Genomic DNA, 143,365 nt, shown 5'->3' with positions numbered 1-143,365 from the left:
GGTAAAAATCATCTCTGTAAAATCAGGATGGAAAATACTTTACAGGGTATTCAGATTCTAAACACAGAGGATCCCCCTCTGGGAAAAACCTTATAGTTACAGAAAACAGGAATAAACCTCCCTCTTAACACAGGGAAAATTCAAGTTACAGAAAACAGGAATAAACCTCCCTGTTAGCACAGGGAAAATTCACAAGAAAACAAAAGATAAACTAATCCAGCTTGCCTGGCTTCCCTATACTGGTTGCAATATTGGAGACTTGGATTGGGATAGGCTGGAGAAGATGGATTTCTGTCCAGCCCCTTTCAGTCCCAAGAGAGAACCCCCACACAAAACAAAGAGCACAAACAAAACCTCCCCCACTCCCAAGATCTGAAAGTATCTTCTTTCTCCATTGGTCCTGTTGATCAGCTGCCAACCAGGTTATCTGAGTTTCTTAGCCCCTTACAGGTCAGGAGGAATTCTAGGCTACCCTTAGCTGTACAGTTATGAGACATGGAGATTTTTTTTAGGTGTTTTCTGACCGAAAGAAAGTGGCGACATGGACACAAACCATTTCCGTGGTGCTGAATCTGCAAAATTTTTTTTTTGGGGGGGAAAAAGTGTCGATTAAGTCAGCAGTTCTCAAGAGGGCACTGGGGCCCCCGCGGTGGGGGCATGAGCAGGTTTTGAGGGGGCCACCAAGCAGGGCCGGCATTAGACTCACTGGGGCCCAGGGCAGAAAGCTGAAGTCCCACGGCCTTGAGCCTCACCACCTGGGGCTGAAGCTGAAGACTGAGCAAATTAGCTTTGTGGGGACCTTTGTGGTGTGGGGCCCTGGGAGACTGCCCTACTTGCTACCCCTTAACGCCAGCCCTGGCTTTTATAGGAAGAAAAACAGTTGTCGTGGCACAGGTGCGCCGGGGGTTTTTATAGCCCATTGGGGGGGGGCTCAGAAAGAAAAAGGTTGAGAACCCCTGGATTGAACAGCGTCATCTCACTCTAATTCTGGCCTCTAGGTTCTACTGCAGGGGTTGGCAAAATACAGCCCGCGGGCCAAATCCGGCGCATCTAAAATTTCTGTCTGGCTTCCTCTGCCCCCTTGCGATCTCCGAGTCTGGGCCACTAAAAGTCCCATGGCGCAGTGGGGCTCAGGCAGGCTACCTGCATGCCATGGCCCCACGATGCTCCCGGAAGCGGCGAGCTGCTGGCACGTCTCTGCGCGCCCTGGGCAGGGTGGGGGGAGGCGGCTCTGCGCGCTTCCCCCACCCCCAGCACCATCCTCACAGCTCCCATTGGCCGGAAACTCACCAATGGGAGCTGTGGGGGTGGTGCTTGCAGCACAAGCAGGGCATGGAGACCTGCTGCTCTCTCCCCGCAAGGGGCGCACAGAGACGTGCCGGTAGCAGCTGGCTGCAGCTGCTTCTGGGAGTGGTGTGGGGCTATGGCAGGCAGACGTGCTGTGCCACCGGCCGGGAGCTACCTGTGGTAAGCGCCTCCTGTCCAGAGCTTGCACCTCACACCCACTCCCGCACCCCAACCCCCTGCCCCAGGTCAGTACCCCCTCCTGTACCCAAAGTCCCTCCCAGACCCTGCACCCCCTCCTGCACCAAACTCCCTCCCAGAGGCCTCACCCTCTCCTGCACCCTGATACTCGGCACCAGCCCGGAGCTCCCTCCTGCACCCAAACTCCCAAAATTCGTGGAGTGGCTCTCCTGTGAAAATGATTGCCCCCACTCCCCGTTCTATTGGAACAGTCACATTAATTAAGCGTATTCCTTGGAAAAAAATTTACACTAGCGGCAAATCAATGAACATGGTTTTATGGCCTGCTGCGGGCAAGACATTTGCTCTACTCCATCATTCCCTTGGAAGTCGGAATTGGAACAGAACTACTGCATGATAATTAAAAGAAAAGGAGTACTTGTGGCACCTTAGAGACTAACAAATTTATTTGAGCATAAGCTTTCGTGAGCTACAGCTCACTTCATCGGATGCTGTAGCTCACGAAAGCTTATGCTCAAATAAATTAGTTAGTCTCTAAGGTGCCACAAGTACTCCTTGTCTTTTTGCGAATACAGACTAACACGGCTGCTACTCAGAAACCTATGATAATTAAAGTCATTGTAAGGATCCAGGCCACTTACAAAGCATTTAGCAACTTCAAAGCCTGGTGCAATCTCCAGTAATCCAGGGACAGCTGCCTTGGGAGGATTTCAACCAACGGGCTGCATTGCGTTCTGGGAGATTCAGGCAGTTCTCCCATAAGCTACAGCAGCTGAGTTCCCGTCCCCTGCTTTATAGCTTGTGAAAGCTAAAGGCCGTTTCTAACACGGGGCAGGGGCAACCCTTTCCCACGGCGCTGGACAATTCTGGGGCATCAGGTGACCACACAAGCCAGAATACAGCCTGAAATGGTGCCCTGGGCAACTGTAAGGGGCTAAATGGATGGGGGCAGACCAGTTTCAGAATAAACAAGCATGAGTGTTTGTCTTTGTATGGAGTTTGGCTTGGGGGTTAAGACACTGGCCTGGGCCTAACAAGATCTGGCTTCAACTCTTTCCCCTTTCACACAGTCCCTGTGTAAATTCAGGCAATTCATGTCATCACTCTGTGCCTCAGTTTACCCATCAGCGAAATGGGGATACTGATACTCACTTCCACACAGGAGCTGTGTGGGTGTTGTGGGTTGGGGAAAGGTGCACAACCCCTCAGTGTCATGGTGTGTTGATGCTACACTTGCCTCTGAGTAACAGGCCATGGATCTGTAGGCCAGAAGGGACCATTCTGCCCTGCATCCTCGCCAAGTCTGCAGAACCTTTCCCACGGATCCCTGCCTCAGGCCTAGGTCTTGGGGTCGAGCTAGCACACGCTTAACTCTTCCCCCTTGCATGTGTGCCTTAACTCTGCCCCTTCATAGATTTCAAGCCCATATCTGGTGGGTGAGCTAGATCTCTATGGAGCTCTCTATGGATCTCTATGGAAAGACTCCAAGGGAGGGAGAATCTGCCCCGTCCCTGGGGCACATGTTCCAAGAATCAATTCCTCTCACTGGGGGAAATCTGCCCCTTGTTTCTAGTCTGGATTTGTCTATCAGCTGTCAGATCTTTGTCTGCCCTCTGCTCCCCAAAATCTCCTCCACTGGGTGCTGCCAATAGACCAGGAACTTCTCTGGGAGAAACCCACTGGATTGGACTCTTTCAGTGTCTGGCTCTCAGGCAGGGTTTCTAGCTCTTGGACCATTCCTGCTCTTTGCTGAACCCCAAATTCACTCATGCTCTTCTTGACGTTGCAGGGGACCCTGCAGCCTGGCTCCTACTCACTAGCCCCCTGCTTCTCCAGCCAGAGCATCACCTAGGAAGTGCATGGGCTGTTGGTTCCACCAGAACTTCTGGATCTGTCACAGAGTAGCTGCTTTCCAGGACACCACCCCTCAGCCTGTGAGTGTGACCCACATTCTTGGTAGCTTGGTGTTTCTGCACCCTAGAGTGGATATTTCACCCGAGGGGTCTGTCTATCTTAGGTGCTTATTTGGTCCCTCTCCTCTTAGTATCTGAGCACTTTGCAATCTTTAATGTATTTATTCTCACAACACCCCTGGGCAGCAGGGCAGTGCGCCGATCCCCAGCTTACAGATGGGAAACCGAGGCACCAAGCTACTTGTCCACGGTCACATGTGGAGTGTCTGTGTCAGGGTAGGGAATTGATCTCCGCTCTCCAGAGCCCCCTGCTGGCCTTGGAAGCTATGAATAATGTATTAGCAGCAATTTAAAAAAAACATTTGGGGGAACATTTCCTTGCACAGGAAATTCCAGTATTTCGACTTTTCCTTTGGATTCAAGCCCGATTCCGAATCAACAGAAATTCCATTTCTCCAGCCAGCTCCACCCAAGAGCTAGATGCATTCAGCTACCAGCCCCATCAGTGCTGCATCCGCTGTTGCCCCAGAAACCCGGGGCTCTGAGGATGGAAGAAGGCGTGGAGGCATGGGTGTGTCTCTCATGTTTTATTGAGTTTCCCGGGGCAACTCACCCGCCCCGTATGGTTTGCTGGATCCAGTTGATGTATTTGCTGACCTTGGTGTAGACACCCGGTTTGTTAGGTTGGGCGCACTCCTCCAACCCCCACGACACAATGCCTTGGAGGATCCCACCGCATACCAGGGGACCCCCGGAGTCACCCTGTGGAGATAGAACCATGTGTCACCAGCCGTGTACCCCTCCCCGACATGCCCAAGTGGGGTGGGGGGGTCAATGGCTCAGTGGGGAGAAAGGAGGCCAAGCATGCGTTTGGAGAGGGGAGAGGCAAATATGCAAATCAACTACTGAAATAATTTGCATAAAGCATCACATGGAACTGAACTGGGTGGAACTCAAGCTGGCCCCGCCCCGGTGTCAATTGCAGTGACAGAAGCCTCACCCCTGGTGTCTGCTCTAGTGCTGAAACCCTGCCCCTAATATTCCCGGCTGACCCCGCTTTGTAGCCCTCTGCTCGCATCTACATTCAGCCGCCTTCCTTGTTGCTCAGCCTCATTGAAGGCCCAGCAGTGGCAGGTTCGATCCCTGATGCCCCAGGCATGGGGAATTTTCTACAACACCTGTTCCCCACGTCCTGCCACAACATGGTGAGGGGCTGAGAAGGGGTTGGCGTAGACCCACTATACCCATTCTCTGCCAGCTGCAGTTCCTGATTCTCTTTCCGCCACTAGAGATCAAACTTAGAGCTCACTGGGAATGTTTGGACAAAACATTTTTCCATTGAAAAAAGGCGATTCGTCAGCACTGAAATTTTTCACAGGAAAGGGTCAGTTTTGGCAAATTTTTCAGAAAAAAGTTCCGGAAATGATCCTAATGGCCCGTTTTGACAATTTCAGGTCAGACCCTTTCCGGTCTCCTGGTTCAAAATGACTTTTTGTTTCAACGTTTAAGCTCACTGGCGTATATATATATATATATATATATATTTTAAATGGCCAATGTGGCTCCCTTGTGAAAATTATTGCCCCACCCCCCGTTCTACTGGAACAGCCACGTTAATTAAGCGTGTTCCTTGGAAATCATTTACTCTGGTAGCAAGTCAATGAACATGGTTTTATGGTCTGCTGCGGGCAAGACATTTGCTCTACTCCATTATTCCTTTGGAAGTCGGAGTTGGAACGGAACTATTGCATGATAATGAAAGTCATTGTAAGGATCCAGGCCACTTACATATATATATTTTAAATGGCCGATGTGGAACTGCAATTCAAAGAAATGATCGCCAAACTGTTGGAAAATCAAATCGTTTGCCTGTTGGTTCATGAACATTTTCGAGATGCTGACTTTTCACTCTGATTCAGGATGGGAAAAGTTTTCACGCATTTTTTCACGGGCCAGGAAACCCATTTCCCAGGCATCTACCCATGGTATCCGCCACAATGCCTCAAACCTGGCAGGAATCGATGCCTCCTTGTCTGACGCCAGCACAGAGCATGTTGTCAGTGATCAAGCTGGGATACGCTTGTCGACATTCCGATGCTGAGAGGATTGTGAGGTCAGCACATTGCAGCAAAGCCGGGAATGATGCTGTTGGACGCAGGAGACAAAGAACAATCAGCGACAAATGGCTCTGAATTCTCATTTCACATCCTGACGACTAAGAGGGAAAACCAGCGCAGGCGGGGAATTGCTCAATAAATGGTTCTTGCACCAAAACATGCTGGTTTGTTGAACAGGGGAGTTTTCAGCCACTCTTCCTACTTGAACCTCTTTTGGATTAATAGAGTTTCAAAATTGTCAAGAGTTTTTCAACATTTTAAAACTGGAGAATGTTGAGGGGGAGGGGGAATGAGTGGAAACAATGTTTTATTTTGAAATTTTAGGGGGAAAAAAAAAGAGGGGGAAAGTCTGAAAGTGAAAGGAAACTTTCCGAAGTGATTGAAACAAAAGATTAGGCTGGACCCCAAATTGAATTTTTTTTAATAACAAAAATATAATTTTTCCTCCTAGTTCAGGATGGGACATTTTCTCAATATCTGGAAAAAAATTATGGGACAGGAATTTTCCATTCCCTCTCTGCCCTTCTCAAGTCTCTCCCCATCCCCGACAAAGGAGACATGTGACCGACTCATTGTCCCCCTCTAGTGGTGGCTGAGCTGGATGCAGCTGTGGCTAATGCAGCTGGCTCAGCGGCTCATGTATTAAGATCCCAGAGGTCCCAGGTTCATTGCTGTGTCATGTGGGTCAGCGTACGTTGTGGGGAGGTGGTGGTGCCCCATCCGGACACCTGGCAGACGATCCCCGGCTGGGCGGTGCTGCTGGCCAGTGCGATGGGGTGCACATTGTTATTCAGCTGCGCGGGGGTGGTGAGTTTGATGAGCATGATGTCATTGTCCTTGGTGGCGGGGTCATAGTTGGGGTGGGGAATGATTTTTGCAGCCACCCGGAGCTGCTCGGTCTCATCCACCTTCCGCAGGTTGTACTCGCCCAGCCGTATGTTGGTGATGCTGAAAGCAAATGCAAACAGTGGCTCATCTGGGGAAACTGACAACAAAACAGCTGAGAGATCAGGCTGCTGGATCCTGACCGAGATCAGGCCCCCCTTGTGCCGGGCGCTGCACAGACCCCGAACGAGATCAGGGTCCCGTTGTGCTGGGCGCCGCACAGACCCCGACCGAGATCAGGGCCCTGTTGTGCCGGGCGCTGCACAGACCCCGACTGAGATCAGGGCTCCGTTGTGCCGGGCGCTGCCCAGACCCCGGCCGAGATCAGGATCCCGTTGTGCCAGGCGCTGCACAGACCCTGAGACATGCACACAGAGCAGGGCTCATCCCCTCCCACAGGGGTCAGTGGGGACAACCCTCCTTCCCCGCACTTACCCAGGCAGCCTGCAGTGGGCAGCCGTCAGCACCCATTCCTTGTTGATGAGTGCCCCTCCGCAGTACAGCCGGTTTAAATCGTAGATAGCAGCCTGCCAGGGCTGGGGTCTTTCACAGGGGTAGCCCCCGATGATCCGTGTGTCCGTCTGTGCTATCACTGCAAGGGAAGAGCAACACACGGCACTGCAAGGCTGGAGCCAGGGGGAGCAGGGTGTATGTGTGTGTGTGTGTGTGTTGCAAATAAAAACCAAGGGCCTCATTCTAATCTCATACCAGTTTTATAATGAGCCAGCCCCATTGACTGCAGTGCGTTAGTCCTGATTTACTCCAGGGGGAGTGAGGGGGAATTGGCCCACACGATAAATGCAAGCAATGGAGGGTTGAAGAGTACAGCACAATCCCACACACACAGAGAGCAGGGCTCATCTTCTCCAGCAGGGGGCGGCAGGGACACACACACACACACATACACACACCTACCTGCCGGCACTAGCAGCAACACGATGTTCAGCAGCTCCATAGCCATCCTGCTAAAGGACTGTATTAAAGCCGGTCTCTCTGTCAAGTCACTAAGTGGAGGATCAAATGAGCATCATTCAGGCGAGCAGGGATTCCTCCCTTCCACCCACAACTGCTTTCTACCCGCTCCTCCTGCGGCATTGGCTATGCCCACAGCCCTGTCCTTGCCCACAGCCCCAGCTATCGCATCCTCTTCTGTGTCTCTTGCAAGCTAATCCTCAGCTGAGCCCCCAATGCCACCCGGGTCCCTCCGTCAAAGCGTCACCCAGGAGAAGATGGTTATGATCTGGCATCACCATGTTTCTTTGCATCACCTTCCCACCACATCCCCCCTCGACATATGGCTGCAGCAAGTTGGGAATTTTCTTCCTGGTGGGAAATCTCAAAAATTTGTTGCCGCAAAAACCAAAACTTTGAAATTTCCCCTGGAGCTGAAATTCAGTGGTGGTGGGAAATCGCTTAGGAAACATTGAAATGTCTACCCCTTCCTAAGCCCCAGCCCCCAGCCTCTCTGCCCACAATCCACAATCTCAGGGTTCTGAAGAAACACCCCCTGGCCCCCCCATCTCTCCCACCTGCACCCCCAAAACAGCCCTCCCTTTTGCCTCTCCTCCAGACCAATTCTCTTCTCTCCATCCCCACCAAATCTGACTCTTAAAGTCAATTCCTGTGGCCCCACAATTCTCCTAAATCAATAGCAGGCTGGAGGCTCCACCCCTAGAATTGATCGCAGTGTGGACGCCCTTCCCTCATGTCAATTGCAGAGTGGACACCCCGCCTCCAGCATCAATTGCAGTGTGGCTGCCCCTCCCTCCGCGATCATTTTCAGGTATTCCTCTGTGGAGCCCACTAACGTGTGTGGGATGAAAGCACCTTTGCCACCAGCATCCTGTGTGGCTCTGAAGATGCCCTCAGGTCACAATTAGATCCAAACCCAAGTGATCTTCTTATCAACAGCCGCTCTCGGAGGGCTGTCTGATGGATGCCCCATGGTCTGGCGCACAGTCCATTCTCCCTTGTACTCAAGGACACATCCCCAGGGCCCGCAACCAGCCATTGGCCCCACATGTCCTCTAGGTATGTGCCAGTCCGGCTTCTCCCACTCCACTCTGCCAACCTCTGCCATGATCTCCTTTGCTTGCCTTGACCTCTCTGAAGCCAGCGGCTGTCTCATGCCCTCCCTCCTGTCTGGGCTCTCATGGCCCTGCCCCAACATGTTTCTCTCCACCTGGCTGCCTAGCAGTTCTGTCTCCCTCCTCTTCCTCCCCTCTCTCCGCCCCCTGGTGGCAGCTTTCCCCTGCCCCCCCCGGCATTATTCCCACCTGCTCCAGGTGGGGGCGTTCAGATGTGCTATAAGCTTTCTGCATCTGCCGACTCTACTGGGTGCCAGACAGCAGGGGAGAATCCTGACCCGATTCCTAGGTGACCTCACTGCAATACCCACCCCCTGCTAGTGACTCTCTGTCCTGGCCCCAGCTGAGATCAGGGGCCCATTGTGCTGCAGACCCTGGCTGTCCTGGTCTCCCTGACTCTGAGGTAGCCCAGCAGGTGAGCGGCCAGGAAACGAGGCATGAATCCAGCCAAACTTCATCACAATCAAGCCACTTCCATGGCAAGTTTCAATTTCAATGAATGGGCATTTGCTGACCAGCTCTTGTTAGTATTATGATTCCTGTTCTACACATGGGGGAAACTGAGGCACAGACAAGACAACTGAGTGGCCCCCAGTATGGCTGAGAAAAAATTACAACTCAGGAGTCCTGAGTACTAACCCAACTCTGTAACTCTTTGGACCCCCACGGCACTTGGACCTCTCTTGGGGCTGTTTCAGAGCTTGATGCATTTCACCGCTACAGCAATGTTCCTAAGGCTTGCCATCAGCTTTTCCTTTACAGAGGGAATTCCCTTGCTGCCTGTATTTACTGTTATTATATATTAGGTGTATTACAGTAACAACTCCGAGCAGCAGGCAGGGCCCAGGATCCATGGTGATAGATGCTGTATAAATAAAGAACCATAAACAAATCCCTTCCCCAAAGGCCCTTTGCCTTTTTGTGGTCTGTTTCCAAAATAATTGCCCCTTCCTTATAGGCTGGGGCTGCACTTTGTTAAGATGTATAGAAATCAGGAGAACAGAAATCTCCCCTTTCTCACCCTCATCCGCTTTTTCCTGTTAAATTCCTGGGCACCACCTGTCCGCAATGCTTGGATCTTTTAGCCGTTGCATTGTCAGGATAGATAGATAGATAGATAGGTAGATAGATAGATACAGGGGTGTATGGGGATAGATAGATAGATAGAGGGAGTGTATTGAGATAGATAGATAGATAGATAGATAGATAGATAGATAGATAGATAGATAGATAGATAGATAGATAGAGTGGGGGTGTATGGAGATAGAGAGATAGATAGGCTGTGTGGGGACTGATAGGTAGATAGAGGGTGTGTATAGGGATAGTGTGACACTGTGTACCTCAGAGCAGCATCCTGTAGCCCCCATATTCACCACTGTCTGATCTGTTTTGTTCAATGCATGCCTTGTGAAGTATCCTTTTCAAGTCTTGTTCAGTTGAACATTAATCTCCTGTTGGACTGGATGTGCTAGCATTGTAGGTGAGGTTATGGGGTATTGCTAGATGTGCTACTGAAATATGTGGTGAGGTTGGGAGATACCTGCCTTTCAGTTACAACAAAGGAGTAGCCATCAATAGCCAGACAGCGTTAGTGGCTCATCAATACCCAATCCACTATTCTTCAGGCTTCTCAGAGAAGGCACATATGCCTTAGCGGCAGATTATAACACACGTCACAGCAAAAATCTTTCCAGCAAGCTGGGAGAAAGTATAAAAGCGAGACAGTGACATCATCACTTGCCCCGCCCCCCGACCCCCAACTCAACACCCAGGCGAACGTCTGAAGGACAAAGACTATGAACTGGGGAAGTTTGGTCCTGGTCTGGAAGGCAGCCCCAGCCTGTGTATTGAAGAACCGTTGCCTGCTTTACTCCTGGGGGAATTCTGCGCCACTGCGCAATGCAGAATTTTGCAGAAATTAATAATGTGTGTGGAGAATTTCCTCCACCTCCTGCAGAAATGGGCTGCAGTGCTGTTGGCCACTACTAGGGGCCACTGGACCCTGCAAAGCCCAGCTCACAAATAGAAGACAAGGCCAGCAGGAGGAGGAGGGAACTGGAGGGTTCCCAACAGTTGCAGTTCCCAGCACCCCCGGAAGGAAGGAGGCGGCAGCGGGCAGGAAACTCCATGCAAGCCCGGGACTCAGCATCAGGCTGTTCCTCTCTGGATTCCTGGGCTCTAGGAAGGTTGGGGTGTGAGTGTCTGGGCTGGGGGCGGGGGCTGGCTAGGGTTGTCAGATGTCCAATTTTCAACAGAACACTTGGTCAAAAAGGGACCCTCCCCAGCCCTCTGAAAATGAGTGAGTGAGCGAGGGTGGAGGAAAGTGAGCGACGGGCGGGGGGGATGGAGTGAGCAGGGCGGGGCTTCAGGGCAGGGGCAGGACGAGGGTGTTCGGTTTTGTTTGGTCAGAAAGTTGGCAACCAGCGTGGCTGGGCTCTGGAGGGGAGGGGGTGTGAGTTTCTGGCTCCCCTGCTAGGCTCTCGAGGGGGAGGAGGCAGAGAAACAGGAACTGGGCTGTCATAGTGGTTTCTTTAACTCTACTACTGGGGAAATTTTTGTGTGTGTCTGTATTGTTACAGATATACTTGCTGACAATATTTTGAAATAAATTACCAAAATAATTGAAACTGGCAAGATTATATAGTGTTATTTTGACAACCAAAATGTGCAGAATTTTAAAATATTGTGCACAGAATTTCTACTGTTTTGGTGCAGAATTCCCCCAGGAGTACTGTTTGTACCATCTGCCATGGTAAGAAAAGCTGTCTGATTCATCTTGTGCATAGACTAAGCGTTTAGGCTTTAGAATGCGCGTTTACATTTTTACTTCCTTAAGGTAACTATCTCTGATCTTTACGATTACCACTTAGAATCACTTACAATCAATCTCTCCGTAGTTAATAAACTTATTTAAACGTTTTATCCTTACCAGACAGTTTGTCTAAAGTGCTTGAGAAATCTGGTAGGGTTGCAAAAGCAGGAGCATGTCCACTTTCCTTTGACCACTGGTGAACTAGGTACTGAGCTTACACTGGCCCGGCTTCTGACCCATGCAAGACGGTACCGTCCTGGGGTGCAAGGCTGGAGTGGGGGGAATTGGCTGGAGCCTCCCTATTGGTGGTTCATAAGTGGCTGGGAGACAATTCATGTAACTCAGTTGGGTGTGTCCCAGCCTGTGGATGGCTGTGTAAGTGCAGTGCCTGTCAGAGGTTCATAGCTTGATCAACATCACTGTGAGAGGTAGCCCAGGCTGGTGGGACCGAGGGTTCAGCAGTACCCCAGTTCCAGGTTGCATCCTGGGATCCCCATCACAGATAGATAGATAGATAGATAGATAGATAGATAGATAGATAGAGGGGGGTGTATGGAGATAGATAGATAGATAGATAGATAGATAGATAGATAGATAAAATTACTCAAGATAGTTAAGTCCAAAGCTGACTGCAAAGAGTTATAAAGGGATCTCACAAAATTGGGTGACTGGGTGACAAAATGGCAAATGAAATCCATTTGATTAGTGAAAAGAAATGCACATTGGAAAACATAGTCCCAGCTCTACATATAAAGTGATAAGAAAAGGAGTACTTGTGGCACCTTAGAGACTAACAAATTTATTAGAGCATAAGCTTTCGTGAGCTACAGCTCAGCATCCGATGAAGTGAGCTGTAGCTCACGAAAGCTTATGCTCTAATAAATTTGTTAGTCTCTAAGGTGCCACAAGTACTCCTTTTCTTTTTGCGAATACAGACTAACACGGCTGCTACTCTGAAACATATAAAGTGATGAGATCTAAAATAGCTGTATCGCTCAAGAGAGAGATCTTAGAATCATGGTGGATAGTTCCCGGAAAACATCCACTCAATGTGCAGTGGCAGCCAAAAAAGTGAACAGAATGCTGGGAACCATTAGGAAAGGGAGAGATAATAAGACAGAAAATATCTTAATGCCATTGTATAAATCCACGGTACGCCCACACCTTGAATGCTGCCTGCCGTGCTGGTCACCCCATTTGAAAAAAAGATAGATTGGAATTGTAAAAAGTACAGAGAAGGGCAACAAAAATGATGAGGGGTGTGGAACAGCTTCCGTATGAGGAGGGATGAAAAGGACTTGGATTGTTCAGCTTGGAAACAAGATGACTAAGGGGGGATCTGGTCGAGGGCTATAAAATTGTAACTGGTGTTTAGAAAGTGACTCGGGAAGTGTTATTTACCCCGTTACATAACACAAGGACCAGGGGTCACCCAATGAAGTTAACAGGCAGTGGGTTTACAACAAACACAAGGAAGGACTTTTTCACGCAGCGCACTGTCGGCGCTGGAACTCACTGCCACTGGATTTGTGAGGGCCAAACCGGTAACTAGGGTTAAAAAAGAATGTGACCAGTTCCTGGAGGACAAGCCCTTCACCTGGCTGGGAGCTTGGTCACTCCATGACCTGTGGGTTCCTGGAGCCAAGGGGCTGCATTGTTAAGAGGGGCCCAGCACCAGCCCTCCGCCTCTCCCAAACCAATGGCTCCCCCCCATCCCCAGTCCTTCCCTCTGAGCAAAGCCCAGGCCCCTTTACCGTTGTTCCCAGCCTGTTCTATGTCTCAGGCTGCTCCCCACGAGGGCCAAGCGCTCACCAGCCCCTCATCTGTCACCTCAAGAGCAGGGATGGCCGTGTCCTAGCTGTATTTCCCGGCGTGGGTGGGAGCTCTCTTGACCTCCTGCAGAGAATCCAGCAGGATGGGTCTGGCTGTATCCTGGAGAGCAGCTCCAGAGGACCTCTATCTTGTGGTGAGACTTGCCCAGCAATGAGCAGCTGCAAACTCACTCCAAATGTTGCATGGAAGCCAGGCAGAACCAACCCTGGCCCCTTTTCCTGCCCCCCCGTGAGGCTCTCCTACCTCTTCTCTGGGTGGTGCTGCTTTTAACCGCACTGTGCCCCATCACTGCCTCCCCCTGGGGCAGCTGGGTGGATTTATGGGTGAGGCGACGCCTCTGTTGCCATTGTTAATTGCCTCCTAATGATGAGGTGTCAGCTATTTCCCTCCTCTTTAATTAACCTTATGAGAGTATTGCTCTAGTTTGGCTAGAGTCACAGATTGAGCAAGTGCTACGAACTTGGGAGAAAGAAAGAAAGAAAGAAAGAAAGAAAGAAAGAAAGAAAGAAAGAAAGAAAGAAAGAGGCCATGTCTACACTTCGGAGGCTCATGGTGCTGTAGTGTAGATGCTTCCCAGATCAACGGAAGGGTGTTTTCTGTTGATACAGATAATCCACCTCCCCGACCGGGGGTAGCTAGATTGAGGGAGGAATTCTTCCATTGGTCTTGCCCCATCTACATCGGGGGTTAAATTGGCTTAACTACGGTGATCAGGGGTGTGAATTTTTCTACATCCCTGAGTGACGTAGCTGCGTTGATCTAAATTTTAAATGTAGACCAGGGCGAAGAAAGAAAGAAAGAAAGATCCACCACCAGTTGTTTACCACAGTGCTATTTCAGCAGCAGCCATTCCACCCCAATCCTGCCACCGGCCATCGGCTCTTTTCAGCACCCCATTATTATTTGCTTAGTGCTGATCCTGGGCCATACACTGCACTAAGGGTGAGGCCCAAGAGAGCCCCCCAGACACATGCCATTAGGATTGTGTTTTATTTCATTCGCCCATTGGACAAAAAACCCGGACAGTCCTTGCCTGCGAGTTAGCCTGTCGTTCAGCTGGGGAAATCCGATATTTATTTTGTATAATTTTGGTGGGTGACATTGAGGTTTCTTTTGCAGCTTTTTTTTAAAAATGATGTTGAGCAATGTAAATGTTCCCCGTTGCAGGAAGGCAGGGGGGGATGAGAGGGTCGTGATTTACCGACAGAAGATGTTGGGAGTTCAAGAGTTAAAGAGTCTTAACTGTTAAAACACCAGTTGGCACCAGCACATACCAAACTAGACAAAGGCACTAGCCTTAAACTCAATTCTGATGTCTCTTCAAGCCACATTTTTCTTATCTGTACATTGCTGTTACTATCAAAGGCAGTGTGTTTTCATAGATCTCAGTGTGTTTGGGGAAGTCGAGGTTTTTACAGACATTTACTGATAAAAATCTGATACTTCCAGGCCTAGCTGTAGTCTATCATTACTGACAGGTTTCAGAGTAGCAGCCGTGTTAGTCTGTATTCACAAAAAGAAAAGGAGTACTTGTGGCACCTTAGAGACTAACAAATTTCCCCATGTTTATTCCCCTCCTCCATCCCCCACTGTTCCTCAGACGTTCTTGTCAACTGCTGGAAATGGCCCACCTTGACTATCACTACAAAAGGTTTTTTTCCCCCGCTCTCCTGCTGGTAATAGCTCACCTTAAGTGATCACTCTGATTACAGTGTATATGGTAACACCCATTGTTTCAGTGTGCCCTTGTTGCCAAGAAGGCCAATGGCATTTTGGGATGTATAAGTAGGGGCATAGCGAGCAGATCGAGGGACGTGATCGTTCCCCTCTATTCGACACTGGTGAGGCCTCATCTGGAGTACTGTGTCCAGTTTTGGGCCCCACACTACAAGAAGGATGTGGATAAATTGGAAAGAGTACAGCGAAGGGCAACAAAAATGATTAGGGGTCTAGAGCACATGACTTATGAGGAGAGGCTGAGGGAGCTGGGATTGTTTAGTCTGCAGAAGAGAAGAATGAGGGGGGATTTGATAGCTGCTTTCAACTACCTGAAAGGGGGTTTCAAAGAGGATGGCTCTAGACTGTTCTCAATGGTAGCAGATGACAGAACGAGGAGTAATGGTCTCAAGTTGCAATGGGGGAGGTTTAGATTGGATATTAGGAAAAACTTTTTCACTAAGAGGGTGGTGAAACACTGGAATGCATTACCTAGGGAGGTGGTAGAATCTCCTTCCTTAGAGGTTTTTAAGGTCAGGCTTGACAAAGCCCTGGCTAGGATGATTTAACTGGGACTTGGTCCTGCTTTGAGCAGGGGGTTGGACTAGATGACCTTCTGGGGTCCCTTCCAACCCTGATATTCTATGATTCTATGATTCTATGATTCATGTTCTCTATGTATAGAAATCTCCCCACTGTATTTTCCACCAAATGCATCCGATGAAGTGAGCTGTAGCTCACGAAAGCTTATGCTCAAATAAATTTGTTAGTCTCTAAGGTGCCACAAGTCCTCCTTTTTCATCATTACTGTTATTGTACACAAAAACACTATGTGATGCATTAATTATGATATACATAGCTGTTGGAGGTAAAGAACAAAGACACAATAATGTCACACTGTTGTGTCTATTGCTCTTCACAAAACAAAACAAAAGGAAGAAACCCCCAGATAAGCCTGTTCACTAAATACACACAAAGTGGACAGCCCTAGCTACATGTGTAGAGGCTTCCAAACCCTAGGACATGGTGCAGGGCTCACAAACTATTTAAAGGGCTGCCTACGCATACCTAACACATAAAAAAGGAAATAAAAAGTTCAGACATCCAACATGGTATATGTTTCACACCTCTGCCCAGAGGCGCATCCTTCCCAGCTGCAGTGACTATCACACAACACAGACATCTAGTGCCGGGTGAAAAATTCTGAAGAGCAGTTTCCCCTGGAAATGCTGTTTTATTGAAATCCAGACGTTTCACGGGAATGGTTCCCTTCTGACGTAATTTTCAATGGGGAAAAGTCTAAACGACTTGTGCTGACATTCTGGTTTTGTTCTGATAAGGTGAAAATGTTGCATTTTGATAATTGCGTCTGTTTGCTTTGACTGTGCCATTTCAGTGAATTTCTCCTGAAGAAGAGCTCTGTGTAGCTCGAAAGCTTGGCTCTCTTCCCAAAAGAAGTTGGCCCAATAAAAGATATTACCTCACCCACCTTGTCTCTCTAATATCCTGAGACCACTACAGCTACAACAACATTACATACAATTTAATTCAGTCTTTTATATCATAGGTAATATTCATTTTAATATAATATCATATAAAACAAAACATTTGAACATAAATATAATATACAGCATTAATTTTATTATATGTATATGTTGTATTTAATATTATATATATGACATTTACTATCTTATGTTTCAACATGATGGGAATGTAACACTTTTATTTTATGAAATTGAAATGATTCAACACCATAGAAACCAAACGGAGTACTTGTGGCACCTTAGAAACTAACAAATTTATTTGAGCATAAGCTTTCGTGAGCTACAGCTCACTTCATCGGATGCATCTCCTTTTCTTTTTGTGAATACAGACTAACACAGCTGCTACTCTGAAACCTGTCATAGAAACCAAACATTTTACTTTCACACAATGACAATTTGTCATTGTCAAAGTGAAACGTTTAGAGGGTTCAAAATACAAAATGTTCGGAATCTTTGTTCCGGGAGAAATTTCACGCTTTTGTTCCAGTTCAGAATTGTAGCAGGGTGGTCACCCCGCTCCAGTCCTGAAGGGGTTAAAAGCGGCTGGGAAAAGCTGAGTGAGTAGCTGACCATAGGTGTGGCCAGCTCAGTCAGGGTCCGGCTGGCCCTTATGGGGGCCAGGAGCTGAGGGAGTCTCACTCTAGCCCTGGAGGGGGAAGGGCTGGCTGCCTGGGAGCAAGGTACCTGAAGCGGAGCAGGGCTGGAGAAGGGCAAAGGCAGCTGGGGAGCTCCAGTAAACCCCCAGGCTGCAGGCCTTGTGCAAGGCCTACAGAGGTACTGGGGCTGCAGAGGGGCAGCCCGGGGATAGGCAAAGGCAGCAGGTCCTAACCCCTTGCCAGTGATGAGTGGCCATTGCACTGCAGTCTGCCCCAGTGGGCGGGGGCTAGATGGTGACTGGCAGTAGTCACTGAGGCAAGGTGGGTTTAGAGGGTTGGGGGTTCCCCTGGGAGGGGAGAGCCAGAGTGTGGGGGCATTGCCAGGGGGCAGGACCCCAAGGTAAAGGGGCACCGGGATCCGGGAGGGACATGGGGCCAGCAGCAGGCAAGACACCGGCCTGCAGAGGGCGCTCCGAAGGCTGGAAAGAGCTAAATCCCAGACGACCAGCAGGAGGCGCTGCACAGGTGAGTCGTCGCATCACTACAAGAATGAAAACAAATTTCAAAAGTTTGGAATTCTCCATGCAAGAGAAATTCCAGTTTCTGGCCAGAAAACCTTAACTCTGCTCCAGGAGAGAGACCAGCTGCCCAGAGCTTCCTGGTGTAAAATTCTCTGCATCACAAACAGCTAGGGTTATCCAAGCTAGTGCTTATCTTCACCAGCTAAACATGACATAAACCAAACATTTATGACATAAAAATGTAAGATTTTTTCCTTTTTGTTATTTAACAAAATAATCACAGAACCCCAGAGACCTCCTTGAAATCTCGCTAATTACAATATTTTTGACTTTCTACAGTTGGTAGTTTGTAAGCTAGAGGGGTTGGAAAAAACCCACGAACTGCTCAGAATGTGAATCTGGGGAAGGAAGGTCAGTATTTAAAACCTGGAAACTAATTACCTGATATTCTTTAAACTCCTAAGAGCACTGCAGCTTCACTCAGCCAGTCTGTCCTGAAACGAGTGGGGTGATCAGGTGTGTGTTGCGTACACAACAGAGAGTTCAGACTCCAATTTTCTTTACAAAGGGGAACTCATCCTTCATTGTGGCGAGGCACTCGTACAGCAATGAATAAATAAAGTGAATGCGTGAGATGTAATAATAATCATAGAATGTCAGGACTGGAAGGGACCTCAGGAGGTATCTAGTCCAACCCCCTGCTCAAAGCAGGACCAATCCCCAATTTTTGCCCCAGATCCCTAAATGGCCCCCTCAAGGATGGAACTCACAACCCTGTTATTATTAATAAGAATAATAATTATTGTTATTAAGAGAAGTGGAGTCAATGGGGCCAGGGAGTTGGGGTCAATGAGTCGTAGCTCCATTGGAATCAATGGGGCCAGATCCCAGCTGGGGTCAGTCGGCCATAGCTCCACTGGAGCCCAAGAGATAGGACAGAATGTGATTGGGAGCCATCGTAGATCGGGCACTGGGGAGGGGGGTCTGGAGGAGCTAACAGGGTCTTTGCCTTGTTTGTTTCTTTTAACTGATCAGTGCCTGGACATGTATTTCAGGGTGCTAGAGCTGGCAGATAGATAGATACAGGGAATGTATGGAGATAGGGAAATCGAGCTCTAGGTCACAACCCCACACAGCAGATACCTAGCCCCTGGTCTCCAGATGCCCTGTAAGAGGCTGAGTTCTCCTCAGGAGTGGCAGGTTTGTAGAAATTTTGGTGGTGCCCAGAACCCGCCCCCCCCAACTCCGCCCCCCACCTGCCTAAGGCTCTGGGAGGGAGTTTGGGTGCAGGATCTGGGCTGGGGGTGTAGGAGGGGTGAGGGGTGCAGGCTGTGGGAGGGAGCTTGGGGATGGGAGGGGGTGCAGAGGGAGGGGGTGCAAGCTCTGGAAGGGAGTTGGGGTGGGAGGGGGTGCAGAGGGAGGGGGGGCAAGGATGAGGGGTTTGGGGTGAGGGAGGCAGCTCAGGGCTAGGGCAGAGGGTTGGGGTGAGAGCTGGGGGGTTCATGATGCAGGAGGGGGCTCAGGGCAGGGACAGTGGGTTAAGGTGCAGGGGGATGAGGGCTCTGGCTGGGGCTAGGGATGAGGGGTTTGGGTTGTGGGAGGGGCTCAGGGCTAGGGCAGAGGGTTGGGATGAGGGCTCTGGCTGTGGGTGCGGGTTCTGGGGTGGGGCAGGGCTGGGGATGAGGGTTTTGGGGTGCAGGCAGGCTGCCCCAGGGCTGGGGCCAGAGAGGAGGACTCCCCCCAGCCCTCTCCCCACCGGCAGCAGCGACTCAGGGGAGGGGCCCGCCTCCCCCGTGGCAGCACACTCACCTCGCACCACTGTCACTGCATGTGCTCCACGGGCCCCTCTCAGGTCCCTCGTCTCCTCTGTGGTGCATACCACGGGGGGGGGCTGCCATCACATGTGCCCCTCCTCCCCTGCTGCTGCCCCTCACTGTAGCCTCTAAGGGGGTGAGGGTTGGGGCTGCCCCTGGGGCAGGAGCAGTGACTGCGGGCGGGGGGGCCCCCTGTGCTGGTGGAGAGTCCCACTGGAAAAGGGAAGAGTCTGAGGTGTAAGGGCAGGGCAGGCTGAATGGGGGGCGCTAGGACCCTGCGGTGGCAGCAGAGTGGAGGCAACTCTTTGGGCATAGGGCCTCTCGAGGGGTAGGCGTGTGGATTTCTGAGCTAGAGAATGGCCTACTGAGCTCAGAGAAGCAGGTCTGTGGGGAAGGTCTTTGGGGAATGAACCAGATTCCCCCAAGAACTGACACGTCAGCAATTCCTCCTACCAGGCACAAGTGTGCCAGGCCCCAGATCATGGGTGTGCCACTCGGGCCAAAGAGGTGACAGTGCAGCCGCAATGGGTGTGCCAACGGAGCTCCCCGCAGCTGGTTCCACGAGCACGGGGTGAGCTGAGTGTGACACAACAGAGGCCCAGCTACACACGTTGCTGTCCCAAACCCTCAACATTTCGATCTGGCCAAAATCCCATAATGATGGGGCGCGGCTGGGAGGGACGAGAAAAGAAGCATAGGGAAGGTATCATTTCAAAACACACAGTCACACCCAAAAAGCTCAAATTAATCCTCTCCTAGCAAGATCTTGTGGCGTATAGAAAACTGTGTTCATGTGACAACTGATTGTTTTAATTTGCAAGGGGTTTTCCTGGTCCTGCTGGCAGGCTTGGTGGCTCAGTAGGAAAGCTTGCAATCTGAGTAGGTCTGCAAAGAGCCAGCCTAGAGCAAGGTGGTGGTGAGTTGGGCCTCTCCACCTCCCGGAGCAGCCTGCTTTGTCTCACTCTGTTTTGGGGGCTTGTGTGGTATCGTTCTGGATTCTAAAAAATAAAGTTGTGTGATGTTGCAGCCAGCCAGTGAGAGGATTTTATGCTTAGATCTAGTGTGCGAGCGGGGGTGCCACAAACAGATCAGATCAAGGCTTTAACAACAGCTGGCTGGAAAGGGGGATGGTCCAATAGTCCAATGGTTAGAGTAGCTGTCAGGAATCAGAGCCAGTCTCCTGGCGACTTAACAAGTGAGTGCAGCTGGTCTGCTCAGTGGGAAGAGTCAGCAGACAGCTCCTAACCTGCTTATTCCCAGCCCTGACTGCCTCAATTTGAGTAGCTCATTCTGACCCTCGGCTCCGATTCCTGACTTTGGCTCTGCACTGTACCTCTGTCCACCCTCTATGTCCGGCCACAGCCCAGCCATGGTAAGAACCATGCGGACAGCTGTGGGGAGCTGTGTCACGGACCCTCTAGTTGCCCTGGGTGGGAGGTCCAGGGGGCAGGGACACCAGGGGAAGAGGAAGAGAAGGGGGCTGGGTCCCAGGGTGCGCCGTGGCAAAAAGTGGACGGGCCAGGCCGTGTTCTGACACCACTGAAGCATGTTCCAATGGTGAATCACCCTCCCTGTTTTGAATTGGTGTCTTTTGTCTAACTGGATTTTGCTTGCCTTTAACTTCCAGCCATTGGTTCTTGTTCTTTCTCCACTCGATTACAGAGCCCTTTGGTATCCCAGGTTTTCTCCCCAAGAGGTGATCAAGTCACCTCTCGATTTTCTCTTTGATCAGCTGAGCAGATCGAGCTCTTCCAGTCCTTCATGGCTCTTCTTTGCACCTGCCCCCCAATTTTTTAACAGTCTTAAAAATGCCGACGCTAGAACTGGACGCAGCATTCCAGTGTGGGGCTCACCAGCTCTGTACACACAGACTCTCCGCACCTAATCACTATCAGACAGAAGTCCATGCTCGGCTGGTTCCCACCAAGTCTCCCGAGTCCTTTTCAGAGTCCAGGACAGAGAATCCCAGCCTGTACGTACGACCAATGTTCTTGGTTTCTAGATTTAATAGGCAGCAGGTTTAAAACAAAGGTAAGGAGGTACTTCTTCACCCAATGCACAATCAACCAGTGGAACTTGTCGCCAGGAGATGTTGTGAAGGACAGAAGTCTAACGGGCTTCAAAAAAGAATTAAATGAGTTCCTGGAGATAGGTCCATCAATGACTATTAGCCAAGATGGTCAGGGATGCAGCTCCATGCTTCGATGTCCCTTAGCTTCAGACTTCCGGAAGGTGGGACTGGACGAGGAGAGAGCGGAAGAGGGGGCAGGGCCTTGGGGGAAGGGGTGGTGTGAGGGTCTTTGCTCTCCATGCAACATTCACTCCCCAGAGCCATCTTCCCTCACTGTAGCCACTGTACATTTCTCATGAAAGGAGGCTGGACAAATTTTGCTTGTTTCAGCCAGATTGATGAGGTTATTGAATTGTGTTGGACAGAGAATGGCTGTCCAGGGCTCACCGCCACACCCAGAGCCATGGAAATGCTACCTCTGAATAACACATAGATGCGCCAATAAACCTCTCAAAAAGTCCTTCTGCTCAACCTTGCAGAGAGCTGCATCTTTCCAGCCACAACCACCTACAACTAATGAATGCTTTGATGGGGATGATTAGAGGGTATAATTAGCATAGAAAATAATTTATCTGCTCATTCATCTTTTTCCAGCCTCGTTTTCTCACCACAGCACATTTCCTAGCCTCCCAGGGTAATGCCAGTTTTCCGTTAGCAACACAGGGTTGTATCCCATTTACATGGCCGCTCCTCGGTGCAAATCCTGAAGAGAACCATGGCATGGCCGGTAGGAAAAATGGAAAAGGAATCTTGTGATCCTCCCCCTCTCTCCACATTTTGACAAGTGTTTCCGTTTTGTGGGTTCAAACGTGAACGGTTTTTGGGAAGCGGTGTTTGAAAAACTTTTGCTCGCAGTTTTTTGTTAAGAAAATCCCAGTTTATAGAAATTGGACAGTGTCCCTTTAAATAGTCTGTTAGAGTTCTGGTGATGCTCACCGTTTTCTGCTGCTAACCGGAACCTAACAAAGCAGCAGCGGCCCCCCACGGGATTCACAGAGTTTAAAAGGGATCACCAGACAGTCTAATTCTGTGTAGCACAGGCCCTCCGCAGCCCCACCCAGCACCCACACACTAAACTCACCAACCAAAGTGACACCAGGAGGCTAAGCTGTGATATGCCATAGGAGGAGACTAGGAGGGACCAAGGTGCTGCAGGGAAAAGCAGTACACCGCAACAATCCACACCCAAATGCTGCAGAGGAAGGAGAAAAAAACCCCAAGGTCCCTGCCAATCTGACCTGGAGGAAAATTTCCTCCCTGTCCCACATTTGCTGAGTAGCTAGACCCTGAGATTGGGAACAGAAACCAGCCAGCCAAGTGCCTGAGAGAGATCAGGCTCGGTGCCACCGCAGAGCCCTGGCCCCTGCCCAGTGTCCCATCTCCAGATATGGCCAACCCTCATGCTTCAGAAGATTAAAAATAAAAACTATTTTGGGGCACAAAATCCCTTCCTGCCCCCTGCTGGTGGTCAGCTGAAGCACTGAAGCATGAGTGTTAGGAACATAAGAGCTAAACCACAAGTGCCCCCTACCCCCCCACCATCACAAGCAATCCTGTCATACAAGTGTGCTCCTAAATCTGTCCAGTTCTTGTGCCAGCATCGTCCTGTAGCTTAAATTGCCCTTCACCCTGCTGTGTGCCCCCCACCGCCCCATGTGTTCACGGGGAGCCGTCCCATCCTGGCTCAGCCTTGGCTTTGCTGGCTGAAAAGAGCAAAATTCGTCCAGCCTCCTTTCATGAGAAATGTACAGCGGCTACAGTGAGGGAAGGTGGCTCTGGGGAGCCAGTTGTTTTCCCATGGAGTGAATGTTGCACAAGGAGCAAAGACCCCCACACCACCCCTTCTCACCCAGGCCCTGCCCCCTCTTCCGCTCTCTCCTCTCTGCCCCTTCCCCCTGTCGCTCACCCTTACGACTGGTGAAAAGTAGGGGGACAAAGCCCTCCCACGTTTCAAAGTGATGGGGCCATGGCCCCCTCATCCCCCCCTGTTCTGGCACCCCTGGCGAAGACCCAAGAGAAAATGTCTGAATTTTTCCATGCCCCTCCCCCTTTTTCTCAGTGACCGCGATGAAATAAATAATCCAATTTCCCCTGTGCCTGGGTCTCCACCCCTGACCCCGTGCCCAGGGGCTCTGCTCCTGGCCGTGCTCTGTGGAGGGGTCTTCGGGCAGGGAGGGGCCACTGGTCAAAGGGGTCTGTGTGTAGGGGTTTCTGGACGGGGGAGCGCTGGACACGGGGATCTGGGTGTGGAGGTCTCTGGATGGGGGAGCACTGGACATGGGGGTCTGTGAGTGGGAGTCTCTGGACAGGGGAGTTCTGGGCACAGGGGTCTGGGCGTGGGGGTCTCTGGTCAGGGAAGTGCTGGGCATAGGGAGTCAGAAGGGCACTGGGCAGGGGTTGGTGTGGTGCGGGTCTGTCCCCGAGGGGAAGGGGCACGCTGGCAGCACAGGGCTGGGCGGGCCAGTGTGTGTCTGGCGCAGTGGTTCTCAACCTGCGGCCCACAATGGGAAATAGGTTGAATCACTACTGTGAAGTTATTGAGGACTTGAACCCCAGACAGCACGGTTCGTTGTCTGACCACAGAGAAACGGGCAACACCAGCAAGGTCCAAACACAAGCTCTTTATTGAAGAGTGCACACAACAATGGAGAGCATCTTGTCTTCAAGGAGAACCAGCTGCCTCTTAAGTAAAATTAATAGGTTTTATAGACAGTTCAGTCGCGTCACAGATTATTCATGAAGCAGCCCACCCCCGCCATGTTAGTTAAAAGTTCTCATTCTCTATTATGCATGCATACCTATCCCCCTATTGTATATAGCTTTTAGCAAGTCGTAATGCCTCATCAACTTTCTTATTAGTATGGGCGTCAAACAGGAGACGAGGAGTTAAGAACAGGCATAGAACAGAAACAGGGAGTGGAGACAGTGTGTCTCCTTATCTAAACAAACCGTTCTCAGGACATCTGGTACAAAAATGCAGGAATGCAGGTCTCCCCCATCTCACTCTCTGCAACTTAAACAAGTATTCTTTCATTCTACTTATTTCGTTCAGGGACTTTCCCAGCAAGTTTTATTGTCCTGACTTTGGTTTGGTTGGCATAACTGCTTCATATTTAATTATTCTCACCTAACAGTCCCCCCCTTTGTCCCCAGATTGCCGCAGGGGAACTCTTGGGACACACTGGCCACTTGTGAATAGTGAGTTGGAAATATTCACTGCTTGGTAGGGCACAACTTGGTACCCATCCAACAGCCACATCTTAACATAACATACAAAACCAGTAGGCTACAAACAATTACAACAGCACTGCGAAGCTAGTTATGTAGCCAGCCACCTATGTCTGGAACCCAATTGAACAAATTGCTCAACTACGAGTCGACCCGCTCTTTTCCATGGTCTTTTGCAACTTGTATAAGGTGGTTTGCTCTTTCCCAGGCGGCGTTATAAACCTCCGGAACATATACACAGCATTCTTGCTCGATTAACACACGTGTTTCTTCCTGAGAAGCGAGCAAAATATCTAATGCCAAGCGGTTCTGGAGAACCATCTGCCTTAGTTTTTTTTGTTCGGTTGCCAAATCTACTAAGGCATCAGCAGTGGAATTTGCCATTATTTCCAACACTCCCTGAAGTCTCATGACTCCTTCCCCAATATGCCAGGTGGCATCTCCACAGGCAAAGACAAATCCGGCACAAGCACCTGTCCAATCATTTAGGCATGCCAAGTAAGGGGGCGAGAGTTCTTAACATCTTCCTTAGCCCCTCTTACATTTCTGATTCTTCCTTTAGGAAGACGTGTGCGATAAACTACAGGTGGTTCTAACCAAGCCAAATAGCAGGATCCACTCCATGAAGGAGGGAGGGCTTGGTATGCCTTGTTATCACACATCCAGTATACTCCAAAAAGGGTAGGAATAACTTTGGACCAGGCATTATTGATAATTTTGAACCATCCGGTCCAAGATGGGAGGAGGGAGAATTTAGCCGCGGAGGCGTTAGTGGAGCATAAACACATAGTATGATTTGTGATTTTTATACAAAAAGTGTTCTTCTCCATGCAGACTGCACTTGTTACCCGTGAAACTATGCCACTCGGAAGTACAAGAGGTTGCCCCATCCATGAGAGAGATATTAGGACCTCTCTTACTCCCAAAATGAGTGCCATTAAAGTAGGCTTTGCACTCACTATAACCTAAAGCTATTTTCCCTTCTTTTAAGAGGCATCATTGACCAATTTGTTTCCAAACTATTAGATACCTGCTTTCAGGGATGCCGGTATCAGCCCAGGTAATATTTAAATTGCTTGAAGAGTCCTTCCAGGATGGGGCCCAGGTCATATGCATTGCACTAAAGGGAATAGGAACCACGGGAAGACCTTTTAGGCTATTAGCTGGCATTAATGAGCACACCCAGCATGAAGTATTTTGTAGAGTTGGCATACGAGCTTTCATTTCATGGGCAAGACATATAAATGTGTTAGGACTGTGTGATTCTATAGTCCCTACTTCTCGTACCACCAGAAAAGAAAAATAACAAATAACAAACAGATTAAAAACCCAAGAACCCAGGCTAGAAAACGGGGCCATCCTTCCCGGAGAGGACAGCACCAACTCAAGGGTTTTTTTGCTGCAGCCGGAGCTTCAGGTCGCCCAAAGGGGTGGCAGTCCATTTGTCTTGAACACAAATGTCATCTGCTTCTGATTCATCCGGTTCATGGTGGGGTGAACGTGCGTAGCTCCCTCAAAGTCCAATGCCGTCTGCTTCTGGGGAACCTTTTTCCAGGTCAGATTCCCTAGCAGTGCTCCTCTTGACTCAGGTATGATGGATCCAAGTGGGTAGCTCCTTCACTCGGATAGCGGTAGGGCTCACCAGAAGAGTTTCGAAGGATCCTAGCCACTGCAGTTGAAGCGGAGTCTTCTTATATGCTTTTACCTACACAGGATCACCTGGTAAAAAAGAATGAACAGCTTCCCACAAAAGTAAGGACTGGGAGTGTGCAGAGTATTGCTGTAATGTCACTAGATGTCTCTGCAACTCTTTTACATAAGTCTCTGTTGCTTTGGGCATATTAGTATTATTTGGAACTGATATTAAAGAAGCGAAGGTCGGGGATACATGTCCAAACAGGATTTCGTAAGGTGCCAGTTTAGTTCTAGCCCTGGGAGTTGTTCGAATGGTATAGAGAGCTAGAGGAAGGACTTTAGTCCATCTTATATTGAGTTCCCGGCATAATTTTGTCAAAAGATTTTTTAGAGTTTCGTTCATTTGGTCCACCTGGCCTGAACGATGGGGGTGCCAGGAAGCGTGAAAAGCCCATTTTGTTCCTACCGCTTTGGTCAGTTCATTACAAATCTTTGCTGTGAAATGAGTACCTTGGTCTGAGTCAATTATTTCAGGGGGCCAAATCTTGGTATAACTTCATTAACTAATACCTTGCATAATAGTTGCAGTCGCTCGAGCAGTGGGATAAGCTTCCACCCATCCAGTGAGCTGGTCTATTATGACTAATAAATGCCGCTTTTCTTCAGAGGGAGGTAAATCAGTAAAATTAATCTGTACATGCTGCATAGGTCTATGAGCCCACCTATGCCCCCAGGTGGTGCCTGCTTATTTACACCCCTTGGATTACACTGCTGGCACAGAGCACACTTTTCTACTGTCCTCCTGGCTACTTCGTGAAGTCCTGGGGAAACAAACTGTCTTAAAATAATCTTGGCTATTTTATTTGCCCCCAAGTGCGTGTTTTTGTGGATCTGTTCCATCACTGCACTCTGTTGACTTTTAGGTAAAACAAAATGACCATCGCATTCCCAAATTTCTGTCGAATTGGGCTTAGCTCCCCATTTTTCTCAGATTATTTTCTCACCATCTGGGGCTTGCTGCTGCCAAGTTAAAAGAGGTGAACGTAGATCTAGTTGAGTACTTTGTAAGGCAGTGGTTCTAGCAGCCTTATCGGCCAAGAGGTTACCTACTGATACAGGATCAGTGTTTTTGGTATGAGCCCTGCAGTGAATAACTGCAATTTCTTAAGGGGCTTGAATAGCTTGCAGTAGTTCAGCTATCTTTTTACCATGAGCAATTTGTGCCCCTGAAGAAGTAATGAAACCTCTTTCCTTCCAAATGGCTCCCATGGCGTGACACACGCCGAAAGCATATTTAGAGTCAGAATAGATATTAACTCTTTTTTCTTTAGCATACCAACAGGCAGCTGTTAAAGCCTGCAACTCAGCTGACTGAGTGCTTGTTCCAGGTGACAACGGTTTCCCTATTAACACTGTATGACCATCAGTAACTGCATACCCAGAATGTCGAACTCCATTTTGTACAGAGGCAGATCCATCTACAAACAATTCTAATTCTGGATTAGATAGAGGAACGTCAGTAAGATCAGGTCGTGGAGTGGATACCCGATCCAGGACTTGCAAGCAGTCATGTACAATCTCCTATCCATCAGTATGAAGTAGCAAAGAAGCTGGATTTAAATTTGCACATTTCTTTAAGGTAACTCCATGAGCCATTAACAGAGTCACCTCGTATCTGGAGAGTCTTTGATTTGTTAAGTGTTTGTGCTGCCGAGAATTTAACAAACTTGCAACAGCACGAGGGGTGTACACCGTTAAAGGGTGTCCCAAAACAATTTCTTGTGCCTTTCTACGATTAGTGCAGCGGCTGCCACATTCCTAAGACAGCCTGGGTGACCCTTAGCCACTGGATCCAATTGTCCTGAAAGATATGCCACAGGTCTAGGGGCACTTTCAAATGACTGTGTTAGTATTCCAGAAGCTACATTTTTTACCTCATGTATGTACAAGTCAAACGGCTTGCTATAGTGTGGCAGCCCCAATGCAGGAGCTCGAACAAAGGATTCTTTCAATGTTTTAAAGGCTCTTATTTGCTCAGGGTTAGGACGTAGAGGCTCCTCAGGCTCCTCTCTAGTTAGGTCATGCAAAGGTTTCAGCCATTCCCCGGCTGACATAATCCAAGGGCGACAAAACCCAATCATACCAATGATGCCCCGCATACCCCGCTTAGTGGTGGGAAATGGGATATTTATTATAGTTTCTATCCGTTTGGAATCCAAACTACGTATTCCAGGACCCAGCGTATACCCAAGGTATTTTACCTTCTGTCGGGCCCACTGCAGCTTAGTGGTACTGACCTTATGTCCTTTGAGTGCCAAATGATTGAACAAATAAATAGAGTCCAGCTCATTATCCTCTCGAGTCCTTGAAGCTACCAGAACATCAACAACATAAAGTCACCAAAGTAGAACCAGCCGGCAACTGGACATCCTTTAAATCCTCAGCTAAAACCCTGGCAAACACACCCGGTGCTTCCACATAACCTTGAGGCATTCTAGTCCAAGTGAGTTGTCCTGGGGATCCAACCTCTTTATTTTTTTTTCCAGCTGTACCCAGGACCCCCCACGTAAATGCAAAAAAGTATTGTTTTTCTGGGGCCACTGGCACCAAGAAGAAAGCATTTGTTAAGTCCATACATGTAAACCATTCCGCTTCAGGCGGCACCATTGACAAAATAGTACTTGGGTTTGGCACCACAGCATGTTCTGGGATTACATACTGATTGATGAGTCTTAAATCCTGCACCATTCTATATACAGGTTTTCCATCAGAGCCGAGCTGTGGTTTCTTTACAGCCAGAATGGGAGTATTAAAAGGAGAGACACATGACACTAAAATTCCTTTGTTCTTAAAATTCTGCACAAGGGATTCAAGTCCCTGTATGGCCTCAATTTTAAGAGGATATTGTCTCTGGGCAAAAAAGAAAAGGAGTACTTGTGGCACCTTAGAGACTAACAAATTTATTTGAGCATAAGCTTTCGTGAGCTACAGCTCACTTCATCAGGTGCAAAATCTCCCCCAATCTCCCAAAATCTCTGGGCAGGTGGAGACATGTTGCTCTTTATCACTGGATTTAGAGGCAAGGCAAATTTCACCAACCGCACATCATGTTTTCCTCCCCACACGATAGGGTTAACCTCATTCTGGACTCGGAGGGGAAGTATTTCACAATAGCTACCAGCTAATTGTGTTAGTAGATAAGCTTTTTCCACTGGGAAGCAAAGGGAAATGCTTTCAGGAGTACAGGAAATTTGGGCATGCAATTTACACAACAAGTCCCTTCCCAGTAGGTTCACCGGACCATTCATTAATAAGAAGGAGTGCTGAACAGAAATGGGACCAAGAGTGGCCATACAATTGTTAGTCATATAATGTCCTTCTGGTTTTCCAGTGACTCCCATTACACACTTTTCCACTTCACTCTTTGGTGCCACCCCCTTAAGTATAGCTGAATCTGTGGCCCCTGTGTCCACGAATAATTCAAAAGTCTCTTGCCCTATTTTTAGCGGGACCACTGAAAATTGAACATCACATTTAAATTGTACTATTCCGGCTTCATAAACCTCAGGGCCCCAGGGGAGTGGCGCCTCCCTTCATTCATGTTCTACAGAAAATTGACCTACTATCTCAGACCTATAGTCAGATTTTTGTCTATGTGGACATTCTCGTTTCCAGTGTCCTTCCTCACCACAGTAACGGCACCCATCACACCCCGTGTCCATACCACCTCTGGGCTACTCTCGTCCTTTAACGAATCCGCCCCTTCCCCTTCCAGTGGGTCCTCCCTGGGAGCCGCGATTCCACCCGCGGCCCCTTCCTCTGCCTCCTGACATGGCCACTGCCAACAGCGACACTTGATCCTTCATATCTTTTAGTTTTTTCTTCCTTTTCTTCTTTTCCCTCTTTTCTTTCCTCCCATTATAGATGCGGGGTTGCGATACTGACTACTTCAGGGAGGCTTTTTCCTTGCATTTCATCCGGGTGTCCCTAAATCTTTTCGCAGTGTCCTCTGCACATTGTGCCATAAACACTATCTGATCATTTCCTTTCCAGAGTCTGATTCTAAGTCTAGGTCGCTATATTTCCTCACCTCACTTGTTAGTCGGGTACAAAAATCAGAGGGGTATTGGTTAGGGAGTAGTACACATGCCGTAACCTTACTCCAATTTGGGGTAGCCTCTCTCGCTGCCCTTAGTCCATGTAAAATAGCTTGTCGGTATTGACTCAAACCTTCTTTTCCTCTATCTGTGTTTGGATTCCAATTAGGCTCAGCGGTGGGCAGAGCTCCCCAACCTTGCTGAGTTTGGTGAAATGCTGCAGCTTTTTCTTTGACTTTCTGACGTTCATCCTCGGTTAGGAGGGTGTCCATCAGCTGATTTACGTCTGCCCATGTCGGTAAATGGATAGAGAAAACAGTTTGGAACATTCTCTCTACCGCCTTGGGGTTATCCCGAAGGCGCAGCATAGAATGCTGCCAATTTAATAAGTCTGCAGTTGTAAATGGAGTGTGGGTAAGCACCATTTGAGGCTGCCCATTACTTTGTGGAACAGGGTAAGCTCGCAAAGGAGCTTGGATGACTTTTGAACTTGCAGGAGACCCAGAAAAAAGGGGTCCCCTGGAAGTTCCAGGGATATCCCTTAACGAATCAGAAGGCCCCGCTCCTGTCCTTCCAACCTTCACCTTTGCTCTTTGGCACCATCTCTGTGGTACCCCCATTGGGATATACTCATCTTCTTCTGTCTGAGTTTCTGGGGCGTAGGGCGGGGGAGATTTAGATTCTTCCATACAAACAGCTTCAAAAGCCATATGTCCTTCTTTTGGCTTATAGTTGTACCATACAAACAAATAATCCATTTGTCCCGGTCTAAGATCGACCAAAATCTCTCTTAAGGAATCGATCCTGTCTGCGGAAAAGGTTCCGCAGGTTGGCCAATCTTTAGTCAGGGACAAATGAGTAGTGAAGGCTGGCCATTGAATCTGACATAAATTTTTCATTTTTGATTTAGTTAAACCAGTATTTCCAAGATTCCCTTCCAACCTCTGAGTATCAGAGACAACAGGGTGTCTCCCGGGCATTTACTGCCAAATTGTCCCATCCTAGGTGGAAAAGGGACTCAAACCCACAATCCCCAGCTCTTAGTATCAAGCAATCGCTTACCTCTCCAGGGACTCGAATCCCGAAGACCTGGGTCCTACTCAACGGATAGGTGGACATTGCTGGATTTCTACGGACTCCAGCTGGTTTGCAGAACATGCCTTATCGCCGACGCAGGGATCAGATCACTGGCAAGGCTCCTCGAAACCGGAGGATGCGCGCTGCGTTGCTTTAGAGTCTGATCCCGCGCCGGAGAGTCAGACGTGTCCCGGCGGAGTCTCCAAATTTGTTGAGGACTTGAACCCCAGACGGCACGGTTCATTGTCTGACCGCAGAGAGACGGGCAACACCAGCAAGGTCCAAACACAAGCTCTTTATTGAAGAGTGCACACAACAATAGAGAGCATCTTGTCTTCAAGGAGAACCAGCTGCCTCTTAGGTAAAATTAATAGGTTTTATAGACAGTTCAGTGGCGTCACAGATTATTCATGAAGCAGCCCCCCCCATGTTAGTTAAAAGTTCTCATTCTCTATTATGCATGCATACTTATCCCCCTATTGTATATCGCTTTTAGCAAGTCGTAATGCCTCATCAACTTTCTTATCAGTATGGGCGTCAAACAGGAGACGAGGAGTTAAGAACAGGCATAGAACAGAAACAGGGAGTGGAGACAGTGTGTCTCCTTATCTAAACAAACCATTCTCAGGACATCTGGTACAAAAATGCAGGAATGCAGGTCTCCCCCATCTCACTCTCTGCAACTTAAACAAGTATTCTTTCATTCTACTTATTTCATTCAGGGACTTTCCCAGCAACCTTTACTGTCCTGACTTTGGTTTGGTTGGCATAACTGCTTCATATTTAATTATTCTCACCTAACAAAGTGCTACAGAGTTTCATTTCTCCTTCAGTGGCTTGGTCCCTTTGCTGAAGCAGGGGAGGTTTCGGAGAGTCCCAGAGCAGGAAAGGGGAAAACCAGAGAAAGGAAAGAGTGCAAAGGAAAAGGAACCACTCCCCGGGCATGGCTGTTACCGCAGCTGGACAGACACAATGCTTGGGATGCCGAACCACCAGGGCAGCAATTCCTACACGCGGGGTCCGTGAAGTTGTGCTCCAGAAGCTGGGAGAGATGTTGGAGCCTGGATGTGGAAGGAATCTATTTGTGGTGCAATTGAAATCAGGAGGTGATGGGTGTTTGTGGGAGAGAGTGAGGGGTTGGGAGATGCAGATGAGACTGGAATAGGGCACTGGGAGTCAGTCAGTCTGTCTGTCTATCTATCCCCATACATCCCATCTATCTATCTATCTATCTATCTATCTATCCCCAGATACACCAATCTCTCTGTCTGTGGGCCTGGACTGAGGTGCCCTGGCTGGCAGAGCTGGGGGAGGGCATGGCTGGCATAGCAGGGGGCTGAGGGGCCAGATTGAGGGACCCCAGTGGAGTCAATTGCACCCTGGTGTAAATCAGGAGTAAACCCCACTGGAGCGAGTGTGGACGATTCCCCCCTTGCTCACTCCACCCCCGGCATGCCCCCCAGCGGGAGAAGGAACTGGGCCAACCGACCTGCCTTGTTGACATGGGAGATTTCTGCAGAAGATGTGCCTGCACTTCGCCAGCTCTCTTGCGATCAGTCCCCACTTACACTCCCACAAGCTGGCACCTTCTTTGCTCGAAAGCTGCCAGGCCAAGCTCTGAAATCGTCCAGGCCCCGCCAAGGGAATTGTCCTTCCATGTGGAATTCCCCACCTGGGGATCAGGGTAAGTGAGGAGCTGGGGACAGGAGGGTGTGGGGGGGGATCTGCTGAGATTTGCAATGGTATCTTGTGCCATCCGCAGTGACTCCTGTGCCGACAAGTCAGTAATTACGCTGACCGTGCTGCTGAGCAGAGCCTGAGGGATGAGTAATGCAACCCTCTTGCCTCAGCATGGGTTTGGAAATCACGTGCAATTAAAAAGGAATTAACCCTGGGAACAACAGCCCCAGGAATGGGGTGGATTCGCCGTCACTTGGAGCCTTCCCAGCTCTCTCTGAAAAGCTCTGCTCTAGCTCAACCACAAGATATGGGCTTGAAATCTCTGAAGGGAATCATGCAAAGGGGCAGAGTTAAGGGCCCTCTAGTTCGGTGCTTTTCAACCTTTTTGATTTGTGGACCCCTAAAAAATTCTGAGTGGAGGTGCAGAAATCATAGACACAGTCTGTGGACCCCTAGGAGCCCATGGACCACAGGTTGAACACCACTGCTCTAGCCCAACCCCCAAATCTGGGCTGGAGGCAGGAATCGCTGGGGGAAGTTCTCCGGCCTGGGCTAGGCAGGAGGGCCAACTGGATAGGCAGAAGAGTCCCTTCTGGCCTTGAAATCTGCAAATGCCAAATCCCAGCTGTGCAGTAGTGTTTGATCCCCTAGTGTTTACACCACCATGTGACAGCCAGAGTGGTGCCAATCAGTTTTTTTTCCCCATGCCGATCTCAAGCAAGGGGAGATGCTAGATGCTGTGAGAAGGGGTTAAAGATATAGCAACAGAAAAAAGAGAAGTGGGGGTGTCAGACAGGCGATCCCTGCCTCCCCTGTATTCTACAGGTAGCTGTGCAGCACTGTGCCTCAGTTTCCCAGTTGAAACCCACAATGGCCCATGCTCTCCCCTAGTGTCAGAGATGAGCATCATGCCTGCATTCTCCACCATGTAGGAGATGCTGGCTTCCTCACCAAGCCTGGGGGATTATCAACTGCACCAAATTAGCCTGTAATGGTTGGTCCTGGTTTATTCTCCAAATGGCCACAAACTCCCCAAAGGCAAACAAAACTTCCAGCTACAGTTTTCTACCCAGCTGTGGTGCCCCAGGCTTCTCACCTAGAGCCTCCTGTCCTCAGGGAAAACCATCCTTCCCCATAATCCCCAACCCCTCAGATGACCTACTTGCTGGTTTTTATAATCACTTGCTCCTTATCTCAGCTGCGTCTGATAATGGCTCAGGGCTGGCTGGCCCAAGGCCACCCCGTTACAGGGAATGATCAGATGATGAAACAGGTGATAGCAAAGTATTATGATTTCTATTGCACTCCCAAGTATGCCAGGCGCTGCACAGACCCCAACCGAGATCAGGGCCCTGTTGTGCCGGGCACTGCACAGACTGCGACTGAGATCAGGGCCCCCATTGTGCTGGGTGCCACACTGATCCCGACTGAGATCAGGGCCCCATTGTGCCAGGCGCTGCACAGACCCCGACCGAGATCAGGGCCCCCATTGTGCCAGGCGCTGCACAGACCCCGACCAAGATTAGGCCCCATTGTGCCAGGCGCTGCACAGACCCTGACCGAGATCAGGGCCCCGTTGTGCCAGGCACTGCACAGACCCCGACTGAGCTCAGGCCCCCCATTTTGCCAGGCGCCGCACAGACCCTGAGCGAGATCAGGGCCTCGTTGTGCCAGGTGTTGCACAGACCCCGACTGAGATCAGGGCCCCATTGTGCCAGGCGCTGCACAGACCCTGACTGAGATCATGGCTACATTGTGCCAGGTGCTGCACAAATCCTGACCGACATCAGGGCCCTGTTGTGCCAGGCGCTGCACAGAGCCTGACTGAGATCAGGCCCCGTTGTGCCAGGCACTGCACAGACCCCGACCGAGATTAGGCCCCGTCGTGCCAGGCGCTGCATAGACCCCTACCGAGATCAAGGCCCCCACTTTGCCAGGCACTGCACAGACCCTGACCGAGATCAGGTCCCCATTGTGCTGGGCGCTGCACAGACCCCAACTGAGATCAGGTCCCTGTTCTGCCAGGTGCTGCACAGACACGTAGAGGAAGTGATGGTCCCTGCCCCAAAGCACTTACAATCTAAGTAGACAAAAGAACCTTCCCATTTTACATACTGCACATTCATCTAATCATTGCCTCACCTCCTGATGGTTGGGAGGGGAAACTGAGGCAAAGAGCAGGGAAATGGCTTTGCTTAAGGTCACATAGCTGAGGCAGGAACACATCTAAGTCCCAGTCGTGGGCTTCTTCCATGGGGCACTGCTGCTGCTTGCTGAATCTGCAGGCCACAACATCCCTCAGTCAGTGCCTCAGTTTCCCCTTCTGAACAGTGGGGATAACAGATCGGGCTTGCCTCGCAGCTACAAATAAACACCTTAAAGATTGTGAGGTGCTCAGATTGGATGCTAATGGGGGCCATGCAGGTACCTAAGGCAGAATCCACGTGGTTAGTTCCTCTAGACCAAGGCTCTCAAACTCAATTTACCTTAGGGCCAGTGCCAGTCCTCAAATCCTCCCAGTGGGCTAATCACGTCATTAAAAATGGTGTTCAGAAAACGTTTATATTGTACTTTTTATTTCAAATTTCTTAGAAATAATAAAACTGTCATACAACTTTATACAATTCTTTGCCTGCCAGAGAGTTTTTAGTGTTTGCCAGACACCTGGCATCACTTCAGTTTTGTCAGTTTGTTGACGTGTGGCCCCCGTGACTGAGCAGTTGAAACCTTCAGGATTGCAGCGAGGTGAGCGTCAGAGAGTTGTGTTCGGTATTTTGACTTGTTTATATTCATTGTGGAAAAAAGTGACCCTGCCTCCATGGCTGACTCTGCCTGGCGACTAGTGATGGTATCTCTGTCCCTCTCCCCCAGCCAATGGGAGCTGCAGGTGGCCGTGCCTGCAGCAGACATTGCCGGTAGCATGTCTGCCTGTGTCTCTCCTCCGCGGGCTGGAGTGGGGAGGTTGTTGGTCCACACATGGCCCGCGGGCCGGGACTTTGAGAACTCTGCTCTAGAAACTCTGTCAGTTAACCAACAATGCCCTTTAGCCAGGGTAGTATTAAAATAATCACGATTCGGATCCTGGAAAATCAGGAGATTTTGCTTAAAAATCATGAGCTTTTTTAAAAAAAGAAATGTTTTGTTCCTTCATGATTCTGACCCTTTCTGGGCGGGGGGTGTCTTATTTCCCCCGCTTTTCTCCTCAAACACCAGGACAAAGAATGTTCTTGTTTCTTTTGTAGTAGCAGCCGTGTTAGTCTGTATTCGCAAAAAGAAAAGGAGTCCTTGTGGCACCTTAGAGACTAACAAATTTATTTGAGCATAAGCTTTTGTGAGCTACAGCTCACTTCATTGGATGCATCCGATGAATAATTTATAATTTATAAAATAATTTGTTAGTCTCTAAGGTGCCACAAGTACTCCTTTTCTTGTTTCTTTTGTTTTCACAAGTGAACACTGAAATATCCCAGTAAGCTCCTGAATTCAAGAGCTCGGGAGTCAAGAAAAACGACAGTGTCCAACTCTTCTCTGCCACCAGGAGAGCTAGAGACTTATTTTATTTTACAATGAAAGCCGAGCATCCCTCCAAATCACCTGACTGCCCCCAACAGGGGCTCGTAGCAAGACACCTAAAATCAGGAGAGTGACCATAAAATCATGAGAATTGGACAGTGCTGGTCCCCCAGCAGGGCCAGTGTGTTATGAACCACAGGGCCACTTTTGCATGGAGTTGCTTTCGTCTCTGGCAGAGTTTTGCTTCAGCTATCCCACGCCATTGAGGAGGCATCTGTGTTTACAAGGCTTTAAGGAGACAATCCAACCTGGTCTCCGAGCTGTCCGCTTGACAGAGAGACAAAGGAGGGCGAAGAAATATGTTTTATTGGCCCAACTTCTGTTGGTGAAAGAGACAAGCTTTCGAGCCACACAGAGCTCTTCTTCTCATTGCTCGATACAATACATGCCGGGCAGCGCTATGAGTGGCACATGAAAAGCAGGAGCTGTTAAGCACCATTGCCCGCTAGTCAAAAATCAGGAGCTTGCCCCCCTGCTCCCCAAATCAAAAGATTGGCATAAAAAGTCATGAGATTTTTTCTTTTAAATGTTGGGTTCTTTTTATTTGCCTCTGGCTCCTGAACTGTTAGGGCAGTGGTCCCCAAACATTTTACATCTCACCCTCCCTTACCCCTATCTGTGCCCCCCCCAAACTGTGGTTGGAGGGGGTGAGTGGACAGAGGTAAGGGGGTCGAGGCTGGGGCCAGAGCTGTGGCTAGGCTGGAAGCCAGGAGCTGAGGCAGGGGCCACAGCTGATGGTGAGTCTGGAGCTGGGGGCAGAGCTGTGGCTGGGGCCGGAGCTGTGGCTGGGGGGTGGGGCTGCGGCTGGGGACAGGGCCACGGCTAGGCTGGGAGCCAGGGGTTGACGGGCTGAGGCCAGGGCTGCACCTTGTCCTATTCTAATATATCTTTTCTCAGATAGGGCAACCAGAACTACACGTGGTATTCAAGGTGTGGTCATACCATGGATGTATATAGTGGCATTGTGATATTTTCTGTCTTATTATCTATCCCTTTCCTAATGGCTCCTCGCATTCGATTAGATTTTTTTAACTGCTGCTGCACATTGAGTGGATGTTTTCAGAGAACTATCCACCATGACTCCAAGATCCCTTTCTTGCATGGTAATGGCTAATTTAGACCCCATCATTTTATATGGATAGTTGGGATTATGTTTTCCAACATGCACTACTTTGCCCTTATCAGTGTTGAATTTCATCTGCCATTTTGTTACCCAGTCACCCCCCAGTTTTGTGAGATCCCTTTGCCACTCTTCGCAGTTTGCTCTGGACTTAAGTAGCTTGAGTCATTTTGGATCGTCTGCAAACTTTGCCACCTCACTGTTTACCCCTTTTTCCAGATCATTTAGCTAAAGCCGTTGCCGCTGTTATGTATGGCACACCCACTCGGTGTTTAAGCCACACCCACTCATTGTGGTGCTCTGTCCCCCTCTTCTGGTGGCTGGGATGCATCTAGAAGTTGATAAGCTTTCTAACAGAGCTGGTTCTTTTAGCTCAGGCAGCAGTGGCCCAGGATTTTAGATGCAGAGGTCGTGGGTTCGAGCCCACTGTCAACCTCCCACATGGGTGCATCGACAGCAAGGCTTCCTATGGGGAGGGGAAAGAGGGGCTATGTCTCAGATGGAGGAAGAGAGCAGATGCAGACAAGAAAGTGATAGAGGCTGGTAGATCCGGTCCTAGGTGCAAAGGAGGCAATGAGCCACGGGTGTGTTTTACACTGTTTATTACAGGAATCTCAGTTCCCTGGGGAAGAGGCCGTGGCAGCTGTGGCTTGCTTCTAGCAGGTGATGGAGGCTTGGTTGCTGGAGTTCTCCCTTATAGTGCCCCGGATCCAGCTGGTGAATCTGCAGACTTTGGTGTAGACGCCTGGCTTGCCTTTTGGCGCGCAAATCTGTGATCCCCATGAGACGATGCCCTGGAGTTTCCCATTGCAGACCAGTGGGCCACCAGAGTCACCCTGCACGGGGGAAGGGGGATGGGGAAGTGGTGAGAGACAGAGAAACCATCTCCATGGTAATGATAAGACCACCAAGCTCACCTCATCAGTAGATCTCCCAGAACTTTATAAAGGAGATCGGGATCCGTTAGTGATCCGGTTGAGATGCATTTCCAATTCCGATGGAAAATTCCCCAAAGGTGACCTAAGGGGTTTGTTCTCATCTTCCCCTTCCCCACACTGCCCCCCACCCTTACCTGGCAGGAATCCACACCTCCTTCCTTCACACCAGCACATAGCATGTTTTCGGTGACAGCCTCAGGGTAAGATTTATCGCAGTCCATGTTGCGCTGGATGTAGACTTTCCCACACTGCAGAATGTTGGGGTACTGCACTGGAACAAAAAGTCCCCAGAAGTTCACTGATGAGTTAAAGGGTGAGAGAAAATGCTTTTGCCCATCTAGACGCAAAGCAGCATCTGTGTCTCAGTGACCACTCAGCACTTTGGTTCCAAGGGGAGCTTCATCTGAGAAAGAACTGGGGCTGTGTGATAAATTCTAACTTATGGGAATGGAATCTTTCCCTGGGAATTTCAGAGTGGCCTAGGTGAGTTAGGTGCACAAAATCCCAGGCTTCCTGGTGTTAGGATTGGCGGCAAAAGGGGAAGAAGGAGAGTGGGGATTGCAAATGTTGTTGTTTCCAAATGTTTTTTTTTCACAGTTGTGTCATTGAAAATAAAAAATGAAATCATGTCAAAATTTCAGAGTTTGAAAATCTCGCCAACTTTTTGAAATCTGGGGAGTGCATCAACATTTGGAAATTTGGACTCTCATTGGAGTTTCAAAATTTGGAATCTTGTTGATATTTTGAAATGTGAAATCTTGGTGAAATTTGGCAAGCAAGTCAAAAGATCAAAACTGCCTTGAAAATCTCATTGAAATATTGAAATCTGCTAGTCACACTGAAAAACTGACATTTGGAAATCTTGTCAAAATTTTGAAATTTGAAAATCTCATCAGAATTTCTAAATGTTCAAAATTTGACCAGTCAGTTGAAAAGTAGATGGGAAATGGTCACAAAAATTGTAGATACATGGCAGTGAATATTAGGTAGGGAGGACCCTAGACTGCGGTAAAATGTTGGCTTTGAAATAAAGGGACAAACACAGAAACATCTGATTTGTTACTGTCACAGAATTCAAAGTGCCTCAGAAAGTATCTATATATTCATTCATCCTTATACACATTCACCTGTCTTTACGCATACCTATCATCCATCCATCTCTCTTTAGACACTTCCATCCATCCATCATGACACACATCTATCTATCTATCTATCTATCTATCTATCTATCTATCTATCTATCTATCTATCTATCTATCTATCTATCTATCTATCCCCATGCACCCCATCTTTCTATCTACCTATCTATCTATCTTGGCCAGGAACACCTATTTAATGGTGTGTCTACCCAGTGCACGGCTGCCATAATATGTCGGAGGAGCTCCAGAGAGGTCTGAAAGGCCATTGCAAGGGTATTCAAAGAACTCTCACTACAGAACATCTGCAGTGCTCGCCCTCATTCCTGCAGGTCCCCATATTCCCTCCACCTCCCTTCCGCCCCCCCAGCACCCCATTGCAGATTACTCCTGTACCTTTAGGGGTCTGGATCGTGCCCCATCCGGACACCAGGCATTCCGTGTTGTGTTCAGGGCATCTGTCAGGCAGGCTGATGGTTTTGACGTAGTTGTTGAGGTTGGCAGTGTCCTGCAGCTTCAGCAGCATGATGTCATAGTCGTGCGTGGTGATGTTGTAGCTGGGGTGAGGGAAGGATTGGGTTGATTTGATGTACTGCTCTGTCCCCTCACTGGTCCTCAGGCTGTACTCCCCCAGGCGAATGGAGATGGGTCTATAGCAGGGACATGGCACAGGGAGCAAGATAAAAATAGCTGCAACCTCATCTGGGACCTCCCCCCTTCCCACCTTTCCTCCTTCTACAACTGGGGACTCTCTCCTGGGTAGCAGTGACTCTGAAAAAGATTTGGGGGTCATGGTGGGTAATTGGCGGCACACGAGCTGCGGCCCAAACAGCTAATGTGATCCTGGGAGGCATAAACAGGGGAATCTTGAGTAGGAGCAGAGAGGTTATTTTACCTTTATATTTGACCCTGGTGTGACCATAGCTGAATCGGTGTCCTCAATTCAAGAAGGATTTTGATCAATTGGAGAAGGTTCAGAGAAGAGCCAGGAGAATGATTAAAGGATTAGAAAATCTGATTTTTAGTGAGAGCTCAATCTAGTTAGTTTAACAAAGAGAAGGTTAAGGGGTGACTTGATCCCAGTGTATAAATACCTAGATATGGAATAAATATTTAATTACCGGCTCCCCAGTCTAGCAGAGGAAGGTTTAATAACATAACATAAGGTTTAATAACTAACATAATCCAGTGGCTGGAAGCTGAAGCTAAATAAATTCAGATGGGAAATAAAGCACAAAGTTTTAATGGTGCGAGTAATTAACCAGTAGAACAATTTACCAAGGGGTCTAGTGGTTGATTCGTCATCATTGGGAATTTTAAAATCAAGACTGGATATTTTTCTAAAAACTTTGCTCTAGGAATTATTTTGGGGCAGTTCTCTGGTGTGTGATACGGGCCGGGGGGGAATCACTTTTCCCAAATATGTTTTTGGTAAACATTTTGAAAACCATTTTTGGTGAAAAACAGTTGCAAAAACAATTAACAGGGTTTTTTAGTTTGTTCTGTTTTCAAATACCCTTTTGGTTAAAAAAAAATCATTTTTTGAAAACTGTTTTTGATTAAAAAGCCTGTCTTTGAAAACCATTTTCTGTGCAAAAAAATCATTTTGTGAAAATCATTTTTGGTACAAGTGTTTGGTTTTCATTCAAAAACTGAGAAATTTAGCTACAAATGAGACTGCTTAAAAATTACATCTGATAAAAATTACCACCTAAAATTACCTTTCAACTGGAAAATGTTGGTTATAGCTACAACCTTCAAGCCACAAGAGCTAGCAATCCCATAACTCTTCACAATGGGAGACTAGTGAATAGCACATATAGAATAACACATTTCTGTGATGCTGTGTGTGAAATGCACAACAAAGGACTAACACAAGCACCTCCATTTTAGTAATGAAGATGGCTGGCCTTGAGGTTATGATGAGAGTATGCTGTCTGAGAGACCTAGGTTCTGTCCCTCCTTGAGCAAGTCACTTAACTTCTTTGTGTCTCAGTTTCCCCATCTCTACACTGCCCTAGTTCAGAGGACTGTTGTAAAGATAAATACAATGACTGTGATGCCGCAGTGCTGGGGGCCAAGTAAGTACTTTAGAGTGATCAACAAAACGCTGTTTTTAATGCGTCATTTCTTCCCAGCTCAGCGATTTTTTGCTATTCACCCAACTCTATTAATGATAATTATGCTTAATGGAATATGGGAATATTATTATTATTATTATTATATAATTATAATATAGAGGGCATGTTCCAAACATCGCACACGCATGAACATAGCTCCCTGTGAGAAAGTAAAGCAAATGGCGTTAATCCCAGATGGGGAAACTGAAGCAGAGACTGATTACAGTCTGAAGTCATTTGCACATCAAGGACTATAAGCTATGAAATTCATCTCAGCCCCATAAACCACGAGATTCTTCCAGGCTCCCAACAATATCTTTTCATCCCAGAAGAGCCAATCTAGTATACTGCTTTTGTGAATTTGTTCTGGAGTCCTTGTCTGGGTTTATACTGCCATTAGGGCGAGTTAAAATGTATGTTTTTTTGAGGGAATTTTGGATTTCTGGCTCAATGAAATATTTCACACAAATTTCCCATTGAAAATGCCAATTTTTGTCAAAAAACAAAATGCCCAAAACTGTCAGAAGTTTGGCCATATGTAGATAGATAGGTAGATAGATAGTTTTATTCTGAAATGGCACCGCTGCACCTCATGAGAGTTATAGCATGGGAACCTTGTGTCCTCCCCGCCACCCCCCATTCTCCTCTACTTTCCAGGCCGGGAGCAGAGACGGTGTGATAAATGAAGGGGGGAGACACCCAGCCAGCCAGTAGCTATAAAATCCTTCTTAGTAGCTGTTCTCTAATTGCTCTACCTGTAAAGGGTTAAAAAGTCTCACTGCGATGCTCAGGTAAAAGGAAGTGAGTGGGCACCTGGCCAAAAGAGCCAATGGGAAGGCTAGAACATTTTAAAATTGAAAAAAAGACTCCCCTTTTGCCCATCTGTTGTTGTTCTCCCTGGGAGATGCAGACAGGGCAAGAGCGATGCTGTAAGAAGCTTGGGGCCAGGTATGAAAAATCCTCGGTATCAGACCGAGAAACTACTCTTTTGAAACCCCAGATATGTAAGTAGATCAGGGGGCCGGTGGCCAAGCAAAGGCTGAGAGTGGGGGCCAAGCTGCAGCCAGGAGCAGGGGCCAAGGGCTGAGCTGCAGCTGGAAGCAGGGCCACAGCCAGGGGCGTGGGCTCAGAATGGAGCCGGGGCCACAGCTGCAGATGGGGGCTGGGGCCGTGGGGGCTGGCATGGGCCTCGCTATGCCCCCCTGGACGTTCCTCCATGTCCCATCCCACAGTTTGGGGACACTGCTCTAGACGGACCTAAGAACAGTTGAGTTAAAACCAGGGCCGCATTTCCAGAAGAGGCAAGACTCTAAAATTTAACCTCCCTGGCAAATCTGCTTGGGCCTGTCCTGTACCTTGCTGCCGTGCATCTTTTCTATAATCAAATAAATTAGAGCCAGCTGAGATCTGCTTCAGGACTTCTGGCAAAGGGGAAACATGGTATAATTCCTCAAATGCAATATGCCTAGGTTTGGAAGGATATGATTTTTATTAATCAGTGTCGATTGCACTGCACACACACAAACAGTGGGGAAAATGTTTCCATGGATGATGATCAAAATGTAGCAAAAGGCAAAGTAAGAAAAACGTGGCTCGAGCCCTTTGGATTTCAGGCTCTTTGTTTTGTCCGCTTTAACATGCAATACTGGCAATTTGTGTTTTAACAGCTACAAAGCGTTAACTTTTTGACTCCCCACATCTACTGCTGTTAAATAATCGTGTGATCCCTCCATGTTGTTTGCCCCCCGCAATGACGAAAATTTAAATAACTAAGAACAGGGGGGAAAAGATGCCGGAAATGTATCATTTTGCACAACTGTGAAAATTTAAAATAATAAAAAAAAAGTACAAAGAAGCATCAATATAGCCCTTCAAAATTATCAAAAAATAAAAGCCAAATTCTGCCAAGCCCAAAGATGCAGGAGGGCAGGCTGGCTGGACCATGGATCTGATATGGGTTGAAGGCTGGGAGATACCTGGCTGGGTGGTCCCCTGTGTCTGAAATGGGGTGAGGAGATGGGGGACGCTGGGCTAACAAACAAACAACAAAACACCACCCACAATATATGTATTTTGATGTTATCATTTTTCTTACCTTATCCTCATGCGGCACCACAAGCTGGAATACAGTGGTGTGAATTGGCAAGTGCTCCAACGTGTCCCAGGTTGCGCCACTGGTATATTAAATTTTTGAAAAAAGAAAAGGAGTACCCGTGGCACCTTAGAGACTAACAAATTTATTAGAGCATAAGCTTTCGTGAGCTACAGCTCACTTTTGAACTGGCTGAACAAAAATCGGCCAGGACAGTTGAAAACCGGCCAGGTGGCAACCCTAGAAGTGGGGGGAGGGAATACACCAGGCTAGACGGGCCATGCATCTAAGCTAGATTCATAGAGACATAGATTCCAAGGCCAGAATGGTCCATTGTGATCATTTATTCTCAGCCCCTGCAGAGCTCAAGCCAGAAACCTGCCCCAAAACTAATTCCCAAAGCAGATCCTTTAGAGAAACAGCCAGTGTTGATTTAAAATCTTTCAGTGATTGAGAACCCAGAACACCAGGCTAGACGGGCCATTCATCTAAGCTAGATTCATAGAGACATAGATTCCAAGGCCAGAATGGTCCATTGTGATCATTTATTCTCAGCCCCTGCAGAGCTCAAGCCAGAAACCTGCCCCAAAACTAATTCCCAAAGCAGATCTTTTAGAGAAACAGCCAGTGTTGATTTAAAATCTTTCAGTGATTGAGAACCCACCATGACCCTTGGTAGATTGTTCTCATGGTTAATTACGCCATCTGAATTTGTCTAGCTTCAGCTTCCAGCCGCTGTGTGGTGTTAGACCTACCTCTGTGAGACTGACAAGCCCATTAGCAAATATTTGTTTCTCTTGTAGGTGCTTATAGACGGGGATCACATCACCCATGACCCTTCTCTTTGTTAAGCTTTGTTAAGGCAGATGAAATTCAAAATTGATAAATGCAAAGTAATGCACACTGGAAAACATAATCCCAACCATACATGTAAAATGATGGGATCTGAATTAGCTGTTACCACTCAAGAAAGAGCTCTTGGAGTCATTGTGGATAGTTCTCTGAAATCATCCACTCAATGTGCAGTGACAGTTAAAAAAGCAAAGAGAATGTTGGGAATCATTAGGAAAGGGATAGATAATAAGACAGAAAATCTCATATTGTCTCTATATAAATCCATGGTACACCCACACATTGAATACCACATGCAGATGTGGTCACCCCATCTAAAAAAAGATATATTGGAATTGGAAAAGGTTCAGAAAAGGGCAACAAAAATGATTAGGGGTATGGAACAGCTTCCATATGAGGAGAGATTAATAAGAGTGGGACTTTTCAACTTGGAAAAGAGATGACTAAGGGAGGATATGATAGAGATCTATAAAATCATGAGTGGTGTGGAGAAAGTAAATAAGGAAGTGTTATTTACTCCTTCTCATAACACAAGAACTAGGGGTCACCAAACGAAATTAATAGGCAGCAGGTTTAAAACAAACAAAAGGAAGTATTTCTTCACACAACGCATAGTCAATTTGTGGAACTTCTTGCCAGACGATCTTGTGAAGGCCAAGACCATTAGAGGGTTCGAAAAAGAAATCAATAAATTCCTGGAGGATAGGTTCATCAATGGCTACTAGTCTGGATGGAAAGGGATGGTGTCTCTAGCCTTTGAAGCTGGGAATGGACGACGGGATGGATCACTTGATGATTACCTGTTCTGTTCATTCCCTCTGGGGCACCTGGCATTGGCCACTGTCGGAAGACAGGATACTGGGCTAGATGGACCTTTGGTCTGACCCTGTGTGGCCGTTCTTCTGTTCTAATAGACGGAGCTCCTGGATTCTCTCACTCTAAGGCAGGTTTTCTAACCTTTAATCAGTCTCGTGGCTCTTCTCTAAACCATCTCTGTTTTATGAGCTCATGGATCTGTTCTGGGGTGGGGGACACCCAGTTAGATGAGCCTCTGTATCTGATCTGGGATGGGGGACACTGAGCTAGACAGACCTAACATGGGAGGGGAGACTGGGCAAGATGGGTGCATGGGTCTGATTCGGGGGGGGCAGGGAAGGGTGGTGGATACCAGTCTGCGTCCAGGGCAGCAAGGAGTGGGTGAGGATCCTGGCCTGGACTGGCCCATTGTTATATCTCTAACAATTCCTGTGTTGCTCTTATATACTCCTCACGTACACCGTGTTGTCCTGATACTGTTAGCTGGCATTCACCATCCTCGGGCCCTTTTTGTCAGTAACGCTCATGCCAGTTGGCATAGTCATGCAGGTGTGAAAATCCAGCTGGGTACCCAAGGTCTTTAATTGTTTCCCAGATGCCACCGGGAGCAGACTATGGAGATGGCATTCATTCAGAAGAAAAGGCCTAATTTCATGTTTAATGATGGGCTGAAGTATAAAATAAGACTTTTGGATTTTGTGTTTCCTCCGATTTTCTGCCACTTAAGGCGACAGGGTGAATGGGATCTAGGAGTTTTGTGGATCACTCACATACACATTTTTTTCTTTTTTCTTTGTTTCCTTTTTCCCTTTTCTCCATCAGGGCTGGTCCAAATTTTTCTGTGGAAACTGTTTTTGATGGAAAATTGTTTTTTTTGACAATGTAAAATTTACTGTGAAAAGTGTCTGCTTTCTGGAAGAATTTTAACATTACATCAAAAAGAGAACACCCCAAACCCAGCAAGTTGTATCTAAAAACGGCAAAACTTCAGTTTGGAAATACTGCCTCAGTGCCTCACGGGAACTGCAGTTTAATTGCCTCATGCCACTGTTTTCCTTTATGGGCTGGACTCCCCATCTGGACTACATCTCCCATGCTGCACTACAGCAACTCACAAGTCACGGTGCATCATGAGAGCTGTAGTATTTTTCAAGCACTGAAAACAAAAGGCACTTAACTCCCAATCCCCTCGCCCCCACCCATTCCATCCAGCATAAGGATTAGTTATTAAATAAATCACACTGACACTGAAGTGACCCAATTAGATGGATAAAGGACAAGGGGCATTTGCTGACCCGATTGTGCTGGGCACTGCACAGACCCCACTGAGATGAGGACGTCACCACATGAGTTATACCCACAGTTATACTCTGCAGCCATGAGGGCTAGAAATTTACCTTTGTTTTTAATGAAAGTTATGAACCTGCAGAATCTGTAGATGTCGTGTTGGTTGCCAGCCAAACATAGTCCAGAGGCCATGTCTGACCTTCCTGCACCACATCAGGCTTTCCTTCCCCAGGGGCTCATGCTTCAAGATCTAAATTCCCCATTACAAACAGGTTCCCCACTGCCAGTGATAATCTCATGATTTTTTTCTGCCAATCTCAGAGTTTTTGAATCAATCTTGTGGTTTTTTTGATGGCAAACTCATTTTTGGATGCCTTCTCAGGACTTCTTTTCTGCCAGTCTCATGGGTTTTTTTTTAAAATCACAGTTTCATAATTGTAACCCCAGTTCATGCTAATCTCATGATTTTTTCCTGCCAGTTCGGTAATTTTTAAAGCAATCTCCTGATGTTATGCCAATCTCATGATTTTTAAATCAGTCTAGTGGTTTTCTGATGCCAATCTCATTTCTTGGCATAAAAAGCCAGTCTCAGGGATTTTTATGCCAACCTGGTGCTTTTTCTCAGGGCTTTGAGGTGAGGACACTGCTGGTTTTGCAGTGAGGCAGACATCTGAAAGCAAGGGACAATCTTTTCCCTCCCTGCATTTGTGCCATACCAACTCTCTGGATTTCCAGCCCTTCCTGCCCAAGGCTACAGAGATACACCTACACAGGGCGGTTCTGTCTGCATCTCACGCCCCCGCTCAGAATCACCTTTGTGCAACTCAGGGGAGTAAAGGTGATTTTCAAATCGACAGCTGTGTGGGTAATGGTAGATCCAGGTGTTGAGCCATGGAGCAGAGATTTGTTGGGGAAGGAAGAGAGGTGCTGGGGGCCTGGCCCCATTGACTCCAATGGAGCTACTGTTGATTGTCACCAGCTCGGGATCTGGCCCCATTGACTCCAGTGGAGCTACGGCCCATTGACACCAGCTGGGGAACTTGGCCCGTTGTGTTAATGGCCTAGAGGTTGTGGGAAATGTCAGGTGGATGTTGTCCTTGGAGGCTACTGGACGTGCACAAGTCCATGGGGCCGGACGAATTGCATCCGAGAGTGCTGAAGGAATTGGCGGCTGTGATTGCAGAGCCCTTGGCCATTATCTTTGAAAACTCGTGGCGAACGGGGGAAGTCCCGGATGACTGGAAAAAGGCTAATGTAGTGCCCATCTTTAAAAAAGGGAAGAAGGAGGATCCTGGGAACTACAGGCCGGTCAGCCTAACCTCAGTCCCTGGAAAAATCATGGAGCAGGTCCTCAAAGAATCAATCCTGAAGCACTTAGAGGAGAGGAAAGTGATCAGGAACAGTCAGCATGGATTCACCAAGGGAAGGTCATGCCTGACTAATCTAATCGCCTTTTATGATGAGATTACTGGTTCTGTGGATGAAGGGAAAGCAGTGGATGTATTGTTTCTTGACTTTAGCAAAGCTTTTGACACGGTCTCCCACAGCATTCTTGTCAGCAAGTTAAGGAAGTATGGGCTGGATGAATGCACTATAAGGTGGGTAGAAAGCTGGCTAGATTGTCGGGCTCAACGGGTAGTGATCAATGGCTCCATGTCTAGTTGGCAGCCGATGTCAAGTGGAGTGCCCCAGGGGTCGGTCCTGGGGCCCGTTTTGTTCAATATCTTCATAAATGATCTGGAGGATGGTGTGGATTGCACTCTCAGCAAATTTGCGGATGATACTAAACTGGGAGGAGTGGTAGATACGCTGGAGGGGAGGGATAGGATACAGAAGGACCTAGACAAATTGGAGGATTGGGCCAAAAGAAATCTAATGAGGTTCAATAAGGATAAATGCAGGGTCCTGCACTTAGGATGGAAGAATCCAATTCACCGCTACAGACTAGGGACCGAATGGCTCGGCAGCAGTTCTGCGGAAAAGGACCTAGGGGTGACAGTGGACGAGAAGCTGGATATGAGTCAGCAGTGTGCCCTTGTTGCCAAGAAGGCCAATGGCATTTTGGGTTGTATAAGTAGGGGCATAGCGAGCAGATCGAGGGACGTGATCGTTCCCCTCTATTCGACACTGGTGAGGCCTCATCTGGAGTACTGTGTCCAGTTTTGGGCCCCACACTACAGGAAGGATGTGGATAAATTGGAAAGAGTACAACGAAGGGCAACGAAAATGATTAGGGGTCTAGAGCACATGACTTATGAGGAGAGGCTGAGGGAGCTGGGATTGTTTAGTCTGCAGAAGAGAAGAATGAGGGGGGATTTGATAGCTGCTTTCAACTACCTGAAAGGGGGTTTCAAAGAGGATGGCTCTAGACTGTTCTCAATGGTAGCAGATGACAGAACGAGGAGTAATGGTCTCAAGTTGCAATGGGGGAGGTTTAGATTGGATATTAGGAAAAACTTTTTCACTAAGAGGGTGGTGAAACACTGGAATGCGTTACCTAGGGAGGTGGTAGAATCTCCTTCCTTAGAGGTTTTTAAGGTCAGGCTTGACAAAGCCCTGGCTGGGATGATTTAACTGGGACTTGGTCCTGCTTTGAGCAGGGGGTTGGACTAGATGACCTTCTGGGGTCCCTTCCAACCCTGATATTCTATGATTCTATGATTCTACTGTGCTAAACTCAATGGTGTTTAAAAGAGCCCTGAGTCCAGGGAGCTGAGATCAAGGGAATTAGACAGCAGGGCAGAAGCAATCTGGGGGCGGGGTGGACAGCAAATTAGGCAGAGATTTGCAATTGATCGAACTGCTGCTGAAAATACACACAAAGGCCATTGCTACTCTGGGCTGCATACTTATTGCAGATTATTCATGTTATTACTGTCTACAAGTGCCCCATTATGCCAGGCGCTGCACAAATACACACCGAGATGCTGCACGCCTGTGTTCTGCTCTGGGCAGCACATTCGGGATGAGGTGCTGAGCCCCAGCTCCCTCCATGTATTTCAGTGATTAACTGCTGCCCAGCGAGGCACTGAGGCCGAGAGACGCAGGGTGTTCCAACTAAGAGGCCGGGAAACGATCTAGAAAGCAAAGGGACTGATTTCGGAGGGAAAGGCAAAGGCTGGGCTGGGCTAAGGTAGTTATGGTGCATCTACGCTGTGACCTGGAGCCATGGGGCTACAAAATTGCAGTGTAGAGGTGTGAGCTTGGGCTGGAGCCCAGGCTCCGAGACCCCAAGAAAGGGAGGGTCTCAGAACCCGGATCCAAACACCCACACTGCAGTTCTTAGCCCCGCAGACCAAATCACCTGAGCTGGGCTTGGCGACTCGGGGTTTTGTATTGCCTGTTTCGATGGGTATAAATTCCTGGGCACCATTTGGAAATCCTGCCTCTTTATTCTCCCTGTTGCACAGATAGGGAAACCGAAGCATACGGAAGCTAAATGACTTGCTCAAAGTCACCTAGGAAGTCTGTAGCAGAGCAAGGCCTCGAACGCAGCTCTCCCCAAGTCTAGGCCAGGGGCCTAACCATCGGGCCACCCTTCTACTCCATTCACGAAACTCCAGTCTGGCTAAGTGCTGTCTATAAGATTATAGACTCACCCTTTGGATAGCTGCCCAGTCTTGTGGTAGGTGCTGGGATTGCTACATTCCTGGTGCCTTCAGTCATGCCAGGACAAGGTAACCTCAGCTTTTGTTGGGGAGAACAGCAGCCGCCTTCCCCTAAGCTCAGTGTCCCAGCCCCCACTCTCCTCTGAATAGAACCCTGGATCCTGACTCCCAGTCCCCCCCAGTTCTAACCACTAGACCGAGCTCCCCTTCTAGAGCCAGGGATAGAAGGCAGGAGACCTGGCTTCCAGCCCGCTAACCACTAGGCCCCACTCTCCTCCCAGAGCTGGGGATAGAACCCAGGAATCCTGATTTCCAGCACCTGCCCAACTGTAAGCACTATATATTGTTACCAGTGGTACTATACATAGCCTCCCCCACTCCAATCCATTTAATTTGTCACTCATTATAAGACTTGGAAGGATTTGATTTTTATTGCTAAATGTCAGTAAACGTCGATTTCACCGCACACAAACAAACCGATGAAAAAGCATTTCACTGACAATAATCGAAATGTACAGAGGGGCAAAGTGAAAAAAGATGCTGTTGAAGAACTAATTAGAGTTTGATTTCAGGATATTTACTCTGTATGTTTTGACATGGGATGTTGACAATTTGTGTTTTAATTTTTTGAATTTCAGTGTCTAGTGTCGTTAAATAATTATTGTCTTAAGCCCCTACTGTCTGATCCCCCCAGAATTGTGAAAATTTAAATAGAAAACAATGCTTAAAACCCACAATTTTGTGAAATGTTGTAAATTTAAATCTATACGAATTTTAAAATAAAATAAAATTGATTAAAAATAAATATCAATATTATCTGTCAAAATGATAAAAAAAATAAAAATTGAATTATCCCAAGTCTACTCATAGTGCAAAGCCCAGCCTGAAGTTGCACTGGTTGAATTAAATAACCCCAAAAATAGTTTAACTGGTGCAAATTTCTAATGCAGCTCTCCTGAAACTTGCTTAATAAGGCATACATTTTTACTGGTGAAGGTAATTAACCACTGGGACAATTTACCATGGATCATAGTGGATTCTCCATCACTGCTAACTTTTAAATCAAGAGTGGATGTGTTTCCAGGAATTATTTTGGGCAGTTCTCTGGTCTGTGTGACATAGGAGGGAGACCAGATGATCCCTTCTGGTCTTGGAATCTACGAATTAATTCCTCCAAAAGTTCACTTTAATTTGGTGATTTGCCAATGCAAAAGAACTCCCGGTTGTGGGATACACACAGGACAGGCCTAATTCACCAAAGGCACAATGCTAACTTTTCCTAGAACAAAAGAAGAATCACAAAGACAAAATTTTCTGGAGAAATATTTTTGGACGGTGAATAATTTATTTGCTGAAAAATGGAGGCTTGGTTGCTCTTAAATTACTTGTGAATTGAACACAAATTCAATGAATAGATTTGGCCCAAACTTTTTTTAGGGGAGACTTAGGTGTCATTCCCAAATGGCCAGTGGAGGTGATATAAACTTTAGCCCATGGGTTAGGGCACTCACCTTGGATGTGGACCACCTGTGTTCAATTCCCCTTTGCTGGATGGGGAGAAGGGATCTGAGTATGGGTTTCCCACACTGCAGAAGAGTGCGCAAACCACTGAGCTAAGGTATGTAAGGGAGGCTGGGTAAACCATTATAAAACATCAGTTTTGAACCTATCAGAATGCTTCTTCCCAAAGAACCAAATTTCATCATAATTGACACGTCTGCTCACTGTCAGCCACAGCATTACCGGGGAGCTCATAGGTGGTTGGTTCACCAGGACTCCTGGGTCCTTTCCAGGGTCACTACTTTCCAGGGTACAGCCCCCTGGCTTGGAATTGTGACCCAGATTCTTTGTTCATAGATGTGGGACCTGGCATAGGCTGGATTAACATGTGTGTTCTATGAAGGAAACTTTTCCAAGGAAAATCTCTGTGGTCAAAAAATCTCACAACAAAACTCTGATGCCAACATTTTTGATGTGATTTTCTTGTTTCATTTTGACAATCCTATGAAATGTTTGATTTTGAATTTATCATTTCAATGCATTTTGATTATATTATACTATATTATAAAAATCAAAATGAAATGAGTAGACATTATTGAAATCGAACATTTATTACCTTATTTCAACAAGGCAATTTGACATTCTCAAAATGAAACATTCTGACAGTTCCAAACATAAATTCTTCAGAATTTTTGTTCTATGGGAAATTTAGAAATGTCCCTTTTTTGATCCAGTTCAGGAAAAATTTCTGAATTTGCTGCAGAATCAAACTCTCTGTTTCTAACCAGCTCTACACAGAAGTTTGTATGCATTTAACTCAATTGATTTAAAAACACAACTGTAATTAAACCAGTGCCCCTTGTAAAATGAACTGTGGAGCAAAGGGAGATACACACACTCGAGGGTTTGAAAATGAACTGAGAATGGAGAGAAAGGCATAAAAGGGACATTGCCTATGTAATATTTTGTTTGACGTGACTCCTTTCTATAGCTGAGCAAATCATTTGCAACACATAATTTTTCTGACATACATAGGTGGCGCGTATCATATACTGGGCAAAGCTGGGCCTCCCCAAACAGCCCTGCATGGCCCTGCCCATGCTCTGCCCCGAGGACACCTGCCCCTGCTTGCTGCTTCCCCCTTGGCCCCAGCCCAGGCAGGCTGCTCCTCTTCCCGGAAGAGCCCTGGGGCTGGGGCTGGGGCTAGGGCAGCCGACCTGGAGCTGGGACGTGGGGTGGCTGGTGCTTCGCAACGCTGGTGGGCCCCTGTGCACTAGGGCCCCGGCGCCTGGTGCTGCAGGGCTGGGGGGCTGCGTTGCCAGTGCTGCAGGACTGAGGGTGCTGTGGTTGCCGGTGTTGTGGCTACCTGCCCTGTGCTGGGGGAGGGTTGGGGGCATTGGGGCTGGGGCCCTGGTGCTCGGCTCTCCGGGGCTGGGGGTCCTGGGGGCCACGCTGCCCACCTGGCACTCCAGGGCTGGGGGCTGTGTGCTGCCCACCTGCCTGGTGCTTGGGGGCTGGGGACCGCATGCTGTCCACCTGTCTGGCGCTTGGGAGCTGGGGGCCTCATGTTGCCTGCCTGCCTGGCACTCTGGGGCTGGAGGCGTTCGAGCGGCCCGGAGCTGGGGGAAGGGGAAGGAGGGGCTCTGGACTTCAGCGGGGGCGAGCCTTGGGCAGAAGGGGTGGACTGAGCTGGAGGCTAGCCTCCCCGAGTCTGTGGTTCACCCACCGCCCATGCTGACATATTGCATTTGTCTTTCCCCCTTGAGCGGAGTACAAACACTGCAAGTATACATAAGCTTCTCCACGAGGAGAAATTCTCCCAGTCATCAACCCGAAGCATTCAAAAATCACGAGTCAGGCCCCAAAATCATTAGACGAGCTGGGCAAAGAATGGATTTGTTGTTCACTGGCAATTCTGAATAAGCGGGAAAAAAATTATTGAACCGAAAATGATTTTTTTCTAAATTTCCAGAGAATCAAAAGCTAAAAAATTAATCACAGGCCAAATACAGGTTTCAGAGTAGCAGTCGTGTTAGTCTGTATTCGCAAAAAGGAAAAGGAGTGCTTGTGGCACCTTAGAGACTAACAAATTTATTTGAGCATAAGCTTTCGTGAGCTACAGCTCACTTCATCGGATGCATCCCAAACACAATGTTTCATTTGCCCTGAAACAAAATATTTCATTTCAATCCTTTCGTGACATTTTTAATTAAAAAAAAATCCAGCAGGAAATTTCTAAACAAAGAAGTCCTTTCGAATTGAAAAATTAAAATGTGTTATTTCAAAAATGTCAGAATGAAATATTTAGATTTTTTTTTCTGAATTTTTATCTTTTAGGATTTTTCCCCCTGAAGCAATTAGGTGAAATCAACATGAATTAATGAAATCTGCATTTTTAGCTGAAAAATATCTGCATTGTTCACCAAAATTAAAAAAAGATTTTAGTCAAAAGAATTGCCCAAGTCTAGTCAAAATAGGACTAAAATAGGACATGTGATTCAACTCTCATCCCCGATTTGTTATATACAATAAATCATTCCACCAGAAGAGGATGCCGCGTGGCCTACTGCAGGGGCGGGCAAACTTTTTGGCCTGAGAGCCACATCGGGTTTCCAAAATTGTATGTAGGGCCGGTTAGGGGAGGCTGTGCTTCTCCAAACAGCCAGGCGTGGCTCAGTCCCTGACCCCTATCCAACCCCCCCGATTCTCGCCCCTTACAGCCCTCCCGGGACTCCTACCCCATCCAACCCCCTCTGTTCCCTGTCCCCTGGTGGCCCCCTGGGACCCCTGCCCCATCCACCCCCCCGCTCCCTGTTCCCTGACTGCCCCTGGACCCCCCCCACCCCTGACTGCCCCCTGCTGCCCCATCCGACCCCTCCTCTCATTCCTGACTGCCCTCACACAGGACCCCTGCCCCATCCAACCACCCCTTCTCCTTGTCCCCTGACTGCCCCTGGAACCCCTGCCCCTGACTGCCCCCCCATCGCCCCATCCACCCCCCCCTTCCTGACAGCCCGCCCAGGACCCCTGCCCCATCCAACCACTCCTTCTCCTTGTCCCCTGACTGCCCCCCGGGACCTCTGCCCCCATTCAACCCCTCTGTTCCCTGCCCTCTGCCTGCCCCTCCCCCTATCCACACCCCTGCCCCCTGACCACCACCCCGAACTCCCCAGCCCTCTATCCAATCCCCCCACTCCCTGCCCCCTTACCGTGCTGCCTGGAGCACCGGTGGCTGGCGGCGCTACAGCCGCAGCGCCCGGCTGGAGCCAGACACACACCATGCAGCACAGAGCACCGGGTCAGGCCACGGCTCTGCAGCTCCCGTGCCCAGAGCATTGCACTGGCGGTGCAGTGAGCTGAGGCTGCCGGGGAGGGAGAACAGCAGGGGAGAGGCTGGGGGCGAGCCTCCCGGGCCAGGAGCTCAGGGGCCAGGCAGGAGGGTCATGCTGGCCGGATGTGGCCTGCGGGCTGTAGCTTGCCCACCTCTGGCCTATTGGTTCTAGCCATAATGATGCAAACTACGAATGCTGGCTGATAACTTCAAAGCCATTTAATGCATTGGGATGTCCAATTCCCAGTCAAATAAATGGGAACTTGGCATCAAAACCCAGTAGCTGGGTTTCAAATCCCAGCCTAACTCCAGATCTTCATTATAGTGTTTTGCTGGTATAGTAAAGGACTTAAATGTTAGGGAAATCAGGGTTGGTAATATGCTAGAAATGACATTTATTGTGACTGGAGCTAGGCAATATTTTTCAGCCAGACCTTTTTTTCTGGTGAAAAATCCAAATTCGGCAACACTGACTATTTTACGAATTCGTGTCGGTTTTCAAATTGTTCATTTAAAACCAAAATATGAAAAAATCCAAAATGTTTCTTGTCGACAGTTGGAAATTTTGATTCAAAATTTCCCTTCATTTGATTTTGAAAAAACATTAAAAAACGCTCAGTGTCAAAATGAAATCTTTCATTTCAGGTCAAACAAAACGTTCCATCCCGCCCGAAACAAAAAAGTGTTGTTATACTTTTCAATTTGCTGTACATTGTGAAAAATGTCAACCTCACACAATTTCCCCCCGATTTTTCAGCATTGCCAGCGGACTGAAAAATCGATTCTTTGCTCAGCCGTATTTCAAGGCATCAAAACAGATATCAAGGGAGAAATTTCCCTTCTGCTTCCAGAACTGCCAACCCCACACATCCCAAAGTCATGAGTCCAGCCCCCCAAAATCAGAATATTGGCTTAAAAAATCAGGAAATTACTTGTAATTTTTTAAAACTACAGATCAAATACAGCAAGGAGCGCAGATTGTTATTATTCGTTTAAATTTACCATCTGGTTTCAGACTCTTTAGATTTCTCAAATTTTTCAGCTTTTCTCCCCAACTAGGAAAGTGGAAACTTACTTTTCTTATTATAATGGAAGCTGAGATACTCTCATAGTCACTAGACTCCAGGGGCTGGGACTTGGAGAAAATCGCCACTAACTACTGGGGGACTTGTGATAAAATAGCAACGTTGGGCCTGATCCCAGCTGGTGTCAATTGGTTGTAACTCCACGAGAGCCATTTTATGCCATCTGAGGATCTAGTCCACTTTTCCAAGTACCCTATACAGATCAGGGCCCCATTGTGCTGGGCATTGCACAGACACACAGTCAGGGACAGTCCCTGCCCCAGGTGGGATCAGGGCCCCATTGTGCTGGGCGCTGCCCAGACACAGCCAGAGACAGTCCCTGCCTGGAAGCTCTTATACTCTACAAAACCAAGGCCCCAACAGAGAGCGGAAGAAGGATCATAGAATCATTGAATATCAGGGTTGGAAGGGACCTTAGGAGGTATCTAGTCCAGCCCCCTGCTCAAAGCAGGACCAATCCCCAACTAAATCATCCCAGCCAGAGTTTTGTCAAGCCTGACCTTAAAAACCTCAAAGGAAGGAGATTCCACCACCTCCCTAGGTAACGCTTCCAGTGCTTCACCACCCTCCGAGTGAAAAGGTTTTTCCTAATATCCAACATAAACCTCCCCCACTGCAACTTGAGACCATTGCTCCTTGTTCTGACATCTGCCACCACTGAGAACAGTCTAGATCCATCCTCCTTGGAACCCCCTTTCAGGTAGTTGAAAGCAGCTATCAAATCCCCCCTCATTCTTCTCTTCCGCAGACTAAACAATCCCAGTTCCCTCAGCCTCTCCTCATAAGTCATGTGCTCACTGGACTCTTTCCAATTTTTTCACATGATTCTTGTAGTGTGGGGCCCAAAACTGGACACAGTACTCCAGATGTGGCCTCACCAATGCTCAATAGAGGGGAATGATCACGTCCCTCAATCTGCTGGCAATGCCCCTACTTATACAGCCCAATTAGCCTTCTTGGCAACAAGGGCACACTGAAAAACTTGGTTAGATGCCACAAAGTACATGGCAATGCCTTAAACATATGCATGTTGTAAAAGGTCACTAGGACCTCTCCTATCCTTATCAAGGGGAGTGCAAATCTTCTCACCTTTCTTACTACACGTATGGCAAAAATCTTACACCTCCCACATCCAGCACAGCTAGCTAGGGTCCTTATACAGCTCTCATTGCCATAGCTTCTAGGCCTCTTTCCCCTCATCAGCCCTCCTGTGAAGCAGGTCAGGGCTGTTATCCCCATTGTCCAGATGGGGGAAACTGAGGCACAGGCTGGCTAAGTGAGCTGCCCAAGGGAAGTCGGTGTTGAGCAGGGAATGGAAGCTGGGTGTCCTGAGCACCCAGCTCGAGCTCTAACTGACGGGCCCCCCCCACATCCCTCCTCCCAGCCCTGGGCTACTTACCGCGCAGTGTCGCAGTGGGCAGCTGTCAGCACCCAGCTGGGGTCAATCAACACCCCCCCACAGCGCACGGTGTTGGCGGAGCCCATCAGGGCCACCTGGTAGCCTTGCTGGTGCCGGTCACAGGAATTTCCCCCGATGATCCGCTCGTCCTCAGCAGCCACTAAAGTGTGTGTGGGGGGGGGGAAATGTCCATGTCCGAGCTAGGGTTGCCAACTGTCTAATTGCACCGACCCAAACACCCTTGCCCTGACCCTGTCCAGCCTCTTCCCCAAAGCCTTGCACCTGCCCCGTCCTTTCTCCAAGGCCCTGCCCCCACTCAGTCTAGCCCCCCTCCTTCCGTCACTCGCTCTCCCCCATCCTCACTCACTTTCACCAGGCTGGGGTAGGGCATTGGGGTATGGTAGGGGGTGCGGGCTCAGGTTGGGGAGTGGGGCTGAGGTGTTCGGAGCATGGGAGGGGGCTCCGGGGTGATCCTGGGGCAAGGGGTTGGGGTGTAGAAGGGGGCTCCAGGCTGAGCCTGGGGCAGGGAATTGGGGTGTGGGAGGGGGCTCAGGGTGGAGACTCTGGCCTGACGGTGCTTAACCATGGGTGGCTCCTGGAAGCGGCAGCATATCTGGCAGCATCTCCTAGGCTCGGGGCGGCCAGGTGGCTTTGCACACTGGTTCTGCCTGCAGGCACTGCCCCCGCAGCTCCCATTGACCGCGGTTCCCCGTTCCAGGCCAATGGGAGCTATGGAGTTGGTGCTCGGGGCGGGGGCAGCGTGTGGAGACCCCCCTGTCCGCCCCTTCTCCTAGGAGCCACTGCTGAGCCAGCCAGGGATCCCTGGGGCTGGGCCAGGACCTGGAATGCTGCAAGGGGAGAGGGCGGAGGGATGGGGGGAGCTGGGATTACGGGGGATGTATGGGGGAGTGCAGAGATTCAGGGATTGGGGGACATTCACCCCTTGTTTGAAGATGTACAGACATGTGCGGACCATTTTAAATGGTTGGTGGAGGCTCCTGCTCATGGCAGCATAGGCTTGAGGGCAGGGGATGTGGGGAGCACAGGAGGTGGCGTAGAGTATGTGGGGTGGGGAGCTCAGGGGGTTGGGGTGAGGGAGTATGTGGGATGGGGGAGTACATGGGGTGAGGATCACAGGGGTTGGGGTGGGGGAGTATGTGGGGTGGGGAGCACAGGGGGTGGGGTGGGGGAATACGTAGGATGGGGAGCACAGGGGGTGGGGTGGGAGAGTATGTGGGGTGGGGATCACAGGGGATGGGGTGGGGGAGTATGTGGGCTGGTGTGGTGTGGGGGATTACGTGGGGTGGGGAGCTCAGGGGTGGGTGGGGCAGGGGAGTACACGGGGTGGGGAGCACAGGGGGTGGGGTGGGGCAGGGGAGTACGTTGGGGGTGCACAAACATTCTTCCTGAGCCATTAATGGTCCTTGCCCAGCCATCCCCTCATGTCTGACTCCCCCATGTTTCCCCCAGAGCCAGCCCCCAAGCTGTCCCTCCTAGCTCCTCTCTGCTACTGCCCAGGGACACCCACTGGGTGCTCAGCGATGGCGGGGCCTCCTGCCACGTCTCACAGACAGACAGACACCCTGGCATACACATACGCATGCATGCACACGCAGTAACACACACATGGTAACACACACGCACATACAGTAACACACACAGATACACACAGTAACGCACACAGATATACAGTGACACACACATGCACACACACAGCCACGCACACATATACAGTAATGGACAAACGCATGCACACACACAGGAACACACATGGTAACACACACATGCATATAGAATAACACACAAACAATAACACACATACACAGTAATGCACAAACACTCGCATGCACATACACAGTAACACACACACAGAGTTACACATACATACTGTAACACACGCGCACACAGTAGCAAATGCACACACATATACAGTAAAACATATGCACACACCCAGTAACACACACATGCATGTGCACATGCCCCCCACACTCATGTGTACACTTTTAACATGTACACACAGCCCTGTGGCTACACACACAGACACAGAACCACTCATGCACAAACATACACAATTACTTTACTCATTTATACACACATGTGCACACACAGAGACACACACACATCCCTGCACACGCTGACACACACACTCATACACAGACACATACACACTTGCCTGTGCCATATACAGATGCACACACACACCCTCATGCACACGGACGCTCGCCCAGCCACCCACACTCACACCCACACTCACAAATTCACAGCCGCGCCCCGCACGCACACAGACAAACACTCACCCCCCAGCCTCCTTTCACCTGAAGCCAGCAGCAGCATCGCCGTGGCCAGAAGGGCCATGTCTCGGGTGGGCAGGCGGCTCGGTGGCCTGGCCTCCTGGCTGCTCGAGGCTGGGTGGCAGAGCTTGGCGGGGAGCCGATGGTTTATTAGCAGGGAAATTCATCACCCTTAAATCCCCGCCGGCCCCGCCTTCCCTTGGCGCCTGGCCAGGAAGAGCTGAAGCTTGTTTGGTGGGGAATACGCCCTACCGGTGGGTGCCCTGCCCCAGAGGCAGCACGGAAACTGCCCTCGCTTGCCATGGCCTTCCTGGGATCCCCGATCCGTGACTCAGAGGCCACTAGAGTGGGCACCACGAGGCTTGGACACAGGGCTGGCCTTACGGGTGGGAGATGTGGGCCACCGCCCAGGGTGCCATGGCTGGTGGGGTGGGCGCCGACAGAGTGCCACAAGCTGGAGGGCCTGGGTGGAGTGCGGGCAAGCTGGGGGGCTGGATCCCCTGGCCAGCCAGACCGGTGGAGCCACCAGTCTGACAGGGAGGTGCAGGCAGAGGGGCTCTCCCCCCTGCTAGGTGGTCATGGGGTGGAGCGGTATGTCTGGGAGAGCCCCCAGGCTCAGAAACTCCTCCCTGGACAGCTTAGCTGGGCTTTGGGGCCAGGAGCTGCTCCTCACGCCCTGTGCCCCATGCTGCTGGTCTCAAATGCAAAGAAAGGGAGCCAAAAAACAAGTTTGCCTAGGGTGCCATGTTCCCTCAGGCCGGCCCAGCTCGCACAGCAGTGGCTGTGTGGAACCGGCAGCTGGCAGGCCGAGCATTAGGGCCCTCACCTGGGGTGGCTGCAGGGCTGTGATTAATGCCCTCCTCTGCCCCTGACTCCTTGAGAAGGTCACTGAGTTGCTCCATACCTCAGTTTCCCCAGCTGCCTCCCAGAATAATAGCCTGCCTCCCACAGGTGGTGAGGACTGATAAATGCATTAGAGATTGCAAGGTGCCCAGGTGATGGGGGGGAGGGCAGGGAAATATCTGAAGACGGGTAGGATCTAGCAAAAAAAAAAAGGGAGCGGTTTAAGCATGTCTATACATATGCTGTTTTGGTCATGGGTGTCACACATTGGTCTACGGACGTCTCTGTCCCATAGCCCTCCCCTCCCCTCCCATCCTCACACCCCAAAGAATCCCAGCACCTCACAAACATTAGTGGACTTTATCATTACAATGCCCCCCCCACCCCACATGCTTGTTTTAGACATAGGGAAACAGAGGCACGATGAGACTCTAACTAAGATGTAACTTGCCCCCCCAGCCTGAGGTGGGAGTCAGGATTTGAACCAGGGTCCTAGGTTGGTGTCTTAATGGCAAAAAACTGGCATTTCCTTGTGCCAGAACCAAAGCTGCCCACCTGCAAACCATCCACAAAACTTTGCGGCCCATGATCCTTCGCTGCCTAAAGGCAAATCACTCACAATCCTTTACTGCCTGCCTGCAGTTCTGGCATGATGGGGCCTTGATCTCAGCTGGGGCAGGGTCTGTCACTGTGTGTCTGGGCAGCGCCTAGTTACTTAAAGCAGCCTGGATTTCTGAGGATGGACATTCAACTGCTCAGAAAACTGGGCCCCTTTATGGTGTCCCAGAATCAGATCTTAGTTGTGGAAACCTTGGGTGTGTGGATTTTCTCCTTGACGATGGTCTAGCCTGGTTTCACTTAAACCTGGTTCTAATCAACTTAAGCTAGGTAAAAAGAAAAGGAGGACTTGTGGCACCTTAGAGACTAACAAATTTATTTGAGCATAAGCTTTCGTGAGCTACAGCTCACTTCATCGGATGCATTTGGTGGAAAATACAGTGGGGAGATTTATATACATAGAGAACATGAAACAATAGGTGTTACCATAAACACTGTAACCAGAGTGATCGCTTAAGGTGAGCTATTACCAGCAGGAGAGCGGGGGGTGGGGTGGGGTTGGGGGGGAACCTTTTGTAGTGATAATCAAGGTGGGCCATTTCCAGCAATTGACAAGAAAGTCTGAGGAACAGTGGGAGATGGGGGTGGGGATAAACATGGGGAAATAGTTTTACTTTGTGTAATGACCCATCCACTCCCAGTCTCTATTCAAGCCTAAGTTAATTGTATCCAGTTTGCAAATTAATTCGAATTCAGCAGTCTCTCCTTGGAGTCTGTTTTTGAAGTTTTTTTTTTAAGTATTGCCACTTTTAGGTCTGTAATCGAATGACCAGAGAGATTGAAGTGTTCTCCGACTGGTTTTTGAATGTTATAATTCTTGACGTCTGATTTGTGTCCATTCATTCTTTTACGTAGAGACTGTCCAGTTTGACCAATATACATGGCAGAGGGGCATTGCTGGCACATGATGGCATATATCACATTGGTAGATGCGCAGGTGAACGAGCCTCTGATTGTGTGGCTGATGTGATTAGGCCCTATGATGGTATCCCCTGAATAGATATGTGGACAGAGTTGGCAACGGGCTTTGTTGCAAGGATAGGTTCCTGGGTTAGTGGTTCTGTTGTGTGGTGTGTGGTTGCTGGTGAGTATTTGCTTCAGATTGGGGGGCTGTCTATAAGCAAGGACTGGCCTGTCTCCCAAGATCTGTGAGAGTGATGGGTCGTCCTTCAGGATAGGTTGTAGATCCTTGATGATGCGTTGGAGAGGTTTTAGTTGGGGGCTGAAGGTGATGGCTAGTGGCGTTCTGTTATTTTCTTTGTTGGGCCTGTCCTGTAGTAGGTGACTTCTGGGTACTCTTCTGGCTCTGTCAATCTGTTTCTTCATTTCAGCAGGTGGGTATTGTAGTTGTAAGATTGCTTGATAGAGATCTTGTAGGTGTTTGTCTCTGTCTGAGGGGTTGGAGCAAATGCGGTTGTATCGTAGAGCTTGGCTATAGACAATGGATCATGTGGTATGGTCTGGATGAAAGGAGGAGGCATGCAGGTAGGCATAGCGGTCAATAGGTTTCTGGTATAGGGTGGTGTTTATGTGACCATCGCTTATTAGCACCATAGTGTCCAGGAAGTGGATCTCTTGTGTGGACTGGTCCAGGCTGTGGTTGATGGTGGGATGGAAATTCCTGAAATCATGGTGGAATTCCTCAAGGGCTTCTTTTCCATGGGTCCAGATGATGATGATGTCATCAATGTAGCGCAAGTAGAGTAGGGGCACTAGGGGACGAGAGCTGAGGAAGTGTTGTTCTAAGTCAGCCATAAAAATGTTGGCTTACTGTGGGGCCATGTGGGTACCCAAAGCAGTGCTGCTGATTTGAAGGTATACATTGTCCCCAAATGTGAAATAGTTATGGGTGAGGACAAAGTCACAAAGTTCAGCCACCAGGTTAGCCGTGACATTATCGGGGATACTGTTCCTGACGGCTTGTAGTCCATCTTTGTGTGGAATGTTGGTGTAGAGGCTTCTACATCCATAGTGGCCAGGATGGTGTTTTCAGGAAGATCACCGGTGGATTGTAGTTTCTCAGGAAGTCAGTGGTGTCTTGAAGATAGCTGGGAGTGCTGGTAACGTAGGGCCTGAGGAGGGAGTCTATATAGCCAGACAATCCTACTGTCAGGGTGCCAATGCCTGAGATGATGGGGCGTCCAGGATTTCCAGGTTTATGGATCTTGGGTAGCAGATAGAATACTCCAGGTCGGGGTTCCAGGGGTGTGTCTGTGCAGATTTGTTCTTGTGCTTTTTCAGGGAGTTTCTTAAGCAAATGCTGTAGTTTCTTTTGGTAACCCACAGTGGGATCAGAGGGTAATGGCTTGTAGAAAGTGGTGTTGGAGAGCTGTCTAGCAGCCTCTTGTTCATCTTCTGACCTATTCACGATGACGACAGCACCTCCTTTGTCAGCCTTTTTGATTATGATGTCAGAGTTGTTTCTGAGGCTGTGGATGGCACTGTGTTCTGCATGACTGAGGTTATGGGGCAAGTGATGCTGCTTTTCCACAATTTCAGCCCGTGCTCGTTGGTGGAAGCACTCTGTGTAGAAGTCCAGTCTGTTGTTTCGACCTTCAGGAGGAGTCCACCCAGAATCCTTCTTTTTGTAGTCTTGGTAGGAAGGTCTCTGTGGGTTAGTATGTTGTTCAGAGTTGTGTTGGAAATATTCCTTGAGTTGGAGATGTCGAAAATAGGATTCTAGGTCACCACAGAACTGTGTCATGTTCGTGGGGGTGGAAGGGCAAAAGGAGAGGCCCCGAGATAGGACAGATTCTTCTGCTGGGCTAAGAGTATAGTTGGATAGATTAACAATATTGCTGGGTGGGTTACGGGAACCACTGTTGTGGCCCCTTGTGGCATGTAGTAGTTTAGATAGTTTAGTGTCTTTTTTCTTTTGTAGAGAAGCAAAATGTGTGTTGTAAATGGCTTGTCTAGTTTTTGTAAAGTCCAGCCACGAGGAAGTTTGTGTGGAAGGTTGGTTTTTTTATGAGAGTATCCAATTTTGAGAACTCATTCTTAATCTTTCCCTGTTTGCTGTAGAGGATGTTGATCAGGTGGTTCCGCAGTTTCTTTGAGAGCGTGTGGCACAAGCTGTCAGCATAGTCTGTGTGGTATGTAGATTGTAATGGATTTTTTACCTTCAGTCCTTTTGATATGATGTCCATCTGTTTGCATTTGGAAAGGAAGATGATGTCTGTCTGTATCTGTATGAGTTTTTTCATGAAGTTGATAGATTTCCACTCCATACGGCTAAATTCAGTGGCTTGCATAATGACAGGTTTCAGAGTAGCAGCCGTGTTAGTCTGTATTTGCAAAAAGAAAAGGACGATTGCATGGATGTACAGAAATGCGCTCGGCGTGCACACATACCCAAGGCCTAAGGGAAGGGGAGTGGGTCACGCTTATAGCCAGCCTTGGGAGCACAATAAAGTACATAAGAGCTTACTGTTTGCATCCAGCCGGAGCCCATCGCTCTGAGAGGCGGGAGCCACTGGAAGTATAACTGACTCTGCTTGGGTCTGCAGAGAACCTGAGCCTGTTGCTGGGAGAGGAAGGGAGCTGCTCTGAGCGTGACTGACCCAGCGATACTGCCTGGGTCTGCTGAGAGCCTGAGCTATCTTTTTTCCAAAGGGAAAATGGAACAGATTCTATTCAGGGGAACAATTTAATTTGAATAGAAATTAGGTTGTGTGACGGGGGTCAGGCCAGACGGCTACAGGAGAGTTTTGGAAAGCAGCCCCAGGATAAGCAGGTCCCTTTTCCCTTGGTAATTGAACAGGGGTTATTCCAGGTTAATTAGGACACCTGGGGCCAATCAAGGGCCTGCCAGAACCTATTAAGACCCTCCCCTCAAGCTAGACAGGGGCGTGCAATAGGAGCTCTGGAGGAAGGTGAGCTACTGGAGAGCTGGGTGGTGCAGACGCTGACAAGCACCAGGAGGGAAACACCTGAGGCACAGGGGTGAAGGGCAGGGGAAATCCTGCCCAACAGAGTGAACAGAGCTTTTGGCCCCTGGAAATCTGAGAGAAGAGACCCCACCAGAGGGGAGAGACTGAACTGGGTGTCTGGCCTGTTGCCACTACGCCTGGAGGGGCTACCAGAGACTAAGAGGCTCTCCTTCCCCTCCCCCCATTAAGGAGGCTGGGAGGAAGCCTGCTCAGGCAAGGTGTGGACAGCAAGCAAGAGGAATACCCCGGCCCACTGCTAAATGCAAGCAAGGAACCCACAGAGGCAGAGAAGAACTCTGTCACACAGTTATTTAAAAAAACTCTGGGCTAGATTGATCTAATATAAGTGGAGATATTTCTGGTTTCCAAGGCAGTTATCACTTATTTATTAATTAATTATCTTTGTATTATGGTGGAAGTGCCTCTGAGCCCCAGTCATGGAGCAGGACCCCACTGCATCAGGCACTGTACAAAAAGATGGTCCTTGCCTCCAAAGAGGTTCCATTCTTAGTAAGTTACTTAGAAGGTGGTGGACTATATCCTGGAGATTGGTGATCCTGAGAAGGACCCAGGAGACCTGATGGGGTCAAAGGCCCATAAGCTCCCTGGGAGATGCTCTGGCTAAGAGGTTGAGCACAACCCTGGGCTGCAGAAGCAGGGGAATAGTGAGTAGGAGCTGGGATCCCTCTCTGGATACAGCATTGAGGAGATCATGACTGGAGATTTCCCCCAACTCTGGGGGGCTGCACATCAAACAAGATGTCAGGAAATCAGGGAGGGTTCAGAGAAGAGTGACGGGAGAGATCCAAGGGCTGGAAAACCTGTCTGAGAGCCAGAGACTGAAGAAGCTCGATCTGTGGAGTTTCATGCAGAGAAGGCAGAGTTTAAGCTAATGAGAGTGAGAAAAAGAAAAAAGTAAGGTCAGAATCAAAACATAACATTTTGAAATGATCAAAACGGAATGTTTCCATTGACCCAAAATGGAGACAAAAAATCCTATTTTCAGTTCGTGAATATTTTCAGGATTTTGACTTTGTGTCCCAATTCGACACAGGAAAACATTTTGAACTTCCCAAAAATATTCATGGGAGAGGAACTGCCCCCTAGTTCATAAATTCCAAAGCCAGACATTGTGATCATCTGGTTTAGCCACCTGTATAACACAGGCCAGAGAACTGTCCCCAAATAATTCCTAGAGTTGAGCTTTTAGAAAACCATCCAGTCTGGATTTAAAAATGGTCAGTGATGGAGAATCCACCACAACCCTTGGTAACTGTTCCAATGGTTAATTACTTTCACCATTAAAAATGTCTGCCTTATTTCCTGTCAGAATTTGTCTAGCTTCAACTTCCCTAGCCATTGTTAGACCTATCTCTGCTAGATGGAAGAGCCCTTTATTAAATATTTGTTCCCCATGTAGATACTTATAGACTGGGATCAAGTCCCTCCTGAACCTTCTCTTTGCTACACTATATAGATTGAGTTCTTTGGTCTATCACTATAAGGCAGGTTTTCAAATCCTTTAATCATTCTCCTGGTTCTTCTCTGAACCTTCTTCAGTTGATCAACATCCTTCTTGAATTGTTAGCACTAGCACTGGATTCCGTCAGTGGTTGAACCAGGGCCAAATCCAGAGGGAAAATAATCTCTCTCTCCTGCCTGCGATTCTCCTGTTTATGCATCCCAGGATCACATTGCCTCTTTTGGACCCGGTGTCACATTAAGACTTCCTGATCAGCTAATTATTCATCACACCTTCCAAATCTTTTTCGGAGTCGCTGCTTTCCAGGCTAGAGTCCCCTAGCCTGTAAGTCTGGCTGATGTTCTTCATTCCTAGATGGATACTTTTACATTTAGCTGCATTAAAATGCATCTTGTTTGCTTGCGCCCACTTTACCAAGCGATCCAGATCACTCTGAATCAGTGATTTGGCCTCTTCGTTATTTACTTCATTAATTTCATTAGTTCAATGGATCATAGCCAACATAGTCTTAAGGCTTCTCTAAGCTGGAGGTGTGCTACACAGTGAGTTGTCACTCACTAGCTGGTGCACTGTAGAAAAGCCACAGTGATTGCATACCCATGGCCAGCGGTGTCCCATTTCAATCCCTTTCCAGTCTGTATTGTTGTGTTTACATGACAAGGACTTTCTGCACAGTAAGCACATGTGGGCAGATACACCCTGATCCTATGGCTTGCCTTTGCTGTTGGCCTTCATGCATTCTGGGATTTTTCTCACGGTGCATGGTGGGAAGCCAGTGGACTTCTGGGAGTTGGGGGTCCAAAACTCCCATGGTTCCTCTCTTTCCGGACAGATGAGCGCCATCTGGAGAGAAAGAGCAATTTTCAAACTGCTGGTCGGCCATCACGGAAGGTGAAACTGATGACCACAAAAGAGAAGGGCTCCTAGGATGATCCAAGGAATGGAAAACCTACCTTATGAGAGGAGACTCAAAGAGCTTGGCTTGTTTAGCCTAACCAAATGAGGCCAGGGGAGATATGACTACTGTCTATAAATACATCAGTGGAATAAACACCAGGCAGGGAGAGGAATTATTTAAGTGCCAATGTGGCCACAATAACAAATGGCTATAAACTGGCCATCAGCAACTTTAGGCTTGAAATTACCTGAAGGTTTCTAACCCTCAGAGGAATGAAATTTTGGAACAGCCTACCAAGGGGAGCAGTGAGGGCAAAAAACTGAACTTGTTTCAAGACTGAACTGGATAAGTTTATGGAGGGGGTGGTATGATGGGGCTGCCGACAATGGCATGTAGCCGATCTGCGACTGGTAGCAGCAAATATCTCTAACAGCCAGTGATGGGACAATAGGTGGGGCGGGCTCTGAGTTACAACAGCAAATTCTTTCCCAAGTATCTGCCTGGTGGGTCTTGCCCATATGCTCAGGGTCTAACTGATCACCATGTCTGGGGTGGGAAGGAATTTCCCCCCAAGTCAGTTTGGCAGAGACCTTGGGGTTTTTTTTCACCTTCCTCTACAGCATGGGGTGTAGGTCACTAGTGTAATGGTGGATTCTCTGTAACTTGAAGTCTTTACATCATGATTTGAGGACGTCAGTAATTCAGACAGAGGTTAAAAGGAGTCGGTTAGACAAGTGGGTGGGCAAGATTCTGTGGTCTGCAATGTGCGGGAGGTCAGACTAGATGATCATGATGGTCTCTTCTGGATGAAAAGTCTATAAATCTATGAGGACTGCCAGGGGGGATGCAACATGAGGGTCTGAATTTGGGATTTTGGAACTCGCTCAGCTCAACATAGACCATCGCTAAGCAGCTCCGATCGCTGCTCCTTATTACTGTCAGCTGTTGTGACACGATTACCTCCTTCTCCAAATGATTTAGATGTGAACTTTGCCTAAGCATCCCTTTTCTCTGCCTTGGTGCCGCCCTGCATGTGGGAAGGGGAAAATCTACACCGCAGACCCACTCTGTGGGCGGTGGGGTTGGGAAAAAAGTCAGTTTAGGGGACAGCAGGAGCTGACGAGGGGCAGGGAATGGGAACAGTTGTAACAGGGCCCCAAGCTCAAGGGGGTCCCCAAAATGCTTCTAACGGCGGGAGGAGAAAGGTGGCTGAAATGGGAGGGTGTGGGGCCAGCGAACATGATGTAGCAGGGGTCCAGATGTCTCCAGGGGGGCCTAGGGGACAGGGTAAGGCCTGGCTGGAAAACAGGAATTCCACTTTAGGAACAATTCTGATGCATCCACATTTGTTTTCGGTCCAGAATGAAACTGAGGACTGTTGACATTTTTCAGGAAAAGCAGAGCAAGCCATCCAGGTCTACCCTGCAGCCCAGTGGTGACGGCCCTGCACTGCCTCAGCGACTATCTGATTCCTTAGACAACGGGGATGAGTACCAACAGCTCGCTGACCAGATGCGGCTTTGGGTCGATGCGTTTTAAGCTTGGTTGGGTTTTTTAACCCAGTGGCGGCCTGGGGGGTTTGTTTGCTGAACTCTGCTGGGCACTTCCGCTTCTTCACGGGGTGTTTTCTTTTCTTTGGCCCTGCCCTCTGCCCAGCACAACTGTGATGAATGACCCCCCCGCTGCTCTCTGATCCCACCCCCACACTGCTCTCTGCCCCTGCCCCCACATGGCTCTCTGACCCCGCCCCCATACTCCTGTCTGACCCCACCCCTGCATGGCTCTCTGCCCCTGCCCTGCTGTCTGACTCCATCCTTGCCCTGTTCTCTGACCCTGCCCCCTCACCTCCACTGCTCTCTGGCCCCACCCCCATGCAAGACTCTAATCCCACCTCCTCACCCCCTCCTCTCTGATAAAGCGCCACCATTGCTCTCTAATACTGCCCCATGTGCCATGTGACCCTGCCTCCTTGCTCCCTGCTGCTCTTTAACCCCGCTCCATGCTGCTTTCTGACCCCACCCCTCACCCGCACTGCTCTGTGACTCCTCCTGCTTATCCACACTGCTCTCTGACCCCGCCCCCTCACCTCTGCTGTTCTCTGACCCTGCCTCCTCACTCAGGCTGCTCTCTGGCCCCGCCCCCAAGCAGTACTCTAACCCCGGCTCCTCACCTCGACTGCTCTCTGATCCCGCTTCCTCCCCCTCTGACATTGCACCCCCATAATGCTTTATAGAATTATGCTTATGAGTGTAAATATGACATAACTGGAATATGTTTTATGCTAGATATGCCATCTAACATATCTCTGCAAAAGTTATGATCTACTGAATATATTCATCCTATCTATAGGCATGTATCATTTTTTTATTCAAAGTTACGAATATTGGCTATGTACTTGTTTGATTTTAAGTAGTCTCAGTGAAGCATTTGGTCAAGCTTCTTGAGAAAAGACTATTCTCAGTAAGTGCCCAATCAAGAAGCACTTAAGCTGACAATGGACTTTGAGAGATGCCAGTCTACATCTGAGCTTTTCTGGGAATATTCAAACTAGCGTCAGTCTGTAAAGAACTGTGTCATGCATGGACATGTGACTTGCCCATGTGACTCCAAAATTCCATCTTGTAGCTTTGATTCTGCATAGGAAAACACAAGGGGTTTCCACCCACAAGAGAGATTATATAAGGCCCTGGGAAACCCCTCCATTTTGTCTTCAGCTGGCTCAAGAAATAGTCTCTCCACCCCAAAGAGATGCCTGAAAGAAACTGGAACAAAGGATAGTAACCACAGGGGTGTGAGTGATTGCTGGACCCAGATTAGGAGGAAGTCTAGTCTGTAAAAGAAGCTTATTGGAACATCGCTGAGGGTGAGATTTACCGCATTTAGTTTCTTACTGTATTAGGCTTAGATTTGCCTGTTTTTGTTTTTTGTTTTTGTTTTATTTTGCTTGGTAATTCATTTTATTCTGTCTGTTGTTACTTGGAACCATTTAAGTGCTACTTTTTATATTTAATAAAATCACTTTTTACTTATTAATTAACCCAGAACAAGTATTAATACCTGGGGGGAGCAAAAAGCTGTGTTATAGAGGGCGAACAATTTGTGAGTTTACCCTATATGAGCTTTATACAGAGTAAAATGGAATTATTTGGGGTTTGGATCCCATTGAGAACTGGGTATCTGGGTGTTGGAGACAGGAGCACTTCTTAAACTGTATTCAGTTAAGCCTGCAGATTTTGGGGGACGTGGTTCAGACCTGAGTCTGTGTTTGTAGCAGGCTAGTGTGTCGGGCACAACCAGGAAAGGTGCTGAAGACCCAAGCTGCCAGGGAAAATGGGCTCAGAAGTAGTCCCAGCACATCAGGTGGCAGTTCCCAAGGGAGTTTCTGTGACCCAACCCATCACAACCCCGACTTAGGGTTGCCAGGTGTCTGGTTTTCGACTGGAATGCCTGGTCAAAAAGGGACCCTGGCAGCTCCGGCCAGCACTGCTGACCAGGCTGTTAAAAGTCCAGTTGGCAAAGCAGTGGGACTAAGGCAGGCTCCCTGCCTGCCATGGCTCCGCGTGGCTCCCAGAAGCAGTAGCATGTCCTCGCTCTGGCTTCTATGTGTAGGGGCAGCCAGGGGGCTTTTCACACTGCCCCTGCCCCAAGTGCTGGCTACTCAGCTCCCAAGGGCCGGGAACTGGGCCAATGGGAGATGTGAGGGTGGTGTCTGCAGATGGGGCAGTGCACAGAGCCACCTGACTGCACCTCCGCGCCTAGGTGCCGACTCCATGACCCCATTTTTCACAGGGAAAAATTGGTGGATGTTCTGCATCCACCAGCAGCTCCTCCCTTGCCCCCCCCAGCTCACCTCCGCTTCCGCTCCACCTCCACCTCCTCCCCTGAGCATGCCACAGCTCCACTTCTCCCCCTTGCTCCCAGAATTTGCTGCCGTGAAACAGATGTTTCTTGGTGGCAAGTACTGGGAGGGAGTGGAGGGGGAATGCAGCGAGACCGGGAATGAAGGATTCAGGGTTCCAAAGTTTCGGTTTTGTGGAATCAGCATTTTCCCAGTGGAAAAAAAAATAAAACAACACCCCACTAGCTCTACAGGCCAATGTCTCCCATGAGCCCTGTCCAAACATACATGATACATGCAGCATTTGAGGTGTCCCCCATGCACATCACCAGCTAAGGCAGGGCGTGCCTGAACTCCAGTGGTTCCTCAAAGTGTCATGGTTCCACCCTGATTTACAGCCCAGCTGCTCCCTGCAAATTAGTGGGTGGGTTGTTTTGCCCATCATTATCTGTGGGGGTGAAATTTCTGGTCACTTAACAATTTAACGAGCTGATAAGCAGATGCATTCAGGGATGTGAGTGGCTTTTAAGTGCAGCCACAATTAATGGCCTCTGAAAAAAAAACTCACCCTGTATGTTTTGTTTCAAACAGCTCCACTCAGGAAAGAGCTCTGATTTCAACCCTTGAACCCCGGTGTTTCTCTCTGCTCCAGGAAGGGGATGTACCCTGAGCTCATCACATGCATCCATCTCCCAGAACCAAGGAAGGCTCCCAACACGTCTGCCTGGGACACTGTCAGAACATGAATGCCTGGAGTCGACCTGCAATCGCGCAAGGGTGTGTCTGAAACCCACTGGGACAGAGGACAAGCCTGAGCATGTGGGGTGGGGTGTTTGTAAATGTACCGACACCACACGCACAGGGATTTCAAAGAAGGCTCACTGTGGAATGCAAGCGAGCGAGAGCTCCTGGAGTGATGCAGTGTCTTACGTCTTGTCTACACAATGATATGGAGCAGGGCAAGCTGGGGCCGGGGTGTGAGATCCTGAGCTCCAGCCTGACCTTGCAATATCCCTGCTGCCGAGGGTTACCAGACAGCAAGTGTATATAGGCTCCTATTACCCCAGGGGTAGGGGATAATAGGAGCCTATATAAGAAAAAGCCCTGAATATTGGGATTGTCCCTATAAAATTGGGACATCTGGTCACCCTACCACTGCCAGAGATGCCCAGCTGCAGTGTAGACGTACCCAAAGACAAGCCAGTAGGGTCATCGTTGGTGGTTTTAAGAACAAGTTGGACAAGCGCCTGTCAGGGATAATCTAGGTTTCCTTGTTCCTGGGTCATTGGAGGGGGCTGGACTTGATGTCCTCTCAAGGTCCCTTCTAGCCCGACATTTTGAAGATTCTACATGGGGAAATTGTCCAGATCTGCTGTCCATGTGGACACACTTATTCCAGGATAAAAGTGCCTTTTCCAGATTTAGCTTCATCATCTTGGAAATTGAGCTGGGCAAAAAACTCCATATCTGACCTCTGCATCCTTGTTGTCAAAGGAAACCTGCACAACACCTTCAAAAGATGAGCCAGAGAGCTTCAATTTATAACTTTGCTAGAACCTACAACTCATGGGCTCAGCCCTGGTCTACACTACAGAGTTAGATCAGCTTACGTCGACCTAACTCTGCAAGTGTATACGCTCAAATTTCGCTCTGGCCGATGTAACTGCCCTGCTACGCTGACTTAATAACTCCACCTCCACAAGTGGCGTAGAGTCACAGTCAACATTGTTAGGTCGACACAGTGCCAGTGTAGGCATTGCATCACTTATGTCGACTGTTACTGGCTTTCAGAATCCATCCCAAAATGCCCCACCCTCACAGTTCAGTCAGTTTTCTTCTTTGGACGGCTGATATAAATGTAGAGCAACCACTAGATATTTACATGTACCTATTGGGTTCCAGGAAGTGGACGGGCAGAAGCTCCTGCTAAGGGGAGGATCTACAGGACCTGGAAAACAAATGATTCTGCGGGACAACTAATGAAATAACAGGGACAGGAGTGCTGTCAAAAGGTCAAAAGAAGGGATCCTGATGGGGATACTGAGCAGAGAACCCTGGACAGCGCCCACTGCTCCTCGAAGGTGTCAAGGGAGCCAGTGAAGAAGAACTCTGCCCAGGTACATGAACGGACGGAGGATCGGAAATAGGCCCCACAGTCACAGGAGACTCCATCGGTCAACCTCCTCTCCCTGGTTTTATAGATGGCTGGTTTAGCCAGGGCCAGGAGGAGGCTGACCAGGAGGTCCCGTGACTTTGTGGGGCCATGGATAGGGAGTGCGTAGAGAAGGAGGTGAGGGGAAAAGTGCAGCCAGAAATGTAACAGAATATTCGTGAGGAGCCGGTATAGGGGTTGCAACCTGGCACACTCCAAGTAAACATGCGCCAGAGTCTCTCTTACGCCGCAGAAGGGACAGGTGTCCTGGACAGGGATAAACCACGCCAAATACACGCCTGTGCTCATGGCCCCATGAAGGAGTCACCAGCTGATATCCCCAGCAGGGCCTCGGGATCAGGGGGAATATAGGCTGGCCCACTGGAGCTTCTCACCCTCTAGAGATGGTTAAGCCAAATGGAACATGTAGATGGTTAAGCCAAATAATCACATCTGGAGTAGCAGACTGACGGGGCACAACACCAACACAAGGAGTAAAGTGTGGATCCACATAAGCGATGTAATTACTGTGGCGACTGTTTGCCAACGTAAGTTAGGTTGACTCAATTGTGTAGTTTCAACATGGTCTCAGTAAAGACACTGGATTTCTGGCTCATTACAACAATCTGTAACCCACTGACCCACCTTTGTCCTATGACTGCAAAGGGCTTAGCTGTCTACTTCACCTTAAATGGTCTCTTGCAATATGTGTTAACAGCTTAGGCTAAACAATCTGGTCCACCTCATATTTAGCAGTGATTTTCTGAGGGACCTTTCCCAGATCTGAAGAAAGAAGGCTCTGTGTAAGCTCGAACGCTTGTCTCTTTCATCAACAGAGGTTGGTCGAATAAAAGATATAACCTCTGCCACCTCGTCTCTATAGTTGTTATAACTATAATCAGCATAAATGGAAAAACTTCCCATGTTCCCTTTGAACACAGCTATCCAGTTGGGGAAGGCAAAGAGGACTATGTTTAGGTTAGGGCACCTTTTCCAGCCTGATGTTAGCAACTTGAACCCAGGTCCTCAGGGGTCTCTGGTGCTAGCAGATTTCAACTTGCCACCCAGGGACCTGCTAAAAACGCTCAGATTAGGAGCTGAACTCACAGAGCTCCAATCCTGGGAGCTGATTGGCAAAACACTGGGGAGCCCTGATTGGTTCATGGCCCCTATTTAAACCCAGCACAGGAACAGGAAGATGTCCATGCAGCTGGGATCCACCCTGCTCTGGAGTGTGTGCCTTCCTCTAGCTCATCCTCTTCCTCTTCCTCTTCCTTGTCCTCGCCCTCTTCCTCTTCCTCTTCTTGGTATCCTGACCCAGCCTGACTCTGCATGTTGATCTGCTCTCAAGTTTGGCTCCTACCTCTGATCTCCTGGTAACCAGATTCTGCCTTCTGACACTCCACTCTGGGTTTGCCCTCGGGCCTGCATCAGACCGACCTCCCGGTACATGGACTCACCTGATTTCCCAACTCCTGCTTTGAGCACTAGGTCAGATTGCCCATGTCCTGCTTGTAACCCGCCCTCACCATGCAGAGGAGTGAGTGGGCCCTAAAAGGGATGCTCAGTCGCAGTTCCAGCTGCCAAGTTGCATGCTGCCTCTGTCCAAATGCAAAAATGGCCCTCTGACAGCCGCCGCCTGCATGCTGGTCGGTGACTAGGAGTTTCCAGTCATCGCTGTCCCGCTTCCTTCACTGATCACCACAGGACTTGGATGTGAATATGGAAGACACCTGTGAGCGATTTCTTTTAACATGGAGACTCCGTTGCACATCAATGTCCACACAGTGAATGGCAGGATGAGGGTCTTCATCCAAGCACCAAGAAACCGAGGTGATTGGAGATCACCAACCTGCTGCAGCCTTCATCCGCCTCTACAGACATCGAGAGAAATTGTCTCTTTGTCCACGGAGTTGAGGAGTTATGGGAAACCCAGGCCCTCCACACACTGAAATAGAGAAGGCCCTTGTGGGAAGAATCCCAGCGTTACGATACCCAATGAAGAAAACAGGAAATGGAGAAATGGGAAAGGAGGAAAGAACACCGTGTGGCCCGACTCAATAATCTGGATCCGACCCTTCCACTGGGAGCTGTCTGCCCCACTGTGATAAGATCTGTGGATCCAATATTGGTATTGTTATGGGATAAGAGGGCAAGTTCTCTCATGGATTGGTAACTGGTTAAAAGATAGGAAACAAAGGGTAGGAATAAACGGTCAGTTTTCAGAATAGAAAGAAGAAAATAGTGGTGTCCCCAGTGGTCTGTACTGGGATCAGTCCTGTTCAACATATTCTTAAACAATCTGGAAAAAGGGGTAAACAGTGAGGTGGCAAAATTTGCAGATGATACAAAACTACTCAAGATAGTTAAGATCCAAGCAGACTGCGAAGAGCTACAAAAGGATTCTCAAAACTGGGTGACTGGGCAACAAAATGGCAGATGAAATTCAGTGTTGATAAATGCAAAGTAATGCACATTGGAAAACATAATCTCAACTATACATATAAAACAATAGGATCTAAATTAGTTGTTACCACTCAAGAAAGAGATCTTGGAGTCATTGTGGATAGTTCTCTGAAAACATCCACTCAATGTGCAGCGGCCGTCAAGAAAGCAAACAGAATGTTGGGAATCATTAAGAAGGGGATAGATAAGAAGACAGAAAATATCATGTTGCCTCTATATAAATCCATGGTATGCCCACAGCTTGAATACTGCATGCAAATGTGGTCATCTCATCTCAAAAAAGATATATTGGAATTAGAAAAGGTCCAGAAAATAGCAACACAAATTATTAGGGGGTATGGAACGGCTGCCATATGAGGAGAGATTAATAAGAGTGGGACTTTTCAGCTTGGAAAAGAGATGGCTAAGTGGGGATATGATCGAGGTCTATAAAATCCTGACGGGTGTGGAGAGAGTAAATCAGGAAGTGTTATGTACTCCTTCTAATAACACAACAACAAATGAAATTAATAGGCAGCTGGTTTAAAACAAACATAATGCACAGTCAACATGTGGAACTCCTTGCCAGAGGATGTTGTGAAGGCCAAGACTATGAACTAGATAAGTTCCTGGAGGATAGGTCCATCAATGGCTATTAGATAGGATGGGCAAGGATGTTGTCCTTAGCCTTTGATTGTCAGAAGCTGGGAATGGGCGACAGGGGATGAATCGCTTGATGATCATCTGTTCTATTCATTCCCTCTGCGGCATATGCCACTGTCAGAGGACAGGATACTGGGCTCGATGAACCTTTGGGTCTGACCCAGTATGGCCATTCTTGTATTCTTATTAGCCACCTGCAGATCCACCAGCAGTAACTGGCTATCATTTCATGCAGGACTATAGAAATGACATGCTTTTATGATAGAAACGTAACATTTCAACATGAACAAAACATTTTGGGGGCATTTTTTCCACATTGGGCATTAAGAAATTTCAACTTTCTGAAATCCCTGCACAACAGATTCTTCCCATGACCTTGAAATGTCTGAATTCCCCATGGAATGGGAGTCCCAGCCCTGGTTTATGAGCACAAACTGTGTCTCTCTTTGTTAATCTCTCCTGTCACAGCTTCTTATCTGGGGTCAGTCTGAGCTTTTTCCACCCTTTGTCAGTGATTGCTAGTATCTATTTCCCCAAGAGTTCAAAATTGCAAGTCTGGGCCCACCCAAAATTGTGAAATTGGCATAAAAATCAGATGATGTAAAAAAACAAAACCAAACCAGTGTTTATGTATTCACAGGCTTTTTAGTCTGTAAGGGTCAGTTTCCCAGCTTTCTTTCCCCAAAGCCTAGGTCTAAAAAGTGATTTTTTCAGACAAAAGCTCAGATTCTTATGGAATCACATGACTCCCAGAACTCAAGGCTTTAAGAAACACACCCACCCTCATGAGATGTCATAAAAGCATGGGAGATTTGGGTCACTGGGTCTCACTACTGCCAAGTCTTGCAGTTTTACCCTGAGTCTCATGGGAATGTTAATGGCTACAGTGCATGTAAATGTATCCATCTAGGAACAAAGAATGTCCGCCAGACTTAGAATATGGGGACTCTCTCCAGAGAAGCAGTGACTCTCAGAAGGATTGGGGATTGTGGTGGAAAATCAGCTGAACATGAACTCCCGGGGTTTGTCTACACTACAGACGCTACAGCTCCATTGCTGTACCTCTGTTTCTGTAGCTCCATATAAGAAAGCTTGAACTCCATGAGACGTCAGAGTTCATGACTTCAGAGCAGTTATAGCCACTTACGCCACCAACACTAATGCAAGAGACCAGAACAAAGACTTGGGCGCTATTTATGGCATTTAAATACCCGTCTCATAATTTTTAATCCAATCTCATGATTTTTAAACCTCTCTCACAATCGTCAGGCTGATCTCATGATTTTTACAGCACTCTTGTGTCTTTCAAGCTAATTCCATGATTCTAAACCAAATCTCATGATTTTTAAAGCCAACCTCTGATTTTTTAACCAATGTTGTGAATTTCAGACTGATTCATGATTTTTAAGCCAATCTCCCCATTTTAAACCAATCTCGTGATTTTTTAAAGCAATCTCACAATCTTCAGGCTGTTTCATCCTTTTTTTAAACCAGTCACACATTTTTAAACCAGTCTCAGGATTTTGTCAGGCCTGGTTAGTAACTGTTGGCTGCTTTGGGATGACCCACTGCAGCTCCCCCAGCGCACTTCCACCCAGGCCAGCTCCCCCCACCCCATCCCGCATCCCCCAGGTGCCGCGGCAAAATGAGGAGAGGCGCGGCTGGGGAGTGTGTTTGGTGGGTTATGTGGCAGGCGGGACGCACTCTGAGCTCCCAGTCCGATCTGGCACACTTCCTCCCTATGGTGTCCCGGCAGGGCTGTCCCGGCAGGGCACAGACAGACTTCCGCCAGGAGACCACGCCCTGCAGCTGCCCATTGCAGACCAGTGGGCCTTCTGAATCGCCCTGCAGAGAGAGACAACATGGAGCCATCAGCAAAACACAGCCATGCTCTCCATATGCACACACAGAGCAGGGCCTATCACCTCCAGCATGGGGCAGCAAGGAGACACACACACACACACGCACACACACACATACATGCACACACACACAGCAGGGCTCATTACCTCAAGCATGGGGCAGCAGGGACACACCCATAAACACACAACACACACACAGGGCTCATCCACTCCAGCAGGGGGTGGCAGGAACACACACACACGCGTGCACCACACACAGACACACAGAGCAGGGCTCATCCCCACGAGCAGGGGGCGTCTGGAACACACACACACACAGACACACACACATCCCACAGGAAGGGTTTGAAGAGCAGAAATGGGTTTAGGTGGTTTGAGCTTCCTATCCCTGTGCTGGGGATCAGGCCCAGAGGTGCTGGAACTAGAGGTGCTGGGCAACCCCCTGGTTTGAAGTGGTTTCCATCAATTTTGTACAATAGGTCTCGTGCAAACACAAGGCGATCCGAGGTTGTACCAGGCAACGTATTTCCAGTAGGGATAGGGAGGCATTAATGCCACTGGGAAAACCTCCAGTTCCCATCACCCATGTTCCAGAAAGAGGAATTCCAACAGGAACTGCTGTAGAGTAGGGGGTTAGGATGATCAGGGGAATGAAGGGCAAATTTTACAAGGGGAGACAGAAAGAGCTAGGCTGGTTTAACCCAAAAGGAAGTCCGAGAGGGGATCTAAATGCAGAATGGGGAGTGGGGAGGAGGGAAATACCGAGGAGTGAGAAGAGCTAGAGACCAGCGTTGGCACAAAAATAAATGGGGATAAAGTGGCTATGGATAAATCTAGGCTGAGACTTAGCAGAACGCTACTAACCATCGGAGGAGGGAGGTTGTGGAACAGAAGCAGGAAGGCAAAAAACCTCATTAGTTTGAAGATGGAGCTCTATACGTTTCTACGACTGAGTTGCCCATGGTAGCAGGGACTGAACATGATGCCCCAGGAGGCCCCTTCCAGCCCTATGATCTTACGTTCATCTCTTCTAACAGGGATCAGGGCTGGAACCAGGAAGGATGCAGGTTTTCTAGGTTGCAGGAAATCCCACAATTTCAATCCCCCCCCCACCCCCCGCGCAAATTTCCCATGAAACAAATTCGGGAGGTCGGGGGGAGGAATCCATTTCAGGTTGATCAGAACTTTTTGCTTTTGACAAAATCATAGCGTCATAGATATATGGGGCTGGAAGGGACCTCAGGAGGTTGTCAAGTCCAGTCCCCTGTGCTGAGGCAGGACCCCCCAGAAATCTAGACCATCCCTGACAGGTGTTTGTCCAGCCTGGTCTTAAAAACCTTCCATGACGGGACTTCTGCAAGCTGCCTTGGAAGCCAATGCAAAAGTTTAACTATCCCAGGAGTTAGAAAGTTTTTCCTAATATCTACCCTAAATCTGCCTTGCTGCACATTAAACCCATTGCTTCTTGTCCTACCTTCAGCGGACATGGGGAACAATTGATCACCGGCCTCTTTATAACAGCCCTGAACATGTGTGAAAACTGTTCTCAGGTTCCCTGTCAGTCATCTTTTCTCATGACTAAACATGCCCAGGGATTTTAACCTTTCCTCACAAGTCAGGTTTCCTAAACCTCTGATCATTTTTTCTGGTCTCCTCTGGACTCTTTCCAACTGGACACAATTCTCCAGCTGAGGCCTCATCATGCTGAGTAGAGCGGGACAATTACCTCCTGTTTCTTTCATATGATGCTCCTGTTAATACACCGCAGAATGATATTAGCCTTGTTCAGATCTGCATCACAGTGTTGGCTCATGTTCTATTTGAGATCCATTATCACCACCCGATCCTTTTCAGCAGTGCTGCCACCTAGCCAGTTATTACCCATTTTGTAGTTGCGCATTTGATTTTTCCTTCTTAAGTGAAGTACTTTGCACTTGTCTTTACAGAATTTCATCTTGCTGAGTTCAGATCAATTCTCTAATTTGTCGAGGTCATTTTGAACTCTAATCCTGTCCTCCAAACTGCTTGCAGCCCCATCCAGCTGTAGCTTCTTACTTACAGAAGTAAGCTGTAGCTCACGAAAGCTTATGCTCAAATAAATTTGTTAGTCTCTAAGGTGCCACAAGTCTCCTTTACATTTTATCAGCATACTCTCCACTCCATGATCCAAGTCATTAATGAAAATATTGAAAAGTACCAGACCCAGAACTGAGCACTGGAGGACACCACTAGATTCACCCACCCAGTTTGGCAGTGAACTATTGATAACTACTCTTTTAGTACAGTCTTTCAACTAGTTGTGCACCCACCTTCTAGTAATTTCATCTAGACCACATTGTCCTAGCTTGCTTATGGGGGGACTGTGTCAAAAGCCTTTCTAAAATGAAGATATAGTTCATCCAGTGCTTTCCCCCATCTACTAGACCAGTAACCCTTTCAAAGAAGGAAATTAGGTTGGCTTGGCACAATTTGTTCTTGACAAATCCATGCTGGCTATTTCTATAGCCATATTGTCCTCCAGGAGCGTACAAACTGATTGTTTAATAATTGGTTACAGTATCTTTCCAGGCATTGAAGTTAGGCTGCCTGGTCTGTAATTCCCCAGGTCCTCTTTGTTCCCCTTTTTAAAGAGAGGAATTATGTCAAAGCAGACTTTGATTCCCTCAGGGAACTGATGGGCAGAATCCCCTGGGAGAATAACATGAGGGGGAAAGGAGTCCAGGAGAGCTGGCTGCATTTTAAAGAATCCTTATTGAGGTTACAGGGACAAACCATCCCGATGTGTAGAAAGAACAAATTTTTGCACAGAAAAGCAGAATATTTACTCGTGGGGGAATCCTCGCCACTGGGAATGAGCAGAATTCATGTGTGCACACATAATTTTTTTCTGCAGAAAATATCTTCTGCCAGAAAGTTGCTGCAGTTCTGCCTTTTGCTCACCAAGGACTGCTGTGGCACTAGAGCAGAGCAGCTGCTCCTGAGCAAGCCCCAGCTGGGACAGGGAAGGGAAGAAGAGATATGGGGGGAAAGACTGGGTGGACACATGGGGCTGCTGGGGGAGGGAGGTCACAGACTGGAGTTCATAAGGGCTATTGGGGGAGGACAGACTGGGGCAGGGGCTGAATGGGATTGGAGGTGCAGGGCCACATGGGGATTGGGGGAGGGGGTGCAGGGCCACATAGGGGTGGCTGAGTGGGGGCACAAGGACACATGGGGAAGGGGGAGGGGGCTGTCTGAGGGGGTTCTGGGACAGATGGGGACAGGGGGCAAAGGGACACATGGGCATGAGAGAGGGAGTGCAGGGACATATGGGGGTGGCTGAGTGGGATGCAGGGCCACCTGGGGATGGGGGAGTGGGTGTCTGAATGGGGGTGGAGGGAAACATGGGAACAGGGTCAGATGTGCCTGACTGAATGGGAGAGGCTAGGGGTCAGTCAGGGTCTGTATGGGGGTGGCTGTCTAACAATCCCTCCTTGTCGCCCCAAAAAACCTGTTCCATATTTCTCCCACCCACACCCAGAAACCCTACAACAGTGTTTCCCAAACTTTTTTGGCCACGGAACACCTGGTATATATTTATGGAACACTTCTGATATTATTTTGTAGTTGTTTGGTTTTCAAATAAAAAATTGCGTTATTTATGCTCAAATATATTTTATTTTATAAAACAAAGCAAAAATAGAAATTTAAAATAACTTGAACTGGCAATTTCTAATTGGAAAGTGCATATAAAGTAGTACAAAAATCAAGTGCAAGACCCTTTTTTTTAATTACGATTCTTTCACGGAACCCCTATTCACATCGTGCGGAACACAGTTTGGGAAATGCTGCCTTACAGGTTCACTTGCAGGCTCCTTCCCTCTCCTTCAGTTCCTCCATTATCCCTGACTCCTCCAAGCCTTTGCACTGCTTCTGAGGGGGGGAGGCAGGAAATATGGTTCTATATTGTAGTTTAAATGAATTACTCAAAGATCTGTATTTATATGGCTTGGAAGGAATCTATTTGACAAACAAACATTTCCTGAATCTTTTTTATTGTCTGTTTTGTTACAGACATACTTGCTGACAGGTATTTTGAAATAAATTACCAAAATAATTGAAACTGATGTGATTATATTGTGTTATTTTGACAAATAAAATATGCAGAATTTTAAAATATTGTGGGCAGAATTTTTAGTTTTTGGTGCAGAATTTTTATATTTGTTTTTGGTGTAGAATTCCCCCCAGGAGTAAATATCGTAGCTGATAAACATAGGCCAAACTCTTTTCAGTTCAGATTCATCCTACATGGCCCATTTCCCTTCAACATCCAGCAGCAGCAATATTATCCCGAGGGTTGTGTTATCAGAAATGTTATCAATCAATTTTCCCCAAGACAGTTGGCATATCTAGTGCATGTCACACTAGCACAGGGTCTCTATCTAATAGCTACACCACTTATAAGCTCAGAGGTACAGATGGCTGGAACATTTCCAGTGGAACAGTTTTCCTTCAGAAAATGACATTTTGTTGAAATGGAAACGTTTCACAGGGAACGTGTTGATTTCAACAACATTTTGTTTGGAAAGAAATTGAGATGATCAGATTTCAGAGTAGCAGCTGTGTTAGTCTGTATCCACAAAAAGAACAGCAGTACTTGTGGCACCTTAGAGACTAACAAATTTATTAGAGCATAACCTTTCGTGGGCTACAGCCCACTTTGTCGGATGCATAGAATGGAACATAAAGTAAGAAGATATATATACATCTATATATACATCAGAGAAGGTGGAAGTTGCCATACAAACTGTAAGAGGCTAATTAATTAAGATGAGCTATTATCAGCAGGAGAAAAAAAACTTGAATTAATATGCAAACTAGATACCATTAACTTGGATTTGAATAGAGACTGGGAGTGGCTGGGTCATTACACATATTGAATATATTTCCCTAAATTAAGTATCCTCACACCTTCTTGTCAACTGATGAAATGGGTCATCTTGATTATCACTACAAAAGTTTTTTTTGCCTGCTGATAATAGCTCATCTTAACTAATTAGCCTCTTAAAGTTTGTATGGCAACTTCCACCTTCTCTGTATGTATATATATATCTTCTTACTATATGTTCCATTCTATGCATCAGATGAAGTGGGCTGTAGCCCACAAAATCTTATGCACTAATAAATTTGTTAGTCTCTAAGGTGCCACAAGTACTGCTGTTCTTTTTGAGATTATCAGAGTGGAATGTTTCAATTTTCATTTTGAAATGACTTTCTGTTTCAATATTTTAAAATCTTATTGAATGTATTTTAATTCTTTACAAATTAAAAATGGGAATGAAGCGCCCTGATGGTATCAAAATGAAACGTTTCCATTGATGAGAAACAAAGATTTCTTTTTGGGAATATTTCAACTTGCTGGGAATTGCAAAACTCGCAGTGGTGGTTCCATTTTGGAATGAAAATAAATTTCAAAATCACAGAATGTATTACAAAAGATTCTTTGAGTTTAAAGCATATATAAAATATATAAATTTTAGAGAGCATCATTTCTAATATAATGTTAATTCTTTTAAGAAAAATGAGAAAACAAAAGATTATTTAAAGAAAACCAAATCAAAATGGCCCTTTCCGATAATGTCCAACGCTCTGGTCAGACTGCCTATCCCCTGAAGCACCATGCACCTTTTGGTGAGGAGAAGTTAGTGGATAATGGGAGTCCCTGGCTGTAAGCATCATGGGAAATGTAGTTTGATCATGGAACCCAGGCCTCAGAGGAGACCGCTTCATTTCAATCTTTTTTTAAAATGAATTTGCATCACAACCAACACATTCCTGTGGAAATTTTAAACTTTGACAAAATGCCATTTTCTGATGAGAAAACGTTCCATCCGAAAAAGTTTGATAGTTTTAATTATTTGTATTGTGGTAAAGCCTAGAAACGCCAGTCACTGACCAAGGTCCTGCTCTCGTGAGCATGTGTAAATTGTGATTTCCAGAGATTTATAATTTAACCAAGTCTGGGGGAATTTTCATGAGAACAACAAAAGGCACCTCCCTGACCCCAGGGCTATTCCTTTGCAAAATGTCAAGTCCCTACTACCAAGGCACTAGAGCACTTCAAAAAGTGGTTGGAGAATTGTTTGAACATTGCAAAAATGTGTTGATTATAACACCTAGAGTCAAGGTTACCTAACACTTTCCATAATCAAATCCTGTTTTCAGTGGCTGAAAGTTTCGCCAAACTTTAACTCTTCATGCTGAGATTTTCCACACTTGCTCTCTGAACGTACTTTGGAAAGATCCAGTTCAGCCATTTCCAAGAATGGGGTTCAGGAATGATAGGTCATTCTTGCGATGATCAGCAGCTCCATGGTGGTGGTATCTGGCCCCCATTACAGTAGTATCCGAGCACCTCCCAATTTTTACCATATTTATCCCCACAGGTGAGGCAGGGCAGTGCTATGATCCCCATTGTAGAGAGTGAGAAACTGAGGCACAGAGAGGCTAAGCAATTGGGCCAAGGTCCTACAGGGTCCTGCAGCAGCAGACCAGAGATTAGGAGCCATGTCTTCCAAGTACCAGCTGAGCAGCCACACTGCCAAGCCATCCATCTTCATTGAGTGCCTCATTCCACCCCATAATCCCCCCAATAACAGAGCAATGCGCCTTAGGACACCATAATCATCCCCAATAACAGAAATGCCATGTTGCACCCCACAATCACCCCAATAACAGAGCAATGCCCCCTCATAACCCATAATCATCCCCAATAAAGAGCAATGCCCGCTTGTACCCATAATCACCACCAATAACACAGCAATGCCCCTCATATCCCATAATCATCCCAATAACAGAGAAATGCCCCCTCGTATACCATTTGGGGGAGGGATAGCTCAGTGGTTTGAGCATTGACCTGCTAAACCAAGGGTTGTGAGTTCAGTCCTTGAGGGGGCCATTTAGGGATCTGGGGCAAAAAAAATTGGGGATTTGTCCTGCTTTGAGCAGGGATTTGGACTAGATGATCTCCTGAGGTCCCTACCAACCTAGATATTCTATGATTCTATGATAATCACACCCAATAAAGAGCAATGCCCTGTCGCACCCCATAATCATCCCAATAATAGAGCAATGTTCCCTTGTACCTCATAATCACCTCCAATAACAGAACAGAGCCCCCATTTCATCCTATCAATGCCCCCAAAACAGAGTGATCCCACTGGCAGCCCATAATCACCCCAATAACTGTAAAATGCCCCAAGCCACCACCCTATGTTGCTCCCCAAACCACAGCTATTTCCTTTCCACCCCAGCGCCCTGATGCCCCCAGCTAGGCATCCCGAGAACAGGGACTGGACTGGCCGTGCTTCACCTGTGGCCCTCGGGAGCAGAAGAGGCTCCTGCGGTTGTGTCTTGGACAAAATTAAGGATCCTCCAGGATGGGCCACTTTATATGCCAGAGAAATAGGCTGTCCCTGTGAGTCAATGTGATTGCCGTATCTGGGGAGCTGCCCCACATATCGGCATCTAGGTGACTCTCTCTTCCCTCAAACACTTGGCTTCAGTAGGTTGGATCCCGGGGAGTTGTGTAAGCAAGCCAGTCTTTGTTCCCGCCTCTGTCCTCTGCAGGGGAACCCGGCAGGATTTAGCTCTTGGAAAGGCACCTTCTCCATTGCCGAAAGTGACTCCCTGAACCTTCCACCCTGCTGTGGAGTGTGTGCCTTCCTCTTCCTTACCCTCATCCTCTTCCTCTTCCTGGTATCCTGACCCGGCGTAACTCTGGGTATTGATTCCTGGTTCTGCTCTCAAGTTTGGCTCCTACCTCTGATCTCCTGTAACCAGAACCTGCCTCCCAACACTCGACTCTGGGTTTGCTCTTGGGCCTGCCTCAGACTCTGATCTCCCGATACGTAGCCTGGCCTGATTTCCCAACTCCTGCTTTGAGCTCTAGGTCAGACTGCCCACGTCCTGCTCATGCAAGGGAGTGGAGTGGGCCGTAAAAACAGCTGCTCAGTTGCTTTCTGGCTGCTGAGTTGCAGGCCTGCCTCCATTCAAATGCAAAAATGGCCCTCTGACAGCTGCCGCCTGTGTGCCGGTTGGTCATTGACTAGGAGCTTCCAGTCATCGCTGTCCCGCTCCCTTCATCGATCACCACAGGACTTGGACATGGATGTGAATGTGGAATACTACAGCTGTGCGCTGTAGTAAGAGGAGGGCCTGAAACATAAGCCCCTGTATCAGAGGCCTGGTATGAGGCCTGAGACTTGGGCTAAAGTAGTCAGAACTTTACTGATATAAAGCAATGTTAAGTTGTGAGCAAGAGGCAGGCCCTGCGCACAAAGTCTGGCAAGAACAGGGCTGATATTGCAAAAAGACACATTCCTAAGTAATGACAGGTTTCAGAATAGCAGCCGTGTCAGGCACAAGAAAATATCTGCAAACACATGCCAGAAAGGTGATACCAGAACACCTTGATACCAAACACATTCTCCAAAGATAACAGGAACACCCTGATCCAGGTGAAGGATACAGTCAGGATGACAGCATGCTGGATAGAGGTGTTTTGATCGAACCAACATGTACAAGGTAATGGTTGGCGCCCTAATACATCAGAGGGAGGCACCCTGATACGTCAGGGGCAATACGTAATTTGTTTGTATCTGTGTATAAAGATGTATCTCAGAGGCAGTGTCTTTGGCCAGCCAAGGGGGCAGTGGAAGACCCTACCACTGACTGAGCTGCATCCATTGTCACGGGCATACATGTCTTAGTATCCTCATAGAGTCTGCCAGGTGCTATTACCGTGCTTTGTCAACAATAAACCTGGCCGGGCGCGTTCGCTGAAAACCGAGTCTTGTGGTCTCATTGGGAAGTTTGATCGGAGCCTGCTGTATGGGCTATCTGGCCAGAGCCAGTGCAGCACGCAGAGAGAACACACCCACACAGCCGAACATCTGACGACATACGCGATTTCTTTTAATGTGGAGACAGGAGCAATGGAAGCTCCCTAAAAGTGGGGGCCACCCATGTCTCAAAAAAGGCCCCGCCCTCACGCCTCCCCTTCCACCCTCCCCCATGCCGCCCCTTCCCCTGATCTCCCGCCCGCATACCACCCCTTCCCCCGATCTCCCAGCCTAGTCCTGCTCCTTCCCCCTGGGGCCTCGCTCTCGCACCACCTCTTCCCCCCATAAATCCCAACACCCTCTCACTCTTCTCTGTTGCTCACCGCTGTTGCTCACCCTTACAGCCAGTAAAAAGTGGGATGGCATAGCCCCATGGCCCCCTGTCCCCCCACCCCGGGGACCCTATGGGGAAATGCCATTCTACACCAGTGTCCACACAGTGCTTGGCAGGATGAGGGTCTTCATCCAAACCCCAGGAAACCAAGAGATCGCCATCCTTCTGTAGCCTTCATCTGTCTTCTCAGCCATTGAGAGAAACTGTCTCTTTGTTTGCCTGCTCTGTCGTTGAGAACGTATGGGAAACCCAAGCCCTCCACCCACTAAAATGGAGAAGGACCTTGTGGGAAGGATCCCAGCATTTCAAGACCCAAGTAAGACATCAGGAAACAGAGAAACGGTAAAGGAGGAAAGAATGTGTGACAGCCCGACTGCTCTTATTGGCCACTGGTGGACCCACCAGTAATCATTTCGTAGAAGATGAACATGTGTCAATTTTGCTGAATTGTTTCCATCAAAATTAACACACACACCCCCAAAAATTCCAAAATAATCAAAACATTTTGTTTCTAAAATTTCCGAACAAAACAGTTCCCAATTTTCACTTCCAAATGACTGTTTATAGATTTCCTTTAACTTTTAATTTGAAAAAAAAAATGTTTAAAAATGCTGAATGTCCAAATGAAACATTTAGTTTCAGATCACACTAAATGTTTTGGTTGATTCCAAATGATTTTTTTCCCAAAATTGCCAGTGAAGAGAAAAATCCATTTTCTGCCCAATTCTCTGTGTCAATTTTGATATTTTGGATGGGAAAAATCTGTTTTGATGATGTGAAAACAGTTCATTGGAATATTTTGTTTCAACTTGATTATTTTGATTGATTTCTTCTAGACCTTTATGTGACATTGAATACTAATTTTAACAATATATTTAATATTCGATATAGTCGATAGAATCATAGACATGTAGGGATGGAAAAGACCTCCACTGTCACCTAGCCATTTCCACATGTCCATGCAGGATCCATCTATCCATCCATAAATAAGGAAGCATTATTTACTCCTTCTCATAACTTAAGAACTAGGGGTCACCCAATGAAATTAATAGGCAGCAGGTTTAAAACAAACACAAGAAAGCATTTCTTCACACAATGCGTGGTCAGCCTGTGGAACTCCTTGCCAGAGGATGTTGTGAAGGCCAAGACTATAACAGGGTTCATAAAAGAGCTAGTTAAATTCACAGAGGATAGGTCCATCAATGGCTATTAGGCAGGATAGGCAGGGATGGTGTCCCTAGCCTCTGTTTGCCAGAAACTGGGAATGGGCGACCGGGGATGGATTCCTTAATGATTCCCTGTTCTGTTCATTCCCTCTGAAGCGCCTGGCAGTGGCCACTGTCGGAAGACAGGATACTGGGCTATATGGACCTTTGGTCTGACTCAGTATGGCTGTTCTCATTTTCTTATGATTTCATGTTAACCTACCCACTCATCCATCCACTCACCTACCCATCTCTCTGTATTTTGTGCTATCCATAAAGTGATAGAAATGTATGGATGGAAGGCACCTTGAAAGATCATCTAGTGAAATCCATGCCCTGTGCTGAGGCAGCATTCGGTACATTTCGACCATCCCTGACAGGTGTATGTCTAACCTGTTCTTATACACCTCCAGCGATGAAGATTTCACCATCATCCCAGGTAACCTCTTCCAGTGCAAACTCTGCTTAGAGTTAGAAAGTTTCCCCCAGGATCTTAGATTTCATATTTTAATGGAATATCAAAGTCAAAACTCAACAACTCAAAATGTCTACGCTACAGGCGCTGTAGCTATGTTGCTGTAGCACCGTATGACAAAGTTTGAACTCCATGGGACGTAACACTTGGTGACTTCAGAGCAGTTGTAGCCACTTATGCCACCCATTCCAATGCAAGAGACCAGAACAAAGACCTGGGCGCTACTTATGGCATTTTAAAACCAGTCTCATAATTTTTAATCCAATCTCATGATTTTTAAACCCATCTCACAATTGTCAGGCTGATCTCACAATTTTCAAAGCGATCCCACGATTTTTACAGCACTCTCGTGGGTTTCAAGCTGATCCCGTGATCCTAAGCCAAATCTCATGATTTTTAAAGTCAACATCTCAATTTTTGAAACAATCCTGTGAACTTCAGGCTGATTCATGAGTTTTTAAAGCAATCTCACAATCTTCAGGCTCATTCATGCTTTTCAAACCAGTCACAGATTTTTAATCAAGTCCCAGGACTCTGTCAGGCCTGGCCCAACCGCAGCTCCACCACCCCAATCCCACCCAGGCCAGCTGCCCCCACCCCATTCCGCATCCCCCGGGTGACCGCCGTGAAATGAGGAGAAGCGTGGCTGGGGCATGTGTTTGGTGGGTTACTGTGGCAGGCAGGATGCAGTGTGAGTTCTCAGTCCGATCTGGCGCACTGCCTCCTTATGGTGCGCCTCACCCACTGGGCAGCTTTGCAGACATTGGCGTACACTCTGGGCTGTCCCGGCAGGGCACAGACAGTCTTCCCCCAGGAGACCACGCCCTGCAGCTGCCCATTGCAGACCAGTGGGCCTCCTGAATCCCCCTGCAAAGACAATGCAAAGCCATCAACAAAACACAGCCATGCCCCCCCGTGTGCACACCCCCCCCGAGCAGGGCTCATCCCCTCCAGCACGGGGAAGCAGCATCACACACAAGAACACACACATGCACAGAGCTCATCCCTTCCAGCAGGGGCGACAGGGACACACGGACAGGAAGGGTTTAAAGAGCAGAAATGGGTTCAGTTGGCTGCAGCTGGCTGCAGCTGCGCTGGGGATCAGACAGGCCCAGGGGCTGGATGAAGCCCAGCCCATAGGGCTCGGTGTGGCCGGAGGGCAGATCTGCTGCTCTTCCACGGGGCACAAAGGCTGGCTGGGGCCAGGGGCTGAGTGATGACGGTCCCTCAGGAGCAGGCTGAAAAGGGTTTGCAGGTCATAGGGGATAAAGAGTATTGAGCTGTGTGAGCTCCGACATCTGACACATACCCCTCTCTCTGGGTTGCCCCCTTACCTTGCACGTACTTATGCCGCCCTGTTCCACACCAGCACAGAACATGTTCTCCGTGATCCAGCCCCAGTAAACATCCTGGCACCTGGCCTGGCTGATGCTATAGAGATCTGCATGCTGCAGGATGGCTGGGGACTGCCCTGGGCAATGACAGAAAAACAGGAGTTCATGAGCAGGGAACAAGGTGCAAGAGAGGAAAATTTGGTGTAAGACCTTCAACTGGTATAAACTGGCATAGTTCCAGTGACTCCAATGGAGCTAGAGCCAATTGACCCCAGCTGTGATCTGGCCCCATTGACTCCAATGGAGCTACGGCCGATTTCCATCAGCTGGGATCTGGCCACATTCATTTTCCAAAAAAGGAAATTTTTGATGAACGGAAAAGCCAAAAAACCAAATTGTTTCATTTAGATCCAGTATTTCATGTCATATTATAATATTTCATTGTCATTTGAAGCACATTTGTAACATTTTAAAATTGTTTTGAATACAAAAGGAAAGGAAATTTCAAAAGGAAATCTTTCAAATAGAACAAAAATCAAGCCACTGTGTTCCAGTGTTTTCAAAATGCAAAGTTTTCACTTTTTTCGGAATTTTTTTTCTGAAATGAATAAAAATTCCCTGAATTTATGGGACGCTTTGGTGTTGTCGAAGTTGAGTTGTCCACTAAAAATCATTTTGGATGAAAATTTTCCCCCAGGAGAAGCCAAAGACCTTTGTGATCCCATTAACTAGGTCTCCTTAAAGAGCTTCCACCCCCTCCCCAAGCTGAACCCAACCTCAACCCCTCCCCTCTACACCCCAGCATGCCATACTTTGGGGGGACCTGATAGTGCCCCATCCTGACACGATGCATGGTGTTCCAGGAGAGGGACAACGGGTAGCCAGGTTGATCATGTTCACATAACTGTTGAGTTGAGCTGGCGCATCCAACTCCAGAAGCATGAAGTCATTGTCATGACGGCGGAGGTTATACTCTGGATGCACGAAGAAGCTGCGGATTCTTCGTATCTGTTCTGTGCCTTCATTCACCCGTAGATTATAATCCCCCAGATGCACCCGCAGGGAGCTGCATGGAGAGAGGACAGAGGAAGAGATCAGTGGGCGGCAATTCAAAGGTCATATCGAGCAAGCAACTAGAATTGGGCCAATAATGGATTTTCGATACTGGAGTAGCTTCTGAGACCGTATCATCTTAGTTCTCCAAGAACTCAGTTCAACTCCAATCTCGTCCAATCTCGTGTTTTTCTTGGCATACACTCCGCAGAATTGATCAGAGTCACGTGTAAGGGGTGGCTATGGGGCATACCACAGACCTGAAGAATACAAGTATTGGTTACTTTACATACAAGTTTAACTCTATTCTGATGCGTGCGTCCTCCATTTTACATGATATCATGCTCTTTATGGTTGGCCTGGTTATTTTCAGGCCCAATTCCTGTACATCTCATGCTTTGTTCTCATGCCACATGTACACAGCACATTTTGCTGACATTATTGTTTCTTACACCTGGTTCTACACAGGTGAAATGAACAATTTGATGACTTTGCCCTTAATTTGTGAGACATTTTGGTATTATCAAAGCTGCAGTTTTCACCAAAATCGTGAATTCCTTCTCCTTGGCTTTTGGGTAGGGTGACCAGACTTCCCAATAATATAGGCATTGTCCCAATATTAGGGGCTTTGTCTTATATATGCAAATATACCCCACCCCTGACATTTTTCACACTTGCTATCTCCTCAACCACTTTGGGACCAACTTAATTCAGTTATTTTTCTTTTCCCTTGTCCTGGGTCACTGTGGCCCGCTCATGCAAAATTAAACCAATGTGCAGGAGCACTGAGAATTTCAAATAGTCAAATCTGGGTCTAAGAGTTTTGTGCTTTCCAGCAAATTGAAAAATCGGGTGGCAATAGTTTGTTTCAACTGTCGCAAAATAGTTCTGAAAATAAACTAACAGGGCACTTTGAAAGAAAAAGTTGCGAATGGAAAAATCAAAAGTTTCAAAAATGCCAACATGAGACATTCCGATTTTTAACGTATTATTTATATGTTTTAATCAGTTTTTCCAAATACAACAAAGATACCAGCTTCATCGTAACAGCCAAAGAGAGGTAGGAGAAAAGGAGGGAAGGGGAAGGACAGATCTATCTGCAGGACCTGCAGAATTACAGAGCTCTAAAAAAGCAGCTTGAATTGCTTTCAGTTTTTCAAGCTGTCCCCTTCTGTGGAATGACAGGTGTTTGTTCCAGGGCTTAAATTCTCATTGAGTATTTCCCGGAGGTCCCCACAGCCCCCCTCCATTCGGGGCTCCAGGCTTCAGCTGTGGGATGGGGGCACTTGGGCTTTAGCCCCGCTGGGTGCGCCAGGGCTTCTAGCTTCACTGCTCTGGGAGTCCCCGGGACTCAGGGCTTCAGCCCCGCAGGGTGCACCACGGTTCAGAGCTCCTGGCTTCAGCCATAGGGCCCAACGGACCCCTGAAACCAGCAGGGGGCCACAGATCCCCCCAGTTGAGAACCAACAGCATCAGGTTGGAGTCAAGGGAAAATATTTCCCGGAGCTCCGCTCCATTCCATCAGTTCCTAAAGCACCTGCACATGAGCTGCCAGTGGGATGCTACAAGGCCTAAGCTGGTGAGCGTGGAGGCGGGTTTCCCTCTGCACACGCCTCTGGGGAGACCGATGCTGGCGTGCTGCGTCCGTGCTGGGGTGGGCACATCTGAACAAGGATGCTGGAAAACTGTAGAGGGTGCAGAGAAGAGCCACAAAAACGATTTGTGGGCTAGAAAAAATGGGAGGAGGATGGGGCTGGGGATTCAGGGGTGCAGAGGGAGACCTGGGCATGGATAGGGAACACCAAGGATGAAGATAAGGACTGGGGATGTGGGTTATTCCCATGCATCACCCTCTCTCCTTCCACCCCCACACTGACTTACCCAATCCCTCGTCCTCCGCAGTGTGCAGCAGTCAGCACCCACTTCGGGGCTATCAGGCTCCCGCCACAGATGACATGGCTGTTCCTCAGGAGAGCCACCTAGTAGGGCCGCCAGCCGAAGGGGCAGTTTCTCCCCCCAACGATCCGGTTTCCCTCTGTGTCTGAGGCTGCAGTGGAGAGTGGCAAACGTCAGCTGAAATCAGGGCAGGGGGAGGGGCAAGCATCAACTATGTCCATACGGGTTGGCCGGTGGCAGGAAGACCATGAGCTGCTGCTCTCACGTGGCCATTGAAAAGCACAAGGCGATCTGAGGTTGTACCAGGTGAGGTATTTCCAGTAGGGATAGTTAGGCGTTAATGCCACTGCAAAAACCTCCAATTCCCATCACCCATGTTCCGGAAAGAGGAATTCCAACTGGAACAGATGTTGAGAAGGGCACTAGGATGGTCAGGGAAACAAAGGGCCGATCTTACAAGGGAAGATGGAAAGAGCTTGGCTGGTTTAACCCAAAAGAAAGCCAAGCCAGCATCTGATTGTTCTCTCTAAATATAGTGTGTGTGGGGGGAGGGGGGAACACCAGGGAGGGAGAAGATCTACAGGAGATGGAGACCAGCATTGGCACAAGAACAAATGGGGATAAGCACCATGGATAAATCTAGGCTGAGATTAGAAGACGGTTACTAACCATCGAAGGAAGGAAGTTGTGGAACAGGAGCAGGGGGGCCGGGATAGCTCAGTGGTTTGAGCATTAGCTTGCTAAACCCAAGGATGTGAGTTCAATCCTTAGGGGGCCATATAGGAATCTGGGGGGAAAATTAGGGATTGGTCCTGCTTTGAGCAGGGGGTTGTACTAGATGATCTCCTGAGATCCCTTCCAACCCTGATATTCTATGAAAGCCTCCTGAGTTTGAAGATAGAGCTCAATACATTTCTGCTACTGAGTTGCTTATGGTATCAGGGACTGGACAGGAGGACCCTTTTAATGTTCAAACAATTTTCCAACCACTTTTTAAAGTGCTCTAACGCCTTGGCAGCAGGGACTTGAAATTTTGCAAGGGAATTTTGCCATGGAGTCAGGGAGGTGCCTTTTGCTGTTCACATGAAAATTCACCTAGATTTGGTCAAATTATAAACCTCTGGAAAACACAACTTACACATGCTCAGGAGAGCAGGGGTTGGTCAGTGACTGCTGTTTCTAGACTTTACCGCAATCATAGGCACCAACTTCTCCTCTGCCCAGTGTGTGCTCGACCCCAAACACTGCCCATGGCCTCGGCCCTAATCCACCCCTTCCCCAAAGTCCCCGTCCCCTTCGCACCCCCATTCCACCCCCTTCCCCAAGTCACTGCCCCTGCCCTGCCTTTTCTCTGCTTCCTCCCCTGAGTGCACCTCATCCCCACTGCTCCCCCTCCCTCCTGGAAAGTCCTAAGTGCCGCCAAACAGCTGTTAGGTGATGGGGCAGGGGGTGGGAAGCACTGGGAGGGAGGGGGAGAAGTGGGGACATGGCATGCCCAGCTGGAGAGAAGGAGGTGAGGAGGGGGGAGCTTGGCTGCCTGTTTTTCCCCTGTGGGTGCGCCAGCCCCAAAGAACCCACGGAGTTGGCACCTATGATCACAAATAGAAATTGTGACAAAGTTCCTCTTCTGGTGGGTCCTGCGCTTTCCGGCGGATTTGTTCCCCTCAGAGGGTCATGGCAGCCCTCAGTTTGGTCAGGGACAGGCCGGAGACCTTCCCCTCTGATATGACTCACAGACCAGGTCAACTCCTCTTGTGTCAAATAGGGAGTTGGGGGGGGAGGGGGGCTGGAGGGAACCTGGGCCTGCCCTCTATTCCGGGTTCCAGCCCAGGGCCCTGTGGATCGCAGCTGTCTACAATGTCTCCTGTAACAGCTATGTGACAACTACAACTCCCTGGGCCACTTCCCCATGACCTCCCACCAGCACTGTCTTTGTCCTCACTGCAGGACCTTCTTCCTGATGCCTGATGGCGTTTGTATTCCTCAGTCCTCCAGCAGCACGTCCTCCCACTCTCAACTCCTTACACGCTTCTCCCTAACTGAAAAGGGGTCTTTCTTTCAACCAGGTGCCCTGATTAGCCTACCTGCCTTAACTGGTTCTTGTAGCTTCCTAATGGGCTACAGGTGTCCTAATTAGCCTGCTTGCCTTAACTGGTTCTAGCAGGTTCCTGATTGTTCTGAAATAGTCCCTGTTATTTTACCCGGGAAAAGGGACCTGCTTAATCTGGGGGTAATGTATCTACCTTCCACTACTCTCCTGTAGCCATCTGGCCTGACCCTGTCACAAAATATTTAAAACTATCAAAGTTTTTCGGATGGAACATTTTCCAATAGGAATTTGCCATTTTGTCAAAGTTGATAATTTCTGTGGGAATGTGTTGGTCGTGATGCAAATTCTTTAAAAAAAGTTGAAAACAAAGCTGTCTCCTGAATGGACTGGGTTCCACAATCAAACTACATCTCCCATGATGCCTCACAACCAGAGACTTCCATGAGGCATAAACTTCTCCTCACCAAGTGGTGCATGCTGCTTCATGAGATAGGCAGTCTGACCAGAGCACTGAACATTATCAGAAAGGGCCATTTTGATTTGTTTTTATTTTTTTAAATAATTTTTGTTTCCACATTTTTCTTAAAAGAATTAACATTATATTAGAAATGATGCTCTCTAAAAGTTATAGATTTTTACATATGCTTTAAATTTAAAGACATAGAAATCTGAGTGAAACAGATTTATTTGTTTCCCCAAAAACCATTTTCTATTGAGGGAAATTTCAAAATTCTTTTCTTCTGTCCTGATTTGGGATGAAAACAGATTGTGAAATCATGCCTCCCTGCCTGCTCTACAAACAAAAAAGAATAATCAGACACTGGGACGGAATATATTAATTAATTTTCGCAACCCATGGAATCCATAATGGCACTGTTGGGAACTTGGCTTTTCATAAGCAGCAACCTGTATTAAACAACGTCTCTGAGACATTCCTGGAAGGGCCTGCAGTGAAACTGCAGAACCTTCTCACCCAACCCAACTTTGGCTTCTCATTTGACTCTTTTTCCTACCTGCTGCTGCCCCGACTACCAGCATTGCGATGATCAGCAGCTCCATATCGGTTGTAGCGATGGATACGGTCATCGGAGTCACTGGCTTTACTGCAGGAAAAGAGATCAAAAGGGAATTATTGGCCACAGGCGTCTAGAGGAAGACAGATGCCTCGCAGGGAAGGTGCGCCCTTAGGATTCAGGAATGCCAGGCTTGAGTTCCTGTTCTTCCACAGGCTCCCAAAAGCAAGTGGTTTCTCTGCAACTCCGTTACCCTGCCTGTACCTGGAGATGATAGCACTGCCTGACATGGGGAGGGGAAACACACTGTAGTCATCTGTTGGCAATGGAGGCCCAGTCTCCCCCAACTCAGCTCCATCTTCTACTTTCACCTGGTCCCAATCACCCCCAGGGGCATCTTCCATGGAAAGATCTGATCTGGGGAAGGGAGGGGGAGAGGGAACTAAACTCAACCCACATGACAAAAATTTCTATGAGCTGGATTGAGCTCACCCCTCTCCCACTAGTTTCCCTTCTAACGTGTCACCCCAATAACAGAGGAAGGCGAAACCCCCATGACCAGCTTAATAACAGAGAAATTAATAGATCTAAGGTGCTATCTGCCCTCATTATGGTAGTATCTGAGCACCTCCCAATCTTTGCCCTATTTATCCACACAGCTCCTTGGTAAGGCAGGGCAGGACTATCCCCATTGTACATATGAAGAAAGTGAGGCATAGAGAGGATAAGGGATTGGGCCAAGGTTCTACAGAGATGCATCAGCAGAACAGAGATTAGAAGCCATGTCTTCCAAGTACCAGCTGAGCAGCCAAACCATCCATCTTCATCAAGTTCCCCATTCCAGCCCGTAATCCCCCCAATAAAAGAGCAATACCCCCTAGCACCTCATAATCACCCCCAATAACAGAGCAGAGCCCTAACTCCCTCCCATCAACATCCCCAAAATGGAGCAATGCCCCCTGGCAGCCCATAATTACCCCCATAACAGCATGATGTCCCAATCCACCACCCTATGTTGCTCCCCAAACCACAGCTATTTCCTTTGCCCCCCACCACCATGACCCCAACAAGACATCCCAACAACAGAGGCTGGACTGGCCCTGCTTCACCTGTAGCTCCTGGTGAGCTTGGGAGCAGAAGAGGCTCCAGTGGTTGTGTCTTGGACAAAACTAAGGATCCTTTGGGATGGGCCATTTTTATGCCAGGGAAATGGGCTGTCCCTGTGAGTCAATGTGATTGCCATATCTTTGGAGCTGCCCCACATATCAGCATGCAGGCGACTCCCTCCGCCCTCATGCTCCAGTAGGTTTTATCCGGGGGAGTTGCAGGAACAAGGCTTTGTTCCTGACTCTGTCCTGTGCTGGGGATCCCGACAGGAATTAGCCCTTGGAACAGCACCTTCTCCATTGCCGAAAGTGACTCCCTGAACCTTCCACCCTGCTGTGGAGTGTGTGCCTTCCTCTTCCTTACCCTCATCCTCTTCCTCTTCCTGGTGTAAGGGGACTGTTGGCCCCTTACTAAAACTCAGTGGGGATTTTGGTTGGCTAGCTCCCAGGACCAAAAGGAAGGGGAAGGGTTGATTGAAATCAGGACCCTGAGACTGACAGGCCAATGAGGGAATCAGGAGGGTCCCATCCTCCCTGTGAGCTGGAATTGCCTGGGTCAGACAGAGTGGGGCCGAGCTACCGGGAGAGCAGGGGTCCTAGCTGAGCTGGGGAGCAGGGCCGCGCTGGCCAGAGAAGCAGAAAAGCAGCCCAGGGAGCAGGTCAGTGCTGGGAAGAGAGGTGCAGGAACTGGAGCCAGAGGGGCCAGAAAAGCAGCCCCGGGGGCTGGTGGCAGAGCAGCAGCAGCAGTCGAGTTGAGGCAGAGTTGAGCTGAGGCATTGTGGAGCTGGAGCTGGAGCTGTCCGGAGCCAGGTGCAATGAGCAGCTGGGGAGAGCAAGGGGGACCCTGGGCAGCAGGCCCAGTGCAGGGAGACGCCCCCAGTCAAGAGGCCTGGCAGGCCAGACTGGGAGAGGGATCGTAACCTCGATGGGGGGGCTGACACTGGGCAGAAGGTTCCTATCACCCAGAGCCTGAAGACGTGTGGCCACCGCCAGAGCAAGTGTCCGACCCGCGGCATCAGCACAGCCAGGGCCTGGGCAGGAGGCCTGGGAGGTGTGAGGAACAGGCTGAACGGTCCTGACATCCCAGAGATGCTGGCTATGACCTCCCTGTGCCTCAGAGCGGCATGATGCGTTTTCCTTTCACCTTTCCCATTTTTCCCTTAAGTTTTTTAATTAGTTGCCTTTTAATAAATAGTCTTTGCTTTGACCTGTATGTAATGATCAGGGGGTCAGGGAAGCATCCAGTGTGCAGAGAGCACCCCAAAGTGGGGACACCCTGGCCCCTGCCCTAAGTGACCACGACAAGGTGGGGGGTGGAGCCCCCCCAGGAATCCTGGGCCCAGCCTTGCTGGGGTTACGAGGACTCTGCCACACAGGAGATGGAAGGGGAGCCCTCGAGGTCAGGCAGGCCTCTGGGGAAAGGAAGTGGGAGCGAGGACTCAGATCCTTTCGCCAGCCGGGGTCGTGTATAAACCAGGAAAATGCTCCACAATAGCAGTAAAAACTGGGAGGGCCATGGCCCTTTGGCCCTGCCTGGTCCAGTGCCCCTGCGTGGAGATGCCCTTGCACACCAGGGTCCACACGGTGCTTGGCAGAATGAGGGTCTTCATCCAAATGCCAGGAAACCGAGGTGAGAGGAGATTGCCATCCTACTGCCCCTTCATCTGCCATCATAGACATTGAGAGAAATTGTCTCTTCATCTGTCTGCTCTGCCATTGAGGAGTTATGGGAAACCCAGGCCCTCCACCGACTGAAATGGAGAAGGACTTTGTGGGAAGGATCCCAGCGTTACAAGACTCAATGAAGACCACAGGAAATGGAGAAACGGGAAAGGAGGAAAGAAGGCCGTGCGGCCCGACTCAATAATCCAGATCCACCCCTTCCACTGGGAGCCATCTGCCCCACTGTGTTGAGATCTGTGGATCCCAGATTGGATTTATTGGCCACCTGCAGGTCCACCAGCAGTAACTGGCTACCATTTCATGGAAGACTATCATGTCAGTTTTGTTGAATTGTTTAGCTGAAAAAAATAAAACTCCAAAAAGTCAAATTATTTTGTTTCAAAAATTTCCAAACAAAACATTTCCCAGTTTTCACTTCCCAATGACTTTTTGTTTAGAAATATCCTTTAACTTTTATTTTAAAAAAATTAAAATGTTTATAAATATTCAATGTCCAAATGAAATGTTTAGTTCAGGTCAAACAAAATGTTTTGGTTGACCCCAAATGATTTTTTTGTTCCAAAATTGCCAGTGAACAGAAAAATCCATTATCTGCTGAACTGTCAGTGTCAATTTTGATATTTTTGATGGGAAAAAGCCAAAATGATCATCTTGTTTTGGTGATGTGAAAAGAATTCTTTTCAATAAGATTCTAATATTTGTTTTGACTTGATCATTTTTATTGATTTCTTCTAGGCCTCTATGTGACATTAAAATATTAATTTTAATAATATATTTAATATTCTATATTCTATATAGTCAATACAGTCATAGAACTGTTGGGATGGAAGAGATCTCAAATGTCACCAAACTATTTCTACATCATGTCCATGCAGGATCCATCTATCCGCCCACCTTATCACCCCTCCACCTACTCATCCATTCATTCATCCATCCATCCACCTATCCATCCCCCTGTATTCTGTGCTATCCATAAAATCATAGAAATGTAGGGATGGAAGGGACCTTGAAAGATCATTTAGTGAAGTCACTGCCCCGCACAGAGGCAGCATTCAGTACATTTAGACATACCTGACAGGTGAATGTCTAACCTGTTCTTAAAAAGAACATCCAATGAAGTGAGCTGTAGCTCACGAAAGCTGATGCTCAAATAAATTTTTTAGTCTCTAAGGTGCCACGAGTCCTCCTTTTCTTTTTGCAAATACAGATTAACACGGCTGCTACTCTGTAACCTGTTCTTAAACACCTCCAATGATGAAGATTTCACCACCATCCCAGGTAACCTCTTCCAGTGCTAAACTCTGCTTAGAGTTAGAAAGTTTCCCCCAGGATCTTAGATTTTATAGTTTAATGTAATATCAAGGTCAAAACTCAATTACTCAAAATGACAATGCTGACATGAAACATTTGTTTTTGCTTTTCTGAAACATTTTATTAAGGCAAAGTTACAATAGAACTTTAACATAGTACATCGTACATTACTTATTCAGGATCAGATTAATGTTCAAAGAACCAGGCTAAAGATTCTGGTTTGTTCCCTGAGCCTTCTTCCGCTGAGTGTGCTAGAAAAGGTGACACATTTCTAAACACCTGTCCTCTTTTGGGTGCTTCCATTGTGTACACACTTGGCGTTAAAGGTTTTTAACATTATCACAGAATCATAGTATCAGAGGCTTAGAAGGAACCTAAGGGGCATCCTGTCTAACCCCTGGCCAAGATGCAGGATTATAGAAATTACATGCTTTCATTAAAGAAACATAATGTTTCAACATGGACTGGGAGCCTTATTTTCCACCAGGTGTGGTTTATGAGCATAAACTGTCTTACTCTTTGTCAATCTCTCCTCTATCACAGCTTCTTCTCTAGGATCAGTCAGTGCTTTTTCCACCCCTTGTCACTAGTACAGGTGAGTCGCATCATACGTGCATTTAACTTACGCGAATTCATAGATTCATAGATTCATAGATACTAAGGTCAGAAGGGACCATTCAACTATACACACTTGGCAAAAAAAAAGAAAAATAACAAGATGCTTGTAAATAGTGCGGGCAGTTCCGCCCACTATTCCACTCAATGAGCATATGCCCCAGAGTGAGCATGAGATGGGAGACGTGAATCTGCTGTTCCCTCAGTCAGTCTCACTTCCCACGTGCCTCTCATAGTGTGAGCATCTCGCCATGCTGAGTGTGATTCTAGTGTTTAAAGATACATATTTTTCGTACAGCATGGCCCCTAAACGCAAGCCAACTACTTCATCTGATGCTCAACTGAAGAAACAGCGATCTGTTCCAACGCTGGAGGAAAAACTGGCTGTGTTGGACCTATAGAGAGACGGTATGTCAGTCTCCAATGTGGCACGTAAATATGGCCGCAAAGAATCTAGCATCCATGCCATCAAAATTCAAGAGAGAGAAATTCGTCAAGCCGTAGCATCAAGTGCTCCAATAACTGCTAAGGTGATGAGCCAGGTGCGTGGTAAAACTTTAGTGAAGACTGAAAAGGCATTAAACTTATGGCTGGAAAACATGAACTGTAAACGTGTGCCTATCGATGGCAACACGTTGCGAGAAAAGGCTCTTAGCCTCTATGCTCTGTTCAAACCTCCCACCGAAGAGGAACAGCCTTCTGATGAGAAGGAATTCAAAGCCAGCCAAGGTTGGCTTAACAGTTTTAGGAACCGCTTCAACCTCAAAAACGTGCAGACTACTGGTGAAGCTGCATCTGCCAATGAAGAGGCAGCAAAAGCCTACCCCGAACAATTAAAGAAAATCACAGAAGAAAAGGGCTATCTTCTGGAACAAGTTTTTAATGCTGACAAGACTGGGCTCTTCTGGAAAAAAATGCCCAACCATACGTACATTTCAAAATCAGAAAGACAAGCCCCTGGCTTCAAAGCAGCTAAAGACCATGTGACTGTGTTGTTTTGTGGCAATGCGGCTGGGCATTAATAAAACCGGGCTTGCTCTACAGGGCTGCAAATCCCCGTGCCCTACAAGGCAAGAACAAAAATCTCCTGCCTGTGTTCTGGCAATCAAATAAAAAGGCTTGGGTGACGGCAGCATTATTTCTGGTTTGGTTCCACAAGTGTTTCATTCTGGAGGTCAAGCGGTACCTCAAAGAGAAAGGACTTGACTTTAAAGTGTTGCTGATCATAGACAATGCTCCTGGCCACCCTGAGGCACTCCGGTTTGTGCATAACGACATTGAAGTTGTCTTCCTCCCTGCCAATACCATCCTCCAACCTCTCGACCAAGGCGTGATTCGCTATTTCAAGGCCACGTACACAAGGCTTATGTTCTCACGGATATGTAGTGCTATGGATGCTGATTCCAATCTTAATATGATGGAGTGCTGGAAGTCCTTCAACATTGCCGATTGCATCACTTATATTAAACAGGCAATGGATGCAATCAAGCCTGAAAAGTCAATGCATGTTGGTGAAACCTATGGAAAGAATGTGTGAATGATTTTGAGGGTTTCCCAACCATTGACAAAGAAGTGAAACGCATTGTTCAGGTGGCCAGGCAAGTGGGGGTGATGGCTTCGTCGACATCCTTGAGGAAGAAATTGAAGAATTAATTGAGAGCCATAGAGAAACATTGACTAAGGAAGAGTTAGAGGAACTGATAAAATCATCTACAGAAGACGAAGATGATGACAATGAACAGGAAGAGCCAGCAAGTTGGAATTTTCATAAATTTGCTGAAGTGTTCCAAGCAGCGAAACACTTGAATGATTTAATTTCTGAATACGATCCCTCTATGGAACAAAGCCTCAAAATCACACGTAGTATTACGGACAATTTGAGATCGTAACAAGAAATGTTTGACCAGCTCAAGAGACAACAGTGACAGTCGCTGATCACCATGTTTTTCAAGGAAAAACAACAAGCAACAAATGAACCTACGCGATCAACTTCTCAAGCTGAACCAGAGCCAACCACTTCATCTACGACTCTCTTTCTGTCACCCAAGCTCTCTATCACCTCCATCTCCTGGACTGACATCAAGCGCTGACAATCCCCTGTAATAACCCCCTGTAATTAAAAATACAGTACTGTAAAATTATATTTTGCATATGTACTCTTTATTATATACTATACATTACTGTATACATTATATGTTTTATATATTACTGTACAGGGTTGTATACACAAAACCATGTACAGTATACTGTACTTTATGGGTGATTTAAGGGATTTTCAAGGGTAATTTTGACTATACGCGATTTTCGCCTTACTCGCTGACTTTAGAACCTAACCCCCCCCCCCCCCCCCCAAGATGCGACTCCACTTTATCTCTTACCCAAAGAGTTCAAAATTGGCAAGTCTGGGCCCACACAAAATTGTGAGATTGGCTTAAAAAAAATCACAAGATGTGAAAAACAAAACCAAACCACTAGGGTTTGTTTATTTACTGTTTTTAGAGCCTCTGAGGGTCAGTTCCCCAGCTTTCCTTCCCAAAGCCGAGGTCTAGAAAGTGACTTTTTTCAATAAAAGCTCAGATTCTCACAGAGTCACATGACTCAGGAACTCGAGGCTTTAAGAAACAAACCCACCCTCATAAGATGTGTCGTAAATTCATGGGAGATTTGGGTCACTGAGTCTCACCACTGCCAAGTCTTGCAGTTTTACCCTGAGTCTCGTGGGGATGTAAATGGCTACATGTAAATGCATCTATCTCAGAACACAGAATGTCCGCCAGACATAGAGGATGGGGGACTCTACCCGGAGAAGCAGTGACTCACCGAAAAATGTGGGGGCTGTGGTGGATAATCAGCTGAACATGAACTCCCAGGTGTTGTCTACACTACAGGTGCTCCGTTGCTCTAGCTATGTTGCTGTAGCACTTCATGATGAAGCTTGAACTCCATGAGACGTCAGACTTGGTGACTTCAGAGCAGTTATAGCCGCTTATGCCACCCGTACCAGTTCAAGAGACCAGATCAAAGACCTGGGCATTATTTATGGCATTTTAAAACCAGTCTCATAATATTTAATCCAATCTCATGATTTTTAAGCCCCTCTCACAATCGTCAGGCTGATCCCACGATTTTTACAGCACTCTTGTGGTTTTCAAGCTGATCCTGTGATTCTAAACCAAATCTCATGATCTTTAAAGTCAACATCTCGATTTTTGAAGCAATCCTGTGAACTTCAGGATGATTCATGACTTTTGAGCCAATTTAGTGATATATTAATGCAGTCTCATTAATTTAATGCTGATCTCATGATTTTTAAAGCAATCTCACAATCTTTAGGCTGATTCATGATTTTTAAACCAGTCTCAGGATTTTGTCAGGCCTGGCTCATAACCATTGGCTGCTTTGGGCTGGTCCCACCGCAGTGCCCCCATCCTAGTCTGATCCAGATCAGCACCCCCTGGGTGCTGCGGCGAGATGAGGAGAGGTGTGGCTGGGGCGTGTGTTTGGTGGGTTATTGTGGCAGGCGGGATGTGCTGTGAGCTCTCAGTCCGATCTGGCACACTTCCTCCCTATGATGTTCCTCACCCACTGGGCAGCTTTGCAGACATTGGCATAGACCCCAGGCCGTCCTGGCAGGGCACAGACAGATGACCCCCAGGAAACCACGCCTTGCAGCTGCCCATTGCAGACCAGTGGGCCTCCTGAATCGCCCTGCGGAGACAACATGGCGCAATCAGCAAAACACAGCCATACCCCCAACGCCCACACACACACACACACAGAGCAGGGCCCATCCCCTCCAGCACGGGGTGGCAGGGACACACACAGACACAGGAACGGTTTAAGAGCAGAAATGGGTTCAGGTGGTCCAAGCTTCTTACACCTGCGCTGGGGATCAGACAGGCCAAGGAGCTGGATGAAGCCCAGCCTCTAGGGCTCAGTGCAGCCGGAGGGCAGATTGGCTGCTCTACCATGGGGCACGAAGGCTGGCTGGGGCCAGGGCCTGAGTGATGACGGACCCTCAGGAGCAGGCTGAGAAGGGTTTGCAGGTCATAGGGGATAAGGAGTATTGAACTGTGTGAGCTCTGACACCTGGCACCAACCCTGCTCTCCGGGATGCCCCCTTACCTGGCATGAGTCTATGCCGCCCTGTTCCACACCAGCACAGAGCATGTTCTCTGTGATTATGCCCCCGTAGTCTGCCTGGCACCTGGCCTGGCTGATGCTATAGACATCTGCACATCGCATGACGTCTGGGAACAAATCTGGGCAACGACAGAAAAACAGCAGTTCATGAGTAGGGTACATAGCGCAAGCGAAGAAAACTTACGGTAAGACCCTCAACTGATGTAAACTGGCATAGACCCACTGACTCCAATGGAGCTACAGCCAATCTACCCCAGCTGGGATCTGGCCCCATTGACTCCAACGGAGCGATGGCCGATTGACCCCAGCTGGGATCTGGCCCCATTGACTCCAACAGAGTGATGTCCGACTGACCCCCGCTGGGATCTGGCCCCCATTGACTCCAACGGAGCGACAGCCGATTGACCCCCGCTGGGATCTGGCCACATTCCTTTTCCGAAAAGGGAAATTTTTGATGAACAGAAAAGCCAGAAAAAAATCCTCATCTCAAGTCAAACAAATCCTTCCATTTAAATCCAGTATTTCATGTCATTTTATAATATTTCATTGTGATCTGAAGCACATCTGTAATGTTTTTAAATTGTTTTGAAAACAAAAGGAAACATCTGAAGGAAACATTTTGAATAGAAAGAAACCCAAGTCATTGTGTCCCCATGTTTTCAAATGCAAAGTTTTGACTATTTTCAGAATATTTTTTTCTGAAAAGAATGAAATTGCCCCGAATGTGTGGGACAGTTTGGTGGTGTCGAAGCTGCATTTCTCACTACAAATCATTTCTGTTGAAAAATTTATCCCAGGAGAAGCCAAGAACCCTTGACAGCCCATCAACGAGGTCTTCTTAAAGAGCTTCCACCCCCTCACCAAGCTGAGCCCAACCTCAACCCCTCCCCTCTACACCCCAGCACGCCATACTTTGGGGGGACCTGATAGTGCCCCATCCTGACACGACGCATGGTGTTCCAGGAGAGGGACAACTGGTAGCCAGGTTGATTGTGTTCACGTAGTTGTTGAGTTGAGCTGGCGCATCCAACTCCAGAAGCATGAAGTCATTGTCATGACGGCGGAGGTTGTACTCTGGATGCACGAAGAAGCTGCGGATTCTTCGTATCTGTTCTGTGCCTTCATTCACCCGTAGATTATAATCCCCTAGATGCACCTTCAGGGAGCTGCATGGAGAGAGGACAGAGGAAGAGATCAGTGGCGGCAATTCAAAGGTCATATCGAGCAAGCAACTAGAATTGGGCCAATAATGGATTTTTCGATGTTGGGGTAGTCTCCAAGATCTCATCAACTTTGTTCACCAAGAACTCGGTTTCACTCCAATCTCGTCCAATCTCGTGTTTTTCTTGGCATACAGTTAGACTTCACAGAGTTGGTCAGAGTCCTGTGTTAAAGGGGGGTGGGGTACAGGGCATACCACAGATCCAAAGAATACAAGTATTGGCTACTTTATATATAAGTTTAACCCTATTCTGATGCATGCATCCTCCATTTTACATATCATGCACTTTATGGTTGGTCCAGTTATTTTCAGGCCCAATTCCTGTACATCTCATGCTTTGTTCTCATGACACATGTACACAGCACACTTTGTTAGTTTTCTCCTTCTGAATTGTGAGCTTCCACACATTCTTAGCCATTGTTGCTGACTCTACTATTTCTTGCACCTGGTTTTACACGCTGAAATGAACAATTTGGTAAAATCGTTCTGAATTTGTGGGACATTTTGATATTATCAAAGCTGCAGTTTTCAAAGATCGTGAATTCCTTGTCCTTGGCTTTTGAGTGGGGATGACCAGTTGTTCCAATAATATCGAGATCATCCCAATATAAAAGGTTTGTGCAACTTTACCTTCCTCCCTGAACAAAAGTGTCCTGGTTTTTCACACTTGCTATCTGCTCATCCTACTTTTGGGACCCACTTAATATGGTTATTTTTACTTTTGCCTTGTCCTTGTGTTACTGTGGCGTGCTCATACCAAGTTAAACCAATGTGCGGGAGCACTGAGAACTGCAATGAGTAAATCTGAGTCAAAGAGTTTCGAATTTTCCAGTGAATCAAAAAGTTGTGGGAGAAAATTTCATTTCAATCAACACGAGACATTTCTGAAAATAAACTAACAAGGCAGTTTGAAAGAAAAAGTCTCAAAAGGAAAATGTTTCGAAAATGTTGACATGAGATATTGCAATTTTTAACGTATTATTTATATATTTTGATTAGTTTTCCAAACACAACTGTAAGCAGAGTCTGGTTGAGCTCTACCCTGACAGCTGGTGGTGAGTTGTGGAAAAGGACTTCAGGGGCTGATCTCGTTTGCATGAGCACACCCACCCCGCCTAGCATGATGGGACAGCTTGCCCAAATGGTCACTTTGGCTGCTGTGGGATCCCCAGTCTCTTTGTTATTGGGGCAGGAGTAATAAAGGGTTGTTATCCTGGTTATGTGAATCAAGGACAGTAGAAGGATCACCTTGTGGGTGATAAGACATTGTCTTAGACTTTTTAATTCCCGCTATCCTTAGCACCTGCTTCGGAAGGTGACTCTCAAAATCCCACACTTGATCAGAGGGCCGCCACTGTTGCTTGAGTACTTTGGAAGGAAATATTTCTCAGTTTATGGATTCCTGGCCCAAATGCTACTTAGTTGAGGGCAAAACCCTCCATCATAAAATGCAAAGTATAGTTCTACTGTCCTTGATTCACGTAACCAGGATAACAACCCTTTATTACTCCTGCCCCAATAACAAAGAAACTGGGGATCCCACAGCAGCCAAAGTGACCATTTGGGCAAGCTGTCCCATCATGCTAGGTGGGGTGGGTGTGCTCATGCAAATGAGATCAGACCCTGAAGTCCTTTTCTACAACTCCCCACCAGATGTCAGGGTAGAGCTCAACCAGACTCTGCTTACACAACAAAGATACCAGCTTCATCCTAACACACAAAGAGAGTTAGGAGAAAAGGAGGGGAGGGAAAGGACAGATCTATCTGCAGAATTTGCAGTAATTACAGAGCTCTAAAAAAGCAGCCTGAATTACTTTCAATTTTTTGACCACTCTCCTTCTGCAGAACACCAGGGATTCATTCCAGGGATTAAATTCTCAATGAGTATTTTCCAGAGCCCCCCCCCCACCCCTCTCCCTTCAGGGCTCTAGTCTTCAGCTGCAGGGTGGGGTGTGTGACACTCTGCACACCATATTCATCATAGTGGTATGATTATGATATAGGTATGACATAATTATGATGCATCTTGTACAACATGTGTCATGTGTGGGGTCAATGGAAAATGTATGCTTTGCTAAATATGATTATCCTGTTTGTAGGCATGTATCATTTTTGTATCTGGAGTTATGAATATTGACTATGTATCTGTATTTCAAATGTGTTTGCTCCTGGGGTAACACCCTCAAGGCAGTTTGCTTCTAGTCTGGCCAGCACATTGTGAAGGGACTGTTCAAGTTGAGTGGCCCATTAAAGCATGCGTAACTCACAATGGACCATGGAAGTAGCCTATCCACACTTGGTGGTCCTTCCTGAAGATGTTCTAGCTAGGATATGGCTAATGGCCCCTGCATTGACTCAGGGAAGCATTGGTGTGACCCCTGGCTGTGGATGTCGGTGTGAGGGCAAGCTTGGAGGGCTTTGCAGCTTGTCACAACATCACAGTGTGAGAGGGAACCCAGACTGGTAAAACAGAGGGCTCATCAGTACCCCAGTTCCAATTTGCACCCTGGCGGGGCATCACAGAGAGACTTGGGGCTTTAGCCCTGCAGGGTGCACCAGGGCTCAGGGCTTCAGCCACAGGGCCCCACAGACCCCGTGAAACCAGTAGCGGCTGCAGAACCCCCAGTTGAGAACCAAGAGCATCAGGCTGCAGTCAAGGGAAAATATTTCCTGGAGCTCCGCTCCATTCCATCGGCTCCTAGAGCACCTGCACTCGAGCCGCTAGTGGGATGCTACAAGGCCTAACGCTGGTGAGTGTGGAGGTGGGTTTCCCTCTGCACACGCTGCTGGGGAGACCAATGCTGGTGTGCTGCGTCCGTGCTGGGGTGGGCACATCTGAACAAGGATGCTGGAAAACCGCAGAGGGTGCAGAGAAGAGCCACAAAAATGATTTGTGGGCTGGAAAAAATGGGAGGAGGATGGGGCTAGGGATTCGGGGGTGCAAAGGGAGACCTGAGTACGGATGGGGGACATCAAGGAGGAAGATAAGGACTGGGGCCGTGCGTTATTCCCATGCATCAACCTCTCTCTCTCCCCCTTCCCCCCCGCACTGACTTACCTTTTGTGTATGCGGCAGTGTGCAGCAGTCAGCACCCAATTCGGGGCTATCAGGCTCCCACCACAGTAGATGCGGCCGTTCCTCAGGAGAGCCACCTGGTAGGGACGGGAGCCAGTGATGCAGTCTCTCCCTCCAATGATCCGGTCTCCCTGGGAGTCTGGGGCTGCAATGGAGAGTGGCGAACGTCAGCTAGAAGCAGGGCAGGGGGTGGGGCGGGCAGCAGCCATGTCCCTACGGATTGACCCATGGCAGGATGACCATGAGCTGCCACTCGCTCATGGCCGTGCAAAAGCCCAAGGCAATCTGAGGTTGTACCCGGCGAGGTATTTGCAGTAGAGATAGGGATGTATTCATAGGAAACATGTAGGGGGGCGTGCAGGGTCAAGTGCCCTCCACCCAAGATTTCTGCTTGGCCTGCCAGGGAAGAGGGAGAGAGGCTCCGTTCTTCCCAAATTCGCCTGCCCCTTGGCATGCTCAGCCCCCCTCTTGGGTGGGGAGCGGAATGGGCTGGACCAGCTGCTTCTCATGCCAGCCACTCCGGGTCGCTGACTGAGCGAAAGCCTGGCTGAGGAGGTGGGAGCTTTGGCTGCCAGGGATAGGGGCCAAGTGTGCCCCCAATATTTCCCATGAAACAAATTCTAGTGCCGGGGGGGAACCCATTTCAGGTTGATCAGAACCTTTTGGTTTTGACAAGATCGCAGTGTCATAGATATATGGGACTGGAAGGGATCTCCAGAGGTCATCAAGTCCAGTCCCCTGCACTGTGGCAGGACCCCCACAAAAAACCTAGACCATCCCTAACAGGTGTTTGTCCAACCTGGTCTTAAAAACTTTCCAATGATGGGGGTTCCTTGGAAGTTGATTCCAGAGCTTAACTATCCTGAGAGTTAGGAAGTTTTTCCTAATATCTACCCTAAATCTGCCTTGCTGCAGATTAAGCCCATTGCTTCTTGTCCTACCTTCAGAGGACATGGAGATCAATTGATCACCAGCATCTTGATAACAGCCTTGAACATGTGTGAAGATTGTTCTTAGGTCCGACCTCAATCTTCCTTTCTCAAGTCTAAACATGCCCAGTTATTTTAACCTTCTCTCACAGGTCAGGTTTCCTAAACCTCTGATCATTGTTGTTGCTCTCCTCTGGACTCTCTTCAATTTGTCCACATCTTTACTAAAGTGTGGTTGCCCAGAAGAGGACACATTTCTCCAGCTGAGGCATCACCTGTGCCAAGTAGAGCGGAACAATTACCTCCCATGTCTTTCATATAGCTCTCCTGTTAATACACCCCAGAATGAGATTGGGCTTTTTCGTAGCTGCATCACACTGCTGACTCGTATTCCATTAGTGATCCACTGTCACCCCCTGATCCTTTTCAGCAGTGCTGCCACCTAGCCAGTTATTCCCCATTTTGTAGTTGCGCATTTGATTTTTCCTTCTGAAGTGAAGTACTTTGCAGTTATCTTTACTGAATTTCATATGAATTTCAGACCAATTCTCCATTATGTCAAGGTCATTTTGAAATCTAATCCTGTCCTCCAAAATGCTTGCAACCCCTCCCAGATTGGTGTCACCCATAAATTTATCAGCATACTCTCCACTCATTATCCAAATCATTAATTAAAATATTGAATAGTACCGGACCCAGGACTCAGTCCTGTGGGACATGGCTAGATACACCCACCCAGTTTGACAGTGAATCATTGATAACTACTCTTTGAGTATGGCCTTTCAACCAGTTGTGCACCCACTTTCTAGTAATTTCATCTAGACCATATTGTCCTAACTTGCTTATGGGGATGCCATGGGGGACTGTGTCAAAAGCCTTTCTAAAATAAAGATATAGCTCATCCACTACTTTCTCCCATCTAATAGGCCAGTAACCCTTTTAAAGAAGGAAATTAGGTTGATTTGGCAAAATTCATTCTTAACAAATCCATGCTGGCTATTCCATATAGCCCTATTGTCCTCCAGGGGCTTACAAACGGATTGTTCAATAATTTGTTGCAGTATCTTTTCAGGTATCAAAGTTAGGCTTCCTGGTCTGGAATTTTCTGGGTCCTCTTTGTTCACCTTTTTAAAGATAGAAATTATGTTTGCCCTTCTCCAGTCTCCTGGGACCTGACCTGTCCTCCAGGAGTGCTCAAAGATCATTGCTAATGGTTCTGAGATTGCTTCAGCTAATTTCTTAAGTATCCTAGGGTGAATTTCATCATGCCCTGCTGTCTTGAATACATCTAACTTAGTTAAATATTCTTTAAACCTGTTCTTTCCTTGTTTTGGCTTGAGTTTATTCCCCCTGGTTGTTAATATTAATTGTGTTGAGTATCTGGTCTCCATTAACCTTTTTAGTGAAGACTGAAGCAAAATAGGCATTAAACAGCTCAGTTTTCTTGATGTCATGAGTTATTAGCTCCCCTTCCCTGCTAAGTAGAGGACCTCCTCTTTCCTTCCTCTTTCTCTTGCTCCCAATGTATTTAAAGAAACTCTTCTTATTGTTTTTTATATCCCTTGCTAACTCATTTTGTGCCTTAAATATGCTGATTTTGTCCCTACATACTTGTGCTATTCTTTTGTTGTCCACCTTAACAATTTGTCAGTATTTCCAATTTTTTTGTAGAACTCCTTTCTGATTTTCAGGTCATTACATTGCTCCTGATGGAGCCTGATTGGCCCCTTACTATGCTTCCTATCTTTTCTGCTCATTGGGATAGTTTTGCAATTGTGCCTTTAATATTATCTCCTGAGAAACAGCCTAGTCTCCTAAACTCCTTCTTCCTTTAGATTTTTCTTCCCATGGGATCTTACCTTCTGGTTCACTGAGCTTCTTAAAGTCTACTTTTTTGAAGTCCAATCCCCTTATTCTGCTGCCCTCACTCCTTCCTTTTTTTTTTTGTCATGAAATTTATCTTTTCATGATGACTTCTCCCCAAACTGCCTTCCATCTCGAGAGTTGCTACCGATATCTCCCTGTTGGTGAGGAACCAGTCTAACATGCTCAGAACGCCTGTGGATTGGGAGTCTTAACATACACTCACCATTGACTTAGATTTGCTCATTCCTTTGGCAATTTCCCATGCCTATGTGTCCTTCATGAATGAAATTTAAGATCCTGCTTTTTTCCCCTGAGGATAAATGGAAGCTTAACATGCTTCCTTTTGAGGAGAACATTATCCACCACTGCAGGCTTATACGTGTCATAATCATACAGCTAAATCAGGTTTCAGAGTAGTAGCCGTGTTAGTCTGTATTCACAAAAAGAAATACAAATACAAATACAAATACAGCTAAGAGTATCATAAAATCCCTCCTTACCTGTAAAGGGTTAAGAAGCTTAGGTAACCTGGATGTCACCTGACAAAAAGGACCAATAAGGGGAGAAGATACTTTCAAATCTGTGGGGGAAGGTTTTTGCTTTGTTCTCTTTGTTGGTTCTCTCCAGGTCAGCGAGGAATCAGGACAGGGAAAATACATCTCCCAAAGCCCTACTTGAACTAAGCATCTGGATTACAAAAATTGTAAGTGAAGCAAGGAAATGTATTAATTTATCTTTTGTTTTAGCTTGTGAATTTTCCCTGTGCTAGATGGAGGTTTATCCCTGGTTTTTGTAACTTTTAAGTTTTGCCTAGAGGGAAATCCTCTGTGTTTTGAATCTGATTGTCCTGTAAAATTACCTTCCATCCTGATTTTACAGAAGTGCTTCTTTTACTTATTTTTTTATAATAAAGTTCTGTTTTTTAAGAATCTGTTTGGGTTTTTAGTGTCCTACAAACCCAAGGGTCTGGTTTGTGCTCACCTTGTTTATTTTTCAAGCCTCCCTAGGTAAGGGGCTATGGCTTGGGGGGATATTTTGTGGGAATAGGAACTCCAAGTGGTCCTTTCCCTGATTCTTTGTCTAAATCACTTGGTGTGACAGCATACCTCAGTCCAAGGACAAATAAAGATTTGTGCCTTGGGGAAGTTTTTAACCTAAGCTGGTAGAAATAAGCTTAGGGGATCTTTCATGTGGGTTCCCACATCTGTACCCTAGAGTTCAGAGTGGGGATGGAACCCTGACAATACGGCATAATGTTTAGGCATGAAATGTGTTTTCCATCCAGAATGTAGAGTATTCATCATGGACTCCAATATCTCTGCAGTTGCACTTGATCACATATCCCACATATGAGATGACACACCATCTGAGTAGGTTGATGTGGAAGTCAACCTTGGAGTTGGCTTCTGGAGCCTGGCCTTGATGGGTCTCATTTAGATCTTGGAAAAAACATCATCCCAAATTCTTTGACTTCCTGATACAAATTCAACAGTGGAATCATAATTCTGAAACATGATTTGAGCTGGGATTTGAGATGGCACTCAGCTTTGAAATAGATTATTTCGATCATGAATGATCCATAGACACAGCTGGGAGAAGCTTCAAGACCAAGTAAGATTTCCCAGACTTTCTTTCTCAAGTGGTATGCATTTGGAGATCGTGTCTGTGAAGACTCTGGATGCTAATGATACATATCCCCAGCTGCAGTCTTTGCCCTAGCCCATCTTGCAAATTTGTAAAAAAAAAAAAAAAAGGCAGAATATGGTAGCTGAACTGCATAATCCAATAGTCTTTTCAGTTCTTTAGATTCACCATTCATGGTCCACTTCCGTTCCGCATCCAGCAGCAGCACTATTATCCCATGTGTTGTGTTCTCACAGATATCATCAAGCGATTTTCCCCATGAAAATTGGCATATCTAGTGCATGCCACACTAGCCCAGGATCCCTACCTAATAGCTACACCAGAGGATAGAAGCTCAGGAGTATAGCTGGTTGGAAAATTTCCAGTGGAACAGTTTTTTCCTACAGAAAATGCCATTTTGTCAAAATGGAGACATTTCACGGGGAACATGTCAATTTCAACGAGTTTTCCTTTGGAAAGAAATTGACATGCTCAGAATGGAACGTTTCAATTTTCATTTTGAAATGACAATTTGTTTAGCTATTTTACAACCTTATTTAATTTATTTTAATTCTTTACAAATTAAAAATTGGAACTAAACACCTCAAGTGTATCAAAATTAAACATTTTAATTGATCAGAAGTATTTTTTTGAAAATTTCATCTGAAAATGTCAAAATTTGTTGGTATAGTTCTGATTTGGAATGAAAATAAATTTCAAAATCACAGAATGTCTCACAGAAGATTCTAGTTCCTGCCCAACTGCACTCACAAATCTATAGGTGCATGGAACTGGATCTTTTCATTAGAGAAGAAAGGCTCGTGGTTTTACACATTGGGTCCTGGATCTTATCCCTGCAGATGAGCTAGCCAGGGGCATCATTAGCAGGGATGGATAGAAACTGTTTTAATGGACAATCAGGGTTTCAAAACAGAGATTTTCAATTCCTGTGGAAATTTTTGATTTTTTTTATTTGGAAATACTGCTGGCATGCTTCTGTGGTGCTGCAATTTGGTGCCCCATTTTCCTCTATAAGCCATGCATCATGGAAGGACTACATCTCCCATGATGCATCACAGCCAGAGACTCCCATAATACCATCACCTTCCCTCTCCATGAGTGGTTTATTATGGGAGATGTAGTCCAACCAAAGAGGTTGCCAATAGAGAAGGATGGGAGCCTCAAGCACCCATACTACAACTCCCATGAAGCACTGTGGCAGCATTTCCAGATCAGAATGTTTCAGGTTTCAATTACTTTTTTTTTTTTAAGTCAAATTATTTAGGGTGAGAGGAGCAGAAATAATTTGAGTTTTGGATTGGACAGTCGCAGGCCAGCTAGTGTTCTCTGCTAATGACCTGTACAATTTGCTTGAGCTGAATATTTGGGTAGGCAAAATTTACATATCAAACCAACTTGCTCAGGCAGGGATGAAAAACTATTGTAGGCGGTGTTGGTTACCTAACACTTTCTATGATCAAACCCTGTTTTCAGTGGCTGAAAGCTTTGCCAAACTTTAAATCTTCAGGCTGAGATTTTCCACGCTTGCTCTCTGAACGTGCTCTGGAAAGATCCAGTTCAGCCATTTCCAAGAATGAGGTTCAAGAATGATAGGTCATTTCTGCAATGTTCAAACAATTCTCCAACCACTTTTTGAAGTGCTCTAGTGCCTTGATAGCAGGAACTTGAAATTTTACAAGGGAATAGCCCTGGGGTCAGGGAGGTGCCTTTTGCTGTTCTCATGAAAATTCTCTCAGGCTTGGTGTACATGTGCTCAGGAGAGCAGGGGGTTGGTCAGTGACTGGCATTTCTAGGCTTTACCTCAATACAAATGATTAAAACTGTCAAAAAAGCGCCTGTGGTGAAACTGCAGAACCTTCTCACCCAACCCAACTTTGGCTTCTCGCTTGATTCTTTTTCCTACCTGCAGCTGCCCCGACTACCAGCATCATGACGATCAGCAGCTCCATGGCAGTTGTGGCGATGGATACAGTCGTCAGAGTCACTGGCTTTACTGCAGGGAAAGAGATAGAAAGGAAATTGTTGGCCATGGGCATCTAGAGGACGACCAATGCCTTGCAGGGAAGGTGCACGCTTAGGATTCAGTAAAGCCAGGCTTGAGTCCCTGTTCTTCCACAGGCTCCCATGAGCAAGCGGTTTCTCTGCACCTCGGCTGCCCTGCCTGAACCAGGAGATGATAGCACCGCCCGACATGGGAAGGGGAAATGCACTGTGATCATCTGTTGGCAATGGAGGCCCAGTCTCCCTCAACTCAGCTGCATCTTCCACTTTCACACGGTCCCAGTCGCCCCCAAGGGCATGTTCCATGGAAAGATCTGATCCGTTGCGGGGACTAAATCTCAAGCCAGATGACAAAGATTTCCATGAGCTGGACTGAGCTCATCCCTCTCCTACTAGTTCCCCTTCTAACTTGTCACCCCAATAACAGAGGAGGGCAAACTCCCCGTAATCATCTTAATAACAGAGAAATTAATAGATCTAAGGTACTATCTGGCCCCCATTACAGTAGTATCCAAGCACTTCCCAATCTTTACCCTATTTATCCCCACAATTTGTTGGTGAGCAGGGCAGAGCTACAATCCCCATTGTACAGATGGGGAAACTAAGCGATTAGGCCAAGGTCCTACAGGGAGGCAGCGGCAGACCAGAGATTAGAAACCATGTCTTCCAAGTACCAGCTGAGCAGTACCGAAGTACCAAGCCATCTGTCTTTGTTGAATGCCTCTTGCCATCCCCTATAATCCCCCCAATAATACAGCAATGCTCCTTGGCACCCCATTATCATCCCCAATAACAAAACAATACCCCCATGTTATCCTATTGTCCCCTGAAAGCTGAGAGATGCCCCCTGGTACCGCGTAATCCCCCCAATAATGGAGTGATGCCCTGGCAGCCCATAATCACCCCAATAACAGTGAAATGCTCCAAGACATCACCCTACATCAGTTTCCAAACCACAGCTATCTCCCTTCCACCCTGCCACCATGACCCATCCACCCACCCCCAGCCAGGCATCCCGACAACAGGGGCTGGATTGGCCCTGCTTTACCTGTAGCTCGTGGTGTGGGGCCCTCAGGAGCAGAAGAGGCTCTGGTGGTTGTGTCTTGGACAGAGCTCAGGAGCCTTGGGGATGGGCCTCTTTTTATGGCAGGGAAATGGGCTGTCCCTGTGAGTCAACGTGATTGCCATATTTGGGGAACTGCCCTATGTGTTGGCAGCCAGGTGGCTCCCTCCGCCCTCATGCTCCTGCCTTCAGTAGGTTGGATCCCAAAGAGTTCCAGAACAAGCCAGCCTTTGTTCCTGCCTCTGTCCTCTGCAGGAGAACCCGGCAGGATTTAGCCCTTGGAACGGCACCTTCTCCATTGCCGAAAGCAACTCCCTGAACCTTCCGCTCTGTCTCCTTGCACGAGGACAAGGGGAAAAAAAGGAGGCGGAGAATTGGAGAGGGGGGGCAGAGATGAGCCACAAGGACTTGGGGGGAAGAAGGACCTGACAGCTTGTCTACACTTGAAATGCTTCAGCGAGGGGTTGGCCCATTGGCATAGTCAATCCATCTCCCCGAAAGGCAGGAGCTAGATAGATGGGAGAATTCTTCCATCAGCCTAGAGCTGTCTACATGGAGGATTAGGTTGGCTTCACTACATCACTTGGGGGGTGTGGATTTTTCACACATCCCTGTACGACACAAAATAACTCCTCACTTTACGTGGTAGTTCTGTTCCTGAAAAATGCAACTTTAAGCAAAACAATGTTAAGCAAATCCAATTTCTCCATAAGAATTAATGTAAATGGGGGGGTTAGGTTCCAGGGAATTTTTTTTTTGCCAGACAAAAGACTATATCTATCTATCTATCTATCTATCTATCTATCTACACACACACACACAGAGTATAAGTTTTAAACAAACAATTTAATACTGTACACAGCAGTGATGATTGTGAAGCTTGGTTGAGGTGGTGAAGTCAGGGAGTGGGATATTTCCCAGGGAATGCCTTACTGCTAAATGATGAACTAGCACTTGGCTGAGCCCCCAAGGGTTAACACATTGTTGTTACTGTAGCCTCACACTCTGCAAGGCAGCAGAAATGAAGGGAGGGGAGACAGCATGGCAGACAGAAACACACACCCTGTGTGTGTGAAATAGAGATGCGCATTTCCCCTTTAAGTACCCTGACCCCACTCTTAAGTGCACTACCTTGTTAAGTTAATCAGCAAGCTGGGACTGCAGGAGCTGCTGCCAGGAACCTCCCTCCGCCCTGAGCCCCCTCGTGTTTCTATTTGCCCCCCTCTCTTCCCCTCCCACCCCCCCCCAACCCAGCAAGCAGGAGGCTCTGGAGAGCAGCTCCAAGGAAGAGGGCAGGAGCAGCACAGGGCAGTGGGGGGATGAACTTCTGAACTTCCGGCAACTGGTAACCTGGTGGGTGGCTGCTGCACAGGGAACTTAGGGGAGCGCGCAGCTGATGGGGGGCTGCCGGTCCACCCTGGTTCCAAGCCCCCTGCAGCTAGCTGCAATGGTGGACAAAGCAGGCATTAGAAGGGAGCACTGCGCAACTTTAAACGAGCATGTTCCCTAATTGATCAGCAATGTAACAACAAAACAACGTTAACCAGGATGACTTTAAGTGAGGAGTTACTGTAATTGTGTTGACCTCATTTTTTAGCATAAACCCCGCCTACACCATGCGTGAGGGAGAGAGCTAGACTTGTTCCACTGATCAAAAAGCAGAGCGAGAGGTGGCTTGGTCACGGTGTGTACATATCTTCACAAGAAGAAAATCCCAGGTACTGATGGGCTCGTGAATGAAAGAGAACAAGAACCAGTGGCTGGAAATTAAAGATAGACACATTCCAGTTAGGAACAAGGCACCAGTTTTTCTCAGTGCAGGTAGATTAGCCATTCCCGGATGGATTCTCCATCATTCGATGGCTTCCATTGCTGCCCGGATGCCATCCTGGGAAAATGCTGGCTATGGAATGGACTCCATGCAGGGGGAACTGGGTGAATTTCGCCAACCCGCATTGTACAGGAGGCCAGACTAGATGATCTCTAAGCCCCGTCTGGCCTTAGAATATATGAATATGCCCACATTGCCATGAAAAACCCCCAGTACGGCCGCGGCTGGCCTGGGTCAGCTGGCTCAGTCTCACAGAGCTTAGGCTGTGGGGCTAAAAACAGCTATGTAGATGTTCAGGCTTGGGCAGGATCCTCCATGTGGGGGGTGGGTTTCAGAGCCAGGGCTCCATCCCAGATGAGAATGTCTGCGTTGCTATTTTTAGCCCCATAGCCCAAGCCCTGTGAGCCCGAGTCCAATGATCTGGGCTCTGAGATGTGATGCCGCTGGGTTTGAATTGCAATGTAGATGCACCCAACAAATCTATGAGTTCAAAGCCCATAAAAGGACTTGTATTTTTCATGCAATGTGCAATTGACCTGTGGAACCCACTGCCACAGGAAGCTGTTGAAACCAAAACCATTACAAAATTCAAGAAGGAAGTGGAATAACCAGAATTATCACAGTACGTGACTGCAAATGGATTAGTGGCAGGGACTATCAAACTTCCTCTTTCAGGGTTTGATTTAATCTCTAATTATAAGTGAGCAGGGTGAGAATAAGGTGTGTTTTTTTGGGAGAGGCAGATTATCTCCCATCAGCCACTGCAGGGGGGGTCTCACACCTTCCACTGAGCGCTGTCAGTGATGAGATTCTGGACTAGATCGTGAGATTGCTTTTCTTCTGTTTATTTGCCTTCAGGTTTCAATCTGTTCATTTTAGGTACTTATCTGGCCCCCAGCACTAGGGTATCTGGGCACCTCACATTCTTTAATAGATTTATCCTTGCACACCCCTGAGAAGACGGTAAGGGCTGTTATTCCCTTTGTTAGGGCTAGGGTGACCTAATAGCAAAGGTGAAAAATCAGAAAACCTTTTTTTCTTCATTCGACAAAAGAAAACAAAAACCATTTTGAGTTGGGTCAGTTGAAACATTTCATTGTGAACATTTCTAAAGCTTCTGTTTTGCTTTTGCCCTTTTAAACCCATTAAAAAACCTCTATAAATTCAGTCACGACACGTCATGTCGGGATGCTTTGAAAGTCACACCTTTTCCCCCCTGCCCCCACTTTTTTGGCATTGGGAACATCACCCAGACAGATCCTATCCGGAACAGTTTCAGTTTTGATGCCTTGGCATTTTAGGGGAAAAAAAAAAAAGAATCCCAGCCACTCTATCCATTATGCTGATAGGGAAACTGAGGCAGAGAGTGAGACTGAGTGCCTTGTTGAGAGTCACACAGGTAGCTGGGGGGTGAAGCAGGTCTCCCCCAGTACTGGATGATGCAAAGCATTGAATCATGCCTTCTCTTGGCTTTTAAGAGGAATGTAGGTAATGTTTTCAAGCTTTCTTTTGGAATCACGAGGTCTTGTTTTGATTCTGGGCCAGCCCCAGGACTCCAGCTGCTGGGGCTTGGAGAACAGCCCCAGCTGTCAGGAGACTTGGCAACCCTGAATGTTGGCTGTACCCAGACAGGCTGGGTGGAGCCTACGACTGGCTGTACCCAGTAGCCAGATGTGGCAATTTCTTGCCGGTATGATTTCCTGTAATGAGAGGGCCATGCAGGTCTCAGTATTGGGAAGGAGCTGCTCTGAGTAACTCGCACGCATCCAGTATCCCAGACTGGTGCTGTGCCAGCCCGGTGTTGACAGTGCTGGGGGCTGATAAAGGGAAGGGTTGGGTTGGTTCTACCATAATACACCTAATAAATGACAATGTACAGTGCCTAACATAATGGGGTCATGGCCTATGGCTGAGGCTCCTAGGTGCTACCGTAATACACCCAATAAACAATGCACAGCACCTAGCACAATGGGTCCTGGTCTATCTCTGGGGCACCTAGGCTCTACCATAATACACCTAATAAATAACAATGTACAGCACCTAGCGCAATGGGTCCCAGCCCAAATATGTGGTTCATGGGCTCTACTGTAATACACCTAATAAATAACAATGTACAGCACTTAGCACAATGAGTCCCAGCCCAAATATGAGGTTCATGGGCTCTCCTGTAAAACACCTAATAAATAACAATGTACAGTGCTTAGCAGACTGGGTTCCTGATCTGTGCCTGGCATTCCAAAGTGCTACTGTAATAGGAAATGCTGAGCACAGGGGGGTGGCCTACGCCCTGCCACTCAGAGGGTCTTAGGCACCTATTTCCATGCATGAGTCTCCTCTATAAGCCATCTTCTGATGTTAGACACTTAAAGCATTTTGTTCCCCGTGGAAGGCTGGTGGGGGAGCTCCCCATTAGCCCAGTGGTTAGCACTCTCATCTGGGGCATGGGGGCCCACAGTTCAGTGCCCCCCTCTGCTTTCTGTGAAGAAGGGATTTGAATGTGGGTTTCCCATCTCCTAGGAGACCACCTGGGCTATAGAGATATCCTGATCCGCTTGCAAGCTTCAAGTCAGTCTTCCCACTCTCTGCAACCCATGGCACTTAAAAATGTTTCATTGTGTGAAAGCAAAGAATAAGTTTATGATCAAAGAACAGAGCTCCAAGCGCGACAGAGTAAGAACTTGGGTGGCAAAGGGTCATAGCCAAAACCAAACTGTAGCTTGCTTCCTGGAGCTGAAACCTCACTCACAAAAAATTCCCCCATCTCCGGCAAGATGGCTTGCCCCATGTCCTTTCCCCAGCATTTGCAACCAGGTTGGCTGAGATGCCTCTTTCATAAGATCAAGCTGGTTGGCAGCTTCTCTTTAAAGGTGGACGGATGCCAAGATGACTCCCTGCACCCCAAATATACCAGAATAGAGCTTCGAGGTTCACCTGTAAATAGAGTCCTTTGAGGTTCACCTGTAAATAGAGCCTCTTCCTTCAGCAGTCTCCACTCACTGTTCATTAGCATTTGTCTTAGTACGCTGATCGACTTCTATTGTACAACACACGGTACACAGGAGGTCCGGCAGGTCACCTCCTGACTGTAGAAGTTTATCTCAAGACATGATACCTTTGAGTGACCTGCTTGTAGCTGCAGACCAACAGAATACAACTGTTAGCATCACCATGAAGTTCTGGAACAGCCATCCAAGGGGAGCAGTGGGGGTAAAACACCGAACTGGCTTCAAGACTGAGCTTGATAAGTTTATGGAGGGGATGGCATGACGAGACTGCCAACCATGGCATGTAGCTGATCTGAGACTATGAGCAGCAAATATCTCCAGTGGCCGGTGATGGGACACTAGATGGGGAGGGCTCTGAGTTACTACAGAGAATTCTTTCCCAGGTGTCTGGCTGGTGGGTCTTGCCCATATGCTCAGGGTCTAACTGAGCACCAGATTTGGGGTCAAGAAGGAATTTTCCCCCAAGTCAGATTGGCAGAGACCATAGAGGGGTTCTCACCTTCCTCTGTAGCATGGGGCACAGGCCACTTCCAGATTCCAACTAGCGTAGATGGTGGATTCTCTGTAACTTGAAGTCTTAAACCATGATTTGAGGACTTCAGTAACTCAGCCAGTGGTTAGGGGTGTATTACAGGAGTGGGTGGGTGAGGTTCTGTGGCCTGCAATGTGCGGCAGGTTAGGCGAGATGATCATGATGATCCCTTCTGGCCTTAAAGTCGATGAGTCTATATCTCCTCACATTTTCCCATATAAAGAAAAGGAGTACTTGTGGCACCTTAGAGACTAACAAATTTATTAGAGCATAAGCTTTCGTGAGCTACAGCTCACTTCATCGGATGCATTTGGTGGAAAAAAATCAGCCACACTATCAGAGGCTCGTTCACCTGCGCATCTACCAATGTGATATATGCCATCATGTGCCAGCAATGCCCCTCTGCCATGTACATTGGCCAAACTGGACAGTCTCTACGTAAAAGAATGAATGGACACAAATCAGACATCAAGAATTATAACATTCAAAAACCAGTTGGAGAACACTTCAATCTCTCTGGTCACTCGATCACAGACCTAAGAGTGGCTATACTTCAACAAAAAAGCTTCAAAAACAGACTCCAACGAGAGACTGCTGAATTGGAATTAATTTGCAAACTGGATACAATTAACTTAGGCTTGAATAGAGACTGGGAATGGATGAGTCATTACACAAAGTAAAACTATTTCCCCATGGTATTTCTCCCTCCCACCCCACCCCCCACTGTTCCTCTGATATTCTTGTTAACTGCTGGAATTAGCCTACCTGCTTGTCACCATGAAAGGTTTTCCTCCTTTCCCCCCCCTGCTGTTGGTGATGGCTTATCTTAAGTGATCACTCTCCTTACAGTGTGTATGATAAACCCATTGTTTCATGTTCTCTGTGTGGGTGTATATAAATCTCTCCTCTGTTTTTTCCACCAAATGCATCCGATGAAGTGAGCTGTAGCTCACGAAAGCTTATGCTCTAATAAATTTGTTAGTCTCTAAGGTGCCACAAGTACTCCTTTTCTTTTTGCGAATACAGACTAACACGGCTGCTACTCTGAAACCTGTGATTTTCCCATATGTGCATCACGCAATGATTAGCATGACCAGTGTAACTTCGACATCCAATAGAGAGACCTTCCATGACCTCTTTTGGGGAACCCAGCTTGCCCCATGGCACATTCTAACCAAGACCAAGGAGAAAGTTATTTTAAGCATCCGCAAAATCTTGTGTGACCACCGCCCCCACCCCCCGTTTGGTTCTGTACATGGGTGGGGCTTATTGGGTGGATGGAGCTGGGATGGTCATGCCCATCTCTTCCTCCATGTCCTGGCAAATTGGACAGGAGCATCGTCAAACCGAGGGCTCCTGCACTGCTCTGGTGGGAGGATGTTTCATTGGGGCGATGAGTCCGCTCCACTGCTGGTGATGGAGCAGGGAATCGAAAGCTAGTACTCTAACCACTGGTCCATCTGTCCTTTCTGAGCCCTTAACGGGAGCTCCCAGCAGGTCAGCTCCCCATTACCTAGCCACCCGGCCAGATTCCTTCCCTGCAGGGTCCCCCAGATCCTATCAGAGGCAGAGAGAGATTTATTGAGGCCCTGGGCACAAAGAACATTTGGGGCACCCCATACCCTGCTCGCCACAGGGCCCCACCCCCTGCTTCTCCTTGTCCCCCCAAGACCCCACCCCCTAGCCAGGCTGGAAGCTGGAGCCAGGCCATGGTAAGAGCCACCCAGGGAGCCCTGGACCCTCCATCTGCCCTGGGTGGTACACACAGGGGGCAGGGACAAGGTCCGGGGGCTGCTCTCATAGAATCATAGAATATCAGGGTTGGAAGGGACCTCAGGAGGTATCTAGTCCAACCCCCTGCTCAAAGCAAGACTAACCCCAACTTAATCATCCCAACCAGGGCTTTGTCAAGCCTGACCTTAAAAACTTCTAAGGAAGGAGTTTCCACCACTTCCCTAGGTAACACATTCCAGTGCTTCACCACCCTCCTAGTGAAAAAGTTTTTCCTAATATCCAACCTAAACCTCCCCCACTGCAACTTGAGACCATTACTCCTCGTTCTGTCATCTGTTACCACTGAGAACAGTCAAGATCCATTCTCTTTGGAACCCCCTTTCAGTACTTGAAAGCAGCTATCAAATCCCCCCTCACTCTTCTCTTCCGCAGACTAAACAATCTCTCAGTTCCCTCAGCCTCTCCTCATAAGTCATGTGTTCCAGTCCCCTAATCATTTTTGTTGCCCTCCGCTGGACTCTTTCCAATTTTTCCACATCCTTCTTGTAGTGTGGGGCCCAAAACTGGACACAGTACTCCAAATGAGGCCTCAACAACGTCGAATAGAGGGGAACGATCACGTCCCTCGATCTGCGGGCAATACCCTTACTTAGACATCCCTAAATGCCATTGGCCTTCTTGGCAACAAGGGCACACTGTTGACTCATATCCACCTTCTCGTCCACTGTAACCCCTAGGTCCTTTTCTGCAGAACTGCTGCCGAGCCATTCGGTCCCTAGTCTGTAGTGGTGCATGGGATTCTTCCGTCCTAAGTGCAGGACTCTGCACTTGTCCTTGTTGAACCTCATCAGATTTCTTTTGGCCCAATCCTCTAATTTGTCTAGGTCCCTCTGTATCCTATCCCTACCCTCCAGCATATCTACCTCTCCTCCCAGTTTAGTGTCATCTGCAAACTTCCTGAGGGTGCAATCCACACTATCCTCCAGATCATTAATGAAGATATTGAACAAAACCGGCCCTGAGGACCGACCCTTGGTGCCTCAGCCCCTGGCCTATGGCGGGTGCCCCGGCCGCCGGCCTATGGCAGGTGGAATGTCCAGGGTTCTCACCAGCCCAGGCCTTGACTCCCTGGGCAGCTCTTACCACAGTCCAGCACTGGATTCTGGCCTGGCCAGGCGGCAGGGCCCTAGGGAGCAGGGGAGGAGCAGGGGGGCAAGGCCACAGTTCTGGCACAGGTGGCCCCCCATTTCTACACAGGTTCGGGCACTCTGGTGGGGGCCCCAGATTGGCCGAGGCCCCTATGGGCCTGTGTGTTAATCCCCCACTTTGTTGAGGTAGGACGCTGCAAGACCAGTTCTATGGCTGGGAAGTGACCGTGAGTGTTTGGTGCGACAGTAAGTGATTCACTCCAGGTTAGGGTTGCCAGTTGTGGGCTGCACGTATTCCTGGAGGTTCCATCACACGACATAATCTTTAATTAAAGACTGATCTTTAATTCCTGGAGAGTTGGCAACCCTACTCCAGGCTGGCTTGCAGCTGCTGGGCAGCGTTTGATACCTGTGACTCTCTAACTGCTGATGACAGTGGATGCCTAACTGATGTCTGAACCCTTGGGTGTCACCTGAGGACAGTGGTAGGGAGCACTGGAAGATGAGCAACTGCTAGAAGACACCTATAGGGCTATCAGCCTCGTCTACCCTAACCACTAGCCCACAGTCCCCTCCCAGAGTCAGGGATAGAACCCAGGAGTTGTTTCATGGGAGAGTTCAACATTTTTGCTTTTCCTTCCTATTGGGAACAAAAGCAAATGTTCAAATGTCGGAATTTCCTGATGAATGGAGAGTTTTGACCCATGTGAGTTGTTTCTTTGTGATAAAAAATGTTTGCAAAAGAGGCCACATGTGGATGTTGTGCTGGAAATGTTTTTCAGTGGCTCGCAGAGGATTAGTTATCAGGGTGTAGTGCTGGGAAGCCTTTTGCAATCGCAGGGCGTGGGCGTCATTCTCTCATTTCAGCCTCATTCCCCTGGCTATTTAAAAAACGGCTATTTAAAAAACACTTCTTTCTTTCGGCAGGTGCTTGTGAAGGCCCCTGTGATTTTATAGATTTTAAAAATCACAAGGAACCTGTGACCCATCCACCCTACCTTCCTGCATAGCCCAGGCTGGAAAACCTCCAGCAGGGATTTCCTGCCTCCAGACCAGATTGGGGGTCGAGCTAGAGTGCTCTTCACTCCACTTCTTGTTTCTGTGCCCTTAACTCTGCCCCTTCATAGATTTCAAGCCCACATCAGGGGGGTGAGCTAGAGTGGAGCTTTCAGAGAGAGATGCCTGATCTTGATGGGAAGACTCTGAGGGATGGAGAATCTGCCCCATCCCTGGGGCAGTCCTTCCAAGGGTCAATTCCCCTCTCTGGAGAAAATCTGCCCCTTATTTCCAGTCTGGATTTGTCTGGCTTCAACCCCCAGCCACGGGTTCTCACTCTGCCCTTGTCAGCTGGGTTAATGAGCCCTCTGCTCCCAGAAATCTCCACCCTGGGGAGGTGCTGACAGACTGGGATCAAATTTCCTCTTCTCCTTCTCTGGGAGAAATTGCACAGATCAAGCTCCTTCAGTCTCCTGCTCTTGGGCAGATTTTCCAGCCCTCGGATCACTCCCGTCGCTCTTCTCTGACCCATCCCCAATTTCCCAACATCCTGTTTGATGTGCACCCTCCCTCAAGGGTGAGGCGCAGACTGAAATCATGGTCTCCCCAGTGCCATACCCATCTCCTACCCACCATCCAATGTAGAGTGTGCTCCTGAAGCAGACGAGCGTGTGTTATTTTGACCCATGCTTTGTCGTGGGATCACGCTGAGTTGGGTTTTCAGATTGCACGAACCCCAATAACGTCCCTGAACATAAAACACCAACTCCTCAGACCTTCCGAGGGGAGAGAGTGCTGCCCCCCATGTCAACACTGGGAGGTCCCTGGGAAGCAGTGACTCTGGAAAAGACGGTGGGGCGGGGGTCTTGGTGGATAATCAGTTACTCACAAGCTCCCTGTGAGATGCTGTGGCCAAAAGAGATCGTGCGATCCTGGGGATGCATAAACAGGGGACTCTTGAGTGGGAACAGAGCGGTTATTTCACCTCTGGATTTGGCCCTGGTGCGACCGCTGATGGAATCCTGTGTCCAGTTCTGGTGCCCACAATTGGAGAGGGTTCAGAGAAGAGGCACAAGAATGATTCAAGGGTTAGAAACCTGCCGTAGAGTGAGAGACTCCGAGAGCTCAATCTATTTAGCTTAACAGAGAGAAGGTTGAGGGATGACTTCATCCCAGCCTATAAGTGGGGCCCTACCAAATTCACAGCTATGAAAAAAGTGTCGTGGACCATGAAATCTGCTCTCCCCCCTTGAAATCTGGTCTTTTGTGTGCTTTTACTCTATACTATACAGATTTCAGAGAAGAGCCCAGCGTTTCTCAAATGGGGGGGTCCTGACCCAAAAGGGAGTTGCAGTGGGGGGGGGGGTCACAAGGTTATTTTAAGTGGGTCACGGTATTGCCACCCTTACTTCTACACTGTCTTCAGAGCTGGGTGGCTGGAGAGTGGCAGCTGTTGGGTAGGCACCCAGCTCTGAAGGCAGCACCCCGCCAGCAGCAGGGTAGAAGTAAGGATGGAAACGAAGCCAATTCCTTATCCTACCATTGGAGGACAATTAATCGTGTTCCTCTTTTCAATTTTATCATTTTGACTGGCCCAAAATGAATTTTCGGGGGGAAATTTCATTTTGCGGGACATTTTGATTTTTTGTTTACATTCCTAATTGGAACAAAAACACTTGTCAAAATGTTGGAATTTCCCATAGAAGGGAAATGCGAGATTATGACCATCTCTAGATTCTATAAGGCTTGTCTACACGGTGGGAAATGTGCATAACAGGGGCGTGATTTCTACAGCGGGCTAACGAGTTGTGCATTAATTGGTCTGGGTCGACCCTGCTGGTGTGCAGTAAAGGTTCCCTAGTGCACTTTAATATATATACCCATTTTGGGTGCACTTTTATGTGGGTCTACACTGATCAATTAATGTGCAACACATTAATGTGTTTTAGAAATCACAATCATGTAGTGCCGTTAGCCTGCCATGTAGACAAGCTCTGAGTTAAATCTGACTTCTCTTTGTACTGAAAGCAATGATTCGACTTTTTTGTTTCATATAAAAATTCAGCACATCTTCCCTACCCTTACCACACTGCCTCTCTGAGCACAAAACTGTCATCCTGGGACTTCTACAGGGAAAACCGAGTATTAGTTTAAACAACTAGGAGTCCTTGTGGCACCTTAGAGACTAACAAATTTATTTGGGCATAAGCTTTCATGGGCTAAAACCCACTTCATCGGATGCATGGAGTCAAAAATACAGTAAGCAGAATATATATGGTCGCACATGAAAAGATCGGAGTTGCCTTACCGAGTGGGGGATCAGTACTAACGAGCCAGTTCAAATAAGGTGGAAGTGGCCTATTCTCAACAGTTGACAAGAGGTGGTGAATACCAAGGGAGGGAAAATTACTTTTGTAGTGCTAACGAGGCCAATGCAATCAAATTTTGAAATGAGCCACCTTGATTGCATTGGCCTCGTTAGCACTACAAAAGTAATTTTCCCTCCCATCTTTTCATGTGCTATGATACAGATTAACTCTCTGAAGCCATTCATTAGTTTGCAAACTAACTCCAAACTTTTTGGCTCGTGCATCCCCAGGGTGAAGACCGGAAGACCTGCCGCAGAAACACCGCCGATGGAAGAAGAACGGAAGACCTGCCGCAGGCAAGCTGCCAGAAGGGAACATCACCCGTGGACGTGCTGCTGTGCACCCCCTGTGATCATCTCGTGCACCCCAATTTGGAGACCACTGAATTAAATAACTGGGTTGTTTCTGCAATCCAGCCCCTGTGCCATTCTTCTCTGTGTCCCAAATGGTCTTAAAACCAGGACAACGCCGGCTCTTCAAATGCGGTGTGTAATTGAGATCGACTCATGAGCGAGAATGAGGTGCACAGCCGCTGCAAAAAATTGTGAGATTGGCCCCCAAAAATAAAATAAATAAACGCCGGCTCTTTTGTTTTGAGCTTTGGCAGTGGAGGACTGAGTGGTCACATTTTCAAGCTTTTCTCCATAAGGGCAAGAAACGCTCTTTTTCTTAATGAAACCTGGCACTGATGCTACCAGAAAAGGAGTACTTGTGGCACCTTAGAGACTAACAAATTTATTTGAGCATAGGCTTTCGTGAGCTACAGCTCACTTAATCGGATGCATTTAGGTGATCTGTAGCTCATGAAAGCTTATGCTCAAATAAATTTGTTAGTCTCTAAGGTGCCACAAGTACTCCTTTTCTTTTTGTGAATACAGACTAACACGGCTGCTACTCTGAAAACTTATGCTACCGACATCCTGAGGATGGGTACAGCTTATCTGCATCACATTTACAATCATCTTAGACGGATCATGACCTGAAAGCTGCTCCTGGTTCTTTCATTGTTGTCTCTTATCTGACAGTGAACAAATCCAGCTCCCCGCCACAGTTGCCAATGTTCACGCAGTAAATAAGCCCCCCGACTTTCACAATCAGCCAAAAATCAAGCTAGTCCCATTTCAAAACAAGGCCAAAACAAGCCAATCCCTAAGAACCCCAATGCTCTATGTGACTAGATTCCCCCCCGGTGTGCAGTCTGAGACTGTGGTGGGCCCGCTGTGCACCCCTGACTCTCTCCCCTCTCACTTGCCTCTGCTTGCCCCTTGCCCCTGCTTGAACCCCCCCCCCCCCCCCGCTCCTGCTTACCTGGAGCTGATAAAAAAAAAAAGAAGCAACAAGCTACAAGCCAAAAACTATCCAACAAGCAACTTACAAGCCAGTTAAGCCAAAAACAAGCTCAATTTCTGCATTTTTTTCACAGGTTTAGCATGTCTGCTCCCCGCTGATTGACAGCTCAAAGCTTCCCAGAAGTAGAGGAGCAAAACAGGCACTGGGCAGGGTTGCTCCCAGCTGGTTCTACCCCACCTTTAATACCAGGGCTGGGTAATTACCTTGTAATTGACTCTAATTAGCTCTGCTGCAGCATTCCTAACCTTGAGCTCTTCCAGAAGGTTGATTCATGTATGAGCCTGCAAACTTCTGAAAGGAACTCTGTCCCATCACACCCTTGGCCAGTGGATCCCTCCCCAAAGCTCCGCATTGAGGCTGATTTTTTGTACGTGCCACTTGCCAATGCCCACGTTGGCTGTGCAATGGAACAATGTTGCAAAGCCCAGTGCATACCCGGGTGGCGGATTTCCCCACACATCCCACATGCACGACATCAGTTTAAGCTGTCCGAGTGCTTTGCAGTTGGGTGTTATCCTAGCTCTCTTTCTAGCAACCATGTGGGGGGGAGAGGAGGGGAGATTAATTTCAGGTCAGCCCAACAGCAAAATGTTTCAACATTTTCAGCCAATCGAAATGTAGAAAAAAATAATTTCGGGTCGCATTAAACGATTTCAGCCTTTTGAAAAGATTTCCAAACTGTTGTCAGAAATGAATTTGAAGGCGATTTAGAAATGAAAAGGCCTTTTGACTCCAAAACCATGGAAACGTTTGGTTTAGAAAATGCCAGAAATGAAACGTGTGTAAGGTCTGTGATTTTCCCCCACCAAAGCGATTCAGTGAAACTGACGTGAATTTGCAAAATGTTGCAGTCGACCTGAATCTGCATTTTTTTTCCCCCAGAAAGAGGGGAGGGGTATTGAAAAATTCTACTCAGGAAAGCTGGATTGAATTCCTGGCTCTGCTACTGACCTCCGTCAAGTCACTTTGTCCCCCTGAGCCTCAGTTTCCCCAGCGGGATAATGACATTGACCTTCCAGTGTAAAGTGCTTTGAGATCTACAGATGGAGATCTGTAAAGTCATCATTTCATCTCCTCTCCCAAAGCTGCCTGTTGCCCTCTCCTCTTCCCCGCTCTGACCTCCCTGGCTTCCTAAGGAGACGTACACCTAAGCTGTATATTTGCATCTGCTAGCACCTGTCCTCTCCTGGAGACAATGCCCCCTAGTGAAGGCTGCTGGAATTGCCCCTCCTGCAATTCCCCAGATGCTTCTGCAAGTGATCGGGAGTAGCTTAAATGTCACTAGGTTAAGGGTGTCAAACTCAGTGGGATGAGAGGGCCGTACTCCAACTTTAGTTACTGTTGCAGGCTGGTATTTAAAATCAGAACTGGAGCTGGAGGGGAATTTTCCATCAAAACGATTTTTGGGGCAGAAAAGATCAGTTTCTGTGAAATCAGCATTTTCCCTGTGTTGTGCTGCAATGTTTCCATTGTCCACCAGGCAAATTGTAATGTAAACATTAAAGTGCATCTCTCCAAGGTGCCTTATGGGAGTTGGAGTTCCTTGTGTCATGCCCTCGTTCTCTTGTGGGAGCTGGAGTCCTTGGCTGAGCTACAACTCCTATGGTGCACCACTGCCTGGCTGGGCCAAATGGTGCATCATGGGAGATGTGGAGCAGTCAGGGAGCCTCTTGTGCTCCAATCACTAGACCCTATGCCTCTTCCCAAGCCAGGGATAGAACCCAGGAGTCCTGACCTCCAGCCCCCCTAGTGCTCTAACCACTAGACCCCACTCTCATCTGGGGCCTGGACTCAGTGACCCAATCCTATGGGTGTATAGGTGCGTTCCAACAGGTTTCCCAATCAACTCGCTGACATTGTCCTGCGGTGACACCTGAGGGTTCGGACATCAGTTCGGTATTCACCGACGCCAGCAGTCCAAGATCCACTCATCTCAAACGCTGCCCGGCAACATGGCCTCCTTCGCCACCCCATGAGTTGCTCGTTTCACAAGCCGGCCCGGAGTGATTCACTTACTGTCGTACCAAACACTCAGGGTCGCTTTCCAGCTGTAAAGCATGCCTGGCAGCGTCCTACCTTCGCAAAGGGTCTGGGGGACCCAGCTGGGAAGGAAGGTTGTGAGGTGTCCAGATGCCCTGGTGATGGGGGGCCAGATAAGGAAAAAGATCCCAGGACAGGGCTGGCTAAATGCTCATGTGCGACCCGCATCACTGCAGTGGCAAGATCATCTCCCAGATATTTATAGACTTCACTCACCCCTGGGAGGAAGGGATTTTTATGTCTCGATAGCTGAACAAAAATGATTTTTTTTCTGTTAGTTTTTTTGTAGAAAAAAGTTCATTTTTGATGAATTTTTTTCATTTTCCAATAAAATCTAGTTTGAGGGTGTTTCTGACATTTCTCATTTTGAAATACTGGGTCCCCACTCCCCACCTTTCAACAGAAAACTGTTCCATTGGCAGGTTTCATGACCAGCTGTAGTTATCATCTGACCATGAGACTATTTCAAAAGTGAAAAGTGGGTGTTTCCCCCCCACATTTTCTGTTTTCCCGCTGGAGGAAAACACTGCAAAAATGTGGAAAGCCACCCATTTCCCCTTGTTTCTAGACTGCCCATGGGAAAACTGGAATTTCCCAGTAGGAAATGTTTTTCCTTTGGAAATTTATACTTGAGAAACAAACCAGATTTCCTACCCAGCGTAATTAATAAATACGTACCTAGGACTTTTCACCCATAGATCTCTAAGCACTGTACAAAGGAGTTCATGTATTATTACCCCGTTTGCCAGAGGGGGGAAACTGAGTCACAGATAGGTGACCAGCAGGCCAGTGGAAGAACTGGCACTAAAACTCTGAAGGCCCAGCCTGGTGTGCTATCCATTTGGCCACACTGCCTCCTGGCTCTAAAGAGCAAAGTTTGCAGAGCTCAGCTCTCTGCTCAGGTTATGCTGAAATGGCTGGCTCAGGGGGTTATTGGATCCAAAGACAGACACAGGACCAGCTAAGCCAGTAGCTGCTCCAAACTCCCTGCTTCAGGCTCAATGGAAGGAGAAATCAAACCCCATTATGGTACAGTACAAGAGAGCTGCATGAAAAGGAAGAAAAGCAGTACTTGTGGCACCTTAGAGACTAACAAATTTATTAGAGCATAAGCTTTCGTGAGCTACAGCTACACTTCAATCTCTCTGGTCACTCGATTACAGACCTAAGAGTGGCTATCCTTCAACAAAAAAGCTTCAAAAACAGACTCCAACGAGAGACTGCTGAATTGGAATTAATTTGCAAACTGGATACAATTAACTTAGGCTTGAATAGAGACTGGGAGTGGATGGGTCATTACACAAAGTAAAACTATTTCCCCATGTTATTTCTCCCCCCCCACCCCGCCCCCCACTGTTCCTCTGATATTCTTGTTAACTGCTGGAATTAGCCTACCTTGCTTGTCACCATGAAAGGTTTTCCTCCTCCCCCCCCTCCCCCCGCTGCTGGTGATGGCTTATCTTAAGTGATCACTCTCCTTACAGTGTGTATGATAAACCCATTGTTTCATGTTCTCTGTGTGTGTATATAAATCTCTCCTCTGTTTTTTCCACCAAATGCATCGGATGAAGTGAGCTGTAGCTCATGAAAGCTTATGCTCTAATAAATTTGTTAGTCTCAAAGGTGCCACAAGTACTGCTTTTCTTTTTGCGAATACAGACTAACACGGCTGCTACTCTGAAACCTGTCACCATGAAAAGGAAGTTACCATTCAAGGTCCACGATGCCTCAGAGCTGAGCCATGTGGGTTGAAGGGTTTCTCTGGTAGCCAACATGGGGGTGAGGAAATCGGCTGCAGCTTGTGCATGTGGGAAGCAGGAAGCCAGGAGCAGAAGCTGCAAGTGGGACTGTGGGTAGAAGCAGATGGCAGAGCTTTTGGGGCACAGGGCCTGCCGAAGCGCTAGGCATGGAGATTTTAGAACTAGGGAACTGCCTGCTGCACTCAGGAGAGCAGGTTTGTGGGGACGTATTTCTGCGAGTAAACAAGATTCCTCCAAGCACAGCCCAGACTCCTGACAGGAATGACCTGGCCAGGCTGCGTATCTCGGTGAGGTGCTCAGACCAAAATGGGTGATGATACGTTTCAAGGACTCAAGCAAGCCATTCAGGAGTGACTCGCCTTTCCAAGGGTGGGTGGGCTGATGGAGGATTATTTTGTGCTACAGAAACTCTCTAAGGCTGCCAGGATCTACCTGGGGCAGGGGGTCCGTGTTCTCCTCCTCCTCAGTGTTATGACTATTCTGATCAGCAGCCTCTGAGTCTTCCCCCCCGACCCGGTGAAACATCCTCCTGCAGGAGCAGTGCAGGAGCCCTCGCTTTGACGACGCTCCTAGCCACTTTGCCAGGCCAGGGAAGAAGAGATGGTCGTGACCATCCCCGCTCCACCCACCCGATAAGCCCCGTCCATGTACAGGACCAAAACGGGTGGGGATAGCCACACTCCATTATGCAGATGCTCAGAATAACTCTCTGGGCTCCTTGTGCCTGGTTAGAATGTGCCCCAACTTCAGCTACTTGGGACAAGGCCCAGAACCGCCGTGGTGTTAGGCGCCTAACTCCCATGGATCCCAATGGTATTTAGGAGCTGCGCTGCCATAGAAATCGAAGGTGTTTACGTGTCTAATGCCAGGAGAATCCTCACAGATGAGAATCATGAATGGAAATGGATGCATAAGACCCTTTGAGGGGCTCGGCTTGGCCACCCCCTGTGCTCATCACTTATTCCAGCAGTGCCAAGGAGCCCCCATCCTGGATCAGGATCCTATTGTACTAGGAGCTGCATGGAATTATTTATGGATTCTGCTCTTTTTGTTTGGCTTGGAATCTGAATTGTTCATTCCTGCTCCCCACAGTCCTGACAGCCAAACCAAAGTAAAATTTCAAGATGAAACCATTTTTTTTCTTTTCTGATTTTTTTTTTGCAGGGGCAAGGAGGGGTCCAAAAAAATGGAAACATTTCTCACAATTCGAGCATTTTAGATTTCCACAAAACTGCATTCTTGGAAAGAGAAAACAAATTTAGTTCAGCTAATTTTGGCCACTTTGGTTCGCACAGAGGTCACAGGCTTTCGATCCAGACCTATTCCGGCCACAAGGAACCCCTAGATATTCTAACCCAACCACCTGGATAACACAGACCACTAACATTTCACCCAGTTCCTCCTGTATTCAGCCCAATTGCTTATATTTGGCTACAGTATCTTTCGGAAAGTCATCCAGTCTGCAGTGGAAGACACCAAGAAATGGACAAGCCACTACTTTCACACGGCGTTTGTTCCAATGATTGATCAACTGCGCTGTTAAATATTTGAAATTTATTTCTAAGTTGAATATGTCTGTGGAGCGGGGCGATCACCCCGCTCCAGCCCTGAGGGGGTTAAAGGCGAGCCCTGGGAGAGAGCTGGGGCTGACAGCCAATAGGAAAAGGCTGGGAGGCAGCCAATCAGGGCCAGACTAGGCCCTATAAAATAGCTGCAGGGCCAGAAAACAGCAGTGAGTCTCACTCCAGCCTTGGAGTGGGAAGGATCTAGCTGCCCGGGAGCACAGGGTACCGGACACAGAGCAGGGCTGGGGAGCTCCAGCCCGGCAACTTGTTAAGGCCTAAAGAGGTACTGAGGCTGCAGAGGTGCAGCCCAGAGACAGGCAGAAGCAGCTGGTCCAACCCCCTTGCCAACGATGAGCAGCCATTACAGACTGCCCCAGAGAAAGGGGGTTAGATGATGACTGCAGGTAGCCACAGAGGCAAGGTGGGTGAGAGGATTGGGGGTTTCCCTGGGAGGTGAGACCAGGAGTGTGGGGGTACTGCTGTGGGCAGAACCCCAAGGGAAAGGGGCACCGGGGTCTGGGAGGGACACGGGGCCTGCGGCAGGTGAGACACCCGGCTACCAGAAGGCGCTCCAAGTGTTGGAAAAGAGCTAATTCCTGGACTGACCGGCAGGAGGCGCTGTGCCGGTGAGTCAGCAACCTGCCACAGTTTGGCTTCAACTTCCAGTCATGGGATGATGTTTGGCCTTTCTTGGCTAGAGCAAAGAACCAGTTATTAAATATTTGTTCCCCACGTAGGTACTTATAGACGGGGATCATGTCACTCCTGAACATTCCTCTTGTGAAGCTAAACAGATTGAACTCCTGTCATCTATCACTCCAGTAACCTCTATTACCCCCCTGAAGGTACCTCGTTACCATAATCATCACCTTTTGATCTTTGTGATCAGCTAACCAGAGCTGAGCACCCATGGGAAAAAAAAAGCAGATGTTCATCACCCACCAGCAGCCCGTGGATCAACTTCTCCCTTACCCTCCAAGTGCCTCCTGCCCATGCAATCAGCTGTTCAGTGGCATGCAGGAGGCACATGGGCGGGAGGAGTGGGGGCAGGAAGAGGTGGGGGAGGGACAAAACAGGATAGGGTGGGGCAGGGGCAGGAAGAGGCAGGGCGGAGGTGAGGGTTTGGGGAAGGGGTGGAGGGGGTTGGGGCCTGGGGCAGAGCGGGGGTCAAGCACTCCCCGGGAGCTGGGGAATTCAGCACCTCTGATACCAGGGACCAGCTTGCTGCCTTCCCAACCTGTGTCAGGGAGATCTCAGTGACTGGAAAGGTGGCTGCCACCGATCGGTCATTGAGAAACACACTGAGTTAAACAGACCGAGCTCTTTACGTCTCTCACCGTCGGACAGTTTCTCTAGCCCTTGAATTGTTTTTGTGACAGTTATTCTACGCATCTCCAATTGTCAAAAATCACCATTCATTATAGGGAAACACAGCCTAGACCAACCTATTATTAGGTGGGTTGGAAAAGCTGACTCAGAGAGTCGCTATCAGTGGTTCACAGTCATACTGGAAGGGCATCAAGAGTGGGGTCCCGCAGGGATCAGTCCTGGGTTTGGTTCTGTTCAATATCTCCAGCAATGATTTGAATAATGGCATAGGGAGAACACAGATAAAGTTTGCAGACGATACCAACTGGGAAGGGGTTATGAGTACTTTGGAGCTCAGGATTAGAATTCAAAATGATCTGGACAAACTGGAGAAATGGTCTGCAATAATAGGATGAAATCCAAGAAGGACAAATACAAAGTACAATAGTTAGGAAGGAACAATCCATTGCAGATACAAAATGGGAAAGGCCTGTCTAGGAGGGAGTCTGGCAGAAAGGGATCTGGGGGTCAGAGTGGATCACAAGCTGAATAAGAGTCAACGATGTAACACTGTTGCATAAAAAGTGAACGCGGTTCTGGGATATATTATCAGGAGTGGTGGAGGCAAGACACAAAAAGTAACTCTTCTGCTCTCAGCAGCGCAGAAGAGACCTCAGCTGCAGTATTGTGTCTTCTGCACTTCGGGAAAGATGTGGACAAATTGCAGAAAGTCCAGAGGAGAGCACCAGAAATAATTAAAGGTCTAGAAAATATGACTCGCACTTTTCCCTAAAATACTTTATTTGCTTTAGGAAAAACAAATAACTATGTACATAGACACGTCCAAATCACTGTAATTTATTTATTGCTAGCTAGTAGGGTTGCCAACTTTCTAATTGCACAAAACCAGGCTCCCCTGCCCCACCCCTTCTCCAAGGCCCCGCTCGCTGCATTCCCCCCCACATCGCTCACTCTCCCCCCACCCTCACTTACTTTCACTGGGCTGGGGCAGGTGGTTGGGGTGTAGGACGGGGGTGAGGGCTCCAGTTGGGGGTGCAGGCTCTGGGGTGGGGCTGGGGATGAGGGGTTTGGGGTGCAGGAGACGGCTCTGGGCTGGGGCACGGGGTTGGGGTATGAGGGATATGGGCTCTGGGCTGGGGATGCAGGCTCTGGGTGGGCCAAGAAATGAGGGGTTCAGAGTGCGAGAGAGGGCTCCGGACTGGGGCAGGGGGTTGGGATGTGGGAGGGGGTGATGGCTACGACTGGGGGTGTGGGGTCTGGGGTGGGGCCAGGGATGAGGAGTTTGGGGTAAAGGAGGGGGCTGGGGCAGGGGGTTGGGGTGCGAGAGGGGGTTAGGGGTGCGGGGTCCTGGCAGCGCGCTGCCCCCACACCCGCAGGCGCCACCCCATCAGCTCCCATTGGTCGTGGTTCCCAGCCAATGGGAACTGCGGATCTTGCACTCAGGACGGGGGCAGCACATGGAGCCTCCCTGGCTGCCCAGGGGCTGCAGGGACCTGGTGGCCACTTCCAGGAGCTGCTCAGAGCTAAGGCAGGCAGGGAGCCTCCCTTAGCCCCGGGCCCCTGCTGCGCCACCGACCAGACTTTTAAAGGCCCAGTCGATGGTGCCAACCAGCACCTCCAGGGTCCCTTTTCGACCGGGCGTTCCAGTCGAAAACCGGACGCCTGGCAACCCTACTAGCTGGTAAGTCTGCTGTGAAAAGTGATATTAACAAACGTACAAGTATCACTTTTCAGAGCAGACTTCCTCGACCCCAACAAGCCGGGGGACGAATCAAGACCTGGATGGCGGGGTCTGGGGAGGCTGCAGGGCCCAGGGCTGAGTGAGGGTGAGGGGGGCAGAGCCCAAAGCCCCACAGCCAGAGCCCATGGCCGTGGAATGGGGAGGGAGCCCAAAGCCGTGCGGCTGGAGCCTGGGGCCCACTGCCATGCAGCCGGAACCTGCCACTCCGTCACCCAGGGGTGAAGCACAAAGCCTGAGCCAAACCATCCCTGGGAAGGTGGGGAACTCACCGGCTGCCTGATCCTCCCTCACTGTGCCCCAGCTATCTCCAGAGGGGACAAGGCCCAACCCCTGCAGCCCCAGCAGCCAACACCAAGGAGGTGCATCCAGGTGCAACAGGGAGGGGGAGGGGCCATTGCTTTGCACCCCTCCTCCATCACAGCCGGCCACCCTGAGTGATGGGGGTCCCGGGGTCGGGGCCCTGGGCAACCATGCAGGGAACGGGGGTAGGCAGCCAGTCCGTTCCAAGTGGCGGCGGTCCCGGGGTTGGGGCAGCCGGTCAGACCCTGGGGTCAGCAGCGGAGCTCCATGGTCCAGGGTTGGGGTCCAGGCTGCCACTGCCCTGCCTCCCAGCCCCTGAGGCCCAGGCTACACGTGGTGGGCCACAATGTGTAATATGTTGAGAACCACTGGTCTATGTAATCATAGAATATCAGGGTTGGAAGGGACCTCAGGAGATCATTTAACCACTAGCCTTCTTGGCAACAAGGGCACACTGTTGACTCATATCCACCTTCTCATCCATTGTAACCCCTAGGTCCTTTTCTGCAGAACTGCTGCCGAGCCACTTGGTCCCTAGTCTGTAGCGGTGCATGGGATTCTTCCGTCCTAAGTGCAGGACTCTGCACTTGTCCTTGTTGAGCCTCATCAGATTTCTTTTGGCCCAATCCTCTAATTTGTCTAGGGCCCTCTGTATCCTATCCCTACCCTCCAGCATATCTATCTCTCCCCCCAGCTTAGTGTCATCTGCAAACTTTCTGAGAGTGCAGTCCACGCCATCCTCCAGATCACTAATAATACTTAGTCCTGCCATGAGTACTCCTGGCCTGGAGCACCCACAAAAAAAAATAGTGGGTGCTCAGCATCCACCAGCCGCCCCGTGGGTCAGCGCCTCCCTCTACCCACCCCACAGCACCTCCCACCCGCTGATGGCCCCGCTGATCGGCTCCTCCTGCCTGCCACCATTAGCTGCCCTGGCTGAGCACGGCTCGGGTCAGGCCACACTGGAGAGATGTGAGTGTGATGTTGCACTCCTTTTATTTTATGGAAATATGCTAATGAGTGTGAATATAATGTAACTGGAATGTGCTTCATGCAAAAGGTCTTTTGTAAGATAACATTACAAAGCTTATAATCTACTGAGCGTGGTCATCCTATTTGTATGAATGTATCATTCTTGGATCTGAAACTACAAATATAAAGTATAACTCTGAGGTCCTATTGTAATTATGAAAAGTGTGGGTCATTAATGGTGGCTTGGAATCTTGATGGCTCCCATTGACTAGGACAATTGACTGTAGATGGCTCTGTTTACCTGCAAGCCTCCACTGCATACGTGCTGTGGGCCAGTCCTGAAAGAATGGAGGGGGGTCACAGGACATGTGAACATGTCACACGATACTGGAATCCATCTTTAACCAGTTTCAGAGTAGCAGCCATGTTAGTCTGTATTTGCAAAAAGAAAAGGAGTACTTGTGGCACCTTAGAGACTAACAAATTTATTTGAGCATAAGCTTTCGTGAGCTACAGCTCACTTCATTGGATGCATTCAGTGGTGCTTTTCCATTTAGAAGGAGGGATGGGAACCCAGAGAAACACAAAGGATTCCCGCCTTGTGCCAAAGCTATAAAAGAGGGTGGAACAGAACAAAGGGGGCTGCCAATCATGAGTTGGAACTAACAAGAACTGTACCAGGGAAAGGATTGGGCCCAGAATAAGAAGGAGTCTAGTCTGTGAAAGAAGCTTATTGGAATATCTCTAAGCCCTGGTCTCCACTACAAGTTTAGGTCGAATTTAGCAGCATTAGATCGATTTAACCCTGCACCTGTCCACACAATGAAGCCATTTTTGTCGACTTAATGGGCTCTTAAAATTGATTTCTGTACTCCTCCCTGACGAGGGAATTAGCACTGAAATCAACATCGCCGGGTCGAATTTGGGTAGCGTGGACGCAATTCGATGGTATTGGCCTCTGGGAGCTATTCGAGAGTGCTCCATTGTGACCGCTCTGGACAGCACTCTTAATTCGGATACACTGGCCAGGTGGACAGGAAAAGCCCCACAAACTTTTGAATTTCATTTCCTGTTTGGCCAGTGTGGCATGACCATGCAGAGCTCATCAGCAGAAGTGACCATGGAGTCCCAGAATCTCAAAAGAGCTCCAGCATGGACCGAACGGGAGATACTGGATCTGATCACTGTATGGGGAGACGAATCCGTGCTATCAGAATTCCGTTCCAAAAGACGAAATGCCAAAATATTTGCAAAAATCTCCAAGGGCAAGAAGGACAGAGGCTATAACAGGGCCCTGCAGCAGTGCCGCATGAAACTTAAGGAGCTCAGGTAAGCCTACCAAAAAACCAAAGAGGCAAATGTCCATTCGGGGTCAGAGCCCCAGACATGATGTTTCTATGATGAGCTGTGTCATAAAAATAAAGGGAAAAGTAAATACCTTTAAAATCCCTCCTGGCCAGAGGAAAAACCCTTTCACCTGTAAAGGGTTAAGAAGCTAGGATAACCCCGCTGGCACCTGACCACAATGACCAATGAGGAGACAAGATACTTTCAAAGCTGGAGGGGGGAGAAACAAAGGGTCTGAGTCTGTCTGTGTGATGCTTTTGCCGGGGACAGACTTACTTACTTACATTAGTAAGTAATCTAGCTAGATATGCGTTAGATTATGATTTCTTTAAATGGCTGAGAAAATTAAGTTGTGCTGAATAGAATGGATATTCCGGTCTTTGTGTCTTTCTTGTAACTTAAGGTTTTGCCTAGAGGGATTCTCTGTTTTGAATCTAATTACCCTGTAAGGTATTTACCATCCTGATTTTACAGAGGTGATTCTTTTTACCTTTTCTTATATTAAAACTCTTTCATGTAAGAAATTGAATGCTTTTTTTTATTGTTCTTAAGATCCAAGAGTTTGGGTCTGTGGTCCCCTATGCAAATTGGTGAGGATTTTTATCAAGCCTTTCCCAGGCAGGGAGGTGCAAGGTTTTGGTGAGGATTTTGGGAGGAAAGACGTTTCCAAACAACACTTTCCCAGAAAACCCAGTCAAACGTTTGGTGGTGGCAGTGGAAATCCAAGGGCAAAAGGTAAAATAGTTTGTACCATGGGGAAGTTTTAACCTAAGCTGGTAAAAGTAAGCTTTCATGCAGGTCCCCATATCTGTACCCTAGAGTTCAGAGTGGGGAAGGAATCTTGACAAGCTACATTCAATTCTGGGGGGTGCCCCTACAACTACCCCACACCTGTATGTGGACTCCTGCAAGGGGGGAGTCTCACGCAACAGGGATGAGGATTTTGGGGACCAGGAAGATGATAGTGCACACCAGGCAAGTGGAGAAACCGTTCTCCCCGACAGCCAGGAACTGTTTATCACCCTGGAGCCAATACCCTCCCAACCCCGGGCTCCCGGACCTTGAAGGCGGAGAAGGCAGCTCTGGTGAGTGTACCTTTGTAAATATAATACACAGTTTAAAAGCCAGCATGTTTAATGATTAATTTGCCTTGAAGACTTGGGATGCATTCGCAGCCAGTACAGCTACTGGAAAAGTCTGTTAACGTGTCTGGGGCTGGAGCAGAAATCCTCCAGGGACATCTCAATGAAGCTCTCCTGGATGTACTCCCAAAGCCTTTGCAAAGGGTTTCTGGGGAGGGCAGCCTTATTGTGTCCTCCGTGGTAGGACACTTTACCACACCAGGTCAGTAGCACATAGTCTGGAATCATTGCATAAGAAAGCATGGCAACATGTGGTCCCGGTATTTGCTGGCATTCAAGCAACATCCATTCTTTATCTCTTTGTGTTATCCTC

The 143,365-nt window shown here is 48.0% G+C and overlaps 3 protein-coding genes, 1 non-coding gene and 1 pseudogene across 4 annotated transcripts; all 5 read right to left on the bottom strand.

The window, feature by feature from the left end:
- Nucleotides 1-3,988: 3,988 nt before the first annotated feature.
- LOC119847604 (trypsin-like) lies at nt 3,989-13,972 on the bottom strand. Its single transcript, XM_038382520.2, has 6 exons — nt 13,054-13,972; nt 7,316-7,404; nt 6,836-6,992; nt 6,210-6,463; nt 5,407-5,543; nt 3,989-4,160 (listed from the first exon to the last, which is right to left on the bottom strand). The coding sequence occupies exons 2-6, from the start codon at nt 7,359-7,361 to the stop codon at nt 4,008-4,010; spliced, it is 747 nt and encodes a 248-aa protein (XP_038238448.1). The 5' UTR covers nt 7,362-7,404; nt 13,054-13,972; the 3' UTR covers nt 3,989-4,007.
- A 24,450-nt stretch (nt 13,973-38,422) lies between these two features.
- Nucleotides 38,423-80,015, bottom strand: LOC119847701 (trypsin-3-like). Its single transcript, XM_043502304.1, has 7 exons — nt 80,010-80,015; nt 78,833-78,973; nt 60,266-60,386; nt 57,969-58,128; nt 40,275-40,528; nt 38,877-39,013; nt 38,423-38,640 (listed from the first exon to the last, which is right to left on the bottom strand). The coding sequence occupies exons 1-7, from the start codon at nt 80,013-80,015 to the stop codon at nt 38,461-38,463; spliced, it is 999 nt and encodes a 332-aa protein (XP_043358239.1). The 3' UTR covers nt 38,423-38,460.
- LOC119848159 lies at nt 57,544-57,672 on the bottom strand. The gene has a single exon (XR_005290192.1). It is a non-coding gene; the product is annotated as a U6atac minor spliceosomal RNA (small nuclear RNA).
- Nucleotides 80,016-90,585: 10,570 nt separating the features above from the next.
- On the bottom strand, nt 90,586-97,278 carry LOC119847702 (annotated as a pseudogene).
- Nucleotides 97,279-105,362: 8,084 nt separating this feature from the next.
- Nucleotides 105,363-116,776, bottom strand: LOC119847703 (trypsin-3-like). The gene is made up of 5 exons (XM_038382681.2): nt 116,731-116,776; nt 110,371-110,533; nt 107,003-107,256; nt 106,073-106,209; nt 105,363-105,655 (listed from the first exon to the last, which is right to left on the bottom strand). Exons 1-5 carry the CDS (start codon nt 116,774-116,776, stop codon nt 105,488-105,490), a joined length of 768 nt encoding a protein of 255 aa, XP_038238609.1. The 3' UTR covers nt 105,363-105,487.
- Between the last annotated feature and the right edge of the window lie 26,589 nt (nt 116,777-143,365).

The sequence above is a fragment of the Dermochelys coriacea genome, chromosome 24, assembly GCF_009764565.3.
Source record: "Dermochelys coriacea isolate rDerCor1 chromosome 24, rDerCor1.pri.v4, whole genome shotgun sequence".
NCBI lineage: Eukaryota > Metazoa > Chordata > Testudines > Dermochelyidae > Dermochelys > Dermochelys coriacea.
This window is presented reverse-complemented; position numbering and strand designations above follow the sequence as displayed.

What these genes read in the sequence shown, in the direction of transcription:
- LOC119847703 (XM_038382681.2), bottom strand. Translation starts at nt 116,776, where the DNA reads ATGGAGCTGCTGATCGTCATGATGCTGGTAGTCGGGGCAGCTGCAG. An exon ending in GGTAGTCGGGGCAGCTGCAG is followed by an intron (nt 110,534 to 116,730) that starts GTAGGAAAAAGA and finishes TCTCCATTGCAG; the next exon opens with CCCCAGACTCCCAGGGAGAC. An exon ending in CACTGCCGCATACACAAAAG is followed by an intron (nt 107,257 to 110,370) that starts GTAAGTCAGTGC and finishes CTCTCCATGCAG; the next exon opens with CTCCCTGAAGGTGCATCTAG.
- LOC119847701 (XM_043502304.1), bottom strand. An exon ending in GATCGGACTGGGAGCTCAGA is followed by an intron (nt 60,387 to 78,832) that starts GTGCGTCCCGCC and finishes CTCCCCGCCAAG; the next exon opens with CTCTGCCACCCAGCCTCGAG. An exon ending in CACGATCCAGACCCCTAAAG is followed by an intron (nt 39,014 to 40,274) that starts GTACAGGAGTAA and finishes TTTTTGTTCCAG; the next exon opens with TGCAGTACCCCAACATTCTG.
- LOC119847604 (XM_038382520.2), bottom strand. Translation starts at nt 7,361, where the DNA reads ATGGCTATGGAGCTGCTGAACATCGTGTTGCTGCTAGTGCCGGCAG. An exon ending in GTTGCTGCTAGTGCCGGCAG is followed by an intron (nt 6,993 to 7,315) that starts GTAGGTGTGTGT and finishes CTTCCCTTGCAG; the next exon opens with TGATAGCACAGACGGACACA. An exon ending in CACCACCACCTCCCCACAAC is followed by an intron (nt 5,544 to 6,209) that starts GTACGCTGACCC and finishes TGCGTCCAACAG; the next exon opens with CATCATTCCCGGCTTTGCTG.